We start from the raw sequence: 144,179 nt of genomic DNA, 5'->3' as shown, positions 1-144,179 counted from the left end.
AACATGGGAGACAGGTGCAGAGATCAAGGGGTGTGACTGATCCAGTCAAGTTCCAGGTCAGACATTTGAGAGCCAAGGGTAGGCGGGAAGTTGGGGAGTGGACTAGTAGCAGGACTTGAAAATGTAAGGAGGAGACAATCGGTGCATCAGATTCAGAACCAGATCATTTTAGGAATTTTGTGTAAAAATGGGACTAGGGAAAATGGGAGAAGGGTCTAGCCCCTGAAAAATAAGAGAGACAGATGCAGAGAGTGAAGGAACCTCAGTCAACTGGCCGGGTTTCAGAGCTGGGACCTCTGGACACCAGTGCCCTAGGGTTTGTTGAGTGGGTCCATTCCCATGCAAAAGAGGGCTGAATGGGTACTCTGGCCATGTCATTAGAGTATTCACACATATCATGTATGCCACATAGCAAAAAATAATAATAATAATAACCCCTTATGCTTCCTGTCTTTCTCTTACCTTCCAGAAACCACCTTAGTTGTTCTATTCCTTCATCCCAGTCTCATGAGCCAGTGGAGTGAAGAGATTCCATGGAGCATAGATACAGGTCTCCATCAGGTACACCTAGTTCCAAACATCACAGCCTCACTAGAATGGTAATTGTCAGTAGTCTCTGCCATTTTCCTCTAACTGGCATCCAGTTTATTTCCAGTTTCTCTTTTATATAGCTGGTATACTTTTTGCACTATAACTCCAACAGCCATGATGAAGATGCTCACTTGACCCAGATCTAGAGTGATGATCAAAATCAAAGTAGAACTGACTGCTATACGTTAGGTCCATGATCCCAGACAGTACTCCCCAGATGTAAGTCTTACGGCATTGAGTTGCCTTATGGCATCTCAGCATGATGTCACATTCAAGAGAAATATATCCAATAGCCAAAAAGAATTAAAAAGCAATTTATATTAGTCTCTGGGACTTTATTATAGTCTTTTATTCTTTATTTATTATTTATTATAGTTTATTATAGTCTCTGGGAAAACTCTAAAGGAATTTGCATTCCCAGCACAGAGCAAAAGATCTTCAACTTTTCTTCCCTCCTTCTCTATTCATCTTGTATATCGTGACATAGCTGTAGCTGCCATCCCCTCTCCTTTCTCTGCAGACACCCCCAAACTTTCTCTCAAGCCTGGCCTTTGTTTTCTCATTCCCCTGCTTACTTCACTTCTTGGATGTATTCTTTTTCTCTTCTGCAGGAAGGAACTCCTGGTCCTTGTTTCAGCTCCTTTGATTTTTGTTCTCCATTCTGCACCATTCTCAGTGACAGGGGTCTCCTTCCTGGGGGCAAGAAAGACTGAGAACACCCATTGTTGTGACTTTGGTCTCTCACCAAACTCTGCCTGGTGTTACAGACAGCCTGTTTTGCTCATTTCCTTTACTCTTGTACAGAGAAATGGGCATGGTAGTTTGCAAGGACCCTGAGCTAGTATGAGCCTCCAGCTTGGAGAGGGTGTCCAACCGTCCACACTCTCAAGAACTCTATTGTCACAGACATGACCATGAGGTTAGACACACACACACATGCACCTACGCACCCACACCCTCACTTAAGTCAGAGCAAGACTTCCAGTGGCTTGCTCTATGTCCTTGAACTATTTTTAGGAGTCTTAAAAAGACCATTCCCCCTGCATTTCTTTCTCTTCTATATCAGCTTTACTCAAAGCAAGAATTCCACGGGACCTTCCAACTTCTTATGCAGTCCGAATTTCCACTACAAATAACCCGTCATTCCAATTAAACTTGTTGTGCTGGTGTTCACCCTGTCTCCCCTTTCTGCATTACCCACTGCAACAGCTTCTTTTTTTTTTTTTTTTCAACGTTTATTTATTTTTGGGACAGAGAGAGACAGAGCATGAACGGGGGAGGGGCAGAGAGAGAGGGAGACACAGAATCAGAAACAGGCTCCAGGCTCTGAGCCATCAGCCCAGAGCCTGACGCGGGGCTCGAACTCACAGACCGTGAGATCGTGACCTGGTTGAAGTCGGACGCTTAACCGACTGCTCCACCCAGGCGCCCCCCCACTGCAACAGCTTCTTTGTGGCAACACCAGCAGAGGCTTATTTCTTCTCTCAGTGTATTATGTCCAATCATTTATCATGTGCCACTCTGGCAGGACTAGTTCCAGTCCAAGTGTTGCTGGGTAGTTGGCCACAGACTGGCATTTGGAGCTCTGGGGCCACCCATGATGCCTGGTACAGGGCCTCATACACCCTCCATCATTTCCATGTGTTTTCTGCACCCAGAAAGTTGCCAACAGCTCAGGGACTGGTTTGGCCCCAAGTCAGAATACTCAACAGGCACTGATGATGCTTTACCACCTGAGAACACTCATAATTTTTGGTGCCATAGGACAATTTTGCTTGACAAATTGCCTCTCCCAGAGTATCGGTCCAATTTGGGGGAAACTCTGTCTAAGCATCTGGGCAGGGTATGGACTCTGGTATGTCTGCCCTTCCATTTAAAGGAATGTATAGAAATATAGTGTTCCTCTATACTGACTTATGCAGACTTCCCAGCCTCTTCCCGCCTGTTGTATCCTGAGCAAGTCTGTAGTATTCTATTGTAGACAACTCATACAAAATGTTGTGGTCTCACTCTTACTGTTACATCTAGTTATGCTCTCTCTCCATACCTCTCAGAGACCCTAAAATAGTATCAGAGGTAGCTTCTACCACTTCCTTTTTGCTACGAGGTAGTATCCCAAGGATAAGCAAGGCATTGCCAACTGCATTCTAGCAGCGACTGTGAGGGTGCACTATGCTTCCATTCCATTACACACATGTGGGGACCACACTACTATTCGTGATGGTGTCACACACTGGGTACCCAAAAGGTGACCCACATCCTCAAAGTACTGCAACAGTGCGGGATCTTAGACAGAAGTGAGGAGAAGGGTCCTCTCCCCACCTTTTCCAGCCAGTCCCTCAAACCACTGTTTTAAAAAGTCTTACGTGAAAACAGCTCCATCTTCTATGGTCAACCATAGGTTTCACAGTTTACAGGCCCAATGCATGCTTTGTTTTCTTTAAGGTGCAAGGATCCCCTTCACTCCAGAACTCTCTAGTCCTTTCATTTTGCTTTACTTTGCTCCATAGCAGTTAACATCCATCATACTGTATTTTACCTGTTTGTTTGTTTATTGCCTTTCCATGAGGGAGTGAGCTCCATTGGGGCAGAGGTTTGACTTTGTTCGCTGTGATATCTCCGACACCTAGAATAGTGCCTGGCACGTGTGCTGAGCTCAAGAAATACTTGTCAAATAGATTAGTGAATGAAGGCTGAATCCACATCTAGGAAAAAAACATCTCCCTTAAGGACATGTAGCCCGCAGAGCTCCAACTCTGGCTTATCTTCGAGAGCAGCATCGTTTTTTGTTTGTTTGTTTGTTTGTTTTGGTTTCAACCATTTACTTTCATGATTTGTAGCTTATGTTCACCCAATTAAATGGCCCTGTTAGTGACTTATTTCTTTGAACAAAGATACTTATTATCAGATACATAGAAGTAGCCACTTCCTGCAAAACAAGCGTTTGTGGCTTTGAAATGAGAATTATCACCTGCCTACCCACGTGAACCCCCAGTGGTATATTCTACCACTCTCTCCATCTCTCAAAAATAATGGGGCCAAGTTTTGGTCAGAACTCAAGGTCGGAGGACTGCATGCTCTCTCCTCCCCTCAATGTTGTTTGAGAATGGGATGATGCCAAGCAGTGTATCCCCATCCTGTATGTCAAGGAGAGCTCCTGATTTATACTCTTAATCTACTGGAGACAGGCTCCAAAAAAGTACCAAGCTACTGGTTATAAGATTGATAGCTAACTGAGAGGGGTGTTATAAACAGAAGGGTTGCTGTGCTTTAAAAACTAGTGTTTCTCTTCTGTTCGAGTTCCTGAATTGGTAGACTAGTAACGTAGGGTAATGTTAGCCCAGGATACTTTTTACTGTAATAAAACGTAAGCCTTTTTCCCCCCCTTGTTTGTGCCTGCTCTACTTCTAAAACCAAAGCAAACCAACACAAAAACTCTCCACATTGATCAAATACATAACAAAGGAGATCTAAGGATCAGTCTTTCTAGAACAGTAAAACCAAAGTAAAATGAAACATCACACATGGATCAGAAAAACAATATTCCAGAAATTGAGATTAGTCTCTAAAACAACCCAAGGAGAACAATTTCAATAAGATCTTGCTTTTCTCAACAATGTTGTCTAAGTCTCTAAGAAGCAGAGGGAAATTTTATGTGAGTTCACTGGTGATTGCCAGAACGAATGCACTAAGCTGGGGCTTAGTTTCCCTTAAAGTACGATCCTGAGTTACATATCTGTTCTCCTATCTATCTCAGTTCATCCATCACTGTATCACACAACTGCTCCCAGTTGCTTCTTATATTACTAAAAATCAGTTCCCTCCTACCAATGGCACTAGTGGTTTTTGCTGCTCTGCAAAATAATGAGTACCATTCAAGACACCTGCAGGTGTGATAACTCATACACTGCCCACAATTTCACACGATTAGAACATTGAAATTGCTGGTGTTTAATTGTAATGAGGTCTGTGAGACCCCTAAGTCTCCTCTACTTCATACTTGTGGACTTTTATTAGTGTTTAGGAGGACATTCTCGTCATTGGAAAGAGTGCTTATCGAGAAAGGTTCTTTGGAGTGGAGCACGAGATGATGCCAGGGTGTAATTTGAATTTAAAGTCTAATGGAGGAAAGGAAATAATCAACAGAGATGTGAGAGAGAGGGAAAGGCTAGAAAGAACTTCTCAGTAAATTTTTAACTCTGAAACAAACTAGCACAGAGAATAGATAGCAGCATCACTCCCTGATCCACTGTGCGGGCAAGACACAGGATGAGGCATTTAAGTCAGATTTTTTAAAGGGCCGCTTTCTTTTTTTCACGTTTCAAGTTTTTATATAAATTCTAGTTAGTTAACATATAATGTAATATTAGTTTCAGGAGTAGAATTTAGTGATTCACCACTTGCATGAATACCCAGTGTTCATCACAACAAGTGCTTTCCTTGAAACCGACCACCCATTTAGCATCCCCTGCCCACCCCCCCTTCAGCAACCTTCAGTTTGTTCTCTGTAGTTAAGAGCCTCTTATGGTTTGTCTCCCTCTGTTTTTTCCTTCTCCTATGCTCATCTGTTTCATTTTTTTAAATTCCACATGTGAGTGAAATCATATGGTATTTGTCTTTCTCTGACTGACTTCTTTCACTTGACATAATACACTCTGGGCCCATCCACGTTGTTGCAAATGGAAAGATTTCATTCTTTGTGATGGCTGAATAATATTCCATTATATTCCACACACACACACACACAACCACATCTTCTTTATCCATTCATCAATCCATATACATTTGGGTTCTTTCCATAATTTTGCTATTGTTGATAATGCTGTTATAAACATTGGGGTGCATGCGCCCCTTTGAATCAGTATTTTTGTATCCTTTGGGTAATACCTAGTAGTGCAATTGCTGGGTCATAGGGTAGTTCTAGTTTAGTGTTTTGAGGAAGCTCCATACTGTTTTCCAGAGTGGCTGCACTAGTTTGCATTCCCACCAACAGTATAAGAGGGTTCCTCTTTCTCTGCATCCTTGCCAACATCTGTTGTTTCCTGTGCTAATTTCAGCAATTCTGACAGATGTGAGGTGGTATCTCATTGTGGTTTCAATTTGTATTTCTCTTATGGTCAGCGATGTTGAGTATCTTTTCATGTGTCTTTTAGCCATCTGTATATCTTTGGGAAAATGTCAATTCATGTTTTCTGCCCATTTCTTAACTGGATTATTTGGGGGGGGGTTGGTGTGGAGTTTGATAAGTTCTTTATAGATTTTGGATACTAATCCTTTATCATATATGTCATTTGCAAATGTCTTCTCCCATTCCATAGGTTGCCTTTTCGTTTTTTTAATTGTTTCCTTCACTGTGAAGATGCTTTTTATCTTGAGGAAGCCCCAATAGTTCATTGTGTTTTTGTTTCCTTTGCCTCCAGAGACTTGTCTAGTAGGAAGTTGCTACAGCCAGTGTCAGAAAAGTTGCTGCCTTTTTCTCCTCTAGAATTTTTATGGTTTCCTGTCTCATGTTTAGTTCTTTCATCCATTTTGAATTTATTTTTCTGTATGGTATAAGAAAGTGCCCCAGTTTCATTCTTTTGCATGTTGCTGTCCAGTTTTCCCAACAGCATTTGTTGAAGAGACTGTCTTTTTTCCATTGGATATTCTTTCTTGCTTGATCAAAGATTATTTGGCCATATAGTTGTGGGTCCATTTCTGGATTTTCTATTATGTTCTATTGATCTACATGTCTATTTTTGTGCCAGTACTGTCTTGGTGACTATAGCTTTGTAATATAACTTGAAGTCCAGAATTGTGATGCCTCCAGCTTTGTTTTTTTCTTTTTCAAGAGTGCTTTGGCTATTCAGGGTCTTTTGTGGTTCCATATAAATTTTAGGATTGTTTGTTCTATCTCTGTGAAAAGTGCTGGTGGTATTTTGATAGAAATTGCATTAAACATGTAGATTCTATGAGGCCAAGCATTACCTTGATTCCAATATCAGACAAAGACCCTTGTGAAAAGGAGAATTACAAGCCAATATCCCTGATGAACATGGATGCAAAAATTCTGAACAAATTCTAGCAAATCGAATCCAACAGTACATTAAAAGAATTCACCACGATCTAGTGGGATTTATTCCTGGGCTGCAAGAGTGGTTCAATATTTGCAAATCAGTCAACATGATATACCACGTTAATAAAATAGAGGACAAGAATGATATGGTCCACTCAATAGATGCAGAAAAAGCATTTGACAAAGCACATCACCCATTCTTGATTTAAAAAGAAAAAAAACCCCAACCCTCAACAAAGTAGGGATAGAGGGAACATACCTCAACATCATAAAAAGCCACATCCAAAAGACCCACAGCTAATATCATTCTCAATGGGGAAAAACTGAGAGCTTTTCTCCTCTATGGTCAGGAACAAGACAGGGATGTCCAATCTCACCATTGTTATTTAACATAGTGCTGGAAGTCCTAGCCTCAAAAATCAGACAACAAAAAGAAATAAAAGGCATCCAGATTGGCAAGGAATAAGTCAAATTTCACTCTTTGAAGATGACACAATACATTATATGGAAAACCTGAAAGACTCCACCAAAAAACTGTTGAACTGATACATGAATTTAGTAAAGTCTCAGGGTACACAAATCAATGTACAGAAGTCTGTTGCATTTCTATACACCAATAGTGAAACAGCAGAAAGAGAAATCAAGGAATTGATCCCATTTGCAATTGTACTAAAAACTGCAAGATACCTAAGAATAAACCTAACCAAAGAAGTAAAAGATCTGTACTCTGAAAACTATAGGACACTTGTGAAAGAAATTGAAGATGACACAGAGAAATGGAAAAACATTTCATGCTCATGGAATGGAACAACAAATATCGTTAAAATGTCTATACTACCTAAAGGGCTTCTTGAGAGTGATGGATTATCTGAGACGAAGGAGCCTGAATCTCTTGGAGGACCTGAAAACTGGGCGAGTCTTACTTGTCTGAGTTTATCTTGGAAAGAAATAGATTTATATATGTTTGAGTCCAGCTCTGTGATATTTTGGCACCCTACTGCCTGCATTTTAACCACAAATCCAAAGTGAAAGAGCCATGAAGTGATTGTGTGTTTTTCAAAATAGGAAGACCACCGGAAGCTACACAGGTACTTTTCTAACCCACTTCCTCCTCCCCATTTCTATAAGCAACACCACCCTTCAGGCTCTTGCTATCTGATGTCCAGAGGGTTGTATAGCTCCTCAATCTCAGCCTTCCCTCTGCCACTTCCCTTCTCTCTCTACCCCACAGCAGTTAGAAGAATCTGCCTAAAATTCAGATTTGAGCCTGTTCGCAGACCAGCTTAAATGTTCCAAAGGCTTCCCATAGCTTCCGACCTCATTTTTTTTCACCACTTTATGCCCCATTGTTTACCTTCTAGATGCACAAATCTGCTTGTAGTTCCCATATCCCAGCACACTTTCATGCTGCCATACCTTTATTCATACTGTTCTCCATGTTTAATGCCTTCCTTGACTTTTTTCCCCTTTAGTTTTGGACCTTAATCAGTTGTGAAATATAACACAAATATATACAAGTAAATAAACATATCTGTACAATTTAATGAACAAAGATAATAGATGTATAATCACTATCTAAGAAACAGATATTGGAATCATCTCCCCTCCCTCCCCAAAGCCCCCACTGCCATGCTGGAGTCAAGACTCTCTCCTTCCTACGGATGCCCACTATCTTTATTGTCATGATAATAATTTTTCACTTTTCTACATAGTTTGTCACATATTTATACAACCCTAAACAAGATAGTGTGATTTTGCCTGTTTTTGAATTTTATATGATGAATCACAATGAATTTGTTCTCTTGAACTTTATATGAATGGAATCACACAATTTATTGTTTTATGTCCTGCTTATTTTCCTCTTTTTCACAATATTAAATTTGTGAAAGTCATCAGTTTTTGGGGGGTACCTGTGCTTCATTCGTTTTCATTGTTTTACTGTATTCCATTATATGAACATACTGCATAAATATTTGTATTCTGTTGTGTTCTACCATTGATAGTTCAGTTGTTTTCAAGTTTCAGACTATTACTACAATACTGCTATAAATATTCTAGTACATGTCTCATGGTACATATAACAAGTTTTTCTAAAATAGAAGTTTTTCTAAAGTTTATACATATGGATGGACTTGCTGATCATAGAATATGCTTATCTTCAGCTCTACTGGAAAATATCAAATTGCTTTCAAACATGGTTGTCATAATTTACACTCCACCAACACAGTAAGAGTTCTCATTACCCCATATTTTCTCCAACCCTTGGTGTGTCAGACTTTTAATTATTACCTTCTCTCTGATATAATCCCAGGTGCCTAGAACAGTACCTGGCTCATAGTAAGCATGCATTACATATTTGTTGAATGAATCAATATTTCTTAATTTCCAAACATGAGACTTTTCTAATTGTCTTTTTTGTTATTAATAGCTTAAATTAATTGTAGTTGAAGAATACTTCCTATACAATATCAACCTTCCAAAAATTGTTGAAATTTGCCTAATAGAGAAATTTTTATTTATAATCACTACGTACATACATCATGAAAGAATATGTGTTTTGCATTTGCTGGATGCAAGTTTTAGATATATACATTAGTACAAATTTTTAAAGAGATTTATAAAGTGTTTATAAAAATTTTCTATATCCTAAGTTATTTTGCTACTTATATTACAAGTTACTAAAAAGGGGTTATTATAATCTTCCACTATATTTCTGAATTTACCTTCTGATAACTGATAATTTTTTCTTTATATATTCTGATGCTATGTTATAAGTGTAATCTAAATTTTTTAATTGCCATAATTTCCTAGTGAATTGAATCATTTTCATTATTAGTTGATTTTCTTGTTCACTAATAATGTTTTTTTGCCTTAAAGTCAATTTTGACTGACATTAATAAGAGTTGCACCCGCTTTCTTTTGAATGGGGTGCATGATGTATCCTTTTCCATTCATCTACCTTCAACCTGTTTCCTTAAGTTTTTTGTTTGTTTGTTTGTTTGTTTGTTTTGAGAGAGGGAGCACAAGCAGGTAAGGGGCAGAGAGAGGGAGAAAGAGATTCCCAAGTAGGCTCCATGCTGTCAGCAGAGCCCCACATGGGGCTTGATCTCATGAACCATGAGATCATAATCTGAGCTGAAATCAAGAATCAGATGCTCAACTGACCGAGCCACCCTGATACCCCAATGTTTCCATAAGTTTTAGGTATTTTTCTGGTAGGTAGAATATAATCAGATTTTGTTTTGTTTTGCTTTTTATCCATTTTGACAGCCTTTGTCTTTTATCTAAAGCATTTGGTCTAATTATATTTAATATCAATACAATTAATATTTGGTTTAAACTATATTTGTAGACTTATTTCTAATGTCTATTAGATCTTACTTCCTATATTTTGAAACTCTTTATTAAGTGATGATTGTTATGTTCTTTTGCTAAACTGACCACTTTACCATTATGAAATGGCTTTTCTTTATTCCTGGTAATATCCATTGCTCTAATATTTACTTAATCTCTATTAATAAAGCCATTTCAGCTTTTTAAATTAGCATTTGCCTGGCATATCTTTTCCATTTTTTTTCTTTTGTCATATGTATGCCTTTATGTTTAGAATATACTTAGGTCTTACTTTTTATCTAAACTGACCATCTCTACCCTTTAATTAGGATATTTAGACTACTTACATTTACTACAATTATGATAAGATTGGTTTTCAATCTCTCATCTTGCTGTTTGTTTTCTGTTTGCCCCATCTGTTCTTTGTTTCTTTCTTTTTATTTCCATTCCAGTGTTTACATTACTTGAATTTTAAAATGATTCCTTTTTACCTTCAATACTGACTTAATAACTCTCCTCTTTTCTTTCTCTTTTTCTCTTTTACTTTGCTGTTAGTATTGCTTTAGAACAGTTCTTTCCAATAGAATTTTCTGTGATGATGGAATTGTTCCATATTTTCACTGTTCAGTATGGTAACTACTAGCCACATGTAGATATTGAACACTTCAAGTGTGGCTAGTGTGTCTAAGGAACTAAATTTTTAATTCTATCAAATTTTAATTTTAATAGCCACATGTGGCAAGTAGCTACTGTATTGGACAGTGGAGCTATAGAGTTTATACTATAAGCCTGCACTTTATTACAGTCAACCTTGAAATAGTGTTAAGCACCTCACAACATATTTTCATTTCCTCCTTTATATCCTGTGTTTTTGTTGTTATATCTATTACTTGTACATATGCTAAAATATCAGGTACATTTTTATTATTTTTACATTAGTCACATCTTTCCAAGAGACTAATATGTGGGAAATATTTTTTATATTTTATTTTATATTTCATCTTCTGTCTGTTTAAAATGCTTTTTATTTTACGTTTGTTTTTGAAAGATATTTTTGCTGAATAAAAACTTCTGGGTTGGCCTTGTCCTCTGCCTTGCACAGCTTTTATAAGAAATATGCTGGCATTATTTTCTTTGTTCTTCTGTAGCAGAATGGCAAACTTTTCTGTAAAGGGCCAGATAGTAAATCTTTTAAGCTTTGCAAACCATAAAAGCCTTTCAGACCACTGCAACTACTCAACTCTGCCACTGTAGCACAAAGCAGCCATAGCAAATACATAAATGAGTGTGTGGGGCTGTGTTCCAAATAAACTTTACTTACAGAAACAAGAGATGGGCCAGATTTGTCCCACTGGCCATAATTTGCCAACCCTTGCTCTATATGTAATACGTCTTTTTTATCTGCCTGCTTTTAGAATTTTTTTCCTTACCCTTGGTTGTTAGCAGTTTGATTAATATGTGCCTTGGCATGTTTTGTTTAACTTCATTCTACCTGGATTTCATGCGCTTTCAAATTTGGAAATTTTTTAGCCTTTAAGTTTTATTTAAATACAATTTTAGCCCCAACTCCTGAAACTTCAGTTGCATATATATTAAACTGCTTGATACATCTCAGAGATCACTTTTGCTCTGACCCTTTCTTTTTCAGCCTTTTTTCTCTCTGTATTTCATTTTAAATAGTTTCTATTTCTGTGTCTTCAAGTTCTCTAATCTTTTCCTTTGTAGTCTATAATTTACCATATTCCTCCTGTAAAATTAAACAACTTTTATTTATTTTTAAAAAATGTCTTTAGGGGCGCCTGGGTGGCTCAGTCGGCTTAGCATCCGACTTCAGCTCAGGTCACGATCTCACAGTTCGTGGCTTTGAGCCCCGCGTCCGGCTCTGTGCTGACAGCTCAGAGCCTGGAACCTGTTTCAGATTCTGTGTCTCTCTTTCTCTCTGACCCTCTCCCGTTCATGCTCTATCTCTCTCTGTCTCAAAAATAAATAAACGTTAAAAAATGTCTTTAATATTTATTTAGTTTTGAGAGACAGAGAGCAAGACAGAGACAAAGTGGGGGGGGGGAGGGGCAGAGAGAGATTGAGAGAGCCACAGAATCCAAAGCAGGCTCCAGGCTCTGAGCTGTCAGCACAGAACCTGATGCGGGGCTCAAACCCACAAACCGTGAGATTGTGACCTGAGCCGAAGTCGGACTCTTAACCGACCGAGCCATCCAGATGCCCAAAATTTTAAAAATTTTAAATTTGATAATTATGATTTTGTTCAATATTACATTTGAAAATTTGCGTCACATTATCACGGTATTACTTGACTCACAGTAACATTTTACATATTTAAATTCAATACAACAACGAAATAAAACTACTTAAACAGTATAATTCTCCTTTCATAGAAGTGGCGTTGTGTAACAAGTTTGATTTCAAACTGTCATTACCATTCCGCTCTTTGGCCCCCAATGCCCAGAGACAGGCACATTTCAACTCATTTCTGTAACGAATATTTTGTAACCAGCTCCCGAAGTTTGCCATTTCCTTTACCCTTGTAGAAATTCTTTAAAATGCATTAAACAGGGATACTATTTTTTGTCTGGTTAGATGGAATCCATAAGTGGACCTACTTTCTGGCATGTCCGCTATCAATTTCTCTGAAAACAAGGCCTTCAAAGCAGTGCCCAAACCCTGAGTCGGACTATCTCCCTACAGTTGACCTTTAAGCCAACAAACACAATCCATAATGTTTGAAACATTTCTAGAAGGCAGCCTAAAGTCGCCTTTAGTTAGCTTGCTCCTTTTTCTATTCTAAGAAAAAAAAAAAAAAAAAAGAAGAAGAATTTGTATAAGAATGCAAAAGAATGTATTTAACTTTATGGAGTATTTCTAAGAATATCTACTGAATCTTAAACCTCGTTTCCACTGAACAGGTGAAAATTTGGGTGCTCAGAGAATGGTAGGCACTTGAGATAAAGGCCTTAATTCGTTTATGTAGAGAACGTACTAGTTCTTGAAATTTCCATCAAAACCACTGGTGAAATTCTATAATGTGCATCCCTATTTCTTTTCCAGACAGGTATATTGTGAGGTCTGCCTTACACTCAGATGCACATCAATGCTTGCAGGCAATCCAGATATAAGTTTATTAAATGCCCCTGCCCCTTTCTTTTACATGGAGTCCATCTGTGAAAAATGTTCTCTTCACATTTCCCTTGGCCAGAAGCTAAAATATTTGAAAGTATTAAACAATTTTCTTCATAAATGATGATACTCCTTAACTTCCAAGTGTCTGATCCCTTATAACTGTAATTCTGTAATGCTCAGAATTAAGAACAATCTGGAGTTGTCTGAGGAATCGTGAGGTTCGGCCCACGGAAGATGTCTGCGATCCGTCACTCAAAGATTCATCCATAGCTCTAAGTCATTCAGCTTGTTATTCTTCAGTAAGATTATTGCCTTCTTCAGAATACCTATGGCTTACAGATTTAATTTGAACACTCAATTTTTAACTTATTTGATTTTACATTTTTATTACTTCTTACACTGAACTTATTTTTATTTGCGTTCTCCTATACTGTACATAAAATGTTTCATGATACCAATATTAGTATAAACAATAAAATTACAGAATGATGTTTAGGATTCTTCACAGTTTGTTTTGTTATTAGGATATATTCCACCAAGGAAGGACAAAGTCTTGTATTCAAAGGTCATTTGAAAGAAATCTTGTGTGTGTGTGTGTGTGTGTGTGTGTGTGTGTGTGTGTTACCAATCACACACTTAGGTTTACTTAATTTGTTTTCAGTTTCAGGGATTGCCCTTTTTTCCCCCTCTTTTTGACTTAATTTACTTTTTGAATATGTAAAATAATTACATGATTCTAAAGTCAAAACTATATCAAAAGGTTTACTCAGAGGAGTCTCTCTTCTAATCCTACCCCTGATCCTGGTTCCCCATCTCCACCCACCTATAAGTAACCATTGTTATTCATTTCTGGATTATTCTTTAATGTCTAATTTTATATAAGAAGTAGCTATGAGAAACATGGGTGGAACTGGAGAGTGTTATGCTAAGTGAAATAAGCCATACAGAGGAAGACAGATACCATATGTGTTCACTCTTATGTGGATCCTGAGAAACTTAACAGGAACCCATGGGGGAGGGGGAGGGGAAAAAAAAAAGAGAGGTTAGAGTGGGAGAGAGCCAAAGCATAAGAGACTCTTAAAAACTGAGAACAAACTGAGGGCTGATGGGGGGGGGGGGAGGATGGGTGATGGGTATTGAGGAGGGCACCTTTTGGGATGAGCACTGGGTGTTGTACGGAAACCAATCTGACAATAAATTTCATATATTAAAAAAAAAAAGTAGCTATGACATATACTGCTCTTCACCTTGCCTCACATAATGTATTGTGATGATCATTTCATAGCAATGCAAAGAAATATTCCATAGTCTGTATGACTATGTCTACTATGTACTATAATTTATTTACCTATTCAGTTCCTCTCTCTTAATGGCATTTGGGATATTTATAGTCTTTTGCCATTAAAAATAATGCCACAGTGAATAACCTTGTGCATGTATCATTCCAAATTTGTACAGATGTACTTTTAGAATAGATTCCTAGAAAATGTGCTTGCTGGGTTAAAGGGTGAATACATCTATTTGTAATTTTGCTAGATAGTACCAAATTCCCTTCCTTGAGGGCTAAATCATTCTACACTTTCAACGGTGGCATATCAGTATGTCTCTTTCCCCTGTCCTTCGGCAACAGTGTGTTCTCAAACTTTTGGATTAGTGCCAACACGGTAAGAAATGCTACCTCAGTGTAATGTAATTTGCTTTTCTTTTTTTGAATGAGCGGAGTATGTTTTACTACTTTAAGGGACACTTGCATGAATTTGTTAGCTATGTTTATGTCTTAGTACCTATGTATATGTGGAAAATACATGATTTATGTCTTTATTTCTAGGAGTTCTTTATATGTCAGATTAACTTTTTCCCATGGCTTAAGTTGCAATTATTTGTCCAGTGAAAACTTTGTCTTTGGCCTTACATGTGGTATTTGAGTCATGCAATTTTTAAAAAATATTTATGTAACAGAATTTATGTCTTTTATTGATTCCAGATTTTGAGACACAGAAACGCTTTCCTACTCATGTTTTCTTCTATTATTTTTAAGGTTCCCATTTTTGTTTTGTTTGGTTAACTAATCCATGTGGAGTTTATCTTACTGTGCAGTATAAGCTATGAATCCAATCTTACCTATGTCCAAATGGTACCTGGATGTCTCAGCAGCATTTATTACAAAGTCCATTTCCTCATTGTTTTGCAATATCTTTATTATATATTAAATTCCTTTATTACTGGATTTCTATTATGTTTCAGTAGTGTATCTTTCTATTCACGTACCAGTTCTACACTTTTAATTATGAACGCTTCATTGTATTTCAAATGTCTGGTAGGACTGGCCCCTCCTCATTGCTCTTCTTTTCAGGGCTTTTTCCTGGAGAGTTTTGTTTATACAACGATAAACTTGTTTATTAAAAAAGTTTCATGGGGCGCCTGGGTGGCGCAGTCGGTTAAGCGTCCGACTTCAGCCAGGTCACGATCTCGCGGTCCGTGAGTTCGAGCCCCGCGTCAGGCTCTGGGCTGATGGCTCAGAGCCTGGAGCCTGTTTCCGATTCTGTGTCTCCCTCTCTCTCTGCCCCTCCCCCATTCATTCTCTGTCTCTCTCTGTCCCAAAAATAAATAAACGTTGAAAAAAAATTAAAAAAAAAAAAGTTTCATATGAACTTAAGAATTGATTTATCTAACTAAAAAAAACTTGTTAGAATTTTTATTGGAATTATATTAAATTTGCAAATTAAGGTATGTCTTTCATTTGTTAAAGTCTACTTTTGTGTTTGGGGGGAGTATTATAAAGTTTCCCTCACTGATTTTTACATATTTCTTATTAACTTTATTCCTAGGAATCTTATAATTATGGCTGCTATTGCAAATGGGATGGCGAAGTTCTCTTCTACATTATTCTCTCTCTCTTTTTGAGTTTATTTATTTACTTTGAGAAAGAGAGAAAGCTGGGAGGGGCAGAGAGAAGGAGACAAAGAATCTCCCAAGCAGGCTCCATACTGCCAGCGTAAGGCCTGATGTGGGGCTCGAACACCGCACAAACCGCGAGATCAGGACCTGAGCTGAAATCTAGTCCGGCGCTTAACCCCCTGAGCCACCCAGGTGCCCCACTTCTACGTTATTTTCTGCTGGTTCTTCCCTGTATGTGTGATGCCTACCAACTTCTGTAAATTGCTCTTTTATCCTGCTACCTTACTGGATCATCTTTTTATTTACAGTAGTTCTCCCATTGCTTCGCTTTCATTTTCTAGGCACACCGTCATATTATCTGCAATTCTCATACATCTAATTGTTTTCTCTGTATCAGTGCTGTGGCAAACACCTCCAACCCCATGTTAGATGTTATAGTAACCGTGGACATCCTTGTTTTGTTTCAAACATGAGCAGAAATGCCTCCTGTGTTTTCCCATAAAAATAATAAGATGCTGGTAAGCAAGATGCTTTATATTAGGAAAAAACTCTTTTATTCCTCTTTTCAAAATTAGTTTTATTAGAAATATACCTTGAATTTTCTCATATATTTTTCCAGAGTCTATGGAGATAATCACAAGACCTTTCTTCTTATATATAATAATGTTAATAAATATATTAATGTATTTTTTAACATTGAAACATTTTTGCATTCCTAAAACAATTTCCACTTGGTCATGACATACTGTGCTATTTGATTCCATTTGCCAATATTTTATTTAGGATTTTTGCATTGATTGGTCTGTAGCTTTTTTTTTTTTTTTTTTTTTTTTTTTTTTTTGGTCTGTAGCTTTATATTTTGTATAACCTTTATCAGATTTTGGTTTCAATGTTATATTTATTTCATTAAAGAATTTTTGAAGTGGTCCTTTTACTGTGCTTTGGAATGGAGTTGGGATTATAATTCTTTAAAGAATCCTATTTGAAACATCTTGGATACTTTTTAAGGAGATTTTAAAAAAATATTCTATCCAGTATTTCAATTGTTTTCAGCAGATGGCTGAATCAATTCCTTCTTTTTCCGGAAGGAAAAAAAAAAGTCCACCTTTCTTTACCTTACTTACCCCTAATCCTTTAAGGCTCTGTTCAGTTATAACCTTCTCTAAAAAGTCTTCTCTGAGCCCTCCAGGTTGTGCTAAATTGTCCCTTTTCTGGGCTTCTATGGGTGGCATTTATTCTTGCATAGCTGCATAATACTGAAATAATTCATTAATATTATCATTATCTTCCATTAGTCAAAAGTTTCTTGTGGCAGGAATCCTGTATTGCCTCCATTTAAAAAAAATTTTTTTTTAATGTTTATTTAATTTTGAGAGAGAGACCGAGCGGGGGAGGGGCAGAGAGAGGGAGACATAGAATCCTAAGCAGGCTTCAGGCTCTGAGCTGTCAGCACAAAGCCTGACGTGGGGCTCAAAGTTGCAAACCGCGAGATCATGACCTGAGTTGAAGTCCAATGCTTAACTGAGTGAGCCACCCAGGCTCCCCTTGCCTCCACTTTTTAATTTCCAGTGTCTAGTGCCAAACACACTGCCTGAAAGTTACTAGGAACCTTAACAAATATTTCATGAACTGATCTTTGATCAGATCCCCCCCCAACACACACACACACACACACACACACACACACACACACACACACACACCTGTTTCCTCTCAAGTTCCTACCTTTGTTAATGGCTTCTCAATTCACCTAGGAGCATACAGAAAAAATCTAAGAATCACTGTTGGCAAACTGTACCCTCTCATCTTCAGTTTGTAGTCAATCACTCAGCCCTATTAATTCTAACCCAAAGTATTTCAAATTCACTCTTCTCCCTTTATATGGCCACCACTCTAGTCCAAGTCCCCATCACTTCTTGCCTAGATCACTTAATTGCTATTTTTCCTATTTTAGTCTTTACTCTGACCCTTCTATAATCCATTCTTCATCAGAAACTCAAAGTGATCCTTTAAATACATAGACATGATTATGTCACTTGCATAAAACCTATCAATAGCTTCCTATTCTTTTGGGATAAAGTTTAGAACCCTTAACATGTCCACCAAGACCCTGCCTGATTTGGAGCATCTGTTCCTTTTTGGCCTCAACTTGTGCCCTTGGTCTCCTTATCATTCTGGCTTCTTATTCTTCTTCCAATTTCGTAAGCTTTTTTGCTCTCACAGTCTTTGAATACTCTTGTCTATTTGCTGCAGTGCCCACTCCCTTCACCTCTGATCCATAGCTTTTATCTGGTTATATCCATTCATTTTCCAAGTCTGTGCTCAGCGAAGTTTTCCTTTACCTCCAAGTGTTATAGGGGCTCTCTATTGAATGACCATATTACCCTCCATACTTTCCCTTTATAGAACGTTGTCTAGGCATTTGGGTGATTCTTTATCTAATGTTTATTTCTGACACTAACTATAGTTTCCCTGGAGGCAGGGACCATGTTGATCTTATATTCAATTGTATCTTAAGAATCTATAATAAGGAACAGCACATTAATAGAATTTAATAAGTATTTATTGAATGAATGGTTGAATGATGCATGAATGAACACAGAACTACTTGCTGAACGCTGAGCAAGAAGCCTGAAGGAACAAATTCTCTATTTCTCCTCTAGGGGGAGACCTACTCCTACTAGAAATAGCATAGACCTCAAGAGAGCACAAAATCATGAAGTTAACAGTTAGTAAGCTTCTTAAATCCCTGAAATTGATTCAGAGAATTCAATAATTCCTTGCTAGTAGAACTCTCCAGATCAGTCTGGACCACCCAGTGGTACCATAAGAGTGAGCATTTCCTGTGTTAATTTCCCTTCCTTGAACGATCTTAAAATCTCTCCTGCTAGTTGTCTATTCCAGTCTTGGTTTGCTAGGTGATTCAGCTATAATTGATCGCATTCTTGGAAAAATAGTATCTTTATATATTATCATTAACATTGTTATTTGTATTTTTACTGCATTCCCCCCTTCCAAATCCCTCAAGCGTTCTTTCTCTGTGAAGTCTCAAAATGTCTTAAAATTATTCTGATAGTGTAAAATATTGGTAACCTATAAGGCCAAAGTAATTTTCAAAAAGTAGTTATTTGTAAATTTCCCTAAGCCTTTGGGGAAAGTTAAAGGGAAAAAATAAAAGAACAGTGTGAATATTGGGAGCCTGTCTGCCTCTGAGCAGATTCTGAAAGAAGTCCTTGTTTAATCCTGATGACATGTCTTGGGAGACTACCCCTGCTGCACATTAATTCAGTTCTTTTCTCTGCTGAACTACTTTCTCTTGGACAAGGTTTAAGTGTATAAAAAGCTTCAGGAGGCTTATATTTCTCTGAACTTTTTTTTTCCTTTGCTCTACTTCCAAAGTTCCTTTTCAAATTTCCCTTTAAATGTAACTTCTGACATCTTTCTCGGGATCAAGGACCATTACGTAGAGGCATTCTACTATTCCTGTCTTTGGGAGGTCAGTTCACTTTAGTTCAGTCCTGTTTACATTTATCCAATACCTACTGTGTGCTGTGGGGAAGGGAGCAGTGAGTGCAGGAAATCCAGATCTGTGCCTTAGAGGCGTTTATGGTGCAACTGGGAGAACTAGACAAATACAAAATATTACAAAGATGACATAGATAAGAACCAACATTTATATAGCTTACAAAACCACCTTTCACAAATGTGATCTAAGTTTTGTGAAATTAACTCTTGGGGTAAGTGTTGTTACTCTTGTCCTGTACAGATGAGTAAACTGAGATTTAGGTAATGTAACTTGCTTAGACAAGCAAAGTAACTAGAACTACTGTCAGAACTGGAAACTTAGTCCCTATGGCATTTACATATTATGATGTCTCTAAAATAAGAGATATGCAATAAACAATAGCTCTCAAAACTGAAGAAATTCAAAGTAAAGAGAAAAACACTATTATATTAATGAAACAACACTATTTTTCCTAACTAGTCTGACACTTACATCTTATTTTTTCTTACCCTACTTTGTTAATTTTGACTGATCCCTTCTCTCTCCTTGGCTCTTAGGATATCACAAACTTCCTTTTGCTTCTCCTCCTCTTCCCCACCCCCTCCCCCACTTTGGTGACAAAAGCTCATTTGAAGAAATTACTTCTTACTCAAGTCACCTTTCTCTAGGAAGCGTGTCAGGGAAACTTTGCATCAACATTAGCTGAGTGGCCCCTGAAGAAAGATGAGTCCTTTTCAGACAGAAGAGGAAGAGATAAGTTCTGGCCAGAAGCCAGAAAACTGTTGTGAAAGGCTTTGGGTTACCACTTACAGAGGCTGCAAGACAGAATTCCTCTCCCCCAGCACACTGTCACTCTAGAGGATAGCACTCAAAATCAGGAAAACGTTTGGAGCCAGCAGGTGAAGAGAGGAGTTTTTCACTCCAAGAAAAGGAGTTGCACAAAAGCCCGTGCCTGTTAGTAGCCGCCAAACTCAAAAAGTAAGACACCCGGATCTGTAACCTGGGACACTTCAATGGCACCTACCCAGATACCGGACACTACTAATACATGTTGAACAGCAATGGCACCAATCGTTACAAGCAAAACAGCATTATCAAATTTCTAGTTACGTTTATGCCAAGGTCTGAAAATAGGAACACTAGTTGCACGGTCAATCAACACCATCTAATGAACACTTCTTGACAGCAGGACTGGAATTAGCAGGGAAGAGAAGAAAACATAATGACCTAAAAGTCAGATGAGAGACACACAACACATTTAAAACAAGCAAAAAACAACTCATTTGTAATCAAAGCACGAAGATCACAAATAACAGACTAAAATGTATAGGGATGGAGCTGGAATGTTGAATGCAAAATTCACGGATGTGATCAAAATGCCATCTTGGTTTTTGGCTTTTACCATCTTTTAAAGATACGGGGAAGGGATAATCTTCCCCTGCAATTTTCCCTGAATGGAAAATTGGGCAGATTCCCTGACTTTTTGGTTCATTCTTTGATAACTGACAATCCTTTAAGTAAGTCACTTTAAGTCAAGAAAGAGTCTTGATTTGGTATTTAGAATGTTTCCAGTCCAAGATGGCAATCAAATACTTCAGTCTTCATTCTAAGCACTAGTTTAAGACTTCTCCTCCCCCTTCCCCCACGTAAGGCTTCTTGTGGCTGGTGGCTGCCTGCCTTCAGCTTTCTCCTTAACTTACCTCCCCCACCCCCCCCAGCTAGCTGCTGTTTGATTTGCTGTGTACAAGTGGGAAGCAAGACAGCTCAGGGATATGACAGATCTGTACTACCTGGGCCAGGCAGATGATTTAAGTTGAAATTTTCCTGTAGGGTACTTTAAAGGTTCTTTGCAGATTGCTCTCATCAGAGACCTCTCACTCCAGTCTTTTTGGCCTAAATAGATGCAGATGGTTGCCTCTGACATCCTCTGTGTATTCTAGGATTCCTATGTTTGTTCACCTCTAACTTCTGATCACTGGGTCTCTCCACACCTCTAGACAACCCTTTTTGAGTAAACCAAAGGCAACACCATGCTGACTGTCTTCTATATGGCCCATATCTGGTCTTGGAAACATTCACACATTCGTCACTGCTATCGAATCTGGGAGTGCTGCAGATCCCCCTGCAGCCACCTCCACTTTGCGGCTACTGCCTTTATTTATTTTTTTTTTAAATTTTTTTCAACGTTTTTTTAATTTATTTTTGGGACAGAGAGAGACAGAGCATGAACGGGGGAGAGGCAGAGAGAGAGGGAGACACAGAATCGGAAACAGGCTCCAGGCTCCGAGCCATCAGCCCAGAGCCTGACGCGGGGCTCGAACTCCCGGACCTGCGAGATCGTGACCTGGCTGAAGTCGGACGCTCAACCGACTGCGCCACCCAGGCGCCCCCTACTGCCTTTAAATTGTAGGCAAAAGCTGGTGCAGGCCACTGTGTTTCACAACTGTGGGAAAAGTTGCCAAGCTCTCTGGTCCCACAGAAATCCCTCTCTGGGCTGGAGGACAAGGATGCAGCACCAGCACTATGTCTCCCTCTGGGTGGGAAGGGAGTGGGAACAAACTGAAGAAGCAAATTGTTCCTCAAGAAACATCTTCACAGACCCTTCCCCTCTACTATTCTTTTGATCTCACTCTGAAGTAGAACTGTTCTTCACCATTGACTTTGCACGTGAAAAGTTTATTGAAATTATTATCCTGAATTGCAACTGACTGTTTGCAAATCTATATCCAACCCCTGAAAATAAGGGAATGTGTTTCTCCATCACTGTCTTCCCTGCACTATGAGCCCTGAGCCTGGAACAACATAGGTGCCGGCAAATGTTTGATAAATGTATGAATGAATGGACCTGAAACTTCCTTTGGTTGTGCAGTGGATTCTCAGAAACATTATGAAATAATCTGCATAGATGGCCTATGCGAGTCTCCCTGGGAGACAAATAATTCTATATTTATAAGATGTTGGGAGTTTTGCAGAGTTTATACACCTCAAAATTTACCAGTGAAGAAATTTTGAGAAATGAGACAACACAGGGAAAAGTTCATATTTTTCAAGGAAGAAATGGATAAATAAACATGAGATAATTCAATTTTTAGAAAACTTATGGGATGTCAAATCAAAACTTCCCCCCCAAACTGTGAGAAGTGTGGATATTATCTGAATAGTTTAACTAAAAACCCTAAAGCTGAACAAAACAACAAAGAAAAAAATGCTTTAAAATAATTGGCAAAATGTTACTGTGTTAAATATAGATGATGGATAGGAGTTCATCATACTATTCTCTCTAGTTTTTTCAGTATGCTTGAACATTATATAATAGCAATGACATTTAAAAATTGGAAGCTTGGGGCGCCTGGGTGGCGCAGTCGGTTAAACGTCCGACTTCAGCCAGGTCACGATCTTGCGGTCCGTGAGTTCGAGCCCCGCGTCAGGCTCTGGGCTGATGGCTCAGAGCCTGGAGCCTGTTTCCGATTCTGTGTCTCCCTCTCTCTCTGCCCCTCCCCCGTTCATGCTCTGTCTCTCTCTGTCCCAAAAATAAATAAACGTTGAAAAAAAAATTTTTAAAAAAAAATAAAAATAAAAATTGGAAGCTTGGAAACAGCACTGTCTTTACCTTGCTTTAGGAAGGAGGCAACAGAAGAAGCAAAAATGGAATGGAAACTATGTAGACTTTGGCATCCTATAATTAAGACTTCAAAGGTCCCATTAACATAGTAGTATTATGATAGTCATAAAACTGTACTCGTTTGATGAAAGTAAAAAAATTTGGAAGCAGGAACTTTTGCTTAGGAATTAAATAGATTCAGAATTATAGAAATGGAAGGATATTCAGAAATGATTTCAGCCAATGCTCTCACAATGAGAAAACAGATGCCCAATGAAATGGAATGAAATAACTATCAGTCTCAGAGCCACGACAAAAGCTAGACCTTCTGTACTCTGGTTTCTCTTTCCACCACCCTGGGTAGTATATGAAATTGAACAAAAGCAGCCTGCAGTCACCATTCCCTCAATAGGTCAGTTGTCTGAAGCTCATTCTCCACTTAGAGAAAGCTATGGATGGTGCCAAGCAGAGCATCACTTTACTGGATCTAGACACAGGGAGACTTAGCACACCTGGGCCCACTGCATGATGCAGTGGAATTTATTACACATCTGACTCTTACCTCATTAATTCCCCAGCTAAGTAGGATTCAAGGGGATTTGGGGGAGAATATACCATTGGGGTATCAATGTGAGTCACACAGTTCTAGACATAGGGATGGGAGTTTGAGAGGTACTAATTGAACCGAAGTTAGGTTTGACAACACATGTAGTGGCTTGATTTTTCTATGATCTTCCCTGCTAGTGGCCAGGAAGGGTTTAGGTTCACAGGATGAACTTCCCCATTTGTGATTAGCATCAACACAGGTGTCTCTTGCCCTTGTGTTTGGAGATTTAACAGTCTCTAGAGCCCTAATACAAATTTCTGGTTTAGAAGCAATGGGCACAGAATCAAACTGTTTCCATTCACTGAATTTGATCAAATGCTTTAGAGCAGCTTGCAGGGTAGGGGGGAGGGGTCTAGCCTCCTTCAAGCTTTCCTAAGTAAATCTATGAATTAAAAGCAATGTAGTTAATATGTAGCTACAGCTTCAAGTCAACTCCCCAGAACCCCTCCCAATCAGAGAGCTACCCCTAAACCCTTCTTCCATAGAGCTGTCAATGACCAAAGCAGCCTTTAATCCCGACCAAAGCAGCCCTTTCTTTAATCTAGAGTATAGAATTGGTGTTTTACAAGGCTGAATGTTGCCTGCTTTCAAAATGATTTTTTTTTTAATGTTGCCAATATTTGCAACTTGGAGGATTCACTTGTTTAAAAAAACTGGGTATCAGCTTCTTTGGAAAAATTGAACAACCTCACCATAGCAGAGTGGCAGAAGGTGGGGGACACATTCCTGCATGGCAAAAATCTTTTGAGTTTGGAACGCAGGGGAGGCTCACTCCTCAGACAAGGCGTGAGATTCTCCAGTTCACCATCCCCTCATTGATGTTCATGAACTGTCTGGGCCCTGCTTTATTCTCAAACTGGTTGATGCTGCTGCTTAGAACAAGCTTTGGGGAGTAGGTGTTGGGCTGTTCTTGGTTAAACAGGCAGCCAGGTAGATCACAGCACTTAGAGTCAGCCTGTGCAGCCTGCTTCACTCTACCTGCACCACTACGTGCTGCTGGCTTCCAATGTTTATGCTTTTGCTTGGGAAGGACATCACTGAGACGCTGCAGCATCTCCCTGGCTGGGAAGGGTTACTGTCAGCGGGTACATCGTTTTCAGTCTTCGACATTTGGACTGCTACGCCTCTTAGGCGGTTGTTTATCTTCGGTATAGTTCCCTTTGAGGAAGGGTGGACACTATCCAGGAGGTTTCAGAAAGCACACGTTTCCAATATTATGAATAATGATGGAAGTCTCTTATTTTCCAAAGACACTTCTTACTAACAGTTTAGTCTCCTAAGCAACCGAACCAATGTAGCAAGGTTAGAAATGAGGTGCCCAGGCCCGATCTCAGCTGGAGACCGTGGGAGGCAGCGAAAAGCACGGAAGGACCCACTATAGGCCTGGTCCACATAGGGGCGGCCCCACAGACTCGGCCCAATAGCCGGGGGCGGTGAGCTTTTTGCCTAGAGCTGCGGACCCAAGACCCCGGGCAATGGCCGACAGCGCTACTTTGCGCCGGCGCACAAACCCTCCGGCAGGGAAGGAAAATAATCCGTTAACTATGCCTGGGTAGGACGGAGGCTGCCTCACGACTCTGCGCAGGCGCCCCCCGCCTGCAGCCATTGGCCGGTGCGCAGGTGCCCCAATCGCTCTCCACATCCTGTAAACAGAGGCCAGCTGGAGACGCCAACTTCTGTTTCCGGGTCACACCTTGACAGCGGCTTTCACCGCCCAGCTCTGCCCCGAGGTTCGGTGAGTGCGTCCCTCGCTGCGGGCCTGCCTGCAGCCAGGTTCCCTAACCTGTGGCACTACGCCCAGTAACTCCTCCGTTCCCCGCTCGGGTTTCGTTAGCCCTCGCGGCAGAGACAGGTTCCCGGCCTTGGGGAAATCAGGGAAGGGGTTGGTTAACCTCCGGGACTCCACCGGTGTAGGTTGCGCGACCCTCTTTCACCCCTCGTTCCGGGAGACCTGCCGGGGTTGCTGCGATCTTTTCGGATCCCAAGAGCAAAGTGACACCGCACGTACTCGCATTTTGTGTCCTTGCCCTTCGGCCCTTTGCCTCGGCAACACGTAGCGGCCGCGAGCTCTCCCCTTCAGCAGATGTGTTGGGGTTGGGGGCGCCTCTGACTAGCCTGAGGGTCTCTCAGCTCGGGCGGAAGCTGAGGCGTCACTAGCACCAGAGCTGTTGAATGTCGCCTCTCTTCCACTGTGCTTCTAGCATCGCAGTAGAATACCTCTTGGTGTTTTCTTTGGATCCGAAGTGAAAGAAAATGTGGGAGAGAGGACTCTTAGTTCCAGCAGAGGAAAGGGGCCACTTGGGGTCAAACCGCGCACGGGCTGCTGTCGGAAGATAGGTGAAGTTTACATTGCCTTGACCCTTCCCGACAGTGCATATCGTCAATGTGCCCCGGAGTTTCACTCTTTACCGGGAACTTCGATGCAGCAGCAGAAGACCACTGGTCATACCCTGACTTAGGAGTTCTTAGCCTAGAGTCCCAAGAACGCCTCGAAAATGATTGCAGGGTTTAGTTTCTTCAGATCATCCATTGCCCAGAAACGGTTAACAGAGCAAGTCCAGTCTAAGCCTTCCACTTTAGATGCTCTGTCTTCTGCCCCCTTTCTTGGGATCTCTAGTTCAAATGCACCGGCTGCTTTTTTTCTCCTTTCGCCTTGCAACAAAGAAGTGTAAGATACACACCCTTGTTTCTGAGTTTAGTGGCTGTTAGATTAAAATTATGTCAAGTCTAAATTATCTAGAAAGTTTCAGAGAGACATATAAACAGGTGTGCATGTAAGCTTATTCATTCATAATAACGTAGGGGAGAAGAATGCCTGATATGAATTATTGATACCTATGAATTGAATATTTTAACTTGCATTCTATTAATTAATACTGTATACAGTTTAAACAGATAAATAGTAAAATAGAAACTATTCAAGTATAAGGAGATACTTCATTACAAAAAGCAAAATTTACATAATTTGAAATGACCAAAGTCATTTTAGGTTTTTTCCCCTTAGTCTAAGTCATATACATAACATTTTTGATTATGCAAGTCTTGAATTTTTAAGGATCTAAAGTAATAATTTTTACATTAACTCAACAAATATTTATTGAGAAACTGCCATGTGCCAGGAGCTATTATATTTGGGGCACCTGGGTGGCTCAATCGGTTGAGTGTCCGACCTTAGCTCAGGTCATGATCTTGCAGTGCACCAGTTCGAGCCCCACGTTGGGCTGTGTGCTGACAGCTCAGAGCCTGGAGCTTGCTTCAGATTCTGTATCTCCCTCTCTCTGCCCCTCCCCTGCTTGCTCTCTCTCTCTCTCTCTCTCTCTCTCTCAAAAATAAACAAACATTAAAAAAATTAAAAAAAAAAAAAGAAAATAACACTATATTTACCCCCAAGGAGCTTATAGTTTAATAGAAACACTTATTCCTAAGCAGTTACACCTAGAGAGCTGATGCTGCATAGTATATTTTCTCTACAGTTTTTGATATATGCCTTTTCATGGAAATGTTCCACCTTGTTTGTTGTAATTTTAAATGTTTCCCAACTAGTATATGGCTCTTATATAGCCAAAACTTCTGTCAGTTAAATTTAAGTACATTGCATTATGTTCTTTTCCATGCTAGAACCCTCTGTCATATTGTGGTTTGAACATATATTTGCCCAAATCTATTTCTCAGTTGTCATGAATGGCCAATTATTAAAATTTTTAATTCATTTTGCACTCTTAAATCTGCTTGTTTTCCTGTAGCTACAAACATACGTCGTTGGTGTGAACTTTGATTTTTTTTCTTATATACATGACTAATTATACTTTTGAGTTTTTTGTTTTAGAATACCACTTCAAATATTTCCCACTTTTTTCTTTGCTGAAGACATTTTAAACTGTTTCACAGATGTCTTGCCATTGTTAACATAGATGTATTTGTTCCATAACCTTTTCCCTCTCTTCTCACAGGTATCGATCACTTCTTAGCCTTTAGTCAATCAACCGTTATTTATTAAATACCTACTTTTTTGAGCCTCTGTGGCTGGCCTTACATGGACAGTAATATAGAAGACAGGGACCTCGCCTTCTAATTGATTACAATTTAGACGAGAAACAATATAAACATAACTATACTGCAGGGCCAACTGTAACAAGTAAGCTAAAGGTGATGCTGATGGTAAAGACCACAAAGTCCAGAGGAGGAAAAGAACGTTTTGTGGCATTTTCTGCCTTTAAAAAATATCTTCTTCCTTGCCTGGTCTTATTTGTAAGCTACACAGAGCTCCATAAGGGTCTTGGGGCCTCTTGAGGAAATCTTGTTCCAGACTATTCAGAGAGTAGAATTGAGGTGCTGAGGGTCAAAACATTTTCGTCCAGGTTTACCCAGCTCCCTGAACGACTATTATAATCTATTTCTCTGTGATTAAGAAAAAATATTAATTCATCATTGACCTCTTTGAAATCTACTTTTACTATTGGGAGGGCCTCAGAGAACTAATCCCAGGGACAGGTGTGCTCAGTGATATTGTATATGCCTAAAACTTCTTTGTTTCAGGCAGTTTGGAGCATGTGAACATACTCTGAGCCTTGATGAGTTCCAGTATGTGGTATATTATGCAGAGCATTCAGAGCAAATACTCTCTCTCAGAGCGCTTAATCCGAACAATCGCTGCCATTCGTTCCTTCCCACATGATAATGTAGAGGACCTCATCAGAGGGGTGAGTGTGCTGTATTGATGGAGAGTACTTTGGGAGGTGAAGCGGGAAGGTTCCTGGGGAATCGTGATAGATTACAGATTTGCAGCATTGACTCAGCGCAAGATGACAAGGAGTTTTTACAGTCCTCATACATGTATTAACTTGACGATGCAAATACATTTTCCTTGTGTTTTGCTTCTCTTTCCTTCTCCCTTTCACTTTGTGCATCTGATATTTTTCTTCAGGAAATATGTTCTGGATGACCCTAGTCTCACGTTCTTTGTAAAATCTCTGTCTGGATATGATGCATATGGGATCCAGCAAGCTCAAAGTCTCCTACACGTGTTCTACTAAGGGAGGAAGGAGACGAGCAAAGCAGAAACAGTTTTCAAATCCTTGTGGTTTATAATAATCACATAGAGAGATATCACTTGCCGTCTATCTTAACAACAGCTACCACTTTTAATTCTGTAAGGAATGTCAACCTTTAAATGCAGGGTAATTTTTGACTTAAGAAAGCATCTTAACATCTTTAACCACTGCCATTCAGCGATTGTTATACAACTAGTATCCTAGACAGTCTTTGAGATCTTTTCCTGAGTATTATTCCTGCTGAAGAGAAGTTACAGGGTAATTTTTTGATCACTAGAAAATGCATCCAGATGGTTGCTTTTGTACATTTCTTTTCAACAACAGTGGAATCCTTATTTACTGCCTGGAGCTCTGTAGCCGCTTCGGGGTTGTGTGGTGCAGCTTTGAGAAGGAATAGTCATACAGCGTTAACTTGTTCTCAGCAAAAGTGGTACCAGAGGATTCAGCAGTAGGAAGTTTGTCACGTTCTAATTCTAGCTCTGCTGCTGAGTCATTCGGCGACTTTGGTCTGACTGTGAGGTCCCCATCTCCTTTCATCACATTTGAAAGAGCCATACCTCCGGAGGCTAGGTGGCAGAGAATGCCCATACTCAGAGGCTACTTTGAAGATGTTTATAAACAAGAAGATAACGTTAAGATGACCTTACTATTAGTGATGGTCATCCGTTGAATGACAAAGAGGGTGCCAGGTCTCCTGGTTTCAGTCTGACCGACTCACTTTCTGGACTTTTGTAGAGCATGGCGGCCGTAGAAAGTGGATGGGTTTTCCAGCTTTCCTGAGTGGTGAGAAGTTTCCCATTGCTTTTGCACATAAGGCTATGTCCTCAGTGATGCCTAGATGGCCATCTGGCAAGTTACCTTGTGGAAAAACTTAGTCACTTGATCTAGGGAATTGATAGCTTCTTTCTTTCATCTTCAGTGTGTTCCCTCGGTTTGGATATTAGCATTATATTATTTTAATATGTAGTAGAAACCGGGACTAGTAGTATGTTTCCACTACAGTCAGAGCTAGAGCCGTCTTCCAACCTGGACTCAGTTCTGAGTCTCATCCTACTCAGTGAGCCAGAGCTGAGCACACTGACTGAAGTTTCCTTGTGCCCGTAGGGAGCAGATGTGAACTGTACCCATGGCACACTGAAGCCACTGCACTGCGCCTGCATGGTGTCAGATGCTGACTGTGTGGAGTTACTCCTGGAAAAAGGAGCTGAGGTAATGTTTTTAACACTGTCGCGTTAATGAGCCACTACAACTTGAGCTTCACGTTTTCTTAAAATTTCTGTCTCTTCTCCCGTCCCTTCCCACCTTCTAGCCCGTGGTAACATTGGCATAGCCAATATCAAAGCAGAATGTAATGGTAAATATATATATAGTGATCCAAAGGATTTCATCCTTTGCCTTTCTTTCTTAAGTTGTCCCGGGCTCCAGGAAGAGGAAGTTTTATCTCCCCTTTTCCTCTCAGCCTTCTTTCTGGAGTTGCTTGCATTTCCATTCAGTGCTCTCATGGCCTGTTGACTGTCCAGGAGCTCTAAGTACCGAGGCCCCTGGAGTGATTAAATCTAAACCATTTGACACCTGCTACCAGACATGCACTTCTAATACCACTGTTTCTGGGGGATAGATGTCATTAGGTAACCCATTCCTCAGGATTGGGCTACTTGTGCTAGTTCTGCCCACTAATTATTTTCCGTTTATTGTATCCTGTTCCTGTCTTCTTTCTGACGTATCTTAAGATAAGAAACCTAGATTAATTTATATCGGCATCAGCAAGAAGCAGCATGGTATAATGAAAGGTTAAAAGAATAGACTCTGGAGCCAGACTTCATGGATTTGAATCCCAGCTCTATCACTTCCAGCTGTGGGACTTTGAACAAGTTACTTAAGTTTTCTTTGCCTCGGTTTCTCCATCCGTAAAACGGGGGTGACAATGGTATCTTCTTCATAAGGTTGTGAAGTGTTTAGTACACTGGCATGTAGTAATTGCTAAGTAAGTGTTTGTTAAGTAAATAAGTAAGCAGTTTTGACTGTTTGTAAGCAATCTGGAAGTTGCACGTGCTGAGGCGCCAATTGGAATCAGACATGCCGCGAAGCTGGTGTGCAGGCCCCAAACATATTGGTCAGTAAGCCTAAAGGGCCAGCCCGCAGCACCATCCACCCAGCCATGTTGTTCTCTACTTGTCATTATCTGTTACATAACTCTTGTGAGTGACCCTGAAATGAAAGCCAGTGATTTAATGTCAGTGGTGAAAACTATCCCCGGAGGCGTGGAAAGTTTTTAGCTAAATAGAAAGTTGAACTGAGTTAAATATATCAGCTTATTTTTATTGCATTTTATGGGGGAAGATAATATGTTAGTCTTAAGTTTGGGTTTTGAAGTCTTTATTATAGGGAATGTTGATTTGTAGCAAGTCAGCTGCTTTTGCAGTATTGCAAGGTTGTGCTCTTCACTTCACATGCCTTTATTGAGGTTCTCTTATGACTGCACAGCATAGTTTTGCAAGGGGCTGATCGGATTAACAATTTGAGCTTCTCGGTATGGTTAAAGAACGCGGCAAAGCTATATGGGTGGAGTTTGGCCTCATTATTTTTCAATCTGGTTGCCATCAGCCACAGGTTAGAGTGAGTTGGGATAAGTAAAATAATTCAAAACCTTTACTCTGGCTCATGTGTTGAAACTACTTTCCAATAAAGATCTCCCAGAGTAGTTACAAGGATTTAGACTTCATCTTCTCTTTCTTTACCCTTTACCCCATTGTAGAGATCCTAGTGAATAGTCAAGAATGTAGCAGAAAAACCCTAAATAATGCAGGCCAGCTGATCAGTGCACATAATAGAGCGCTGGTTGTTTTGAGACCGCTCTCTTCCTATTTGCTCCGAAGCTCCTAACATCTCTCCATCTCGATCACCAAGACTCCCTGGGAATTGCTTGTTGATTCTCATATTCAGAACATGACAGAGCACAGGTCGTGGATAAACACATGCAAGCTTCTTTGCCCACCCATCTTCCTCTCGGTAGTCTAGCTACTGTCATATAGTTCCTCCGTCTTTGCAGGTGAATGCCCTGGATGGTTACAACCGAACAGCCCTCCACTATGCAGCTGAGAAAGATGAGGCTTGTGTGGAGGTCCTCTTGGAGTATGGCGCAAACCCCAACGCGCTGGATGGCAACCGAGATACCCCACTTCACTGGGCAGCCTTTAAGAACAATGCTGAGTGTGTGCGGGCCCTCCTGGAGAGTGGGGCTTCTGTCAATGCCCTGGATTATAACAACGATACCCCGCTCAGCTGGGCTGCCATGAAGGGAAATCTGGAGAGCGTCAGCATCCTTCTTGATTATGGAGCGGAAGTCAGAGTCATCAACCTAAAAGGCCAGACGCCCATCTCCCGCCTGGTGGCTCTATTAGTCAGGGGACTTGGAACAGAGAAAGAAGACTCTTGCTTTGAGCTTCTCCACAGAGCTGTTGGACACTTTGAATTAAGGAAGAATGGCACCATGCCACGGGAAGTGGCCAGAGACCAGCAGCTGTGTGAAAAACTGACTGTTCTGTGCTCAGCCCCGGGAACTCTAAAAACACTGTCTCGCTATGCTGTGCGCCGGAGTTTGGGCCTCCAGTATCTGCCAGATGCAGTGAAGGGCCTTCCACTGCCAGCCTCTCTGAAGGAATACCTCTTACTTGTGGAATAGGCTGGAGAAGTTGTTTGCACTATCAGGCAGGCAACTCTGGGTGAGATTTTTCCCTGTGGTACTGTCTCTTTGTCTTGGAAAACAGGAAAAGCAGTTGTTCCTGTTGTGTGGTTTATATTTAGAGGCAACATGTCACAACAGTCACCTCCACACCACCTCCCCTCCCCAAACCAAGCAACCAAACAAACAAACAAAAAAATCCCTCACTTTTGTTTTCTCTTTATTGCTTACTTGGCTTTTTATATTGCACCCTGCAAGCGAAGAGGTCTCCCCCTACCCCCCTCCCCCCTTTAGGGAAAAAGTCAACAATGCAACTGAATTCTCCAGGAAGATGAAGAGTATTTAAAGAGTGTGTGTTTAGTTTTCCTTTGGGAACATGATTAACATTTCAGAAGAATCCCTCTAGAAACATTTTAACTGGTCAGTGAAGAAGTCTAAGAAAAGTCCAGCTAACAAATGTGGCCCAAAGGTGAGGATACCAAAAGCTCAAATGGTGTGCAGATTCACAGTTGGGCTGGATGATATTCCTAGAGTGCCACGTCATGGAGCATTCAGAAGGGACTGGCCCCCTCTCTCACCATCAAAGGAAACAGCGGTCTTGGCCTCTTTTCCATGGGTGTGCCTGAGGGTTCCAGTAGTTCAGCAGTGTTATTTCAGAACTAACATTTTCTTACTGCTTTCCACATAGTAGAAGAGGTAGCAGGTTCTGAGCAGTCCTAAGAACTTTTCTAACGCAGTTCTTTCTCTTGGTGAACACCAGTTTGCTCCAATGGGCTTATTAGCAGGTGCTCTTGCACCTTAGATGAAGGTGTTTACTCTAGCAGGGAAGGAGATGGGCTGGGCTGCCTTTTCCCATGGGTCGTCTTCATTTCCCTTCAGGGAATTCACGCTACTAAGGGTTCAGAATTATTTTCCTTTCAGTTGTTTTGGCAACTTTGATTTTTACGGATCTATACAAGACATTGGGGGAGGCCAGCGAGTGGGGGAAGAGCATTATAAGAGCTGCTTTCAAGCTGGCCCACCTACTCAAAAAGGAACTGTTTTAGTGAACCATACTTAGTCAATGATACTCTTCCTTTTCATGTCCCTAAACTAGATCAAGTTGTTATTATCTTGGATGACCCTGATGCAAATTTGAAAAACTTTTTTTAAGTTGATCGGGAACTACAAATAAAAATGACTGCAATCTGCTGACACAGCTAATTTGAAAAAACATGTCTGCTTTTGCCCTTTTGCCATTGGTGGTTTTTTTTGTTTTTTTGTTTTTTTGGGTTTTTTTGCTCACTTAAAAAAGAAATAAACACTTCTAAAAGCAAAGTTTGGCAGTTTCTACTGTTCCTGCTTTTGTCCACATTGTTTAATCACCTGGAGCCCCGTTGTCCGTAACTTTGAAATGGGCTGTCACCACCTCCCTCATAAGCTGTTTTGAGGATGCAGTGATACCAGGGCTTAATATTTACTGTAAATTTTTCTTCCCCTTAATAAACTGCACAAAGAGCATTTGGCTGCCTTAAGTCTGGACTCCTGACAAGCCTTCTCAGTTGCTGTTCAGAACTGTTTTCAGGGTGTAAAGGTAATACTTTGGATAGCCAGCAAAAGTGACATATTAGAGATCATCATTCCTCCACGGCTGGTAAAACCTTGAACCTCTTCCTGCTTCATCAGGCAAGTGAGGAAACTGGGTTGGGAGGAGTATGTACGCTTGTGCTGAGAGTCAGGATCTGGTTATTGGAGGCTAAGCATAAACTTGGCATCAGCAGGTGCCATCCTGTCAATTTGGGTAAAATCTGCGGTCTCGCTCCTGAAGACCAACTACATTACATGGTTACTTGGCTGATGAGGAAGAAGCTATTGTTATGGAATAGAAAACAAATGGAGCTGAATGAGAACTGACCGCTTTCTCAAGCAGTATTTCAGCCAGCCCACCAAACCAGGTCCAGGAGTGGGGGTCTCTTTCCCAGGCTTTCAAAATGTGCATGTCTCCCCACAAATGGGGTCTGCGTTTCATCTAGGAAGGAATAACAGGGGAAGAGTTGAGAAGGAAGAACCCTGAGTTGTCAGAAGAGAAGTAGAGATCATGGAATGGCTGGAAAAACCCCTAGGTAATGGGTATATGATCACGAGGTGAAACACAACTTCATGCTTAAGGGAGACGGGCAGGGCACCTTATGGCTACAGAGGATGCAGGAGGGACTAGTGTGCGATAGGGGGTAAGGACCAGTATATGATGTTCTAGGACCGTATGTGCAGAGCCAAGAGATGGAGAGGAGTACATGGGGTGATCATATGGGCTGCATTTTCCCACATGTCTGAGCAGGGTCTGGTGCTTTTTGGGTTGACAGTATGACATTCTACTTACAAAAGTGACAACAGGAGAACCAAAAGCACAGTGACCAGTTGGCCTTTATTAGTGTTACTGCAGTCAGAGTAGTAGAGGAACCAAGACTTTGTTATCACAAGAAATAAATAGAGCTTATTTTTAGGAAGATTCTAACCAAGTAGTTGAAATCTAGCAGTAGCACTAGAGGAGCCCAGTCTTGTGTGACAGATGAAGCTGGGGTAGAAGTGATGATAAATTCTACCTCAAAGGACCTTCTACGCACTGCCCACTGCCTCAGCTCCCTGGCCAGAGCTGGTCATGGCTACAGGTGCAGATTAAAAGGAAACCTAATGAAAAATGGGCTAAAACACTTGCGAATGCATGGACTTGGATCTATCAGGGGGTGAGCTGACCATGATCAGACAATCCATTACCCTCATTCCAAAGAGGGTTAGATAGACGCTTCTCCAGATCGCTTCCGGCTGATGTGCTCCAGGTGGGCGTGCTCTGAGGTGTCCAAGTCAATCTCATACTTGGCTAGGATTTTGAGGATGGGCCTCAGCTTCAGCCACCACTGCTCCTTGGGGATGCGGTGGCTACAGAGGAATGAGACAGATGATTTAATCTTTCAGCACCCCAAATGATTTCTATCAAAAGCTTATAGGAACAAGTTGAGCAGAAGAGGCTGGATTTTAGGACATGGCCTAAGATCCGAAACGGGTACGAGTCCAGGTGTTACTCCTAAGATAAAAGGATCAAAGACAGCGAACAGGTTGGGAAGAGCAGATCCTGAAACTACCGGGGAAGTAGATGTACTCACTCAAAATCCGTCTGCTCCTTCAGCTCAGTCACCGGTTGAAAGACCAGAGCTCTCTTACGCATCCCCAGAACACAGCCTGAGTCTGGTGTATTGGCGAAGATCCTCCCTGCAATACAGGATGGTCAGTAGGCTTCTATAATGGGGAACCAGCCACTATGGGGAGGGGGGGGTCTTACCCTCTTACCCCACCTACCATTACGGTAACTCTCTTTGATTTTCCCAGACATCCAGTTCATAGCCTTGGCACCCATCTTAGTGGCAAAATTTCTGTCAAACGGAGTTGGGCTTCCACCCTGGAAAAAGAATCATAAAAATTACAGAGGGAAGGACTCTAATGAAGTGGCAGAGATACCTGAATACACACAGAAAAAAGGAAAGAACAGGCCCCAGGTTTGCAGCTGGAAACAGGAATCCAGAAGTCTAACCATGAAGGAAATCCTGAGACAGCGCTGAGAACAGAGTGAGCTGGCACAGCTTATTTGGCCATTTACCAGGGGTAAGAGTAACTAATTAGATATGGGGGACCTGGTCTCACAACTGCCGCCTCTAGCTCCACAGCTGCCAGATCCTGTTCATTCACTTCCAGTCTGATGGGCCAGTCGCCTCTTTGCCCCTCTTCAGCCTAGCAGCTTTTGTCAGTCACCATCATCGACAGAAGTGTTCCTTGTGAACCAACATAGATGTCCTTGGTAGCACCTCAGAATAATATAAAACATCATGCAGATTTTCTCTGAACTAAGTGAAAGGAGGTGGGAAAGTGGGGAATAGATCGCCATGCTTTATCCAGTCAGACCCCATTCCTGCAGGGGCTAATAAGCTCATTCAAGCTGAGGATACTGGGAATTCATAGGTAGGTAGACAACGGTCAAAGGTCCATACTTAAGCAGAATCAGCTGGGGACATTTGGGATGGGGAGGCCTAAGACCACCAGTACCGTCTGTGAGCGAGGCCTGCCGTAGGTGGGGATTGCATGTGGATAGCAGAAGGGAATTCGTTTCCCCCGGAGTGCATTCTGGCTCTCACCCAAGCTTGATGAGCGGCCCTAAAAAAGTTGTTTCTCCCGCCTGGGCCTCATTTTCTTCATCTGAATTAGTGGTTCTCAACTGGAGATGATTTTGCCCCCCAGGGGACATTTGGCAAAAGTCTGGAGACATTTTGTATTTGTTACAACTTAGGAGGGAGGTGCTACGGGCATCTAGTGGGTAGAGTCCAGGGATGTTGCTAAAGCATCCCGCAATGGCACAGAACAGCCACCCGCAACAAAGATTTATCCAGCCCCAAATGACAATGGTGCCAGTGCTGAGAAGCCCTGCCCCAGGAGGGATCACATAACCTCGAAGGCCATTTCCAGGGTAATGCTGTTTCGATTCTATGACAGTAAAACCTGCAGGCTCGTGCTCTGTGGTGGCACCGACAGCCTCCAGCAGATTGGGGACCAATGGGAGACCCAATGGCTATCGGCGATTGTGGCCGTCTGGTGAAGGGTATGACTGGGGTGTCTTCCCGACCTGCTGCATGTGCCCAAGCACATTCTTCCTGCTGTCAAATATGCCCTTCCCCTCCTCAGAGTACAGGTTGAAGATGAAGTCCGTGGTGTAGTTCTCATTGCACTTCTCATTCCTGCCAAGTAGAGACCAAAAGCCTGTGACTTCGGTTGTCTCCCCATCCCTCCCAACCCTCTTCTGCTTCAGTAGGCTTTGTTCTTCCCTTTTCTGTCTCCTCCCATGGCTCCGGTTCTCTCACTGTGTCCCCAAATTCCTCAGGGCATCCCAACCATGGATTCATTCTGTGGGCTAGAGCCAAAGCCTAACTGTTCTCTTCACTTAGGAACACACCATGGATGAGGTACCTTAACACCAAGCCCCTTTTCACAGTCGTTTTCATCTTATGCACCAGATGTTCAACATTTGCCTGAAAATAAGAGAGTAAATCTTAAGCCTTGCCAGGAGTGGATAAGGCCGGGCAAGTGCACGGATCTCTTGTTCCCCACCAGGCCTCTCCAGATGGGGAAAGAGACTAGAAGAGAGCTGTTTACAATCTGTGCCTAGTCCCTGTGAGAAGTTCAGTGCACGCTGCAATGTGAACAAAGACTCCAAACGAGCCAGGCAAAACTGGGAGAGGGTGAGTTAAGGACAGCCGTGGTAACTGCCGGTCTTCACCTTTCCACCTGCTCCCAGTGTCCCCTTCCAGGGGATTCTGCTTCCCTTCCCTCAGAGGGCCGACTCTGCTCTCAGTGTTGGCCTTTGAATGGGTTGCTTGTCGGTGCAGCAGTGATTCGCTTGGGAGGAACCAGTTCCTTCATCTGGGCTTTGAGCTGGGGGTGAAGGAGGAAGACTCCCACCCTCCATTCCCAGCAGGGACTTGAGTTCTTGCATGAGGGAGTTCCCTCAGCCTGCTGCCCCTGCACTTTGTGGCTCTTCTTCCCTCCAGTGAACTGAGATCTTGGAAAACTAGGATCATACGGCCCCTCTGAGAAAAAGGAATCGGAGCGCCCTACCCCAACCCCGGAAGGGACAGGAAAGAGAAGAGTCTGCTTTGGTAGCAAGGGAGCCCAGGGCGGGTGGCATGATCAGTAGAGACACCACCGACTTTCTCTGTTAGTTAAACCACCTACTCACAAGTTTAGAAAAGTCTTTTAACCTCTCTAAATCTTTCTCGTCCATAACACGGAGATAATAATAGCTCCCTTGCACGTGTGTTTTGAAGACAAAATGCAAAAACACGTTGAGAAGGGCTTAGCAACATGGGGCCTTCGAAACGAATGCTCCAGAAACAGCAGCTGTGGTCATGCGTGCGAGGTTACACCAGAGATGCCCTCTTGCTGCTCTTTCTAGTTTCCTCGCAGGGCCCCAGAGACCAAGCAGCTATCCTCATCTTGAGCTCTCACAGCTCAAGATGCTGTGGGGACAGACTAGGGCAGGGGAGAGCTGCATAACAGGCTCTGAGTGACCATCTACCTGCAGGTCCCGAATGGTGAAGGGCTCCTCAAAAATGTAGGCAGCATCGGCCCCAGCTGCCAGTCCTGCCATGGTGGCCAGGTAGCCACAGTAGCCACCCATCGTTTCGATGATAAACACCCGACGCTTGGTGCCTGCCGCTGACTGCTTGATGCGGTCACAGGTCTGCAAAGACAGCAGGGTCTCAGTTAGAAAGACAGAGTCCGGGGTCTGATCCTTGTCACTTCTCTGGCCCTTGCCATAAACCGGCCCCAGAATGCCACCCTCCCCGGCTCAGGCAGGCCCCTACGCCTCATCAAGTTCTTGCCTTAGGGGGCGGCCGGCACACCTGCCAACTGCCCTGTGGAACTCGCCTCCTGGGAAGGAAGCCGTACTTACCCTCTGTGTTGTTCAGGGCAGGGAAATTAGGCTATCTGACCTCAGGACGGAAAAAAACATTTGGGACGCAGAGTACTGATGCGTTGGAGGCTGACAGGTGAGAATGAACACCGTAGCGTGGAGAAATAAAGTGCGTAAGGGCCCGGCCTTGAAGAGGCACCGTTCGAACACTGTCACTTGGTTAGTACAAAAACAGTAGCTCACTCTCCAGCACACGTGGTCCAGGGATTACAGAGCTGGCCAGAGGCCTGGAAAGCAGGGGCGGGCTCTCACCGTGCAGATAGTATTGAGTGCTGTGTCAGCCCCCACGCTGAAGTCCGAGCCGGGGACGTTGTTGGAGACCGTCGCGGGGATGACCACAAACGGGATGCACAGCTCGTCAAACAGCTTCCTGCCCTCCATCAGTTCCAGGCCCCCTGTGTAAGCCTGAGAAGGAGGGTGGCAGCCATGAGGGGAGAGGGAAAAGTGGGGAGGAGGGGAACAAACGGGAGGGCACTCACCTCAAAGCCCCCAATGATGACAAGGCCCTGAATGTTAAACTTAGTGATGTTGGCACTGATCTGCTCAAAGCTCTTCTTGGGTAGAGTCCTAGTTGATTGGGATGAGGCGGGGTGGGCGATGAGGTGATGGAATTTGGAGAATTAAGCAAAGTTGAGGGAGAAAAAAGCTAGAATTAGAATGTGCTTTATGTATAACTTCTTGACCTGTGCCCCCTTCCCTGCCACCCCTCTCATGGCTGTGTAAGTGCACATCCTGGGGCTTAAAACTGCCTGAGCTGCTAAGAGATGTCTAGATATGCAGGCCTGCCCTCACTGAGGCAACTGTGAGCTTGGGGACAGAAGATGCAGACTACAGCAGTGTAGACGCTGACCTAATGAACTGACACCCACATTCCAAGGGACATCTTCAGGGGTGACTAGGAGGAGGTGCTTCCAAAATGCCACTTACCTTTTAGTCCCAAGTTTGGAACCACCTTGGCCAGTCCAGCCCCCAACATAGCTCCAGCCAGCTTCCTCGATCTGCAGGAAAAGATCACACAGGTCTGCCTTATGGACTGAATGCTACTTCCTGAGTTCTTTTTTTTTTTTTTTTTTTAATTTTTTTTTTTTTTTTTTCAACGTTTATTTATTTTTGGGACAGAGAGACAGAGCATGAACGGGGGAGGGGCAGAGAGAGAGGGAGACACAGAATCGGAAACAGGCTCCAGGCTCTGAGCCATCAGCCCAGAGCCCGACGCGGGGCTCGAACTCACGGACCGCGAGATCGTGACCTGGCTGAAGTCGGACGCTTAACCGACTGCGCCACCCAGGCGCCCCATCTACTTCCTGAGTTCTGATCCCACCCCGACACCCCCCTGGCTGGAAGAGGAACACCACGCATCGGCTTTTCCCCACCTCAGTGAACTTCCTCTGATCTTATTGCCCATTCACAAATAGTAAGCACCTACTTATGCCAGGCACTGCACTGAGCTTTAGGACAGAGAATTAAACAAGGTGTGTTGCCTGTAAAGGGTTCATTTCAGTGGCTCCTGCCTATTCATACTGCCCTAAGATTAAGCATCTACTTCTGCTCAAACCCCGAGAGGAAAGAAAGGTAGAGAGAGAGAGGGGAGGGGCCAGGAGAAAGAAAAAGACCGACAGGTCACCCCTGCTACGTGCCTCAGAGTACGTGCCCTCCTCCTTTTAGTCCCCGTACCTGACCCTTGGCCAGGCCCTCGAAGCCATCATGTACAACCAGCACCCGGTTGCCCTGGATGAGGCCAATCCTCACGGTGGAACGGACGGCAGCGTTCATGCCTGCGGCTGGGGCCCCCACGTTCATCACGGCCACTGTGTGTATGCTACTCTGGGGAGAAGAAGTGGAGAGGGAGCAGGGCGAAGAGGGGGACAGGTCAGTAAGGGAAGCTGAACCCTGTGTCCCTCATGGTCCTAGGGTCAGGACATGTGCCTCTGGACAATGTACCCCCTCTCCAGGAATGCCAGCACAGCCTGTTTCCTCATCCTGTGGAAGCAAATTCTTTATCACAAATCAGTAAGGAAAACCGCTGTCCCTGCCCACAGATAGCATTACGTAACAAATGAGGCCTTCCAGAGCAGCATTTCCCAAAGTGTGATATTTGGACCGCCTGATCTAGGGAGCCTGTTAAACCAACCTATTCCTGGCCGCGACCCCAGAGCTAAATCCTCTCTCAGGGAAGGATCCAGCAATCTGCACGTTAAATAAGCAGCCCAGATGATTCTGATAGACGCTCAGTACCGAGAACCACTACTTCAGGGGAAGAAGTGGCTGAAGTACACTCATATGCTCATTCCCAGGTCTGCCCAAAGGATTAATCCGTAAATCTCTTTCCCAGTCCTTGCACGCTACCTCGTCGATCCTAAATTGGATGTGGGCCTTGGGGCAGAGACGTCCGGAGCACATTAAGAACATGGGGCTGGTATCTGGGGGGGCTAAGAGAAAATTTCTTAGTAGGGTCAGGGACTCGGCACTGGAGATTTTAGTGGGGCGAAGAAGCTGGCCAGGCACTAGGTTATACGAGTGGAGGTGGCACTTCACGGAGGGAGACTGAGAGACAGAGTCAAAGGGAGAGAACTCACCGGTCCCTTAGAGACTGGGGGTCTGACATGAGCCAGAAGCTTGTACACTTCCCAGTTGTTCATGAAGCTCCTGGAAAAAGTAGAGGTGGGGTGGGGGGTCTTCAGGCCACTCCTCACGGCCAGCAGCCAAGGGGATCTAAAGTTCTGTTCCCAGTGTGAAGTCCAGCTGGGCAAACCTCAAAGGACATAACTGGGACCTGGCAGGTACTGGGCAGGGGCTGAAAAAGGGCCAGTAACCGATCAAACCCTCCCTGAGGACTCTTCTCCCAGGCACTGCACTCAGCACGACACGCTCGCTGTCCCTTGGCTAGAGAAACTGAAAACCTGGCTGGAACCCACACAAAAACCACCGGATTACAGCAGGCCAATCCCAGGAAGAGCATCCCTGGGACAAACTGTGCCTCCTGGTCACCTCACAACCAGCTCTCTCAGGAAGGAACTGTCACAGAGACAATAAGAACAGGGAGGGGCAGAAGCTCTTATATTGGGTTTTAAACCATGTCCGTTTTTTGCTCCATTCCAGTATCTGATTTCTGTAGCTAGTGAGCTTCCGGTCATTCCTCACCGGCCTCTCAGCTTCATGGCTTCATCAAATTTCCTGTCGTTCATGGCCTTGGTCACATCTTTGGTCTGAAGGAGGAGCACAGCAAGAGTCATGACTACAGGGCAGGGTTCTACACAGCTGGATTCCTAGCCCGTGGTAACGCTCTGTCTCCACTCTTATGCCTGGATCCTACCCACCACGCCTCCCACCTTTGCTATGCTCCCCAAACATTCACAGAAAGCAGCATCTTTGTTTTTCCTTAATTTTCGGAGAAATGAGCAGCCAAAGGAAGGAGCATTCAATGCTCTACTTACTCGAATATTTTTCAGAGTGGAGGAGTGCTCACAGATAAAATAGCATCTTCCTCCATTCCGCAACCTGAAAGTAGCCTCTAAACTGAGTGTATGAAGAAGACCCTACAGATCCCAGTTAGGAAGAAAAGCTGATCCCTGCCGTGTGTCTCCCAGCTACTGATTTCTGCTCTGTGAGCCCGTGCTTCAGCTTTTGGGATACATAGTTCCAAGCAAGGCTGGAGCCTGTCTAGGCTGTAGGTTTCTGGGACTCCCGGTTTGAGGGAGAAGCAGGCCAGGAAATGGGGAGCCAGCCCTGAGCATGCAGGCCAGTCCTAAGAATCAGCCAGACACCTGAGCCCCAGACACACTGCTCTGTGGTATCACAGGAGTGATTACTTTGTAATAAGAGCCGTTTCCTGAGCACCCGGTATTTTCCAGAGACTGCATCAGACCTTCTATAAAGCTTCCCTCTGCTCCTTACAGTAGCCCTCAGGGTGAGTGTTAGGAACCTCACGTTGTTTCAGAGAAACATGTTCAAGGTAGAAATCATAGAAACATACGAGCTAGCCAGCCAGACCATAATACTATTCCCTGCTTTTAATAACGTTTGGAGACATACTCCGTTTCTTTTCCAACAAAGACATGGCAAAAGCATCCGAGGCTGGATATTGTGCGATGTTGGGTCTCACTACTTGGTAAGATGTAGCGTCTCCCACATTTCTTAGGAACATTTAACAGATGGGGACACTGAGGCTTAGAGAGGGAACAGCTCCTATGCAAAGCCTACTGTGCTCTTTCCTCATTTGACTCTTAACTACACCATGCTGCCTTCCCATCTCCAACAGGAGTTCCAGTGGCCTTCGAAGTTGGTCTCTTTCCCTCTAAGCTCTAGCTCAAAGACAGGGGCTTGGGCTGTTAGGAAGGGGAGCTGAGGTCGGTACTTACCATTTGGACACACTCCATGAGGGGCAGGCGCACAGCCTGGTTCCCAGAGAGGCTCACCACACAGGCTGGGGTGTCTGGAGTCCCTTCCAAAAGTGCCATCACTGCCTCCACACCCATCCTGCTGCCCTGCAGGAACCCAGGGAGCAAAGACAGTCTGGTTCAGGCCTCCCCATCTGGACTGGGCCTGGAGAGCCAGGGCACCTGAGGCCCTTCCAGATCACAGGGTTGAATTGCACATTTAAGGACTACAGCTAAGAGCTTATGGGGCTTTATCTCCCTACCCAGATTTCATCTAAAGCTTGATTCTTCATCCTCTTACCATTAGAATTCTATTTGGTTCCAGAGAAGCACGTCCATTGTAGTAATCAAGGAGATTACTGAGGCTTAATATTCCCTTCTTATTGATAAAACAAGGGAGAGTATTGCCTCTCTCTTCTAACGAAAGTAGGATGAGAGGGTTCAACCTGAGTGTCTTAAGGTTAGATCTTAATTTTACTAATGATCAAAGCTGAGATATCAGACCTCACTATTTGGAGAGCATATAATTTCCCATCATTTTTTGCAACAGAAGAGAACTCGGGTGGATGGGAATGAGTCAAGGGCCACTGCAGTCCAGAAGCTGGAGGGAGGCGGCATGGCCAATGGTGTAAGCCCCTGTCCTGGGAAGTGGGATTCTGCAAGGGAAGGACAGCAAGTCCTGGGTTCTAAGACGCAAGGGCCACAGAACCCCATGACTTACCAGGATCCGGTCAAAGGCTGATGGTGTCCCACCCCGTTGCACATGCCCCAAGACAGTGACCCGGGTGTCATATCCCAGACGCTTCACCACCAGCTGAGGAGAGCAAAAGAGGGACAGAGAGATACAGAGTCAAAGAGAAAAAACAAGCAGAGGCTTAGATAAACCACGATGGCTTAGCCTCTTATCTTATATCTTATCTTCCTGGGAAACCAGGGAGCAGGAAACCTGGGGAGAGATGTACAGAAGGACCAAGGGGAGACTCAGAAGTCACTGGGGAAGGGGGTGGGGGGTGGTGTCCAAGGCCTCTCTGGTTTCATTCATACTAACATTCTTGATGTCTTCTGAGGTTATGGCTTTCCCAGTCTTGTCGATGGCACCCTCAGCCACAATGATGATGTTGAGACGAGAACCACGGGTCCTTGTCTGGTCAAGAACAAAGAGGAAAGAGGTCAGTGGGATGAAACCGATGGAGGGGGAGTGCATCATCAGTGAAACAGGCGAGTGGTTTTTCAAGGGCAAAATAAAGTGCCAGTACCTCGCTGAGCCGGCGACAAAGATGTTCCTCCCAGTCGTCATCCGGTGGACACTCAGGAATAAAAACCCAGTCAGCCCCACAGGAGAGAGAGGTGACAAGGGCCAGGTATCTGAGATGAGAGGCAGAAGCGTCACACTAGGAGCCACGCTCCACAGACTGCCTAACCCGTACCTGGCAGGTCTGCCTGTTCCCCTAGGTGGTGAAATGTGTGAGGATCTGTGCTTTCATGCTTGGGGTGAGGGTAAGAGCGCCGCTGAGACAGCCTCTCAGTGAAGTTTTGTCCCTGAAGGGCACCTTCTCTTCGTGCTCACCTGCCATGGTGGCTTCTAATCTCAGAGCGGTGTCTGTCCTGTGCACGGGCACACAGGCACACCCTTGCACGCATGGGTACGGGGGTGGGGAAAGGGGGCCATAACCGAGACAAGCATGGACACCTCTGAATCTGCTATCCCTGGGAGACCTCTTTGCACTCTCTGGGGAAGAGAAGGCTACTGCTGGCTCCACAGAACAGATGAGTTGAGACGGGGATCTTACCCACAGTGCCGGCCCATCACTTCTAGCACAAACGTCCTCTGGTGGCTGCAAGAGACAGACACAGAACATTACAGTCCAAGTGTCCTGATGGTCCCAAGCTGCCATCCACATGTAGGCCACAAGACCTCCCTGGGAGACGCATTTATATTGTTAGACCTCCCAGCAGGTTTCTGGAGAGACCAGGAAGACCCAGACCTAGGTCTAGGATGGCTACAGGCTGACTAAAACATAGCAGTAAAAGGTGTCAGTACTGTGGCTCTGTTCCAGGGAGCAATGGGGTCCAGGAAAGGAAAGAGAAAATAGGAAAAGAAGTGAAGAAGTGAGGACTCGACCAGCATCAGCCTGGAATCCCCTAGGATGACCCTGGCAAACTGTTACCTTCTGCCTCCCATTCTCCCACACTGCCTCCCCAGGCCGCCTACTGAGCAGCGGCAGTGACGGCCTCTACAGTCTACACTATAGCTGAAAGGGTAGCTAAGGTTTAGAGCTCCCTGGATTTGTCTCATGTTGGACACTGATCATTTGGGAGACCCTACAGGTATCAAAGCCCTCAGAGCTACACTGTGGACAGTGGGCAAGACAGTGACAAGGGGCAAACATACGGTCTGTAGACAACAGTGCAATTTCAGGGCTTTAGGGATGCTTCTTCATTAAAGACAGTGTTCCCACCCCAGAAAACGGGTCGTTGGGGGTCTAGAGCCCAAGGGCATTAATCTTCTCTAGACGCCCTAGCCCTGTAGCCTGCCCCAGCTGCGATCCTCCTCCACTGCCCCACCTGCCCCCCGCAAGTCCCCTAACCTCTGAGCAGTGGTGGTGATGGCGTCCACAATCTCTATGATCCGGTGCAGGGCGGAATCAGTGCCAATGGTCATATCAGTGCCACAAAAGTCATTGTCAATTGAGCCCACCAAACCCACGATATTCAGATAGCTGGACTTCGTAGCCTCCTCCGCTGTGATCTTACCTGGCAATGAGAAGCAAACCAGGAGCCACCTTGACATGCCTAAAGAGCAGATGACTGGAGAGAGAAGGAACCGCAGCCAATGGGAAGCATAAGCAATGGCAGAGAAAGGAGGGCAAAGACCTCCCTTTTGTGTCTGGGTGATGATTTCCTCCAATGGGAGGAGAGGGGTGTGTGTGCATGCACACAAACAATACTTATGACAATGTCTCACCCGCTTTCTGGAGGTCACTCAGTAAGTCACTCCACTCAGAACGGAAGGTGTCAGCCCCAGTGAGGCTGCCATCACCCCCGATGACACACAGATTAGTAATCCCACGCTTCACCAGGTTGTGGGCAGCGCGGAGTCGTCCCTCTCGTTCACGGAAGTCCTTGCACCGGGCACTTCCAATGACTGTGCCTCCCTGTGGGGAAGAAGTAGAAGTCAGCTCCCCAGATGACGCAGCCAAATTTGGGCTCAACATGCTAAGATTTCCCCTATTCCAACATTGTGATGAGCTGTCATAACTACCTGGCTTTCTAGGAAGTGCCCTGACATCCTTAAGAGTCATTTGTCCTTTCTAAGGGCATCTGGGTGGCTCAGTTGGTTAAGTGTCCGACTCTTGATTTCAGCTCAGGTCACAATCTTGCAGTTCGTGGGATTGAGCCTTGCCTCGGGCTCTGCGCTGACAGTGCAGAGCCTGCTAGGGATTCTGTCTCTCCCTCGCTCTTTGCCCCTTCCCCACTCACAACTCTCTCTCAAAATAAATAAATAAACTTTAAAAAAAAAAAGTCACTTGTTCTTTCTAAAGGAAAGGGAAATAATTCTGGCTGAGCTATCATGGGGTCATTCCTATATTCTGCTACACCTCTTAGAAGACTGCTAAGATTAACCCATTTCATTGAAGGCTTTGTCATCAAAGTGATTATCCTCAAGGAGAGCAAAGGAATACATACATGCTGTTGGCTTTTGGACAATCTCCGTCTTTCACATGTTCTTAGAAATGTAAGATGTAGCACTGACTTTAGTCTTTGGAAATTCTCCCCAGTGGCCTGACTTTATTGGATTGTGTCCACACTATAATTAGCAGTTCATCCCAACGTGCTTGGTCATCCCAATGTGCTTTCCTTCTTGAACTCACTGATTTCTAATTGTAACCAGGCCCTGCCAATCCTTTCCCCTTCACTCCTCGGGATCTATGGTGCTCATGGAAGGAGACACAATATCCACATATTCACAGGAAAAGTAGTTCTGAGTCTAGAAAGCCTTAAATCCCCAGGGACTTATAGATGCCCCAGGAGAGGTAAGTATACTTAGGGTTTTCACAAATCGTACAAGCTTCTGGCATTCATGCCTTTGGGAGTACTGATAGAGAATTCTGACTCATTTTCAGACCACTTAACAGCAGGCACCATTGCCTATAAAGAATCTTCGCTAAGTACTGCATATTATATTTCTTCCCATGGATTTTTAGAGGACTGCGGTAAAGAATGGGGGTACAAATGTAATTTGTGGATTTTTCAGTAAATCAGAAAATAGGTATATAATGACTTACGGAAAGTAGCACAAAGGGTTATGGATACAATCCGCATAATCTTAAGGTATTTTTGGAAACTCTAAAAGGCTGTGCTGGTTCCTTCCTCCCTTAAACAGTGTGGTTTCAAGTGACCTTCTCACCATCACATGAGGACCGGCAGATTTCAGCTCTACTTCTGGCTCTGGCTCCAGGCCTCTGGGAAGGTTATTTTCCTGGCCAGACCCTCCCTGTGACTCCAGAGCAAGTCCTGCTTACGTGCCAGTTCCTTAAGTCTTGCCTGTGACCTTTCCATAAAGAGCAAACTGTCCTGTGACCGCACCCCCACCCCCATGCCACCCTAGGAAACCAGGGTGATGTTTTCAAACGCAAAGAGTAAAGGGCAGTCGTGGCACCTCTCTTGTCACAGAACCCTTCACGTCGAGCCACATGGGGGGAACTTGAGCAACCATGAGGCCAAACCAGAGTGGGGTGGGACAAGGACAGGACAAATAAGGAACAGGAGTCCTCTGGAACATACCAGCTGAAGCATCATCGAAACACTCTCCCAGGTGGCTTCCCTGATGTTATCTCCACCATCCACCAGGCCTTGATAACCCTGTGGAGCACATTACACCCATTCAGCTTCTGCTAAGCCAGTTTTCCCTAAACCCCTACGATTAGGACAGGATCTCTGGGAAGCAGTTCTCTGAGAATCAAGTCATCTCCTCCCATTACTGATCCCTGGATGCCCATGACACTGTCATATTTAACACAGTCCAAGGAAGAAGACATCAACCTTTCAATACCCTCTTCGATTTCCCTGCAATCTCAAAAGGTCAGGATGTCCTTCCCAATATTTCATCCTAATTCTTCTTGCTTCTGGTTTATCCCATGTCCTCCAATCTGCTTTCCCGGGGAACTAAATAGCAGATAGTTTTGATAACAGTAGAGGGAAAAGAGAAGGGTGGTGGAAGAAGGGCAGGAGAGAAATGGGACTTGAAAAGATACAATTTAGGAGAAGGCAGATAAACCTTACAGGGAGAAGAGTGGGCAAAGAATGAGAGGGAAGGGAGAGAAGGAAGAGGAGTTAGAACTTCAGAAGGTACAGCAAACTGCAGAAATCTGATGAGACTTTGTTCTTTCCAAAGGCTCTGTCTCAGGACATACTAAATTTTCTCTGAAATACTCATTTCAGCTTCTCTCTTTGTTTTGGTGGAGGTAAGGGGAAGAGAGTTACTTCTTCCTTTAAATTGAACGGGCAACATGAGGACCCCATCTGCAGATCCCTATATCCTACCATCATTACTGGAGACTGGAGTCAGGGAGAGACACTCTTGGAGACAGGGAGCTGAGATAGGTCAGGCATAGCATGTAACTGGGAGGTGAGGAAACAGGATGTAGGGAGTGGGGAGCATAAAACAGAGAAAGAATGATGGAGAACAAAGTAGAAAACCAACCTCATGGACAAAGAACACACGGGCACCAGTAAAGATACCAACTCGAACCACAGCCCTGACAGCAGCATTCATACCTGAAAGGAGGGAAGGAAGACGACAGGAAGAGGTTACTCCTGAGAAAAGCAGCTTGGACTACAAGATATCTCAGTCCTTCTCTTAGGCTTTTCTCTGAATCTAGAATACTCTTCTCCTCCAAGTCTTCTGGCCTCCCCCCCCCCACCCCCCGCACACACGCACACACTAAATTATCGTGTTCAGTGTTAATGTAGCTCCATATACCTCCAATTCATCTCCCTCCCCCCCCCCCCAATCCCATCTTTCTTAAGACCTTTCCCTGCCAGGGCAATCTGGGGAATAATAATCTTGAATGCTTACAGTAGGGTTAGACACTGCTAAACGCCTGTCAAACCTCATCTCATTTAATCCTCTCCACAACCCTGAAGTTACCTCCATTTTACAGATTTGGAAACTGAAGTTCAAAGAGGTCAAGGTCACAGAGCCCAGTCTCTCCACTGGGAGACAATCAGGACTAAAATTAATTAGGACTAAAACAGAGAGGAGAGCCTTTCCCCTCTCTCCCACGTTAAGTAGTCTCCCTTTCCGGTAGCTACTCAGTGACGAGAACTGTCTCTCCCAAGAGTACTGTGGAGGAACCACCCTGCACAGCACACAACACAAGGGGGAAGCTATAACGGCCTCTGTATTAGAAACAATGCTACTGATAATTGTGCTGAGCAGAACTTCCCCAGTGAGACATGGAACGCATACCTGGGTCTTGATCCCGGCAACCCCATCCTGCCCTGTCATGTGAGAAGGGGCTCACGGTGATGCTCAGGGAATCTCAGAGCCCTGATAGATCAATTTCTTGTGAACCATTTTAGCCACCTGCCCTCAGATACCCCAGCACATTTTTTTGTTTCAATCTACAATCTATTCCTAGGGTCCTTAACGAAATATCATGTGCCAGTGAGCACTAGAGAAACCAGTAATTAGAAAAATCTGCTAAAATCCATCATGAACTACTGTAAATTCCAAAGCTACCTGGAGCAGAATAGAACCAACAAAACCAAAATGTCTATTTTGGAGGGTTTTTTTCTGCAGGCTGACAAAAGTTGGTGTTAGATGACTATAAGCACCAAATCAAATTGAAGGCCCATTCACTCACTGAGCAAATATTGACTAAATACCTACCATACTCCAGGCACTATCTAGGCACTAGGGAAACAGCAATTGAATGATACAGTCCAGGGATGCAAAGATACAGGAGACGGTAATGGTCCTCAAGACTTGTGAAGAATATAATATGGTTACAATATGGATCCCTATGAAGGAGATTTGTACAAAGCGCAGTGGGGACAAGGAGAAGGAGCATCCAAGCTGCCAGAAAGGAAGTCAGAACAGGTTATACAGAAAAGACAACATTTGACCTGAGACCTAAAGGACAATTTCCTTATAAATCTTTTATGTCAGGTGGACACTTTGGGGGACAGCGCTCTAGGCAGGAAAATAGCACAAATAAAGGTGAGGGTCAAGAAACAACCTTAGGTAACTGGGTATTACAAAGGATAAAACGTAAGACAGGAAGTGGTGAGCAGTGAAGCTTCAAAGGTAAGCAGGCACCTGTATGCCACGCGAGGAAGCCTGGCTCTTATTCTGTAGGCCAGGATTTGATTGGGGATCCATGGGTGATGGTTTCAGGAAATCCATGAACCCATGAAACAGTATGAAAAGTTTTCTGGGCACGGGAATTTCCTTTGGGAGAAGGTCCACAGCTGTCATTTGATTCTTAAGGAGGTCTTTGGCCTAGAAAACAAAAGTTGCAAATGATGGAGAATCTCTGAAGAATTTTGAGAGTGGAGAGACATGACGCTATCTGTATATCAGAAAAGATCACTGGTGGCAATGTGGAGGACGCTGGGATAAGATGGCTCTCTGGCAGCCTAGACGAAATGAGGGCCTAGACTGAGAGAGTGGCATTTGGGACAAAACAGAGACACTGGACAGGAGGCAATGGGGAAAGAGAAGCACAGCACTGTGGTTAGATTTCAAAGTGTTGGAGAAGAAGATGGAAAAGCCCCATGACTGACAGGCAAAGAGTAAGACTGAGGTGCAATTAACTAAGCAGAGGCAAGTTTTGATTCAGGCAGGTAGGGGTGTGGATGATACATTCGTATTTGGATATGTTGAGCTTGAAGCTCTTGTGGGACACCCATGTGGACTTGGAAGAGATTCTCACAAGAATATGTAGCATTAGAATGGGAAAGGCAAGGAATGGAACGTTGAGGAAAACCAACGCTGAGGGAATGGGCAGGGGATGATGGGTTCCATGAAGGAAACTAAGGAGCAGCAAGAAAGGCAAAAGGAAACCCAGGTCTTAGCCATGTCTTGGAAGCCAAAGGGAACAGTTTCGAAAAGTTGTAACACTGCCAAATGCTTCCAATAATCGATCTAAGATAAGAACGGGAAGGTTGGGCTTGCCAACAAGAGGTCACTGGTGAGCACTGCTGTCAAAGCCCACTTCCGCCATCACTAAGGCAAAGTCACATAAGTCTAGAAGTCTAAGTTCACATCCTCAAACTGAAGGAATCAAAATGGAAAACTCTGTGATGGGAGCAGGCTTCTCAGAAGCTTTAGGAAAAGCCTGCGTGTATGAAAAGAACAAAGTCAGGGTCAATGCAAAGCCATCAGTGCCTTAGTAAGGACAAATCAGTAGGTCAGAACAGAAATGAAACTATTGTTGATTTATTTTCTAGACTTTCACAATTCCTGTGGGCTTGTCTATTGGATACCTACAGTTCTGGAGTATGAATCTGTAATCTTAAGAAATAAGGAAAAAACACTCTACTGAAATCTATAGGTTGGAATGCTGTTTCCTACTCCTAAGCTGAGTAAGGGTAGGGAGAAAAGATTTAAGAAAAACAAATGACTTAAAAGGTTTTAAGTACAAAGTAAACAATAGATGGCAGGTAGGAAATATCCAAATCTATTGGGCAGAAGAAAAATCCCACAAGAAAAGAAGATTCTTTCTCTTCTCTCATCCCTTTTTACCTTCTTACCTCAGTCTTATCAACCTCCAGAGGTCATCCTGCCTCTAAGCTGGACAACCGTTTTCCTAGAAATCAAGTTTTAGGACCCTAATTGTCCCCTATACCTGCATTTCAAACCCCCCAGTTCCCTAGAATTCACCGGCCAGGATGTATACACATAACTTATGCTAGGGAGTCCCAGTAATTCTTTGGGCTCTCCTACTTAACATCACTGGCCTATTCTGGCCTCAGACCAGTCCTGGCCAGGATCTCCTTAGCTGTACCATGTTGCCCTAAATAACTCTCTATTCGCAGCTGTCTGACTTATTAGAAGCAAGACGAAGGATAAGATTACAGGCACCACCCAGGGGGTATTCTGGGTACAGCCAGGAGGGGCTCTGGAGAACATCAGAAGCACATACTTTGGAGTTTCTAATTACAGCCTGTAGGCAAGAGGCTTTGGGGAGAACTATGGGTAATGAGTCTCTATGACATGAGATAGAAAAAACTAATAAATGACTTGGTCACTATCTTTTTGAAAGCAGATGTTAGAAAGTTTCTACCGTAATTGAACTTTGAACAGGAAAAAAAATCCTTTAATTCCAACATGAAAAATAAATGTTAGATCTGAATTACACTTCTGACAAATATGTAATTAATATTATGAATCCTAGAATAGCAATCCAGAGAGGTAATAGAATACCTGTTCCTGTAATCCTTTAAAAACAGGATAAACATGTATTTGGAATGGACTGCCCATCTGAAGGCAGAGGGCTAGAGCGATGACTGAGATCCTTTCCAGCAGAATAAGCCAATGTTGTGTGGGCAAATGTGGTATGGTTTAGCAGAGCTGGGGCCATTCCTGGACTGGAATTTGTATCTACTCAGCCCAGTTTCTGAGCTCAGGGTGTCTGAAATCTGGCCTCTCTTCTGCTTTAAGAGGTTATTGGCTTTGCTAAGCTCAGGGAATGACAGAGCTGTGGCCTCTGTGGATTTTATAGAACCCAACCTTCACTTTCCCATGTGGCCCACAGCCTCTGGGTTAAAAGTCATTTCTGTGCCCTCTCCCTCGGAGAACTGAAGATCATTAAACCTATCTCTGGGCAGGCCGCTACTTTATTTGAGCTGCTCCTTCAGCTGAGACCTCTCAACTCTACTTTGAGTTTTCTGCTTTGCTTCCCTGTCTCCCTTAGTTTCTTCCTGTACCACCTGCTCACATGCACCTGTGATGTTATGTGGCCTCGCAGTGGGATATTTCCCTGGGTACACTGTGCCTGTCACAGGATCCCCTAGGCCTTGGTCCAGCTGGCCCTCCAGAAATCAGCTTATGCTAGCGCCTGCCTCCAAGAATGATCTTCCCTTAAAGCAGGTGATGGTCCCTCTAGAATAAGAGGGTTTCTGTGCTCAGGATCAGAAGCTGAAAGGGCTCTGCTGCTCTTAGACCCAAGTTAAATCCTAGCTCTCTCTCTCTCTCTCTCCCTCTGTCTCTTTTTTTTTCCTCTTTCCCTCTCCAGAGAGCCCTTCTTTTTCATAAATTCTTAACTTTGTATGCCTCACTTGGATTTTTAGCAGGCTCTTCTTGCTTCACTTAATCCATCACAGGCCACCCTACCAAGGTTTTAGGATCAACACTCAAGAGTTTATGGAGCATGGGATTCTTTCCAGGAGAGAGCAGAGAAGCAATAGAAAAGCGAGGTCAGCCTCAAGTAGGGCTCTGCATTCCTAATCTGGCCACTCTTCCTGAACTCAGACCTCTGTGCCCCTCTTCCTAAGTGTCCTCATTCTGGCATTCTCCTGTTCATAATACATATCACAATTACAATTAAATATACATTAGATAAAAAATATACTTAAAGCCTAGATTTACTAACATATAATGAGGATCATAAGAACAATGTGTAACTTTTTCATTGATGTATCCTTAGTGCCTGCCATCCTGCTTGAAATGCAGGTGCTCAATAACGTCCTTTGCATTTAACTAAGAATACGTTTATATAGCACCTACTTTGTACACCAGACACTGTGGAATGAAGAATTCATTCAATGAAGAGTTCAGTCTCTTGAAATCTACCTTCTCTGTTCACTTCTCTGTGAACTCTTCCCTGGTTAATCCAACCAAAGCCTATCTGTTCATTATAGAAGTGGGTTCTACTTGGTTAGGCACACTTGATTCTTGTTATTTATAAGCCTTACATAAGAATTCCAGTAATGTATGCTATCTTTTCTCCTAAAACTATAAGTTTCCAAAGGAAATTAACTTCTTCACAACATACAAGGCAGGGCTCTAAGCAAAGTGGGTGCTTAACACAAAGTTTAGGAAGCCTACAGAGAGTGGTGCAGAGTGAAGGGGAGACTGGCTGAAATCTCTTCCCTTCTCTATTTTTCTCAGCACAGTCTCCATGTCCTGGTATCCCTCTCAAAGAGATTCTGAAGGTAGATTTCAACGTATTATACATTACAATATACAAGATCATCAGGAGGAAAAAAAATCACACATTCCCTATCTCCCACTTCATTTTTCCATATACCTGATTTCCCTGACTTCCAGGCTTCTGGGACTCAACCCAGAAAGGGGTTCTCTCTGGCTTTGCTTTCTGCCCCCCCCCCCCACCTCACCCCATGGGTCTGTACCGATTAACTGCTGCTATTCCTGCTTATTCGAGGGACGAAGGAATGGAAGAAGAGGAAAGGCCAGAGAAAACTAAGCATGAAGCAGAACTGTGCCCAGTAGAAGGAAATGTGCTGTAGGAGTGTGGTGCCGGACCCTGGCTGGTGCAGGAACTCTACGTACCTCAGAGGTAATACCTGAAGATCTAGCTAGGGCCCACCAAATACCAATTTCTGCATCTCCCCCTTTCCCCACCATTTTCAATGTATTTGAAGTGAATCCACCTACTGCTTTCTCAACAAGTTTATCTCTTTAGTCTCTTTCTTCCTAGTGATGCTTGAGAAAACACCAGTCTTTTAGGTACCAAAGGAACAAAATGGTCCCAAATCTTCAGAGAAACTTGGAAAGAAGTTTTATGAAGATTTGAGTAAATTAAAGTTAGAGGAAATAATATCCAGAAGCACTTGGGGACTTAGACCTGACAGAGATTCTTGGGAAAGCCCAGGATTCCAGTGTGAATCTACAGCAGGAGGACATTAAGGACAGTTCTATTCTATAGGCTAAGGGAGTTAAGAAACTCAAAAGGGCCTACCAGCCATGGTTTTTTTGTCCCTCCCCAAGCAGGGCCTTCCTCCTTACCTTGGGCATCTCCACCAGAGGTTAACACGGCGATGGCTTTGCCAATCCCCAGGGTTTTGGCTGCGTGGTGCTCTTCATGGGTCATGATCCACTCTAGAATTCAAGAGCACGATAAGTTAAGACACAGGTGGATTGAGGTGCTCAGGAAATGGCTCTGTTAGACTGGCTAGAGCCACCTCAGTCAGGCTCTCCTACTATACTAAGTCTGAGCTTTGCAGCCTGGGTGTTTTGGACTTCTTCCAGAAGAGGGCCACGCCCCCACAAACTGACAAGCTGAAATGTCACAGTAATCAAACCCAAGACTGCAAAGGTCCTGGCTAATCCCTCCCACCTGAATTGGAGTCTATTTGGAGAACAAGCTAAGGTCAAGGGGAAGGGCAGTTGACTGAACAGAAATGAGAAAAGAAGGAGGAAAGTTAAGGTGGCCTCAAGGATTCCTCCTTTTAATGAAGGGAAGGGCTGCGGCAGACGGTAGGAATCGGGTGAGGTTTGGGGCACTGATGAGAACCAGCCAAGTGGAAGCAGAAAAGTGAGGGAAGGCAGGGTTATGGTGAAGATTAGGGTTTCGTTTTATGGAATTGGGCTAAGCTGGAACTGGGGTTTGAGGTTTTACATGCACATTTGAGCCTGCACAAAATGATGGTTCAGGCTCAGGAATGGTTAAAGACATTCCATGCCTTCTCCCATCGCTCTCAGGCTTCCTGCCTCCTGAGCCTCTCTTGACTCATCTTCAGGCCTTGCCCTTCACACTACATGCTATCAAATGGGAAGAACAACACAGAATCATAGCCAGATATACATAGATTATGTACACACGCCATGGGAACACCTTCCTATTATTGTCTTTAGGGCTTATCTCTCTCAAAGGAACACACAAGACACACTTTTGTGTCCACAAAATGTCAAAGGAGTCATCACTCTACCAGTTATCCAGGTTAAAATCTAAATTTTTAAATTGATCTCCTCCTTACTCTGAGAGTCAAAAGTTACCAAGTCCTATTCTCCCTTACTATCTTCCCTTATCCTTCTCTTATTTGAGATCCTCGGTGCCTCTCTCCACCTGAATTGCCTACTACAATAGCTGGTCTCCGTTTGTGTTTCCCTTCTCCACTCTACAAGAGACATAGAATAAACCTCCATGGGTAGGTCATAGGACCTGAGGATGCATTCACTTGAACTGGGCCAAATCACTTGAACCGGGGCTGATGACCTCTATGCACAGCTCATGTTTCTGCTGTGAATCTGGGGAAATCAGGGTAGCCGCTGATAAAGACACAGGTCACATAAACACACAAATCTGCATACATACCAATAAAGTACATGCAATGAGACACTCGTGAAGACATACAAACACAAACATATATAGCGTTATTATGAGACACAGATTCACAGACATACTACATATAATCCATTCTGATGGATAAAGTCCAAATTCTTGAGTTGGCATTCAAAGCTTCCATGATCTAGCCCTTGCCAAAGCTTGAACCTTTGTTCCCATGAATTTTCTGTCCCATTATCACCTGAACATTACTTTGCTCCTTCCCATTTGTGTACCTGGGCACACTGCATCCCTCATCCAGAAGGCCACCTTGGCCCTTTCACAGATATCCCACTCCATCATTTAAGGCCAGGCCTAGCTGCAATCCTATGAATATTAAGACTATTAACTCTTCACTGATTACCATAGGAGGGATTCTTTGTGGACCTCCTCTAATCACATATTGTCTGGTATTAGATCATTCATTTAGCACTTAATTACTACTTTATATGGTATTTAAATTGCTTCTTATATATTGACAATAAGGTTGGACTGGATCAGGGGTCAACAAACTACAGAGCACAGGCCAAATCCGGCCCTTTTTTTGGTTTTGTATGGCAGCAAACAAAGAAAGGTTTTTACATTTTTATTTTTCTTTAAGAAAATTTTTTTTTAGAGAGACAGAGAGAGAGAATATCTCATACAGGCTCCACATTCAGCAAGGAGTCTGATGCAGGGCTTGATCCTACAACCCTGGGATCATGACCTGAGCCAAAATCAAGAGTCAGATGCTCAACTGACTAAGCCACCCAGGTGCCCCAGATTTTTACATTTTTAAATGGTTTAAAAAACCATTTCAGGACATGTGAAAATTACATGAAATTCAAATTTCAGTGTCCATACCATTCTCATTCTTTCACACATTATCCTATGGCTGCTTCTGTGCTACAACGGAGTAGATTATAGTGACAGAGACCAGATAGCCTGCAAAGACTAAAATATTTACTATCTGGCTTTTTACAGAAAGTTTGCAGACCCCTGGATAGATGACTGCTACGAGCCACTTTCCCTAACTAGACTGAACAATCCTCCAGGGAGGGATCACGTTCATTTTTTTAAAACTTTCCCACAGCTTAACCAAAGCCTGGTGAAGTCCATGCACATAACAGTTCAATAAATCCTTGTTGAAGGCATTAGTGAACTGATGAACAATACAAAACGCACACAGACCTATGAAAGCTTTTATTTAGTATGCTTGGATACAGACAGCTCCATATTCTATTTCTAACGCATAGAGATACAAACAGGACTTAAGAAAGCATATAGTGACAGTGTAAGGAATGTAATAAACACATATGGATACAGACACTCTCCTATTAACTGGAGTGTTCATGTCCAAATTTCTGCTGTTCTCAAGAAAAAAAAAAAGACTAAGTAGCTGGTGCAAATAAGAAGGCAAACATTTGGAAACGAAAGAACAAAACATGAGTATGCTGATCCCATTTTCCTTGAGTTTTTTCTTCTCATTCACTCTGGGAGCTTATCACTGACAAACTCACACAGGGATCTGCCACCCATGGAGTTTTCAGTGAGGGAGAGAATTCACCATTAACAAGGGGGAAGGTTAGGAGTGCTGACCTGCAAAAAAGAACCTTCTCCTGTATCTCTAAACCAGTTATAAGAGGCACAGGACACAGAAATGCACGCAGATTCATATATAAGCAACCTTTATAGATCCACAGTGACACACACATAGAAACACACAGACATAAAACCTAAATATAAAATCACATGTGTGTAGATAAGCAGGCGGGAGGGATAAATACAGGGAGGCAACATCATAGGTGCACTGATTTGAACTGGCTGAGTGCCAGGATAGGAGTGAGGCAGCCAGGGGTAACGAGGTCCGAGCACCACCCACCCATCCCTGATTCCCAGGGGCGGGGGCTGTGCGTGCTAGCGGAGGGAAATGAACCGAAGGGCTAGGATTCTTCACGGCTCCCCTACCCATCCCCCCTCTTCGCTCCAGCTTCTGATGCCATACCACCTCTTCTTTTCCCGTCCGCTCCTTCCAGTTCTCCCCAGCGCCTCCTCCCAGCACGGTCATCCCCACCTCGCTCTCGGCTTTCCCCCGCGGTCTTTACTCAAGGGCCCCTCTTGCCTTTTAGTCTTAGCTCTCCTCCGCCACGGCTTCCTTGCAGACTGTCCTTGGGGAAGGGGGAGGGGAGCTTGGAGAACGCGGGGAGGAGCCAGGTGGAGGCAACAAGGGAGGGGAAAGAGGAGAGGCTTCCCAACCTCCACTAGCTGATGCTGGCCCGGAGGCTCCGCCTCCTCCTGCTCCTCTTTCTCTACCCCTCCCTCCTCCTCCCAAGGACAGCTCAGATATGGCATCAGCTTCTCCTCACTCCCCAGAAGGTTCTCGGGTCCCCATCTCTGTCTCGGGAGCCATCAGCTCCTGTACATAGTGGGAATCAGAAATTATTTAGTTGCCTCTCATGTTGTCTGCAGAGACAACTGTTTCCTAGCCAGAGTGAGACTCCTTGCATTCAAACATCCTCAACAACTAATAATAAACCTCCCCCTCTGGCCTTATGCATTATCTCACACCTCTGTCACTCTTTGAACAAGCATTCGTGGAAAGTCTTTGCGCCAGGTTTTGTATTAGGTGCTGAGGATGAAAAGATAAATGAAATAGAGTCCCTGCCCTGGAGGAACATTGAACACCGGTATTTTCTGTAGAGGGACGCCAAAAACTCCTTTTATATTTATGTACCTGTCTCTCAGAAAATACAGGGCTACAAAGCAAACAGTGTCCGTGGAGGCAACATGGGCCAAGAACTCCCAGAGCTAAGGGTGCATCCTTTCCTCAGATCCTCTTTACTCTTTCCACTTCACCCAGGTCTTTGTTGCAATGCCTCTCCACAGGCATCTCTCCTCTCCTGACTTCCTATGACCTCCCTCTTGCTTACTTTTTTTCTGCCCCTGCATATTCTGGCTGCAAACAATAAGAATAAAGATAAAACCACTGAAATACACAAAAGTAACTTTTGTGATGCAAATGTTACCATCCAAAGACAGCCTAAAGAATGGAAGAAAATATCTGCAAATCATATATGTGATAACAGATGGATAGGTATCCAGAATATATATATAAGTCTTGCCACTCAATAATAAAAAAGATAATAACCTTGGGGCACCTGGATGGCTTAGTCGGGTTGAGCATCTGACTCTTGATTTTGGCTCAGGTCATGATCTCACAGTTCATGAGTCTGAGCCCCCCCTCACTGATGGTGAGGAGCTTGCTTGGAATTCCCTCTCTCTCTCTCTCTTTCTCTCTCTCTCTGCCCCTCCTGCATGCACACTCTCTTTCTCTCTCTCAAAATAAATAAAGAATTTTTTAAAAGATAATAACCCAATTCAGAAATGGGCAAAAAGTCTGAACAGATACCTCACCGGTAAAGATACACAGATGGCAAATAATCATATAAAATGATGCCCAGCATCGTATGTCATCCGGGAACTGCAAATTAAAACAGAGAGGTACTACTACATATTGTTAGACTGGCTAACATCAAAAAAATTAATAATAAACCTGATAGTACCAAAAGCTGACAAGAATGTGGAGCACCAGGAACTCTTATTTTTTGTTGGTGGGAATGCAAAATGGTACAGTCACTTTAAAAGACAATTTGGCAGTTCCTTACAAAGCTAAATAGAGCCTTACTGTATGATCCAGCAATCACATTTCTCTAAGTATTTACCCAAATGAGTTGAAAACTACATCCACACAAAAACCTGCACACAAATGTTCGTAACAGCTTATTCATAGTTGCCCAAAACTGGAAGTAACCAAAATGTCCCTCAAAAGGTGAATGGATAAACTGTGATATATCAATTCAATGGAATAGTATTCAGCAAGAAAAAGAAATGACCTATGAAGCCAAGAAAAGATATAGAGGAAACTTAAATACATATTGCTTAGTCAAAGAAACCTGTCTGAAAAGGTTACATACTATGTTTCCAACTAAGTAACATTCTGGCAAAGGTAAAACTATAGAGATAGTAAAAAGATCAATGGTTTTCAAGGGCTTAGAGTAGTGAGGGAATGATAAATATGTAGAGCACAGGGGGTTTTTAGGCCAGTAAACCTATTCTGTATGATGCTATAATGCTGGATACATGACATGGCATATTTGTCAAAACTCATGGAACTTCACAACACCAAGAGTGAACTTTAACATAAACTATGGACTCTAATCAATAATAATTTATCAATATTGGCTCATCAACTGTAACAAATGTACCTTACTAAGTAGTAATTATAAATGGAAACTGACCACAGGAGAGGAAACTGTGTGCAAACTGCTCAACTTTCTGTAAGACTAAAACTTCTGTAACAAACAAAGTCTACCAATTTAAAAAACATATTCTGTTCAGTGAAATATCTAATAAAATTATAATATTAAAAAACAAAAAATGGGCAAGGGTTTAGACATTTCTCTAAATAAAATATACAAATAACCAATAAATATATGAAAAGATGTTCAACATTGCTAATCACTAGGGAAATGCAAATCAAAACCACAATGAAATTCCACTTCACATCTATTAGGCTGACTATTTTAAAAAAAGGAAAATAACAAGTATTGGAGAGGATGTGGAGCAAGTGGAACTCTTGTATCTTGCAGGTACAAGTGTAAAGTGATGTCGTCACTATGGAAAATAGCTTGCCAGTTCCTCATATTAAACAGAGTTACCATATGACCCAGCAATTACACTCCTAGGTATATACCCAAGGAAAATGAGCACATATGCATACACACACACACACATGCACACACACACAAATGTGTACACCAGTGGTCATGGCAGCATTATTCATAATAGGCAAAAAGTGGAAACAGGCCAAATGTCTCCAGTGATGAATGAATAAATAAAATGTGGCATATCCATATAATAGAATATTACTTGCCTATAAAAACAATGAAGTACGGATACCCTACAACCATAAAAACATTACGCTGAGTAAAAGAAGCTAACACAAAAGACCTCATAGTATATGATACCATTCATATGAAATAGGCAAATTTATAGAAACAGAAAGCAGACTAGCAGTTGCCTAGCACTATGGGGAAATGAGGAGTGACTGCTGATGAACACAAGATGTCTTTTGCATGTGATGGAAATGTCCTAAACTTAAAGTGACTGCAAAACTCTATGAACATAGTATATACCATTGAATTGTACGCTTTGATTTTAATGAAGTTGAGCTTATCTATCAATTGTAGTTGGCCCTTGAGTCATGTGGCCCCTATGCAATCAAAAATCTGTGTATAAATTTTGAATCCCAAAAAACTTAATTGCAGTTCACCCTTGAACAACATGGGTTTGAACTGCATGGGTCTACTTGTGCATAGTTAATAGTTACTACTGTTAGTAATTAACTTTTGGGGGAGTCAAAAGTTATACGCAGTTTTTCAACTGCATAAGGGGTTAGTGCCCTTAAGCCCTGTGTTGTTCAAGAGTCAACTGTACTAATAGCCTACTGTTGACTGGAAGCCTTACCAATAATGTAAATAGTTGATTAATACATATGTTGTATATTGTACTATTATACTGTATTCTTATAATAAAGTGGGCTAGAGAAAAGATTATTAAGGAAGTCATAAGGAAAATACATTTATAGTACTGTACTGTAAAAAAAACAAAACAAACCTGTGTATAAGTAAGTAGATTCACACATTTCAAACCTGTGTTGGTCAAGGGTCAACTGAATTTCCTTCATGAATAATGTCTTCGGTATTGTATCTAAAAAGTCATCACCATACCCAAGGTCACCTAGGTTTTGTCCTATGTTATCTTCCAGTAGTTGTATATTTTTTCATTTTATATTTAAGTCTATGATCCATTTGTAATTAGTTTTTGTAAAGGGCATAAAGTCTGTGTCTAGATTCACTTTTTTGCACATGGATGTCCAGTTGTTCCATCATCTTTTGTTGAAGAGACTATCTTTGCTCAATTGTACTGCCTTGACTCCTATGTGAAAGATCAATTGATTATATTCATGAGGGTCTATTTTTGGGCCCTCTATTCTGTTCCCCTGATCTAGTTGTTAATACTTTGACCAACATCACAATGTCTTGATTAGCTTCACAGTAAATCTTGAAGGTGGGTAGGGTCTGTCCTCCAACTTTGTTCTTCTCATTCAATATCATGTGGCTATTCTGGGTCTTTTGTCTCTTCATATAAAGTTCAGAACCAGTATGTTGATACCCATAAAATTACTTGCTGGAATTTTGATTGGGATTGCATTTAATCTATATATTAAGTTGGGAAGAACTGACATCTAGACAATATTGAGTTTTCCTATCTGTGAACATGGAATATTTCTCTATTCAGTTCTTCTTTTATTTCATTCACCAGAGTTTCTAAAATTTTCCTCATAAAGATAATGTATATATTTTGTTAGCTTTATCCCTAAGTATTTCATTTTGGGAGTGCTAATGTAAATGGTAGTGTGTTTTTAACTTCAAATTCCATTTTTTCATTGTTAGTATACAGGAAAACAATTGACTTTTGCATATTAACCTCCATCCTATAACCTTCCTATAATCACTGATTCGTTCCAGGAGTTTTTGTTAATTCTTTGAGATTTCCTGTACAAACAATCATATCACCCGTGAACAAAGACAGTTTTATGTCTTCCTTCTCAATCAGTACACTTTTTATTAGCTTTTCTTGACTTGTTGCATTAGCTAAGACTTCTAGTACAACGTTGAAAAGGAGTAATGAGAGGAAACATCTTTGCCTTGTACCTTATCTCAGTGGGAAAGCTTCAAGTTTCTCAATATTAAGTATGATGTTAACTGTAAGTTTCCACTGATATTTGTTATCAAGTTGAGACAGTTCTCCTATAATCCTAGTTTACTGAAAATTTTTATTATGAATGGGTGTTGGATTTTGTCATATGCTATTTCTGTATTTATTGATATGATCATGTGATTTTTTCTATTTTTATCTGTTTATGTGATGAATTATATTAATTTTGAAGTGTTGAACCAGCCTTGAATACCTGTGATAAATTACTCTTGATCATGGTATATAATTCTTTTTATACTTTTTTGGATTCAATTTGCTAATTAATTGATTTCCAAATGTTGAACCAGATCAAATGGCTCTTGATCATGGTATATAATTCCTTTTATACTTTATTGAATTCAATATGATAATATTTTATTGAGGATTTTTACATCTATGTTCATAAGAGATGTTGATCTGTAGTCTTCTTTTCTTTTAATATCTTTGTCTGGTTTGGGTATTATGGTAATGCTGACCTCGTCGAATAAGTTAAATGTATTCCCTCTGCTTCTATCTTCTGAAAGAGATTATAGAAAACTGGCAAAATTTCTTCCTTAAATGTTTTATAGAATGCACCAGGAATCTATCTGGTGCTTTTTTGAAAAGTTATTTATTAGTTCAATTTCTTTAACAGATTTATGCCTATTTGGGTCATCTGTTTCTTCTTGTGTGAGATTTGGCACATTGTATCTTTCAAGGAATTGGTCCATTTCATTTAGGTTATCAAATTTGTGGGCACAGAGTTGTTCATAATATTCTTTTGTTGTCCTTTTAATTTCCCTGGAATCTGTAGTGATGTCCCTCTTTTATTTCTGATAGTAGTAATTTGTGTCCTCTCTTTTTTCCCCTTACTTAGCCTGTTTAAGTCTTACTGATTTTATTGATATTTTCAAAGAACCAGCTTATGGTTTCATTGATTTTTTATTTTCAATTTTATTGATTTCTGCTCTAATTCTTATTATCTCTTTTTTTCTGCTTACTTTGGATTTAATTTGGTCTTCTCTTATAGTTTCCCAAGTTGGAAACTTCAATAATTGCTTTTAGACCTTTTTTTCTTATATATGCATCAATACTATAAATTTCCCTTTAAGCACTGCTCCCACTACATCCAACAAATTTTGGTAAGTTGTGTTTTAATTTTCATTTTGTTCAAAATGTTTTTAAAATTTTCTTGAGATTTCTTCTTTAATCTATGTGTTATTTATGTGTTGTTTAGTCCCCACGTATTCAGGATTTCCAGTTTTCTATTATTGGTTTCTAGTTTGATTCCATTATGGTCTGAAAACAAACATTGTAGAATTTCTGTTCTTTCAGTTAAGGTATGTTTTATGGCCCAGAATGTGGTCTATCTTGCTGAATGTTCCATGTGAGCTCGAGAAAAATGTGTATTCTGCTGCTGTTGGATGAACTGTTGATGTCATTTATATCCATTTGATAGATGGTGTTGTTAAGTTCAACTATGTCTTTACCTATTCCCTGTCTGCTGAATCTGTCCCTTTCAGAAAGAAGAGTGTTAAAGTCTCCAATTCTGATAGTGGATCTATTTCTCCTTTCACTTCTATCAGCTTTTGCCTCAGGTAGTTTAATGCTGTGTTGTTAGGTGCATATACATTAAGAAGTTATATCTTATTGGAGAATTGACCCCTTTATCATTATGCAATGCCCTTCTTTATATTTGATAACTTTGAAGTCTGCTCTGTCTGAAATTAATAGAGCTATTGCTCCTTTTTAAAACTAGTGTTAGCATGATATATTTTTCTCCCTCTACCTTTAATCTATATGTATCTTTATATTTATGGTGGTTTTCTTATAGTTAACACATAGTTGGGGCATGTTTTCGATTAACTCTGACAATACATTAATTGATGCATTTAGACCATTGACACTCAAAGTGATTTTGACATAGTTGGGTCAATATCTACCACATTCATTGCTGTTTTCTATTTATTGCCCTTGTTCTTTGTTCCTATTTTTGTCTTCTACTCTTTTTCTGCCTTTTGTGGTTTTAACTGAGCAGTCTATATCATTCCATTCTCCTTTCTTAGCTTATCAGTAATGCTTTTTTACTTTTTCGGTGGCTGCCCTAGAGTTTGCAATATTTATGTACAACTAATCTAAGTCCACTTTCAAATAGCACTATGCCACTTCACGAGTGGTGTGAATACCTAAAATAACAAAATAATCCGAATTCCTTTCTCCTATCCCTTGTACCATTGCTGTCATTCATTTCAGTTATATATAAACATACATAAGCATATACAGTTGGCCTTTGAGCAACACTGGTTTAAATTGTGCAGGTCCACTTATATGCAGATTTTTTACAGTACCGTAAATGGATTTTTTATTCCTTATGATTCACTTTTTTTCTTGTGATTTTCTTAATAACACTATCTTTTCCCTAGCTCACTTTATTGTGAGAATATAATATATATAACATACAAAATATGTTAATTGACCATTTATGTTATTAGTAAGACTTCCAGTCAACAGTAGGCTATTAGTAGTTAAGTTTTGGGGCAATAAAAAGTTATACATAGATTTTCAACTGTGCCCTTAACCCCCAAATTAGCAACAAATTCCCTCAATTAGTCTGAGAAAGTCTATTTCTTCACTTTTATTTATTTTATTTTATTTTTTTCAACGTTTATTTATTTTTGGGACAGAGAGAGACAGAGCATGAACGGGGGAGGGGCAGAAAGAGAGGGAGACAGAATCGCAAACAGGCTCCAGGCTCTGAGCCATCAGCCCAGAGCCTGACGCGGGGCTCGAACTCCCGGACCGCGAGATCGTGACCTGGCTGAAGTCGGACGCTTAACCGACTGCGCCACCCAGGCGCCCCAATTTCTTCACTTTTAAACAATAGTTTTGCAGGGTACAGAATTCTGGTTCTGATTTATTCTCTCTACATTTCAAATGTTTCACTTCACTCTCTTCCTGGTTGCATAGTTTCTGAGAAGAGGTCAGATGTAATTCTTATCTTTGCTCTTCTATAGGTAAGGTGTTTTTTTCCTTTGGCTTCTGGTACTTTTTCTTTATCTTTGATTTTCTGTAATTTGAAAATAATATACCTAGGTGTAGGAGCTTGATTTTATTTATTTATTTATTTATTTATTTATTTAGCATATTACTGAGCTTCCTGGATCTGTGGCTTGATGTCTGACATTAATTTGGAGAAATTATCAATCATTGTTGATTCAAATATTTCTTCTGTTCCTTTCTCTCTTTCTTTTCTCCCTCTGGTATTCTGATTATGTGTATGTTACATCTGTTGTAGTTGTACCACAGTCATTGGGTATTCTGTTATATGTTCTTCAGTCTTCATGCTCTCTCTCTCTCTCTCTCTCTTTTTGGTTTTTGAGAGTTGTATTGATATATCCTCTAGTTCAGAGACTCTCCTCAGCCATGTTCAGTTTACTAATACAAAAGGCATTCTTCATTTCTGTTATAGTGTTTTGTTGTTTTTTTTTTTTTAATTTCTGGCATTTGGGAGGGGGTGCTTTTTCTTAGGATTTCCATCTGTCTGCTTACATTGCTTCTCTGTTTTGCATGCTATTTTATTCATTACAGTCCTTAGTACATTAGTCATAGGTGTTTAAAATTCCTAGTCTGCTAATGCCAACATCCCTGCCATGTTTGGTTTTGATGTTTGCTCTGTCTTTTCAAATTGTGTTTTTTGCCTTTTTATATGCCTGTAATTTTTTCTTGATAGCCAGACATGATGTAATGGGTAAAAACAAGTGCTGTAAATAGGCCTTTAGTCATGTGGTGGTAAGATGTGGTGAGGAAAGGAAGCATTCTATAGTCTTATGATTACATTTCAGCTTATGCCTCTAGACTGTGAACTTCACAAGCATTTCTCAGGTTTTTCTCCCTTTAGGTGGGACAGGATGGCTAGAATGGGCTAGAGTTGGGTATTTCTCCTCCTCAGGTCAGTTAGGCCCTGGTTAACTAGTTTCCTCTGAAGGCGGGGCTTGTTAACAGGAAAAGAATGCTCTCATGTATTTCAAATGTTTCCTTTTCTCCTCACCCTGTTGGAAGTTCCAGGGGATTTTTCTGATATTGCTGTGAGAATCTAATTGAGCTCCTGAAAGTAAATCTCACAGTATTATGGGGACTCCCTTTGACTCGGTCCCCCTGTAGTTTTTAACTCTTGGAATTCTACACTGAGCCTCCAACAACTTGTTACCTCATCACTGGTTCCGAGAAGACTTCCGCTCATGGGTCTCTGCTCTAGGAACCTGTGATTAACTCTACTTGCCTATCTGTCTCTCCAACTTTGGGGCTAGCAGTTTCTTATGAATCCAAGAAGAACTGTTAATATTTCAGTCTTTTTACTTTTACTTATTACTTATTGATGTGGTGATGACTTCCAAGCTACTTACATGAGGAATGAGAAGTTGGAATTCCAAAGCCCAAATTATATACTTTAAGTAGGTGAATTTTACGATATGTGGACTATATCTCAATAAAGATGTCAAAGTTTTGGGAAAGGAAAAGCTGGAAAAGTTCCCCCTACATTCTGGAGTTTCTAACTTTAACATAAAGATTGAAATTTGAGAAGAAATCCATTCCTGCCTCCTTCTACCAAATACAAACTCTTTATTTGTTTGCTTGTTTTTTAACTGTTTATTTGTTTTGGGGGGAGAGACAGAGAGACAGAGAATAAGCAGGAGAGAGGCAGAGAGAGAAGGAGACACATAATCCGAAGCAGGCTCCAGGCTCTGAGCTGTCAGGACAGAATCTAATGCAGGGCTCAAGCTCATGAACCATGAGATGATGACCTGAGCCAAAGTCAGACACTCAACTGACTGAGCCACCTAGGCACCTCTCAACTCTTTTTTTAAAAAAATATTTTATTATTAGGGGTGCCTGGGTGGCTCAGTCGGTTCAGCGTCTGACTTCGGCTCAGGTCATGATCTCGTGGTCTGTGAGTTTGAGCCCCGCTTTGGGCTCTGTGATGACAGCTCAGAGCCTGGAGCCTGCTTCAGATTCTGTGTCTCCCTCTCTCTCTGCCCCTCCCCCTCTCATGCTCTGTCTTTCTCTCTGTCAAAAATAAACATTAAAAAAATAATAATAAAAACTTTATTTTTAAGTAATTTCTATATCCAATGTGGGGCTCAAACTTACAACCCCAAGATCAAGAGTCACATGCTCTACCAACTGAGCCAGCCAAGTGCCCCTACCCAAAACCAACTCTTAAGTCTTCATTGAAAGTGTTCTTAATGAATTACTGTATTAATTAGTCTACCTTAACTAGGTGAAAGCAAGGAAATGTCACTGTTACTTATAGTCTTATCCCAAGACACTTGATCCTTTAGACTCCTTTTTCTGTCCAGGGATCAATCATGCCCAACTATGTAAGCACAAATCAAGGAAATACTATCTCAAAAGGCACATAGGGAACTTTCAGGTCAGTTGGGGGTGGGAGTGCCAGAACAGAAGCATTTTCTCAGAAGTACTTAGGCCTTGCTTATGGTCATCTTAGTGCAATCTCCAAACTTGAAGATGTTATTTTCTGAGAATTATGCTAGTATAAACCAACACAAAATAGAGACAGCTGATGGGAAAAATACATCATATTGAGAAATAGCTATAAATGTCTTCCACTTTTTAAAATGACTTTAATTAATTAATTAATTAATTCAGAGTGTGTGCCAGCAGAGGAGGGGCATAGAGAGAGGGCAAGAGAGAATCCCAAGCAGGCTCCACACTGTCAGCTCAGAGTCAGAATCAAGAGCCATCCAGGTGCCCCTATATAAATGTCTTCCTAATAAGAATCTTGAGAGATCCCTATTCATTATTAATTCATACATTCAACAAACATTTATTGAGGACTCATTATATGCTAGCCACTGTGCCAGGTAATGAGTTATAATAAACTCTTACGAGTTTAAATCTGGAGGGACTATCAAAGGTTCACAGGAAGTTTACATTTCACTGGACCTGGGATATAATTAAAGAAATAAATAACCCAACTAATAATTATAATGTATCAAATTCTTATGACATGAATATATTATTTGAGGGTAAATGAATTAAGAGAAAATAGAACCTGGATAGTAAGAATTTGGCACTGTTTATTTGTACTGCTCTTGAGTAAAACACTAAGGGATACAAATATTCCAGCATTAGAGAGATGGATGAGATAATGAAACAGTGATTAGCTCTTTAAAAATTGATTTTCTTATCAGGAGACTATAGATGCTGGAGAGGATGTGGAGAAACGGGAACCCTCTTGCACTGTTGGTGGGAATGCAAACTGGTGCAGCCACTCTGGAAAACAGTGTGGAGGTTCCTCAAAAAATTAAAAATAGACCTACCCTATGACCCAGCAATAGCACTGCTAGGAATTTACCCAAGGGATACAGGAGTACTGATGCATAGGGGCACTTGTACCCCAATGTTTATAGCAGCACTCTCAACAATAGCCAAATTATGGAAAGCCTAAATGTCCATCAACTGATGAATGGATAAAGAAATTGTGGTTTACATACACAATGGAGTACTATGTGGCAATGAGAAAGAATGAAATATGGCCCTTTGTAGCAACATGGATGGAACTGGAGAGTGTGATGCTAAGTGAAATAAGCCATACAGAGAAAGACAGATACCATATGTTTTCACTCTTATGTGGATCCTGAGAAACTTAACAGAAACCCATGGGGGAGGGGAAGGAAAAAAAAAAGAGGTTAGAGTGGGAGAAAGCCAAAGCATAAGAGACTCTTAAAAACTGAGAACAAACTGAGGGTTGATGGGGGGTGTGGGGGGGGTGGGGGTGGGTGATGGGTATTGAGGAGGGCACCTTTTGGGATGAGCACTGGGTGTTGTATGGAAACCAATTGGACAATAAATTTCATATATTGAAAAAAATAAAAAATAAAATAAAGTAAATAAAAATAGATTTTCTTTAATTTTAATCCTAAATTCCAAGACCATATGTTTCACTTTTACCTACTTTTCTGTTTATCAACCAACTTTTAAATTTCAAATATAGTTTCTAAGGAATGTGAACAACTTGTAAAGGGTATTTTAGCTGGCTATGGTTGATTTATCTTACATATCAAAATTTGGATACATAATTTTATGGTAGATTGATGATGGGAGAGAATTTTGAGATCTGGGCAGTTGTAGGAAATATGACATATGTCCAACCCTCATCCCTCTAATGGGGGAGGCTGAGAAGCATCCCTCAGAACAGGTACATGAGCCTACAGGTAAACACAGTATGGTGGCTAAGGAAGAGAGGGTTGAGGAAGAGGTCTAAACATTGCCATACAAACTAGGGTGCCTAAGAAAAGTGTCAGGAGTAAATTGCACAGCTTATTAGAGTTTAGGACCAGGAAATACAAGAGCAAAGCAGCAAGTTAGATAGACAAAAAAGAGATGAGACCAACAAATTCTCCAGGCAAACAAACTAAGCCAGCAGCTGAATTTGAACTCAGTCCAAGATTACTTTCATTGCTGGTGTGGTTTAATGGGGCTGAAAAAGGATACCCTGGACACTTCCTCTAAAGGAGAAAGCTGAAATGTCCTCGGTTTGCACTGGGGCCCTCAGATAGGCTTCTCAAGGGGGCCTATGCCTGTTCTAATGATTTAGGTAACTAGGGGACTGGTGGAAATCTAGAACTTTGTCCAACTATAATCAGCTTTATTCAGTTGTTGCGGTTGGTAGCTAAAATTCAGAATTTAGAGGACTTGGCAGACAATGAGGGGGAAAAAAAAGGACTGAACCCAAAAGAAGGTCAGCTGGACTGAGAAGCCCATGTGGTTAAAATCCACTATTTCTTCTTTCTTGTACTATCTGGTGGTGGTCTTCCTGTTTTCAGCATGTCAGGAAAAGCTAATATGCACATAGAAATGCCAAATGATATCTCACCTCATATGTCATGCCTTGGTAACAATGAAAGGCATATTGTTTATATTAATTTTCACAGAACAGGAAGGTATTTAGAAGGTCCTCTTGGACTTCACAGAACTCTCCAGATACCAGTTAGCTACTGAGATGTTGGCATGAAGTCTAGGCAGAGAGTAGGTGCAAAAATTATAGTTATTATAAAAGAAGGCATTCTGGAGGAGAGAAGTGTCCAAAGATGTTTAAAGACAATTCTGCAACACCTAGATAGGTGCTTTGCTCTGCTTTATCTTTCTTCAAAGCACTTATCACTACTTGATTTGTTTATTATCTGTTTTCCTCACTAGAATGTAAGCTCCATGAGGACAGATCTTTTTTTTTTTTCTCCATCCTGGATCCCCTTGAGTCTAGAACAGTGCCTACCATGTAATAGGTGCTCAGTATTTGCTGACTGAATGTGTGAAACCTAGAGTAATGCTATTTCCTATTCTTCTGGGTTAGAGTCATACCTGGACAACTGCCATACCTACTTCTCTTTCCCAAATGTCCTGGCACACCATTACTAGCATCCTGAGCTAGTAGGGCACTTCAGTAAACCAGCTGAAGTATTCTAAAGTATGTGGTTCATATGCCCTGACCATTAGCTCTGCTAAGTAGTGGGTAGGTAAATGAAGATATAGAAAGCTTTGGACAGTACCCTCCAAACCAGTATAAAGCTAGACATTATTACCAGAAAGTTGAGTAGATCATGAAGACAGAACATCTCTTTGACAATGATTACCTAACGCTGGCACAGATTGTTGGGGCGGCAATAAAGAGAATGATGTATGCCATACTCATGAGCCCATTCATTACCACAAGGATGGTGTCATGACTATGGAATGAGTACAGATCTACATTTAGACCACTGTGATGAGATGATGAAGATGATGTTAAGGGTGCTAGTAATGGTGTGCCAGGACATTTGGGAAAGAGAAGTAGGTATGGCAGTTGTCCAGGTATGACTCTAACCCAGAAGAATAGGAAATAGCATTACTCTAGGGTTCACACATTCAGTCAGCAAATACTGAGCACCTATTACATGGTAGGCGCTGTTCTAGACTCAAGGGGATCCAGGATGGAGAAAAAAAAAAAAAGATCTGTCCTCATGGAGCTTACATTCTAGTGAGAAAAACAGATAATAAACAAATTAATCAAGTAGTGATAAGTGCTTTGAAGAAAAATAAAGCAGAGCAAAGAAGCAGAGTGACAGGGGCACCTGGGTGGCTCTGTCAGTTAAGCATCTGACTCTTGGTTTTGGCTCAGGTCATGATCTCGTGGTTTGTGAGTTTGAGCCCTGTGTTGGGCTCTGTGCCTGCAATGTGGAGCCTGCTTGGGATTCTCTCTCTCTCTGTCTCCCTCTCTGCCAATTCCCTGCTGTACACCTGCTCCCTCTTAAATAAGTAAACTTAAAAAAAAAAAAAAAGCAGAGTGACAGAGGTGCTATCTTAAATAGGGTGGACTGGAAAAACCTTGCTGAGATGACATTCTAGGAAGAGGTTTGAACATACAAGAAAGAAAACCATGCTACCTTTAGGGAACAGCTTTCAGATAGGGAGAATAGCAAATGCAAAGGTTCTAAAGCAGGAATAAGGTAGGAGTGTCATACCAGAGGATCACTAAGATTTGGACTTGACTCAGAATTGTAAATGGGCTACAATGATGTGGTGGGTTGATGTTGTGAAATACATGCAGCAATTGGGTATGAGCCTCTCTCTGAGTTGGAACATCTATCTGGTCCTCTCACTCCTACAAAACTCCTAGATCTCATCTAGTAATTATCTGTTTCCTTCCACCAGAATGGAAAACTCCTTAAGGAGAGACCCTGGGCATAGACAGTAAACCACTGTCTGCACTGGAGAGTCATCTTTGGCTCTGGCTGGGAGAGGATGACTCCTGGAGACAGAGCAGCCGCCACCAGCCACTGATACTAATGTTTCTGATGTAGGGCACTGGTTTAAGACAATGCCAGTCTAGCAGATTCAGCATCATCTGGATATTTGTCAGAAATGCAAATTCTTGGGTCTGACCTGGAACCTACTGAATCAAAAACTCTAGGGGTGGGGTCTCAGCATGTGGTTTAACAAACCCTCCAGGTATTCTGATGCACGATAAAGTTTGAGAACAATTGTTCCAAGTTGTGGAGGTCTGAGAACACCATCACTTGAAAAATGAACTTGCATGCCAAAAAGGCTTGAATAGGTCCTATGAAGTCATTTTCACCAATTACTATCAAATTCTTGGGAAAGCTAGCTCAGGAAAGAAGTCACAGGTGTCCAGATGACCTCTACTATAGGCTGAAGGCACTAACTTCAAGCCTTGATTAAGGCAGAGGAAAATAAACTCTTCAGCTAAGATATGTAGCCTCAAGCTTAGACCAGAAACTTTTTCTTTCCTTAAAGAGGTAAGCTTTGGGGGGGGGGTATCAGAACAGAGAAGACAAATAATAATTACATAAGACAATCCTGGGAGTCTTCCACTTCAGATCTACTAATACCTCATCAAGCATGTGAAAGGGTTAGATGTTTTAGTAAGCACTATATTCCAAGGAATATATATTTAGTTCTTAAATCTATTTATCTGGGTTGACTTGAGAGGCAGTTTGATAGGGGACCACCCAGAGTAGGGTGGCCTAAGAGGATGCATGAGATTTTCTCTATTAATCAATAAAAGATGGGGGGAAAAAGTGTTCCACAGGTCTAATGGTATCCTTGCATATTTGACTGAAAGAAGAGAATTTGTAAGGCTATTTTCTTACTCAATGATCTTCCCAATTCAGTTTACATTTGAAGAGCCCTGAGAGTTTCAGCTTCATGAAAACTTAAGTTCTCTGCAGCTAGTCCTAGAAGGTTGGGACCAGGAGATCAATGTTGAATGGCAACTAGTTGAGACTAAGATGATCTTTACAGAGGCAGAACCCCCATTGATTTTCCTTCAACAAGGGTACAGATTCTTGGGTCACTTATAACATGGCATCTGTATATGGAGAATCTTGTGTCTGATGCAGAAAACAGTATAACCTGCTTGGAAGAAACTTTGGCTATGGTGACATCTTTATGTATCAGTTGCATTCACAGTGTTGGAGAAACTTTGCATCCTGGTCTGCATAAACCAGTGCATGAGCGGGTTTGATGATCTCACTGTTAAAAGAACAGAATGATGGGGGGAACTTTGGCAATGTTGGTGAGAGATAGCCTAACTGAAGTGAGGAATCTGGTAGTAAGGTCTTACCCTTCCAAGGAGAAGTGGTAACACAGGGGCAGATGGGTGTAACACAACTATCTTGGCATGCTCCCTCATTTGCAGCCTGATACGTAGTCATCTCAGGAGTCACACGTTACTAAGGCCAGCTGTCCATCAGTGAACAGGAGTGGTATATGCAGAGGAGAGGCTCTAGGTCTAGTGGGCAGCTGGATCCACTGGACCAGAGTCTGGCCCACAAAGCTACCTGCTGCCCATGAGCCATTCTGCTGGAGATGATGGTCTTACACTCTCGGCTCCCCGGGAATTCTAACCACCATTCTTTGCAAAGGTTAGAGCCTAGGTGACTCACTCCTTTGCTGTGCCCCAGTGTGGGAACCAATGGCTTCCCTATGTTGGGAACTGACCCTCTAAAGGCCAGAAACACACACACACACACACACACACACACGCAGCCTGCCTCATCATAGTACAGGCAGAGCTGTCTATTCTAATGTGCAGGGATTTGGAGAAAATAGTAACTGCAGCTGCTTCCCTGTCAAGTGTGAGATTAGAAACAAAATGTGTTCCATTTTTCTTCAGGATTAGAGCTCAGCATGTCCACATATAGCTTCACTTGGGGCAAGAAGCTGACCATCCTAGAAGGAGTCCCTATGCATTCTTCAGGCTGGCAGCAGCAGCAGCAGCTGAGGGACGCCAGGCCAGGTTTTGGGGGTGTTTTGGCATCAGTAGCTCTGGGCTCACCTCTGCCAACCATGCTATTTGATGGCACGATTTCCTCACTCATGCCCTACGTGAGGAATGGAGCAAGGCAGTGACATTTCCCATCCCACCAGATCAAGTGACCACTCTTGCCCCCTCCAATTCATCTTCAACCCAGGGGCCAGACCTGTCACTCTTCAGTGATTTGACCTAGAAGGCATTGCATGATTTGGCTCTTATACTATCCTTATAGTTCACTCTCCAGCTACTCTTCCCTCACTCAAGTTCTACTGGTCTTCTCTATTCCTCTAATGAGCCAAACTCCTTCTCAACTCAGATTCTACTGTCCTCTTTCCCAAAAAGCTTTTCTACCCCCTCTTCCTGGCTAAGTCACACTCATATTTCAGGACTTCCTTAGAAAAGGTGTTTCTAACCTCTCAGGCCAGGTTAGGTACCCTGTTTTTACATTCTAATTATGTGATATTATTGTTTTCCATGGTACTAGGACCATTCGAATAATCCCACTGTGTGTGATTATGTGATTACTTCTTACTCCCACAAGACTAAAACTTCATGCAAGTAGGCAATGTACTTGTTTTGTTTGCTGCTTTATTCCCAGTGCCAACTATAGTGCCGGACATAGTATGCGCTCGACCAATTTTCTTGGAAGGAATAAAAAGAAGGAGGGAAGTAGAGAAGGAGGAAGAAAAGGAGGAGGGAAGAAGGAAGGAAGGAAACAAAGGGAAGCAGGAAGGGAGAGAGACAGATAAGGAGGAACAGAGGTCCCATTATTGATTCTTCATCTCTAGTGGGAAAGCTGGAAGGATTCACTGTAGCTCTTACCTGGAGTCTCAGTGCTTAAAGGCAGAAGTTAACATCAGAATTTTTTTCCATGGGATAATGCTGAGTTCAAACCACAGAAGCAGGTCCAAATGAGTCATCAGAGCTAAGGGGGTCTGAAGTGAGTATTAGGTATAGAGCAAAATGAGAATGAGAAAGGCAGGGAAGATAAAGGAATAAGAAATAATCTATACAAATTCAAGGAACTGTAGGACAAGGCCACCAGCTGGGCTTATTTCTTATACCTAACAGCTGTTTATGGATGGGCAAAGCAAGTCTGATTAAAGGGACACAGACCCCACATCGTTGTCATATATAGATACATATTACTCCAAAGTCTTCATAAGTTGATATTCTTGTGTATAAACCATTTTCTTGTGAGTATGGTTAACTCTAGGTTCACTTATGAGACTGAATTAAGCTATAGTTTATGCATTTCAAAGCTTAGGACTGGCTCTTGGACCATAGTGCCCTGCCTACATGGTGCCCTGCTAGAGTTCAGTGAAGCTCTGCCTAAGCAGTCAGTTGGTCCCTCCCTTCCCTACATCTCTGTGGCATCCTCTTTTGAAATTCAACATTTTGAACCAAAGGTATCCAGCCCTTCACTTACTTACTTCACTTACTCACTCACTCATTTCGAACCAAAGGTATCAAGCACTTCACTTACTCGCTTACTCAAAACTATCAAGCTCTTCACTTAACTCCCTTCTTGATCAGAGGCTCCTGGGGGAAAGGGAAAATGCTAGTTTGTGTTCACAGCTATTGAGCCTAGAATAATGACTTTGAATAGTAACTGCTCAAAAGATTATTGGATAAATGCTGCAATATATTTCACAGGTGCTGAGACTAATTATTCCAATGAATTTAGTTCTTGAGGAAGATCACTTTAGACTTGAATTTCTTCCTGAAATATAAGGAGTTGGAGTAAATAATCTGTCAAACTGTAAACTATTAGAAAAATGACAAGGTTATGTCTTATATGTATAATTTGTACAATGTCTCTATCATTTCTAGTCTATTTTGGGGCACATGTGGGAATGCAATGTTTGCAGTGAACTGACTCCAATATAGATGTATTTCATTTGAGAGGAAACCTAGGGATGTGTTTCCAATGTTTCATATAAATTGTGAGTTAAACACTATTTAAAATATACAACAGAAATTTGTTACTAAATGGATTCCTAAGGTGAGTATTTTTTACAATATTTGGAATCACTTTGCAATATAATAACTCCTTTATATAATCCATTGAGGTTCACATTTTTACATATCCAGGTTGCTAATAATAGTATAAACTAGATTAGTGCCTTACAGTTATGAGCCAGTCGAATTACTATTGACTAAATTAAGGTGTTCTTCATAGAGAGAACTGTCCCTCTTTCTAGTTTCCCAGATGATCTCCTACTTTCTCTATGTCCCCTCCACCACACACACACACACACACACACACTTTCTCCCTTGTGTCTTAATTCGTATTTCAAATTTGGTAGTTGTATCCTAATTTATAATGTATGCATAAACTTCATTTTCCAACACTCCTTTCCACCTCTCCCCACCCCCTTGTTTAACTACATGCCTCACCAGTTTTCAAAATAGGTATGCCTTCCACAGTGTCTGGACCATCCGTAGCACGTAGATACTTCATGTTGTCTATCTCAGGTGGTGGCTTTTGTATGAGCATGCTGGAAGTTGAAGCTTCTCCCCCTGAAAAGCAGTATCTCTAGGTTACTTGAGGTTATCCTCAAGGTGGGATTCAGGGAAGGAAGTGCTACTTATTCTCCTTCATTTTTTCTGTAACTCTCAGCTGTCCAGGGCCTTTTTTCCATAATTCAGTGAAAAATTAGAGAAGTGATGACTTTTCTCAATATTATCTTACCTTAAAAAGGTTCTACTCCTTTGACATAAATGAGAGAAAAGCAGAACATATCTCTAGATACTTTGAGACTGAGATGTAATAGAAAGCCATTTTTCTTTGGGACTCTATCTTATAGGTTTTAGAGTATCAATGACAATTGTAACCAGGACTCCCACAGATGAGCCCAGAAAGGTTAAAATAATTCACAAAGGACAGAGAAATCAACTACCAGGTGATGTGCTGTAAATTTTGTTCTTCCTTAACTCCCAAGTCCTCCTTACCTGCCTGGGCCTATTTCCACATATCAGACCAAAATCTCAGCTGATACTTGTGCAAGGAAGAGACATGACTCAGTGACAAATATTTTAGATAGTGGGGATGGAATAAAGTCAGTTGACCCCTAAAGCCTACATTTAGACTAGTAAGTTTTACATCCTGTATCGAAATTCCTGCAAGAGAACCCATTTGTCACTGGTGTATGATCAGGAGACAATGGTACCTGTGCTCTGAGGAGTCCTGACTAACCCGCGAGATTGAATCACACACATGAAAAATTTCAGATGAAATTCCTCCTTATGCATCGCTGTCTCCTAGAAATAGAGATGGAGTTTAATCCATATGAACAGATCTATGGAATGATTTAAGATGGACAAAACTGATATGGATCAGGTATGCCCAATACTACATGACAATATGTAGTATCAGCATGTGAAGTGATGCAAATAATCTACTTTTATGTATTTGACAGGGCAAGATCTCCTGAATTCAGCAAGCATCTCCTTTTTTCCAGAGTAGGTAAGAGGCTGGGGCCTACAGAGACTCCCGTTCTTTTAATAAAGTCTGAGCTTAGGCTTCTGAGGTCTAGAGGGTCTACTCAGAAGCATTTCTCCAAGCCTTCTAGACAGGGCCTGAGTCCAGAGGCCAAGTTGAAGGACTTTGTAAAAAGTCTGAATGAATAAACATATTTCTTCCAATTATTATTTTTTTTTTAAGTAGAGCACAGATTATATGTTAATCCATTCAGTCACAGGAGCAACACCAGGGCCATTTAGTTCTTCAGTGGGCAGACTCCTGGATCCTTTTCTATTTTTACTCAGAAAAGTAGGTCTTTGGTGGACCGCCAATAGCTTTCCTCACACCTCTATGTTTCAAACTCTTCCAGAGGTCTGTAAAGTGCCACAAGTTTCCAGAATCTAACTTAAACTAATCCCAAACTGCTTTTTTTTCTCTTCTCCCGAATGGCCAATCAAGCATGATGTAGTGCAAAGACTACAGGCCTGCAAATTAAGAAAAGTGTTTCCTAGTCCCAGATCTCCCATGCACTTTATAACTTTGGGAAATGACTTCACTTCCCTGAAACCGTTAGATTAAAATATTTCCTACAAGCACTAACGTTCCGTGATTCTCAATGAAACACGGTATAGAGCTCGAGTTAGCTCTCAAGTCCACATCCGTCAAAGTGGCCACAAGTTTCCTCTGATTGACGGCCACAGCAAAAAGCTGCCATGGAAACCTGAGCGAGAGCAAAAAATCGCCAAGCGGAACCAGAAGACGGCGTGCAAGGGGATCGAGGGAACAGGAAAAAGCGAAGGACGACGGGCACACTAACAGTAATCCGAGAACGAGAACGGGAACGAGAGAAAATCCCTAACTGAAAGGGGAACAGGGAAATTATGACTTCAGCCTTAGATGGTCCCCGGGCTTCTCAGGCCTGGCCACACTGCGCAGGCGTCCCCCGAGTCCTCAACTCTGCTCTTTGACCTCCCGCCCCACCCCGCCCCTCCACAGCCACCGGACGGCTCTTCCGGTGTTGTGGAGGCTGTTCCGGTTCGCGGCGGTTCCCGGGTTTTGCGTTCCGCGCCCGGCCGGAAACCCCTTCGCATAGCAGCCGGTTCCGGTTCGGTGAGTGGCGGCGGGAAGCTGGGGGAGGGGTGAGGATGGAGGGAGCCTGGGCCGGGAGGCAGTGCCGGTCCGGGCCCAGCGGCCTGGGTTGGGCTGGGCGGAAGCTGGGAGGGCTGTGGGGACGGCGCTTTTTCCTCTGCCCCGCCCCCTGGGACCACCTCCCCTCCCCCCGGCTATCCACCGGCCGGGATGTGGCCGGCGGCCGTTAGGCTTCCCGAGGCCGTTCCTTCAGGCCTCTTTCTCCCGGGCCGGCGAGAGGCCGTCTCCCTTGTCGTTACCACAGGCCCCATCTCGGCGCCCAGCCCTCCTGGGGGCAAAAAGGCCGGTTGGGATTTCGGGGCTTTCCCGCCCGAGCAGGGTCTTCTCTCACGGGAAAGCTGTTTTCACCGGGAAGCTCAGCTTTCTGTTACACCTGCTTCACCTCCCGCCTTCCTTGAGACCTGAGTGATATTTCTCGACTACTTCTGCGTCTCACGTAAACATTTCTCCAACTCTTTTACTCTGTGGTATCTCCCTGAGACGTGATATCGCTAGTGTGCCACCACCAGAAAGAAACGTCTGGACCCTCCTGCCCAGGTTATGAAAACCCCCTTAACTGCCACGGTTCGCTTACCTGGCTCATCGCCTCCTGGTAATTCCCTTGAACCGTCTCTTTCTTGGTGTGCCCTAACGTGGGCTCTCTGGGTATATGCCCGGCTTCTCTTCAGTTTGGTGATTTCTGTTTATCGGTGCCTTTGCAGTATTTTCACTTATCTCGTTGGCAATAACTTACTCCTTTATCACTTTCAAGTCAGCCTTGTTGAGGTCATTTCACTTCACGTTTGGTACACTTATTTGGGGGGGGGGTGCTTCTTATAAAATTTATATAAAGCCTTAATAGAGGCTACCACTTACTTTACTTCGCGTCTTTGTTCTAATTGGATATTCTGAATGGAGTAGATCACACCGTCTCCTCAGTCTTTGTGGAGCTAGTTGGTGTCACGGGCTCCTGTTGAAAGGTAGATTACACAGAATTTGGAATTACAGTTACAGTGAAACCTTATGCATCTCTTAAGCATGATCCCTGAATCTTCTTCCAGTTTAGAGATCCCTTTTTCCCCTTTAGTCCCAGTCTGGAAGCCTCCTTTCATTTTTCTCTTGAATAAGTCTCTTTCATCCCCCCCCCCCCCCATTCCAATTCATCCTGACTGCAGACATGGTCCTCATGTCACCCATCTGATGAGTTAAGTCTAGAGGGAGCAAATGGATTAAAAAACAGGTTCTGCCACTTCAGGGCAAGGTGATGTAACTCGACTACTGCTTTGAAAGTCTTTTCTTTACCTGACTCCCACGCCTCCTACCAATTGCACTGGCTTTATTTTCTTGCTATGAGGATCTTTTTATGGATCTGTTTTCCCCCCAGTTGACAGTGTTTCAGCAGCAGGGACCATTTCTTACTCATCTTTGTATTCCTAATACCTTGTATGTAATTGGTGCAGAGTAAATGTTTGTGTATGAAAGGAATTGAATACTCAGTGTTTTAAGGCATTACAGTGTTGAGGTGTTAGAGTCTAACTGGGAGAGATGGCATGTGAAAATACGAGAAACACAAGCAAATACGTGGTGTATACTACGAACTGTATCATATACATATCCAGAGTTCAGACTAGAATGATTCACTTGGTCATTTCCATATTTCCATTCCTTTCTCATATCATAAATTATTCTAACCGCATTTGGTCCTGGATAAAGCTAATCGCCTCTCCTCAAGTAAATACTTTCTAGTAACTTCATTGTGGCTCTAGACATTCTCTTTTACAGTCACCTGTTTGCATGTAAGCTTATACATGTTTTGCCATACTTGTTACATTTTGTTACTGTCAGGACTTCGCCATCTTTTTTTTCTTTCAAATTTCCTATTTTGTGTTCAGCTATTGACTTCACCTGAGTAGCTGTAATAGCTTATATTCTTTTAGTAAATTAAATGAACAATGTGAACTAGGAAATATTGTTTGAATACTTTTTTAAAAAGTTTATTTTTGAGAGAGAGAGAGAGAGAGAGAGAGCACGTGAGCTGAAAAGGGGCAGAGAGAGAGAATCCCAAGCAGGCTTCGCACTTTCAGCGTAGAGCCTCACAAACCGTGAGACCATGACCTGAGCCAAGATCAGGAGTCTGACACTTAACTGACTGAGCCACCCAGGCACCCCGGAATACTTTTCTTAAAAGGCAAAAAAATCTTAGGGTTACAAGAGTTTGGTGGCATTAACGTTTCCAGATCCAGCATTTCATGTTGAATCTTGGGAGTAAGATATCCCTACTTCTAACGTAAAGGCAAATGCCAAAGAGAAAGTAACATAAGCACACTGAAGAAGCTGGATGCATTTGTGTTACAATGTAAATGTGGGGCTTTAATTATTAATGTGGAACCCAGGGGATTCTGCTTTATTTAAAAAGGAAGAAGAGGAAAGAATACCTGGAAAATTTCCAGATAGAAGCCTTTTGTTACGTTGAGCATTTGGAAATATATTTGAAGCCTGAATATAAGGCTTAAATTCTTTGGGAACCCTCCCCAGCAAGACTGGGTAATCAGATGATTGCTCTGCTTAGTCTGTAGCTATGCCAAGAAAAACTCAAGCAGGCTTCCTTTGTGCCTGCATTTCATTATTGTGACTGTAAGGAATACCTATTATCATCATCTAGCCCTTAGTAGATTGAAGCCCTGATATTGCTAAAGTTGATGAAGTTGATTGATAAGGTTGATGACAAACTAAAGTTGATGATATGCTCAATCTTTTTAAAATATGGTGGGGCATCTGGGTGGCTCAGTTGGTTAAGCGACTGACTCTTGATTTCAGCTCAGGTCATCTCAGAGTCCTGAGATCGAGCCCTGCCTTGGGTTCTGTGCTGGGCATGGAGGCTGCTCTGGATTCTTTCTGTCTCCCTGCCCCTCTCCTGCTTTTGCATGCATGCATGTGGACTCTTTCTCAAAAAAATAAATAAACTTTAAAAATTTGGTAATGAGATTATGACGGTGATAAGTGTGACTGCTACCATCCCTAGTCTCCTCTTCAATCTGCCAAGAAGCATGGGTGCCAAGGACATGTTTATTAACCTAGTTCCACGCAGTTAGGCTTCTAACTTCCTTTTTCTGGGAAAATTGGATACATCAGAGGGGAAAATTTCATGTAGGTAAAGGGGCTTTGGTTTGTAGCAGTTTAATTAATGATGGGAGAGAAAGTACTTTAGTACTTTTGTACTTTAGTACAATTGGGAAATATTCCTTGATTGTTCTTAGAGTGTCAGTAGCTTTATGTTTGGCCACTGAGTAAAACTTCTAGAAAAGAAGTCTAATAGGACCACCACAAGATCTATCACTTTTTAATTAAATGGTTTAGCATGAGGTAATAAAGGAACGGTTTGTGAAGAATTTCCAGGTTGTAATTTCAGTTCAGTCACTAACTTTATGACCATATATATACAAATCAATCTTTAAGGTTTGGCACTCCCAACTTGCTTCTTGCTGTAATGTTCTGTCATTCTGTGGGTAGTCTGTAATTGCTGTCTAATACAGCTCAGGTTCTGGAAATGTTTCACATTGCCTCCGGTTAGTTTTAGTGTCTGTTTTCTCTATCAAGTCATCTCTTCTTACCATTTTATATTTTTCTTTCCTAAGAACACAAATGTCACTTTGAATGGCTTCCTATTCTATAATTGTATGAAAGAGGTGTTCCAGTATGTCACATTTCCGTTTTCTGTCTTCTTTTATAGAACTTTGTATCTTTGCTAAAGTCAGTGATGTGAAAAGACCTGACATGGGTAAGTCTAACTCTGAAGTAGTAATTGAGTCTTTTAGTTACTCTGACTAGTTAGGTTGGAATGAAAAAATGTTGTTGTTTTGTTTTGTTTTTAACATTTTCAGTATTTGCATCTTTGTGCTTAATAATAATCTTAAGAGAGATCTCAACTTAGTTATGTAATACTGTAATACTAGACAATACTCTTGGTTGAGACATTGTTTATAGCATCATTTGGAACCATTTTCTCATTCATTGTATTGAAAAAGCCAAATACATACTAGCAAACATTTACTATGTGCCAGGCCCTGTTCTGAGTACTTAAAATATATTAATTCATTTAATTTTTTACAACTGTCTTACAAGGGTGTTTAATATCAACAAGGAAAGTGAGACACAGAAGTTAAGAAACAACTATAACTGGCAGAGCCAGAATATAAACTCAGGCAGCCTGGTTTCAGAGTCCCTGTTCTTTTGTACTATGTTATACCACCATCTATGTGATAAATAATTTGATTAGGGTAAATTTTAAAATTTCACTTAGCTGGTAACATTGAGAATTCACTATGAATGCAACATTTTGCATTATTCATAGTTCTTCATGTCTAGAAAGGGGATCGATACAAGGTCAGGACTAGTAGCCAATTAGGAATAGGTTGAACAGTCTATACAGTTAGATCTTACACATCTTATAACATCTCATGTGCTCCTTTAGATTCACATTAGTCTTCTCTCTTGTTTCTGTTTTTTCCTTTTGCTTAGTCTACCGTCTCTCTTACCTGGTCATTTGTTTCCCTTTTCTCTAATTGCTGATGTCAGTGTAAGTCACTGAATTCTGTCACTCTCATTTGCTTCTATTCTCTTACATTAACAAAGGTCTCAAAGATGGTTATAAAGTAAGGTTCTGCCACAGTATTATAGTACTTGAGCTGATATCTGTCAAGAGCCATATGTATACATTATACTTTTTGCAGAAAAGACAGTTCAGGTGGATTCATTTTTAAGCACTTTTTGAGTTAGACAAAGGAAATAAACAGTTATTAACTGTTTTTGAGTGTTTGTTTTTGAATGATGAGTTTTTTTCCGTGTGTGTGTGTGTGTGTGTGTGTGTGTTTTAAGTAGTTAACTTCTTTTCTAGTTAAAACATTCAACATTTCTTTAGGGAAAATTTAATTTTTTAAAGAAACTTTGAATTAAATGTGGTTTGTTTTTTTTTTTAAATACTTGTACAGGTTTTGAACTGTTTGGCAGATGATCTCAGTCAATTCCAAATGAGCCAATTTCTGCACATGGGCCTCTTTTTGACAGTGACATTTTGAGATTGCTGGCCAATGGTTAGTTATGAAAGAGGTTTTATTTGACTATAGAGCTATTCTTTGGGAATCATTTTTATTAGGTGAAAAGATTTGTTCATAGGAAAGTAGTTATTGAAGAATTATATGACTTGAACTAATTTTGGATTCTTTTCGCAGATGATATTGCTGATAGGATGAGGATGGATGCTGGAGAAGTAACGTTAGTGAACCACAACTCCATATTCAAAACCCATCTCCTGGGACAAACAGGTTTTCCAGAGGACCAGCTTTCACTTTCTGACCATCAGGTTAGGAATAATTTTCTTCCCTTATTTAATGAATTATTTTGGTTTCAGTTTTCATCTAATGTAATTTAAATGCCATACTCAAAAGGACGAATGTATATATAAACTTTTTAGAATTGGTATTTCTGGTGTTCTGAATTTTGTTTGATATATTAAAGTTAAAACAAGAACCAGGCTATGTATGAGTTCTTTGAGAACTGTTTATTTTAGAAAACATTTTATTCCTATGCATATTATAATCATGAAAACACAGGTCAGTGTTCTTTTAAACTAGTGTATTAAAATTGTTGGGATTAAATGGGTAATTTGTAAATATTCAGAGGCTCTGAGATTTCCCAGTGCTATAAAAAGTGTAGTTTCTCAAAGGACCAGCAACAACAGCATCCCTAGGGAGCTTGTTAGAAATACGGAATCTCAGGCTTCACCCCAGACCTCCTCAGTCAGAATCTAGTTTTAAAACTTTTTATCTGATAAAGAGAAATACCATGTGATCCAGTAATTCCTCTACTGGGTATTTACCCAAAGAAAATGAAAACACTAAATTAAAAAGATGTATGCACCCCTGTGTTTATTGCAGCGTTATTTGTAATAGCCAAAATATGGAAACAACCTAAATGTCCATTGATAGATGAATGGTATACATATACAAATGGAATATTATATAGCATTTAAAAAGGATGAGATCTTGCCATTTGTAATAGCATGGATAGACCTAGAGAATATTATGCTAAGTGAAATAAGACTGAGAAAGACAAATATGATTTAGCTCATATGCGGAATCTAAAAAACAAAACAAATAAATGAATAAACAAATAACAGAATAAGATTTATAAATACAGAGAACAAACTGATGGTTGTAGAGAGGGGAGTGGAGCAAAATGGGTGATGGTGAGTGGGAGATAGAGGCTTCCAGTTATGGAATGAATAAGTCACAGAAATAAAAGGCACAGCATAGGGAATATAGCGTGACAGATGGTAGCTAGATTTGTGGTGAGTATAGCATAACACATAGAAAAGTTGGATAATTGTGTACACCTGGAACTAAAATGAATACTTTTTTTAAAAAGGAAAAAAATCTTCAGCTGGTTTATTTGCACATTAAGGTTTGAGTAATAAAGCAGTTTTTCTCAGTAGGAAAGCCATTACTAATATGGATGAGACAACTCTTTGCTGTGTGAATCTCTTCCAAGCATAGCAGAATGTTTAGCATTCTTGACACTTGGGCACTAAATGCCTGTAGTATCTGCCCCCAATAATCATTTTTAATAATTTAACTGAATATATATCCACACATTTCCAGATTGGTACTGGGGTGCAGTACCCACCCCTGATTAAGAACTTCTGTATGAAGTTATCAAAAGATTCCAAACAGGTACATTTTGTCACCCCCTTTGATAAATGATACAGCTGGCTTGCAGAACAGGATATACCACATGCATGTTTACCTTCTAGTGAACATCCTTTGCATTAAGTTGTGTAACAGATACTTTGCCCATTTTTCCCCTTGAAGCCTCAGTAGTTCCATCAGATTGTTTATGTATTTTTTTTCTTATTAGTACGTAGTTTATTTATAGTATATAAAAATACAATTATATTGAATTTTGAAATATGTCATAATCTTGTTTAATGGTACATTTTTCCTAGTATAAATTTTTATCCCATTTTATTGTAAAAATATGATTTACGAAAAATCTTTTGCTTTGTTTAGATATTACCTTCCAGGGAAGGAAATTTGGACCGATCTTATACATGTTCTACAAGAAGTGCAGCTTATAATCCAAATTATTATTCAGGTATGACGCATTGCTTGGAGTCAAGGCATTTATACCATTCAGATTTCTTCCTAGCAAGTTGTTTGTGTTTACTATCTCTAAAGTGAAAACATTGTCAAGAGCAAAATTGTATTTTCTCCCATAAAACATCACTGTGTGTGTGAATGGGGAAGGAGCATTGCTATAATACTTTACTGACCTAGTCTCAAACCACATATTTTTAATGGAAAAGTTTTTTTTTTAATCCATTTCCTTACTTGTTCATTATGTCATTGTGAAAAGCAATACAGCTTTGGTTTTGGCTTTTTTTTTTTTTTTTAATATGCATATATGATGTAAAGGATATTTGTTTTGGATGGATTTAAAGCACAGAGCTAGCCTATTTATTTTGCTTGAAATCATGAATCCTAAAAAATTATTTCTACACAAGCTTGTCCCTCCATCAGGGCAGGAAATGTTAACTACATGTTTCTGTCTAGCACCTGCCACAGCCATGCTTGCATATTCAAGGGCTTGCCTATTCAACTTGTGATCCATGACAGAAGTCAGCATTCTCTAGGCTATTCCTAGTCCTTGGCCTGCCTGACTTTCCATCTGCCCCCTTCCTAAGGTTAGGACTTACAGTTATCTTCTGGCTCTGTCTTGGGGAAACTAAGAGGTTTTTGTTGGTTAGCTTCCTGGCACTACAACCCAGGAAGATGATGGTGGTCTTCCCATGTCTTTTCACTACTAATTCTTCAATCTCCTCACCTTACCGCAAATATGGGAATACTAGTAATACCATTGAACCTGCCCTAATGGGATTTTTATAAGGATAAATTGAGATTATAAATATGAAATGCAAATAATAATTATTGTTATTTGGCTTCCTCAGGATTCTTTGTCAGCAAGATGAGATCTCCTCCCCTAAAAAGACGTTAGTATGATGATCTTTTAGATTTATATTATATTTAAATGTCATTTAGGTGGGTGGTACTTTACCCTGGGCTCTGGATTTCCTCTCCTGGTATGGGAAATGGTCTCCACATAGTGTGTGCATAATTTGTATGGAAAAATCAGTTAACTGGCTCAGAAAGTAACTCTGCCATCATTATTATTGGAAAGGCCTTTCTGATGAGCAGAGAGCCTGAAATCTGGTTGGACAGCTCATTCTAGGGGAAGGACAGTTGAGTGGATAATGAAATGAGATCATTAATGAAATGAGATCATTAGTATTTCAATTTGAACTCAGGCTGTGTTTGCTTGTAATTTCATATGTTGGTTTTCCATTGGGTAGAATATTTGCTTGTAGTTTAAAATAATTGCTTAATAATAAACAGTTACATAAAATTATACTCAAAATCTGCTGACCATAACAACTCAATTCTGGCCTTTTCTAATTTTTATCTGTGTACATGCTTGGTGTACATCGTATGATTCAATACATGTAATCTTTTTTAGCCCATATATTTTTATTTTTACTTTTCCATCTGTTTACATGTTATTCTTTGTATCTACCTTTTTATGCTCATTTCTAATAATCCATGGAACTGATATGCACATTCACAATACTTTACGTTTCTAAAATCCAAAAAGCTCTGAAAACCAAAAATTATTTTCTTAATTCATTTGGTATCAAAAGTGACCTGACCTGAATTAATTCCTTGGCAAAACCTACATGAATTGACCTGAAGCTGTTTGTGTCTTTTATTTATCTATAAATATGAGTATTTATTTCACTGCAGATATATCACCACACATTTCACTGCAGATCCATCAATATGTTTGATTACAGGGTGCAGCTTCAGATTATACCTTGAAGTGCTACCATAGAATATACCAGGATATCTCTCTAAAATTCCAAAAATTTTAAATTCAGAAATGCAGTGGGACCCGAGGGGCTATGAGTTAGGATAATGGGCCCATGCAATCATTTGCTTCATTATTTTCCCTATAGTTTAGGTCCCCTTCACACTTACTGTTTTTAGCTATTGTAAATAATATGACTTAAAAACATCTGTATGTATAGCTTTTTTTCTTTTTCTTTTTTAAAAAAAAAATTTAATATTAATTTATTTTTGAGAGACAGAGCATGAGCAGGGGAGGGGCAGAGAGAGAGAGACAGAATCTGAAACAGGCTCCAGGCTCAGAGCTGTCAGTGCAGGGCCCAATGTGGGGCTCAAACCCGTGAACCATGAGATCATAACCTGAGCCAAAGTTGGAAGCTTAACCAACTGAGCCACCCAGGCACCCCTGTATAGCCTTTTTTCTTCTAAATTTCATTAGACCCTTAATATTCACAAAGGATATATCTGAGATTATCTCAAATCCTCATGTTCTTGACTGTGGTGATATTTGGCCAGATTCTTGGCTTTGTACTCAGTGACATGATTCTTGAGAATTAGATTTTTCCTGTTTCTCCTCATACCATAAATTGATCCTCGTATCAAAATCTTACACTGAAGTCTTTCTCTGTCGCTTGAAGGCCATTTTTTTTAGGAAAAGCAAAAAAATAACTTCATAACAGTTACTGTATATGTGATGAATAACAAATAACAACAGCCATGTTGAAATGGGGATGCTGAACTATTAGATTCATTCTCTAAATTAAAACGTGAAGCAGAGGATTCAGATTTGTGCCTACCAAATTTCATCTAATCCCTGACCAAGCAAAGGTACGGCATGTCACAGACCTCTAGGGTTGCTCTCTGACCATCAGAATTTTTAATCTGTGAAGGCTAAGAGTTATATACTTTTTTCTTGTAATAAAACGTTCAAATCAAACCTACTTTTTATTGTGTACTTTTCCTAATTTCGTTCTCCTGCCACACCCATTCCAATTGATTTTAAATCCTGCAGAATTTTGTCTCTACTATCTCTTTTGTATGTATTCTTTTCCGATAATCCCTACATTAATTTCTGTGGTCAGTCTCCATGAGCTTCACTGCTTGATTGGGCTAGATGTGGGTATCCCATTTACTGCTTTAGTCTTTTCATTCTGACTCTCTCAGCCTTTCATTCTGACTCTATTTTCTTTTCCATCAAGGTGAAAAAGAACATGGGAAAGCCCCAAAGCTTTAGAATCTAGGGTCTGGAGCTTACCATTTACTGCTTTACTGGCTCTGCCTCTCTATATCAAGCTTTTAAAAAATCTGCTTCTTAATCCACTCAAGATTAACCTATTTAAAAACATTGATTTAAAAAAATCATTTTTAGAAAGCAGAGAAAATGTAAATCTTTCCGTTAATAACTTAATGTTGCTCAGACTTCAAGAGCTCTTGATTTTATTAAGAACACAATTTATTGTGTTTATTATTAAGAACACAAAAGAAAATTAAAACATTTTAAACCCTAAACAAAGAAAAGTAGATAAAGATAAAAAGAAATGATTTTGCTCAAGCTTAGAGTCATTATCAATGTCTTATCTTTGGAAAATATGTTAAACTAGGTTGCCACACTGGCATTTAGTAGATAATTTAAAGCATCCTGCTATTTATAACTAAATGAACCTGAAAGTTAACAAGAGCAACTGATGATGGTTACTTTCATAGTAGTGATTGCTTGATCTACATTTTTTTTTTTTCAACGTTTATTTATTTTTGGGACAGAGAGAGACAGAGCATGAATGGGGGAGGGGCAGAGAGAGAGGGAGACACAGAATCAGAAGCAGGCTCCAGGCTCTGAGCCATCAAGCCCAGAGCCCGACGCGGGGCTCGAACTCACGGACCACGAGATCGTGACCTGGCTGAAGTCGGACGCTTAACCGACTGCGCCACCCAGGCTCCCCGATCTACATTTTTTAAAATATAAGAGTTTATTTCATTATGTTCATAAAATATTGCCTTGTCCTTGTAGAAAATTTGTAGAGAAAGTAGAAAAATACCTATCATTCTGTTATTAGAACACAACTAAAATTAAATTTTTGGTGTACTTCCTTACAGTTTTGTGTGTGTATGTGCACATAATAAGTAATCTTAATTGTGGCATTTGCAGTCTTATCTCTTAATGATGACAGAATACCAGGCTAAACCAACACCAAAAAGAGAGTGTCTGCAGCCCTATGTTGGTCCCTCTCTATCGCTGCTTCATTACATCAGCAATACTGGACTATTCATTGTTTTCATTGAGTGGGATAGAACCACCTTGTTCTGGTTAAACAGACTGCCTGATCCTGCGCTTTCCCCTTGCATTTGAAAGCCGAAGCCTTTGTCAAATGCCATTGAGGAGGCTACTCTGGCTTCTCCTTGGTCTCAAATTTCACACTTTTTTGCATTTTTTGGTAGTCTTATTCCTTAAGTAGACATCTCTAGGCAAATCATTCCCTAATCATATTGTAGCAAAATGTGTGAGAGACAGATTTCTACTGTTATTACTTTGCATTTAAAGATAAAAATGTTCTGGCCTTTAATAATACTCATTTTTATTAGTCTTATGTTTCTCTCCTTAAAGTAACAGTGATAGATGTTATGCATAGATACTGATTACAAAGGTAAAAGGTTATAATTCATTTTGAAAGTAAATATAATTTTAGATTAGGTTCATCCACTGGTGAATCAACTGGTACTAACACCACCCTTGACCACTGCTGTTTTTCCTGTCTTATTCATCCTAAATCCCGATATTCCTGATCCTAAAAAAACAAAACAAAACAAAAACAAACCTGCAATACAAACTTATTTTTGTCACCTGGTCTATTTTTTGGATACAGTATCAAGAGCTACATTAAATATTTGAAATAACATAATATTGTGCAGAGTTCTGTGGTAATTCGCTTTGAAAGGTCTTCAAAATGATGTCCACGTTAGGCAAAAATTCAAGAAGTAGACAATTATCATTCTCAACTTTCCACTGGTGTTCCTCAGAGTTCCATAACCTAATATCTGAAGTTATTTTGAAGGTGCTGTTGTAAGTTGTCTGATCCTGCTGATAGGGAGAGGTGGGTTTAGAAATTATTCTAGTCCTAGGTGAAATTTCAAGAAACTTTTCTTACCCCAGCCTGTAAGCCACAAGTCAGAAGATTCAAATATAATTCTTACTTAGTCTGATTGCAATATCAAGCATTGGAGGGAGTATTGATATGTCTGATGATTATGACATTAAGCGACTGAAGATAATCATACCAGAACCAGATGCATATGATGGGTCATTCCTGCCATAAGCCAGCCAGAATAAGCAGCAATGAGGTTATCTCTGCTCTTAGAGAGAGCCCCTGAGTCGTGAACATGGTAATTAAAAACAAAGTGACACCAGCTGCTTATTAAGCAATAACTGTTGTTCATTTGAATTACAATTCTCCTTGGCCCTCCACCTGCTTTCTTACTGGTCTGGCCTACCTTCTTTCAGGCCCAGGCCTGGGAGTGCTTGCAAGATATAGTTGGGGTAAAATGTTGACTTTTGGTGGACACCACGGAGTCACATTGATGCAGATAAGGCACATGGCTGTGGCAGGATTCAGCTCCTTCATCAATTTTCAGGTTAGTATGGCTGAATCAATTATAGTTTGTAGAAGTTCCCTTACTGCAGACTTTACTGGCAGTTGAGACTGGGATCTTTCTTCCATGAGAGACATGGTGCTATGCCACATTACTTTGGAATACAATGTTGGACATGGTTGCAGTCATATGGAAAACTACTACTGTCGGTATTTGTCTAATTATTCAAACTTTTATTCTTTTAGACAACCCTTCCTCAGACAGTTTTCTTGGCTCAGGAGATTTAAGAACCTTTGGCCAGAGTGCAAATGGCCAGTGGAGAAATTCCACTCCAGCATCAGGTTCAACTTTACAAAAATCAAGAAACAGCCGAAGTCTTTACCTCGAAACCCGAAAGACCTCAAGGTAGGTATTCTGGCTGCTTAGTTCACAAGTCTTTCCTCTGGTATAAGAGAAAATGGCCATACGATAGTTGTTAACATTGGCATTTTAAAGGTGTAACACCATTTCTGAACTTTAAACCATGAAAATATGGACAAATGCATTTTAAACTTTCAACTTTTAATTGGTGCTGAATTTTGGTGACATCCAAAGCTTCTCATTAGAGGAGAGTTTTGAGGGAAATCTTGGTGCATATGAATGAGTATTTATTTTGGGATTAATATGGCTATTATGAATCTTAACGTGGAAGTCGTTCAATTTCTACGACTTCAGTAGCAAAGAAATCAGCGCATTTTTATAGGCTTTCACATGAGCAGAGACCTGGCTCAAACCAAAGAAACTCTGCACCCCATGGCCTCAGGGCTTTATCCTTTCAGCCCAATTTCATAAGCACTACCTATTCCCTCACTAAGCTTATAAAGGTTTCCCTCAAGAACTTTATTAGTAAAATATTTCTTTTTTAAAATGGTATTTATGGTTTCTTAAATTTTACTCTAGTGATGGATTTTAGGAATATGGTATCGTTTAATTTCCTGCTTAGTTAAAGCTAAGCTTGCTGGCATTGATAGAAACCAACGAGATGGCTTTTATTTTATGATTATCAGCACATGGACTCTGGAAACATGTGTCAATACTCCCAGGGATAGTCTTCTCCACTCCTTATTTTTTTTAATTACACAAGAATTCATTAATGCATTCACATTGTAAAAATTAAAACATTGCCAAAAAAGCTGAAGATCCCTTGGCCACTGCTCACAATTTTATTCCCCTCCCCTTGGTGTATTTCCATCCACACCTTTCCCTATGTTTATTTCTCTTTTGCTCTTATATAGCGTGAGATATATGCATGTGTACTATGAAATGTATAATGTTATTTTGTCTTCATTAAAGATTTTCTATATGCATCATTTGGCAAGTTGCTTTTTTTACTCAGTAAGGCTATACTGTTATTTTTAAAAATAACATTATTATAGAAACAAGTACGTGTGCTTTGTGAAAAATCAGAAAATACAGATAGGTAAAAATAAAAAATAAAAACATCATGTTTCCACCAGTTAAAGATCACCTCTGTAATATCTTAGTATATTTCCTTCCAGATGTTTTGCTCTGCATTTATACACATTTTTTCAAACATGAATTCATACTGTGCATACTTTTATAATAATCTGCTTTTTAAGTCAATCACATCTTCTTTTCCATTCAGTAAATTTGTCTTGTACACTAAACTGTATTTAAATTTTCCTAGTTGACCCAAAATATCCTTTATGGCTTCTTTGTCCAAACCAGTATATAATCTAGGATTGCATCTGGTGGTTATTGCCTTTAAGTCTCTTACAATCTGGAAAACCCCTTTTTTTCTTATGACATGACTTTTATACATAGTGTTCCACCCTTTGGATTTGACAGGTTTCTTCTTCATAGTATTATTTTGTCATTTATCCTCTGTATTTTTTTGTAAACTAGATTTTTGTCTTCAATAAAAACTAGTGATGTGTTACATCACATTAGAAAACCTCTAAATCTGGTTCTCCTATCATTAGTGATTCTGGAGTAGAGAGGTAACAGTCTGGTCCTTTCGTACAGTTAGGTATTTCCCCTTGTGACTAGAATATAACTGATGTAAATGATGTTACTTTGGTGTTCTATCAATGACCAGTTTCTTATCAGCCTAATAGTTATTCACATCAATTGATAATTGTTATCTGATAATTTTTTTAAATTGAGGTATATTTGACATATCACATTATATTAGTTTCAGGTATATAAACATAATGATTCAGTATTCGTATGTATTGCAAAATGATCACCATAGTAAGTCTACTTAACATCTATCATCATACATAGTTACAAAATTATTTTTTCCTGTGATAAGAACTTTTAAGACCTCTCAACAACTTTTTTTTTTTTTTAATTTTTTTTTTTTTTCAACGTTTATTTATTTTTGGGACAGAGAGAGACAGAGCATGAACAGGGGAGGGGCAGAGAGAGAGGGAGACACAGAATCGGAAACAGGCTCCAGGCTCTGAGCCATCAGCCCAGAGCCTGACGCGGGGCTCGAACTCACGGACCGCGAGATCGTGACCTGGCTGAAGTCGGACGCTTAACCGACTGCGCCACCCAGGCGCCCCTCAACAACTTTTAAATATGTAATATGGTATTAATTATAGTCATCATGCTGAACATTACATCCCCAGAACTTACTTAGAACTTGGAAATTTGTATCTTTTGACCTTCTTTGGCCTGATAATAATTTTATTAGAGTTAATGAAATAATACTTTTCCAGTGTTATCATTTCTTCTACACTTATTGTCACTCTGCTGTGAAGGAGAGCTTTTTTTTCTCAGTAGATAGGGTTGTTTGGTTACCTTAAGATACACCTACTGGAAAGGCAGGATATATGATTAGATCTTCTTTTCCATTACCAATTTTTTTTTTTATTTTTTATTTTTCAACGTTTATTTATTTTTTGGGGGACAGAGAGAGACAGAGCATGAACGGGGGAGGGGCAGAGAGAGAGGGAGACACAGAATCAGAAGCAGGCTCCAGGCTCTGAGCCATCAGCCCAGAGCCCGACACGGGGCTCGAACTCACGGACCGCGAGATCGTGACCTGGCTGAAGTCGACGCTTAACCGACTGCGCCACCCAGGCGCCCCTCCATTACCAATTTTCAAAGTGAGGTTTTTTTTTTTTTTTTTTTAATAGCCACTTCATGTGGTTCAGAGGAATTTTTCTTTTCTTTTTTAATGTCATTACAGATTCAGTGTGTTTCAATCTACCACCATCGTTATTCTTGTAATGTTCACATTCTCACAGCTTTATCCAGTGGGAGTTCTTTCAAGCTTACTGCTGTGTCTGGCCCAACCTCATTAATTGTTGGAAGCATCCTTGCTCTCTGGCATTGCAAGATGTTCTCCCACTGTTTTTTTGTTTAGAAAATAAATCTTTTGCATTAAACACACACACACTCTAGGAAGCATCAATAAAAAAGACATTGTGAAGAATTCATTATATCTTCACCAAGCCAATTATACTTGCCTTTCTTTTTGTAGCTGCATCCACCCATCCTAAGGCCTATTCCCAAAATTCTGAGTCCTTGTTCCTTTCCCCACTCTAACACACATAGAAACCATTATAATTTGAAGAGTTAGAGGCAGAGCATGTAAGTGCTTTTTTTTTTTTTTTAGGTTTTTAATTCCAGTTAACATACAGTATTATGTTAGTTTCAGGTGTACAATGTAGTGATTCAGCATTTCCATACAACATCCAGTGCTCATCAGAAGTGTATTCCTTGATCTCCATTACCTATTTCACCCATCCTTCCACCACCTCCCCTATGATAACCATCTGTTTGTTCTGTATAATTAAGAGGCCATTTCTTGATTTGTCTCTTTTTTTTTTTCCCTTTGAGAGAGCATGTAAGTGCTTTTTGATTTTCTTTAGACTAGTCTGATTTCATTTGGATCCAGACTAATTGTACTGATTTAAAGAGTTGTTTTCATTGAATTCAGCTTAGTCAGCTGTATTCTGCATCCTCAGCAAAAAAAAAAAAGAAAAAGAAAGAAAATTCAGTATGCTAAGAGCAAGTACCTTATACTTACTGGGTAATAATAGATGAAAAAGACCACATAGAAAGAACTTTAAATTATTAATCAAGTCTTAGAGATAAGACTGAGCTTTAAGTTCACAAAAGCACTTTTCCTGCCAGTGTTTTCTTTTATTTGGGGGCACAAACAGTTTAAAGAAACAAAAAAATTCTCCTTCAGAGGAGGTAAATAGGCCAGAAGGAGAATTGGCAGAGAGTGATGCAGCCTAAAAGAAAGCCTTCTGGTTGTTTTTAATGAAGGATGGGAGCCCTCTGTTGGCTTTTTAGGAAATTTTAAAATTCAGTTTAGATTTTTTTTTTTTTTTTAACATTTATTCATTTTTGAGACAGAGCACAAGCAGGAGAGGGGCAGAGAGAGAGGGAGACACAGAATCCGAAGCACGTTCCAGGCTCTGAGCTGTCAGCACAGAGCCCAACGCAGGGCTCAAACTCACGAACCGTGAGATCATGACCTGAGCTGAAGTCAGGGGCTCAACTGACTGAGCCACTCAGGAGCCCCTAAAATTCAGTTTAAAAGCTTCTTTGAGAGGCTTTAGCTTTATCCATCTTTGCATAAATAATTCCCCACAAAGGGCTTGAGGGAGGGGGTTGCAGCAAGTAAATAGAAAGTGTAAGATATATAGACCCCAAGTTTACTGAAGAAGTCTGACCTGATACACTTTTTGTCATACTGCACAGGTCTTTGGTTCCTGACCAAAGGAACTATAAAGTTAAGAAATGCAATTTTAGATGTTTGGTAATTATGTAGTATGGTAATCTAGGACTTCTTAAGTTGCAGAACCTGGTGCAGCAACCCATGCATCATTTCTTGTATATGTCCCTCAAATGGTACATCCATTATTCTACCTGTTGGTGTTTTGTTTTTGGTATTTCTTGAAAGTGAAAATCACTAGGTTGGATTTTCTTGCTGTTTTTTTCTTATGAACTTTTTTTTTTTTTTTTAGTGGATTATCAAACGCTTTTACAGGAAAGGCAAATCATCACTGCCATGTGTCTGCATACGAAAAATCTTTTCCTATTAAGCCTGTCCCAAGTCCATCTTGGAGTGGTTCATGTCGCCGAAACCTCTTGAGCCCCAAGAAAACTCAGAGGCGACATGTTAGTACAGCAGAAGAGGTAAGGAAAACCTGCGACAAACGCTGCTAAAGGTTAGAATCTTTCCCTGTATTCTGCCGTTTGTTCCTCTGATTCAGACATTTACTAACCATCTGTTCACTTAGTCCTTTTTCTGTTTTTTGTTTCTTAATTTAGATTTTAGGAGGACTTCATTATTTTTCTTATCATTTTCTCTATTCCTGTTGGGCAGCAGACTTACTTTTCAGTATTTCCTAAATGAGTTCTCATATATCAAACTTATCTCTGTTTTATTTTTTTTTTTTTGGGCCCTTCCTCAACTCTTGTTTCATATGGCAAAACTGTTAATCTTGCTGGGTTTGATGAAATACCTGCCTTTATTTCTTATTAGGACAATTTTCCCTTAGTGTAAGAAGAAAATCAAGAAGCCAGCTAAATAATTTACAACCCTCCGTTGAGTAAGAAGATCTTTGAGATCATTGATGTTCCCCCCAAAAAAGATGTTTTGTTGACACTTTGGTTGTTATATGCATTCAGTAAGCCTAAAGGAGAAATTCAATTCTGTAAATATAATATAGCATATAACTTATGTGGTAGGAAATGTGCTTGTACCTGTTAAGTTAAATACTATGCATCTAGTCAGCTTTGGACTGCTTGCTATGAAGATACAAATAAATAACAATACCTTACATTTATGTTGTATATAGAGTTTCCAGTATGCTTTCCACATGTATTAAAATGTTGAGTCATTTTAATGTTGTGAAATAGGTAGAGATGATATGCACATTTTACGTATTAGGAGAGTAAAGGTGAGAGGTCACACAGTAAATGGCCAGCCTACAACCCAGGTCTTTTGGAGTCTAGTCTGGTATGCATTGTATTATACAACCCAGCGGTATGGCTCCAGCCCATTGGAGCTTACAGACTGGAGAGTCAAGAATATAGCACTATGTGCCAAATAACTAGATAATTTGTTAATGATGATTGTTTAAGTGGCAGAACTTGATTATTTGTGACATGGTTAGTAAAAATGCATTTTTTTGGTTTTAAGTTTGTATTGAATCTAAAATATTCAAGCAGAGGGTGGCAGAACTAGTAAGTCATATTTAGTAGGTAAAGGATAGATAAGAAACTGGCAGCAGTTGCCTTTGGTGATAAGAGCTGAGCAATAGTAGAGATTTATTTTTCACTTTTGTACTATTGAATTTAGCACCATGTATGTGTTAGTTATTGCATACATAAATCACATTTTTTTAATTACTGGGGCTGTGCTTCTGCTGGATCCTAGGCAGCCTATGGGGTACAGAGAGACTTGTGGGGGAGGAGACAGCAGCATGGCAGCTGGATACTGGCCTCCCAACCCTCCCCTGCCCCAGGTGGCTGCTGCTGAGATCACTAGGATCCTTAAGACTATGTGCGTTCATTGTAATCCCACTAGCTAACCAGTCCTTTGGACCACTCAGCCCCTCCTCCTTTCACCTCTGCCTTCAGCCTGAGGACTTGGGCTAGGTGAATAATTTTATCCTTCCAACCAACCCTCTAGGCCAGTGTCCAGGGTGGGCCATTGGAGGACATGAAGGTGGAGTTTTTCTTCCTTCTACAGTGTCAAGAAGATGCCAAAGATTGAATTTATTCTGTGAAACGAGATGCAGAAAATTTTGCCTTGTTTTTTAGGTCTATATTCTGATATGAAAATCAAGTCACTTGTAGTACAGGAATATGGGATTGCCCATATAATACGAGTAAGATAAAATATTGGACCAAATTTTATTAAACTATCAACGGATTATTCAGATATTTAGTCTTGGATAGTACTAGATAATCTGGATTAAAATATAATTCTTTTTCTTCCCTTGGGAATAAAGAATTTACTGATGGGAGCTTACAAACTGAAGGAAAAATTATTTTCCATGGAAATGTTGGGATCTCCAAGGGAGATACAGTTTCTTATGTTAAGGAAGGAAAATTAGATATTAATCTTACTGCTGGATTTATTTATCACCTTCAGGAATATAAAGTCATTTATAAAATTAACATGATGTTAACCACTGCATTGTTCAGCCTTACAATAGAAGTTTAAAAAGAATACATAAAGAAGAATTTGGAAATATGTAAGTGATGGCTAGACCACCACTTGGCTGAAGGCTGATTCAGGGATATCATTAAAGAACGGTACTAATAGGGTAACCACTAGCCATATGCACTACTTAAATTAATTCAGATTAAATTATAATTTATATATGTAATATAAATAAATAAATGTATAAATATAAATTAAAATTTACTTTCTCAGTCATACTAGCCACATTTCAAGTACTCATTAGCCACATATTGCTAGTGGCTACATACTGGACAGTGTAGAGTATTTCCATTTTAACTGAGAGTTCTGTTAACATTGTTTAGAGGAAATGAATTTCTGTTTGGGAAAGAGAAAATACTAGGGACAATAAAAATGTAAAATGTTAAAAACACATGTAGTTTCTTTTCACTGATATGTTGCTTCCAGACATCCTTCTCTGCAACATACTGAGCAACATTTTAAGATGTCGGGCTTTCTTAATAGCACTGATGGTTTTATTCATAAGAAAACCCAAAACCTTTTACAATACTGGGGTTTTTTTAAGCTTTTTAAAAAATGTTTATTTATTTTTTGAGAGAGAGAAGGGAAGGGGTAGAGAGAGAGGGAGATTGAATCCCAAGCAGGCTCTGTGCTTTCAGATGTGGGGCTCAAACCCACAAATCCTGAGATCATGACCTGAGCTGAAATCAAGAGTCGGATGCTTAACCGACTGAGCCACCCAGACGCCCCTACAATTTTGTTATAACCAAGAATTTTGGACTTAAAAACAGAAGGTTGTTGAATTACGTACCTTTGATAGTTGAGGTTTATATAGTATAAAGCTTTTACTTTAAACAGAATCAAAATTGGAGTATTTATGAAGTTTTTTGAGTAATTTGTAACAAAAAGTTATACCAGTTTCCTACAATTTATTTTGTGTTCTCTGTTAAATTTTTATAATCTTACAGACAGTTCAGGTTTATGATGGAGCCTCTTATAGACGCATTTAAGTACAAGAATCTGGCACATATTTTAAAAATAGAATCCAACACCTTAATTACCTTTATACTGTTTGAAACTTTCCTTGGTCCTTTATTAGGTTTAACACATAACATTATCCAGCTTCTTTTATTTTAACATGTTACCAATTAGTACTTCCTTTCATCTTAATTTAATAATTTGCTTACTCAGTAGAAATAGTTTAATAAGTAATATACAAAGAAGGATGTTTTCTTTTACTTTATTTGTAATACCAGATGCTCCAAAAAAGAATTGTGTTTGAAGTTTCAAATGACTTACCTTTTTGGATTTTCTTTTGGAAAAGTCAAATATTACATATATGTTCTTTTGAGAGTTGCATGGACTATCTTTTCTTTGCCTGAAATGGTTCTAAATAGAAGATAAATTCTTGTGACCTCTAAATTAACATTTAGAGGCTTAAAGAGACCTTAGATAATTGTTTGGAATATAGAACATCTATTCCTGTTCATTTTATGTTGTCTAATAACTGTGAGGTTGTTCAGGCTTAGACAGAAGCTTTTCTTTGAAGATACATGTACTGGGGAAAATGATTTGTGGGTGAGTTATGTGTGTTTAATAGACTTTTAAAAATCAGTTCTTACATTAAACTGAGGGTTACTGGAGGGGTTATAGGAGGAGGGATGGGCTAAATGGGTAAGGGGCATTAAGGAATCTACTCCTGAAATCATTGTTTCACTATATGGTAACTAATTTGGATGTAAATTTTAAAAAATAAAAAATAAAAAAAAAAGAATGAAGACTAATTAAAAAAAAATCAGTTCTTACATTGAATTAATCTAGGTGAGTCACTTAATGACACTTTGTTTCTTCCTGTTTTATTTATAAGGATAAAAACTTATTCCAAGAAACCATTTTGCTATGTGTTGGGAGGGAAGAGAGAAGCATTTTTAATTTTATAGGGTTGAAGTCAGTTTATGAAGGTTGAAGGGTACCACAAACAAAGATCTTTTCTATTTCACTGTTCTCAGTGTGCTCTTGAAGTCTTCATGGGATGGGGATGTTTCTCTACACCTTGGTGTGCAAAGTAACCTCTTACACCAGTTTATCTGCTTTATTCTCCTTCCTATGATGTGATAATGCAGTCAAAGCTTTTTAAAATCTAGTTTAGTAAGGAGGTGGAAATGAACTAAAATGACTGGTTAATTAAGAGTTATGGGTGCCTGGGTGGCTCAGTTGGTAGAGTGTCCAAGTTTGGCACATTGGGCTCTGCACTGACAGTATGTAGCCTGCTTGAGATTCTCTCTCTCCCTCTCCCTCTGTCTCTCTCTCTGCCCCTCCTCACATGCATGTGCTCTCTCTCTCTCTCTCAAAATAAATAAACTTTAAAAATAATTTAGGGGCACCTGGGTGGCTCAGTCGGTTAAGCGTCCGACTTCAGCTCAGGTCATGATCTCGCTGTTTGTGAGTTCAAACCCCGCGTCAGGCTCTGGGCTGACAGCTTGGAGCCTGGAGCCTGCTTCGGATTCTGTGTCTCCTTCTCTCTCTGCCCCTCCCCCACTTGTGCTCTGTCTCTCTCTATCAAAAATAAATAAATGTAAAAATAATTTTTTAAAAAAGTGTTAATTTCCATGACCCAGGTGGTATTATTCTTCTGATTTCCCTTCATGCCCTCCATTTTACCACTCCTGAAAACGTGTTAACCCCATTGTATTGTGGATTATGAATTCGGTTATTTGGTATAGTGGGAAAGTGGAGTCAGAATTTACATTGGGAGGTATTGAAAAATTTCAGTCATGAAAGTGCCACATAACACAGCTTTCCTGTGTATAGATCACTATGTAGTTGGTTGTCAATCTCTTACAACCTAAATAATTGTAATGATGCTTCATTCTTCAGACTGTCTATTTAAAGAACCTTTATGATAGCAAATTTAGGTTTTAATAAAAAAAGACATTTATTTTAATTACAGTTTTTAAATTTATCTCTCAGATACTCATGGCCTTCCCAGTAGAATAGCTAAAAACTACAGATTTGGTAATTGATATTAATGTATACCTGTTAATGGTCTTTCTCTACATTATAATTTTTGTGCTGTCACTGAAGTGCCTGTCCAATACTGCAGACAGTCTCTTCACAAACACTAGAAAAGAGTATGTCATCATCTTAAATACAGTATTAATGTATAAAGGATAAAATAATGGAGTTTATTTTCTTCATATAGAAAATTGCAATTTGTTTTTCCTCCAGGTCTATTTTTCCACCAAATGCTCAACTAATTCTACTTATTTTCTTATTACCCATCTATTCAAATTTTCTCATTACTCATCTATTCAAATTTAAGGATAGCTCTTTTTCATAAGGAGTATTTATTTACTCATGCCTCATAGTTCAAGGTGAATCTTGTTAGAACAGTAACATTATAGTGACAATGTAATTGAAATTTACTATGTAGGAAACAGTGATCAAGAAGAGAAAACTTAGTGTCTGTTTGCCTTTGCATAGATAATTGCTTAATTCATTCTATTTTTAGCAAAATGCTTCTGCGCATATTGAAATGTCACAATGCAGGATGCTGCTAGCCTTGCCACAAAGTATTAAAGTTATTTTTTGAAGATTGGTGGTTATATTAAACTGTGTATAAGATTTTTTTTTAAGTACCAGAGTATATTATTTAGTGAATGCTTCCCATTGTTTCTCTGGATCAGTATAGAATAGATGCTTTACTATAGTTACAAGTCCTTATGTAATCTGGTTCTCTGCTGAGTGACCTCATTTCTTACTGCTCTTCTGATTCACGCTGACCTTACTTTTCCTTGAACACATCAGGCACATACCTGTTTCAGGGCATTTGTATTTGCTATTCCTCTACCTGGAATTTTATAAATTTATATATTAAATTTTATATATTATATATTATAATATTATATATTATATATATAATATAAAATTATATATAATTTAACTTTTTTTTTTTCTTTTTCAACGTTTATTTTATTTTTTGGGGGACAGAGAGAGACAGAGCATGAACGGGGGAGGGGCAGAGAGAGAGGGAGACACAGAATCGGAAGCAGGCTCCAGGCTCTGAGCCATCATCCCAGAGCCCGACGCGGGGCTCGAACTCACGGACCGCGAGATCGTGACCTGGCTGAAGTCGGACGCTTAACCGACTGCGCCACCCAGGCGCCCCGAATTATATATAATTTTATAAATAAAATTATAATATTATATATTAAATTTTATATATTATAAAAATATAAATTTTATAAATTTCTATGACTTACCTCTTCCCTTGATTTAGGTTTCTATTGAAATATCACCTTTTTAGAAGGGTCTTACCTGTTGCTGCTATTTCCCCTCCATCACTTTCTATTTCCTTGTTTTTATTTTTTCATTTTCATTTTCCATAATTTTTGATTAGTCTCGCTTGCCAGTCCCTTTAACTGTAATATAAGCTCCACAAGGACAGGAATATTACTTTATTCAGTGCAGTATCTCTAGTGAGTGGTGCTTAGTAGGTATTCAAGTCAATACACGAGTGAATGAATATTATGGAGTATGTGCTTTTCCCTAAACTTATTATTGGGGTTTAGGAAAAAAGAGTAAATATTTGAGATAAAAACCATCTTTGGAAAATACTTACAATGTTAAAATTGGACAGGATAGAAAACAGCAGGGTATCCCACTCTGATCTTGACTATTCTAGTTGCTTCCTTGTGACTTTTTTAGTAGATGTCAGGAATCATGGGGTTTCTTGGAATCCTAATTGAGAAGTCCTCAAATGTTTTGTTTCTGGGACTGTCTCAGTTGACTCAAAAGTGATTGCCTATTGGCCTTCTGGTTTCATATCTTATAGTTTCTCTGCACTATTATTTACATATATGTCCCATAATTTTCCAAAATATAATATCTGGTATTTATTTCATTTAATTCCTGTTATAATTTTCTAGATATCCCTAATGATAATTCTTAATTATCTTGAAGGACTCTGCCTTAACTTTGGCAGAGCTTCTGGGAGTCTAGATGCTGCTTTGAGAAAAAAGTTGCCTTATTGGATGTGTTTAAAATTTCTTCTTTTTTTTTTCTCTAGACAGTCCAAGAAGAAGAAAGAGAGATTTACAGACAGCTACTACAGATGGTTACAGGGAAACAGTTTTCTGTAGCCAAACCCACCACACATTTTCCTTTACACCTGTGAGTCACAGAAACATATATCAAATAAATTTAATTCTGTACTTTGTTATTTGATATTAAAACTATATTCTCCTCTTGCTAGGTCCCGATGTCTTAGTTCTAATAAGAATACTTTGAAAGACCCACTGTTTAAAAATGGAAGTTCTTGTGCAGCTCAGATTATTGGCTCTGATACTTCATCATCTGGATCTGCCAGCATTTTAACTACCCAGGAACAAGTGTCCCACAGTGTGTATTCCTTATCGTCTTATGCCCCAGATGTTGTTGCATTTGGATCCAAAGATTCTGATCCTCTCCATCAACCCCAGCATCACCACTCTCTTCTACATCAGCCAGACAACTTACCAGCTTCAAATACACAATCGGAAGGTAACAATGGTTTCCTATATTTTCAGTAATAATAACCAGTTAACTGTTTATGGGATCTATGGGAATTGCAAGGTTGTAATGTGCATGTAATTTAATTAACATGTAAGATACTTTAAATATATATAATTCAGTTAGCCGTACCACAAATAAACTAAACCTATAAATAATTTACTTTTTTCTTACATGGAGATGCAAATGATTTCATATAATATTTTACTTAAAAAGATTAACTTCCTGAGCAGCGTCTAGAGTCAGAGTATAATCATCCCAATTACTTCAATACTTTCTCTGTTTCTAGTACTTTGCGATGAACATTAAGTACTCTGAAGTTCTAAGTTTTGGAACATCAATTAAGTATTGAAGTAAAAGTTCTTAACCAGGTAATACTTAGTAGAAAACCTGCATAGTAGGTTTATGCATTTTAGAATGGTCATCAGCAAATTTTGGAAACAAAAAGTTTTCTATTTAACTTTTAGCTAACCAAAATATCCAGACACTTAGCATTCCAGTTAATTGAGGTTTTCTATGATAATTTTCTTTGTTTGCTTAGTTTCCCCTTTCTTTAGGTGTGTGTTATGTGTGTTTATGATAGTATGTATTTAGGTATATAACTTAAAACGAGTTTAAGGTTAAGTGATTAGACATTAGGGATCTTTTTTTTTTTTTTTTTTTAATTTTTTTTTTTTTCAACGTTTTTATTTATTTTTGGGACAGAGAGAGACAGAGCATGAACGGGGGAGGGGCAGAGAGAGAGGGAGACACAGAATCGGAAACAGGCTCCAGGCTCTGAGCCATCAGCCCAGAGCCCGACGCGGGGCTCGAACTCACGGACCGCGAGATCGTGACCTGGCTGAAGTCGGACGCTTAACCGACTGCGCCACCCAGGCGCCCCATGGGATCTTTTGATAGATCAGTCTCTAAGGCTCTTTCCTCCTTCCTTAGCTTTTTTTTTTTTTTTTTTTTTTTTTAAGATATTTCTCACTTTCTTAAAATTTTCACTTGGGGATTAAAATTGTTAGTGGCATCACTATATAGCTATACATATTCATGAAAACCTTTATATAATTTTGTGAGATGATTTACTGGGAACTACCATTAAAAAAAGCCTTTAACCTCAAAAACATAACATTGTATGACAAATGCTTAGCTACAACTAAACTGAAACGAATATGCTATAGTACATTGAATGTTTCATTACTTTCCTTGTACCATTTAATAAATATCCTAAATGAGGTGTCAGTCATTTAGAAGGACATGATTCCTGCCTTTATCAATAACACAAAATAAATGATAGAATTTGTACTTTTTTAGACCCTGCTACTTCTATAGCTTTTTCTCTTTCTGCCTCTGCCTCCCCCTCCCCCCTCCCCTCTTTCACCTTATTCAGTCTCATGGTAGTTCATGAACTAAAGACTTTTGAGAAGTTGTGGCTTATTCTTGTTCCCCAGGAACAGAAAGAAGCAGCATAGGAATCAAGTACAGCCCAGGAGTAGATGGTGAAGGGCATATATACTTGTATTTTTGGAGCGACTTCTTTCTTTGTGAGGCAGGCTCTTCCCTAAGCCCTATTTCTGGCTCAGTGAAAGTGGACCTGCCTCCTTTTGTCTTCCATCTTACCTTTGTCCTTGTGCTGCATTATTTTTATGAAAACAGAATACACTGAAGTATGGGAGCTTAAACTATAGACACCTGGAGTGTATAACTGGGTAGAATTTTTAAAATAATAATATGCTGTTGTGTTTCTTTTTTTAGGATCAGACTCTGTGATTTTACTCAAAGTGAAAGATTCCCAGACTGCAACTCCCAGGTAAACTATGGAAAAAAAGACATTCTTGATATATTGTTTTCTTTTCCCTCTCTTTAATCACAATTTCTTCACTGAGAGTTGCATAACGTAAAAGTAAAACTGCCTCAATTCAGATTTCTCACCTGTGTTAATTTGAATTATTTCAATGACTTTTTAATTAGTCGTCTTCTTCCGTCCTCCTTGTTGTGCTTCATTCCATCTTCCGCCATATTCTCTAATCCATTCTTTGCCTGTTCTTTTCCATCTTCCATTCTACATCCAGAGTGGTCTTTCCACAATGCATATCTGATCATTCATTAAACTCCCTCAGAAGTGGCTATCAGACATAAAATCATGCCCAAACTCCTTAGTATGGTATAGAAAGCATTTCCTCCACATGCCTTACTTCCTATCATACATTCTTTCCTTTAACAAGTACGAATTGATAACCTACTGTGTGCCGTGTCCTAATATAGACATTGGGGATAACAGCAGTGACCAAAATGAAATCCCTGCACTCAAGGGGCTTACATTCTAGTTGTAAGGGGTGTAAGGAAAGAGGTGGGGGACAAATTATGAACAAATAAATAAATGTGTGTGTCTGATAGTGATAAATGCTGTGAAGAAAAATAAAGCAGGGCAATATATAGACTGGGGTTAGGGGGGCACTGTTTATTTGGGTGGTCATGGCAAGGCTGAGAAATGACATTTGAAGAGAGACATGATAGAGGTGAGAGAAGGAGCCATATGGGAAGATGGGAGTCTTTCATGTGTTAATTACACATACATTAGTAGTATGTGATATGTGCTTTCTTACCTGCATAGTCATTGTTCCATCTGCCTTGTATGTAACCCTACCTCAACTTGTCTATCTAAAGAAGCAGGAGTCTCTTTCTTAGCTTTTAAGTCTCAATTCAAATGTAATTTTCTATATGATACTTCTATATGGAACTTCTTGCTCTGTAATTCAGTAGGTTACTACTTAGATTGCAGTTTCTTTGCCATTAGCAGTTCAGTTGCTGGAATGAAAATAGTATCCATTTTCCATTGAGAAAATTAGGAATAGTGATGTTTCTTTCTCATCTCAGTTTCTGTACTTTGCAACTCTCCTGTGTGTCCTAAATTTTAGATATTTTTAAAAAATTCTGTTATAATTTCTCAAGGAGACTTTACAGTTTGGATTCCTTATTCTTTATATGTGGGTTTTATTTTATTTTGTTTTGTTTTTATTTTGAGTCAGACCTGGGTTCTGATCTCGTCCAGACATCACATAACTTTAGACAAGTTACTGTTCTGAACCTAGTTTCCTTATCAATAAAAATGCCAGTGTTAATACGTTACTGTTTATTGAATTGCTGTGAAGGTTAACATACAGAAAAATACTTACAATGAAAGTGTTTCAGGGTGCCTCAGTTAGTTGAGTGTCCAGCTCTTGATTTCAGCCCAGGTCATGATCCCAGGGCTGTGATATTGTGCCCTGTATCCAGCTCCTCACTGATACGGAGCCTGCTTGAGATTCATATTCTCTCCCTCTCTCCCTCTCTCCCTCTCCCTCTCTCCCTCTCTCTCTCCCTCTCTCCCTCTCTCCCTCTCTCCCTCCCCCCCCTCCTTCTCCCTCTCCCTCTCCCCCTCTCCCCCTCTCTCACCCCCACTCCCCCTCTCTCACCCCCACCCCCTTCCCTGCTTGCTCACTTGCTCTCTCAAATAAAATAAAAGTCGTTTAATGCGTAGTGCACAAAAGTAGGTATTCTTTATTGGGAAAAAGTCGATCTCATGTAGAGAATGCTTTTAATTCTTCAGTAGTTCTTTACTCTGTGTGCCTTTCCTTTATGGAGGATTTCTATTAGTGATGCCTGAAGAATGAGAGGGAGGGAGAAATGATCTGTTGGATAAGGCCGATTGAATAGTGCTGTTTATTGCAGTTGGAGCCCGCTTTCCCAAGTCTTGGCCAATTGGCTCTTTATTCTTAATCTCCCACCACTGCCTGTCCATTAAATTCTAGCAGTGAAGATCTGCCCTTATTTCCTAGAATATAGCATGCTGTTTCCTGTTTTTGTGCCATTGTACATGCTGATCCTAACCCCTGGAATTTCCTCTCTTTCCTTGTCCACTTGTTAATCTCGTTTTGCTTTTCAAAATCTGACTCAGGTGTTATTTTTTTCTCAAGACATTATTCTGACTTCTCCAGATAGTATTAGTCTTTTCCTCTGGTACTTTTATCCCTATATCTTATTTATTACTAATACTTTTGCATTTATCATCTAGTGTGGATCATAATGCCTGGCACATGATGGATACTTAGTAAATAAATCTTTGTTAAACAAATGAATTTCCTAGAAATCCTAAAAGGCTCTCTTGCATAGCCCAAGAACTCATCATTTTCATGTTGGTTTAAGGCTTTGGTTTATTGAAAGGTATGTTACAATAGTAGAAATCACAGTCTTTGGAATTGGACAGACACAGTTTCTAATCCTGACTCTTCCAAGACAGTTGATCCTTCTGAACTTCCCATTTCCTCTTCTATACACATGAGTAATAATTCCTTATTCTATATTATATTGAGGTTTAACTAAAAGAGAATTATCATGAGGCTTAACTAATATAAAGCAGCTAGAGCAGAATTTCACACAGAGTACTAAGTAGGTGCTCATAAGTAGTTGTAGTTATTTTTACTGTATGCTTCAATCATAATGAGAAATAATACATAATCTCTTTGAAAAGCAAGAAGATTTTGTTTTTTCCCCCTGCATTTTACTTTCCTAATCCATCAAATACCTACGTCTACTGAAGAGAAATACTTTTCCCTTACATTATTCACGTATTCAATAAACAGTACTTGCTGTGTGCCAGGCACAATTCTTGGTGCAGAGGACACAGGAGTAAATAGAAAAGACAAAAATTCCTATCCTCATTAAGCTTATGTTCTAATAAAGGAAGCAGACAAATTTCAATAGCAAGATCTACTACTATGAAATTCTGGGCAATTCCTGTCACTTTATGTTGTGCAGTCAATGTGTTTTCATGTTGATTTGTTTTTAGTATCACATACTAAGCCCCTCACAGTGCTACCACTGATCTTTGTGGCTTTCTATCTTGGTTGTTACATCAGTATCCACTGTGCCAAAGGCATAGGCGCTTCTCCTATGTTTTCCCCTTATTAACCTCAGTGACAGTGGGGAGGCAGTAGAACAGCATATTCATTGCCAAACCCTAGCCTAAGGATGATTGGGAATACTAATTCTCAAAAGGTAGTCTGGGGAGCAAGGGATACCTTCTGAGTCCTTGTTCTTGCCTTCACTAAGACAGACTGTAGCAATTCAAGAACTGAAAGGGATTCTAACCTCCATGTTTTACAAATTTGAAGCTAAGGACCATGGAAATGAAGTGACTTGTTCAAAGTCACACAGTGAATCCGGGTCCACTCCAGGAGATCCAGGTCTCTTAACTCCCAATTTCATGCTCTGTGCACTTCTTCTACTTGTGTCTGAAAGGTTTTTTTGGAAAAGTGTTCACTCTTCTGTTTGTTTCTGTGAGAGATCACAGTTAGGGATTGGCAAGGAGATGAGGATGTGTGAGAAGAGCAAGAGGCTCCGGAAGAGGGAACATGCCTGTGACTATGCTAAGCATTATTCATTTGGGTTGTCAGCAAGAGCCGCGTGGAATAGAATTGGTTTCTCATCTTTGGAGTGGAGCTGTATATTGCTAATTCTCCACTTTGGTTCATTAGCTAACTAACCATCTGATACAGACTATTCTGTCGATGGGGATTTTCAGTATCCATTATGACTTGGTTGAATATATTTTGATTCAAGTAGACTGACAGGAAGAAGTCCAAGAACCCATAAGGTTTGACTAAATCATTAATAAATCTGTCAATCTAAACCATTTTGGAAGAGTAACGTTCTGGCTTAATATATTATCTTGACAAGTGATGTACTCTTTTGCGTTGGGTTGGAGCAAGGTGCAAGTAAGGACCTGTGTTACAGTTAATTTCTCTGCTGAACTTTGGGCCATCTTTTTAACTACTATGTATGTGAGTGACTCATAGCCGTATTTCTTTAGTTCTCAGTTACAATTATTTTATGTAATTTATGACCTTCGCTTTATTGTATACATATAAAGCATTCTTTTAAATTATTTCAATGATTGATTTTCTTGGTGAAAATATTTGAATTTTCTTATGAGCCTCCTGTTCATTTGCCATTTTTTTTCCCCCACCATAGTCCTGCATTTTTCCAGGCAGAGCTGTGGATCAAAGAATTGTAAGTTATTGTTTTTGGTATCATTTTTCTTTCTCAATCTCTTCCTTCTCAGAAGAAGTCAATTAGCCGATCACCCTACCTATTTTTAGTCAGTAAAAATTCCCTATTTATATCTATTTATAAAACAGCTTTTAAGTTGTTGGGTTTTTAAAATTCTCTTGGGGTTGGGGCATTTCTATGCTCAGGTTTATTAAATATATAACAATTGCTGAAGCTAAATTGAATTGGAAAACTATTTTGATGTTAAGTATTACATAGAAAGGAAAATAAGTGCCCTTATTTTTACATTGGTAGAACTAATTTATTGAATAATTTACATTTCTGGAGTTTGCAAAATCACTAAAAGTTTTTAGTTTCCAGTTTTAATAACTCTAAGGTATTCAGATCCCTGGACTTGTTCACTGTTTTTAGAGAAAAAAATAAATCCATATTTTTTCTTTTGGATCATAAGTACAGTATTTGAATTAAAACCTCACTAGTATCTTGTATTATTTGCTCCTTTGGGATTCAATCACATTTTTGGATTTCTAGAATGAAGCTTCAGTCTCTCCATAATCTTAGAGATTATGTTAATCTCTAAATTTTAATGTTAAAAAAAAGTACTACACATTTACACATAGCCACAAATATCACCTGTTCACATTTAGCAACAAACTAATAATTTCATCATTTGATTAAAAATAGTATGATAATTTCAATAACACCATGTGGTTTCACTCTGTCTTAAATAGCGATAAGGTTAGTGTAGGCACTTTAGACTTTCTATATGGAGGTTTTATGTTTAGTGCTCATTGTTCATCAATAACATGCATGATGCTAAGACAGTGGTCTGCATTTGTGTCACATTCCTTTTCATTTCCTAGAACTAGTGTTTATGATTCTCGAGCACGGGAGAGATTGCGCCAGATTGAAGAGCAGAAAGCACTAGCATTGCAGCTTCAAAACCAGGTAAAAAACAAAATTGGGGATAAGATTGTAAATCTTATCCAAGTTGCAACTAATTTGGAAGATTACCTGGATTTGGGATCAAAGTTGTAATTGTGAGCTGCTATGATAGCATAGCACTTACATTGTGTGATTAGTCTATGTGCTTGGTCTCTCCAGATGGTTCTACTCAGTGTATGTAGACAAATAGTAGTTTTCTTTATCCCACTTATTCTAAAGTTCTGTTTTGCAGAGACTGCAGGAACAGGAACATTCAGTACATGATTCAGTAGAACTGCATCTTCGTGTACCTCTTGAAAAGGAGATCCCTGTAACGATCACCCAAGAAACAGAAAAGAAAGGTCATAAATTAACTGATAGTGAAGATGAATTTCCTGAAATCACAGAGGTAAATTACATACTATAGATTCTTGTGCTAACAAGTGTGTTTAGAAAAGATACATAGAATGAATTTCAAACACAGAAATAATAGAATACCTGGCATTTAAAGTATCCATTGTATTGCATACTCCCGCTTTCATTTGTATTACTAATCTTGGCTTTATTTTTAAAGGATTATTGAAAATTGAAGAAAGAATTGTGAGTGGTTTTTCATGACTTCAGTGAAAAAACATTTAATAAATTTGTGTTTTATGTACATTTTTACTTTTAATGTATATGTACGGGTAGTTTGACATCAGATAGTAAGTTGAGGCTTACTATTTTTTTAAGTAATAAAAAATCAGTTAAATATATTAAAGTCTGTACATTTTTTTAATATTTATTTTTGAGAGTGCGTGTGTGCATGCACAAGCTTGGGAGGGTCAGAGATAGATGGGGACAGAGGATCTGAAGTGGGCTTTGTGCTGACAGCAGAGAACCCAATGCAAGACTCAGACTCACAAACCGTGAGATCATGACTAAGGCTGGGTTGAATGCTTAACTGACTGAGCCACCCAGGCACCCCAAAGTCTTTGTGCATATTAAGATAATCTGTTCCTTGACTCATTCTTCTGTTTGAAAAACTATCATATAGTTAGTAAGTATAACACATGTATTATAGTGTGCTGGATTCCATAATTTACATTTTAAAAACCCAAGTTTTTCTAGAAAAATGTCTGAAACACACTACCTGTATCCCCTGCTACCTTTTGGGAAAGAGTCTATTTGTTAAGAAATTGTGTGGGCCAAAGATATGAAGTATAATTAGGTCTTCTTGTAGACTTAGAAAATTTGATAGCAGAAGGTTATTTCAGACTTTAGGAATAAAAGGAAGAAAGGTCTGAAATGTTGTGCTGCAATGAGAAGGGGGGACAGGATGGAATGAAAGGAGATAACCCAGGAGATTACTGGAAAGAATAGAAACCAAAATGTTAGAAGTGAAGAGTTGATTACTGATACAGTCTGGGGGTTATATGGGGTTTGGTGAGAAATCTAGTGTGTCTATAGCCATGTACACTTCATCTCTGGTACCTCTTGGTTCCCTAGGAAATGGAGAAGGAAATAAAAAATGTATTTCGTAATGGGAACCAAGATGAAGTTCTGAGTGAAGCATTCCGCTTGACCATTACACGCAAAGATATTCAAACTCTGAACCATCTGAACTGGCTCAATGATGAGGTAATCTCGCACCTGTTTTTATATTCAAATAGTAAGCATTAAGTGGAAAGTAAGTCAAGGTGTTACCTCACTGTTTCTTGAAATGTGGTCCTCAGATGACCTGTGTAGAATCAGCTCTCTTAGGGTTTCTCCATTCTCCTGAATAAGTATGAGACAGTGTGGTGGAGATACTCATTTTAAGCAAATACCCCAGTTTATTTTTTATGTACCTTCAAGTCTGAGAACTGCTGATTTACCATTTTATGTATAGACAGTTTAGACACTGAGGGAGAGGACATTCATTCTCACTCTCTTTAAGGCACCTACCCAGCAGTTCATCTATTGAACAAATATTTAATAGTGGACTGTGTTGTAGCATGAAGGAGTTCTTTGGGATTTTCATTAGGGATTCCATTTCTACTTCCTTTTTTATCTCTACTTGTTCTAGATCACTTAGGATATGAGAGATAAGCTTTCTCAAGTAGCCTACATTTATAAGTAGCCTACATTTATTACATATATATATATTTTGGAAGTGCTTATTTTTGAGAGCGAGAGTGCGCATGTGTGTGCAAGTGGGAGAGGGGCAGAAGGAGAGGTACACAGAGGAACTGAAGCAGGCTCTGTGCTGACAAAAGAGAGCCCAATGCCAGGCTCAAACTCACAAACTGTGAGATCATGACCTGAGCCAAAGTTGGATGCTTAACCAACTGAGCCACCCAGACACCCCCGTGATATTTTTTAAACTAACATTGAAAAATCTGTATTATTAAATTGATGTACTGGGTTGAAAGAAAGGAAAGAAAGCTATGGCTCTCAGCTTCTGCTAATAATTTTAAGTAGATTAATTATACTACAGTCTTTAAACAATCTTAAACTTGTAGGAGCCTATTTTATTTCAGAGCGATATTTTCGTGGCAAAAGAAGAGAACTGGGTTGGGTTTTTTCCCTGAGTAGCTTCTTCCTTTCTTAGGCCCAGAAGAAACATCCTTGCCTGATATATTGAGTATACTCAAAACTTCACAGCTGTGGGAGATTTTTAGAAACTCAGTATAGTATGCACTAGCTATTCTACATACCTAAAGTTTTGTCTTGTATGCTTACAGTCTTCCAAATAATAATATTGGCTAACATCTTTTGAGCATTTACCTCATGCTAGGCACTATTATTGTAAGTGTTTTATGTGTTCTATTCATATAACAGTCGCCACAAACCTTGGAGAGGTATATACTGTAGTTTAACTGTCTCTGTTTTATAGATGAAGAAACAAAGCCTGGAAAGATTAAGAAACTTCTAAAGTTATATGGCTAGTAAGTAGCAGAGCCAGGATTTAGACCCAAGCGTTGGGTCTTATCTGTTATACTATACTGCCTCAGAATCTTAAATTGGATCCTGTCTTAGGATTAGATGTATTGAATGTGAGAGCCATATGCCATGCCCAGCATGTTGATTTTCTTTAGGGCCAGCTGGACTAGCCCCATTCTTTTTGCCAAAGGTCAGTTTCTAAAATACAAATTTCAGAAGTTCATCACTCCCTGAATAAATCTTTGAACAAAAATGTTAAGGAATACATGGTTTGACATTGTCTTGCTTTAGGGGAAACCACCCTTGCTCAGAATAGTGATACTAGAACATTGGATCAAATAACAGAAAGAAAAAAAAAGAGTTCACCAAATCAAAGGGCAAAATAGAAATCAAAGACAGTCAAAAGTATCCACCAATTAAATGTTTTTGATTTTAAGACATTAATCTGTGGTTTCTTGCCATTTTTTGCCTACTACTGCTAAATGGGAAGGGGTCAGTTATTCTATTTGGCTTGTAGCTCATTTGTTGTAAATTACGCAAAACCTCCTAGAGGGCAGCAATGAGTAGGATATGAGCTGAGTCCTTGCTATTTACTGTGGCAGTTACCTCAGTGAGATACCTTACAGAGGCGGCATTCATCAGGACATATTTTCCATTCCCTCGGCCCATCAAAGGTTTGGTTTCTAGCAAGCAAAGTTAATGGAAATTACATTATGTAGGAGAGTCGAGGAGAAGGAGAGATTCCTTGTCTACTTTATCTCTACTACACCTACCCATAACTTGTGTAGGGAGTGCTTGCTAGAATTATGTTAACCTTGAAAGCAGGTACCAGTTCACATGTCTGTGATGATGATAACTATTTTGAAGTGCACCATTGTCAAAGTACTGTATTTTTCAGGCTTTTAAGGTTACTGTTCTTGGGAAGTTAACATTCTGATGAGGAAATAGTAGATATCCTTAAGTATTCATGTTCATTTAAAAATAAGTTATTCTGTTTCTCAGTTGTGAATTCTCAGTTTTCTTTTGCAAGTAATTTGTCCTCTCTTCAATCCTATTCTTCCCTCAAATATATATTTTCATTATAACCATTTCTCTTCTTTCTGTATTTCCTATCACTTTTATAGGCTGCTTTAAATATTTCTCCAAAATAAGGTAACTGATATAATATTCTTACCATTTTATAGACAAGGAATATAAGATCCTAGAAGTAAAAGGGATCAGATTTAGTTTAATAAGGAAAATAAAACCTAGAAGTCCTGTATTTAGAATATGTACAGAAAGCCATTAGGCTACCCTTTCTCTGATCTCTTTACTAAAAGAAGAGTTGGCTACATTACCTGTTCATAAAATAACAGCTTTCAAACATATTTTCATGAGTGGATTTATGTATAGATGAATAGTTAAATTCTGTATAGCTTCATAGGACTAATGATTGACAGGATTGACATTTTAACTGACTATAAGAAAATGAAACTTCTCAAAAATGGAATGTGGGAACTGGCTGCCTTTGTAAAGAATACAAAAGGAGGCTGGAAGGCTGATAACACCAGGGACATTATAGATGGGGATTTCTATACTGGGTCTGGCAATTAGTTTTGAATAGAAATATCTAAAGAAAGGAGGTCAGGGTTAAGAAGAGGTGGAATTAGTTGCAAAACTAGATTAAAAATCACAATCAAGAAACAAAGGAAATGTTTTAAAAATATTTGTTTACTTTTAATATAATTTATTGTCAAGTTGACTAAATAGTATATACAGTATGCTCTTGGTTTTGGGGGTAGATTCCCGTGATTCATCGCTTACATACAACACCCAGTACTCATACCAACAAGTGGCCTCCTCAATGCCCATCACCCATTTTCCCCTCTCCCCTGTCCCCACCCCCAATCAAGCTTCAGTTTGTTCTCTGTATTTGTCTCTTATGGTTTGCCTCCCTCCCTCTCTGTTTGTAACTATTTTTTTCTCCTTCCCCCATGGTCTTCTGTTAAGTTTCTCAAGTTCCACATATGAGTGAAAACATATGATATCTTTATTTTAGAGAGATTGAGAAAGAGAGAGACAGCGTGAAGAGGGGAGGGGCAGATAGAGAGGGAGACATCAAATCCGAAGCAGGCTCCGGGCTCCACACTGTCAGCACAGACCCCAGTGTGGGGCTCAGACTCAAGAACCATGAGATCATGACCTGAGCCAAAGTCAAATGCTTAGCTGACTGAGCTACCCAGGTGCCCCAGAAAGGAAATATTTTTAAATGGATGCCAGCACTAGAAATTACTTGTTGATTCCTGATGATTGATTTAGGTAACTTCTGTGATTCAGTGGCTTGATGTTTGTGCTTTATAGCCTGATGATTCTACTTCTTAGAGGGCTTAAGCATTGTTTTATAAGTCTTCAGATAAATTTAGAAATACATGGAAATTATGCAGGCATACAAATAAATGGATCTGACTTCTGCTTCTGGTCATGATAAAATAAAATGGATGAGGTTTACCCTTTCAGTTTAGCTAGAAAACTGAACAAAACATGAGACAACAATTTTCAGATGGTGGATAACAAGATCCCTGAGAGAAGGAAAATGAAAGGGATGAGCTGATTATTTCCCCACCTCACTAGGGTGGTATGTTGAGGGTAGAGAGCTGGAAGAACCTGGAAGTATCTGACAGTCTTGCCAAGTGGAGGAGACAATTCAGACATCAGGGAGGTGAAAGTCGCTAAGGTTTGTGAGGTACAATACTGAAGGGAGGGTGGCTGCACAAAGAGAAAGTCCCAGAGACATGCAGAGGCCCCACTTAAATCTTTGAGCATTGATCTGTACGTATATAGAAAGAAAATACCAGAGGCTAGGGAAAGAACACCAGAAAAAAGGAATCAGAACAAACCTCAAAGCTAACACAGGTGCTTAGAGTAGTTCATATTCCAACCAGTTAGAGTGGAGAGGTCAGGAGGCATTGAATAGAGCCTCAAAAGGATATTACCTCAGGAGTTGGGCCAAATTGGCCCTAGAATAGAGGCTACTCTGGACCTATGGTAGCAAAGTTTAATTTAAGTCTTGAAAACTTGAAAATGAGTTGAATGACTTACCTGTATCACAGAACAAAAGCCCAACAATATTTAAAGAAATACAAACATATTCTGGTAACAACAAAACCTAGTGACATGAAATCACAATATCCAGCATCCAATCAGATTTTACCAGGCATATAAGGTAGAAGGAAAATGCAACTTAGAACAAAGGAAAAAACAGTTACTAGAAATACCCAGAAATGACAAAAATGATAGAACTAGCTTACGTTGACAGGATATTAAAGGGGATATTATAAATACATTCCATATGGTTAGGAATTTAGAGGAAAATTAACATTATGGTGAGAAAAATGGAAGATGTAAAAGAAGACTTCAGTTGAACTTAACAGGGATGGAAAATACAGTATCTGAAATAGAGAATGTAAGAGGTAGGATTAATAGTAGATCGGACCCTACAGAAGAAAAAAGTAGTGAATTACAATATATGGCAACAGGAACAATCCAAATGAAACAAAAGGCTGAAAAAAGATGAGTATCAATGAGCTGTGGAGCAATATTAAGCAGTCTAAGCATGTAATTAGAATCTCAGAAGGAAAGATGGGTGTAAGTGTTATCAGAAAAAATGTTTGAAGATACAATGGTAGATTTTCCAACTTTGGAAACTTAAACACTGGCAGATTCAAGAAATTCAGCATACCCCAAGTAGGAGAGACACCACACCAAAAAGTATAATAATCAAGTTGCTGAAAACCAGTGGTAAAGAAAAACATAATAAAAGCAGCCAGAGGAAAATAGATACATTATATACTAAAGGAATATATAATGTGTTTCCAACAGAAGTAAGTGTAGGCCAGAAGACAGTGTAGCTACCTTTTTCAGATACTGAAGGAAAGGGGTGCCTGGGTGGCCCAGTCAGTTAAGCGTCTGACTCTTGATTTCTGCTCAGGTCATGCCCCCATCTCAAAAAATAAACTTAAAAAATTTTTAAGAAAAAGGTACTGAAGGGAAAAGAAAACTTGTCAACTTACATTCCATACCCAGCAAATACATCTTTCAAAAAACAAGGGTGTACTTTTTTCAGACAAACAAATGCCGAGAGAATGCATCACTAACAGACCTGTCTTATAAGAAATATTAAAGGGTATTCTTCAGGCAAAAGGAAACTATGAGGTAGAAATTTGAATCTATACAAAGGAATGAAGAGCAGTGAAAATGTCCTCATTTTTTAATACCTCTGTAAGACAATTGACTAGTGAAAGCAGAAATAAGACAATGTATTGTGGGATTTGGAATATAAGATATGACAGTCATAACACAAAAGAGGGGGGAAGTGAAAGTACATACTAGCATAAGATTTGTACACAGTATGTGAAGTGGTATAGTGTTATGTGAAGATAGATTGTCATAAGTTAAAGACCTATATTAAAAATCCTAGAGCAACCACTGAAAAACAAAAATAAAAAACAAAGAGGTATAGTTAATAAGCAAATAATGAAGATAAAATGGAATAAAAATACGCAATCCAATGGAAGCCAGGAAAAGAAGAAAAAAGATATGAAGAACAGACCCAGCAATATCAATAATCACATTAAATGTAAATGATCTAAGCCAGCACACCCAATAGAAATATAATGTGAGCCACATATGTAATTAAACATTTTTTTTAATGTTTATTTTTGAGAGAGAGAGAACGAGCAGGGGAGGGGCAGAGAGAGGGAAACACAGTTTGAAGCAGGCTTCAGGCTCTGAGCTGTCAGCACAGAGCCCGACACGGGGCTCAAACTCGTGAACCATGAGATCATGACCTGAGCTGAAGTCGGATGCTTAACCGACCACGCTATCTAGGTGCCCCTTAAATTTTCCAGTAGTCACATTGAAAAAAGTAAAAAGAAACAGGTAAAATTAATTTTAATAGTATATTTTACTTAACGTGATGTATGCAAAATGTGTCATTTTAGTGTATAGTAAATATTAAAATATTATTCAAGAGATATTTTTACCTCCCCTTTAAAATTTGTACATGGGGGGCCTGGGTGGCTCTGTCATTTGAACGTCAGACTCTCGATTTCAGCTCAGGTCATGATTCCAGGATTGTGGGATCGAGCCCCACACCCAGCTCCGCTCTGAGTGTGGAGCATCCTTAAGATTGTCTCTCTCTCCATCTGTCCTTCTCCCCTGCTTGCATGCAAGTGTGCTGTCTCTGTTAAAAAAAAAAAAAAAAAAAAGCAGAACTGTCACAAGAAAGAAACCCATTTTGTTTTATTATTTATTTCAAATCCCTGTTTTTGCTTTTTTTAAATTTTTTTTTAGTAATCTCTACACGTAACATGGGGCTCAACTCACAACCCTGAGATCAAGAGTTGTGTGCTCTTCCCACTGAGCCAACCAGGTGCCCCAAGAAACCCATTTTAAATGTGAAGACACAGACAGTTAAAAGTAAAAGGATGCAAATACTAGTCAAGAGAAAGATGAAATATAACTGTATTAATATCATATCAAGTAGAATTCAGAGCAAGGAATATTACCAGTGACAGACATTTCAAAAGGAGTAGGTTCTTCAAGAGTACTTAACCTAGATATGTATACACCTAGTAACAGAACTTCAAAATATGTGAAACAAAACTGATAGAACTGAAAGGAGAAATAGATAAATCTTTAATTACTGTTGGAGACTTTCGCATCTCTCTCAACAATCAATAGAAGAAGTAGAAAATCATTAAGGATATAAAAAGCCAGAGTAGGGGCACCTGGGTAGCTGCTCAGTCAGTTGAGCATCCGACTCTTGGCTTCAGCTCAGGTCATGATCTCGCAGCTTCATGGATGCAAGCCCCACATTGGACTCTGTGCTAACAGCACAGAGCCTGCTTGGAATTCTCTCTCCCTTTCTCTCTGCCCCTCCTCCACTCAGGCTGTGTCTGTCTCTCTCAAAATAAATAAATAAACTTAAAAAACAAAAAAAAGCCAGAGTAGGTACCCCAATGCTTGTGGGCAGGAAACACTTCCTTCTCTACACAGCACTAAATATGCCCTATTCCATGTGGAGAGACAGGATGATGCTCTCCGGTCTCTTTATTTTCCCTCCAGGACCCTGTTCTTCCTATCATCCCTTACTATTAATTTACATGGATGAATTAGGAAAAGAGCAAGCAGACATGTCTTTCCTTATTAATTATTGTCAATTATTTCCAAAGTGCAAAATCATTAGACTGTTGGAATTTTGTATTTCTGACTTCTTTCCAGCTAGGGAAACACCATAAGGAAAGGACTCATAGCATTTATGGGGAGTGAGGGAGTACAGGTGAATTAAGGTAGAATCTATGTAGCAGACTGACTACACTGATGACAAACCTAACTAGCCAGGCAGACTAATTACCTATTTTGTAAGTCTCATCTCTGAAAGGAAAGAAATGTCTTTCAGCTATCCTGTATCACAATAGCCTTGTGTATAGAGAAGTTAGTCTTACTTGATTGATAGTAGGGAAGTAAGAAGTAAGACTTAATAAGTGATATACTGAGATCGTCTGACTTTTATTGCAGAATCAGCATCTGAAATCAGAGCACATAACTCTGCCTAGCATTCTGACTTTTGTAACAAAAGTGGAAATGGAGAATTAGTAGTGATCGCAGCTTCCTGGTTGTTTCCAAGAAGCCGTTAAATTTAAGTGATGCTCAGTAAAGAGAGCAAAACATTTAATGTAAAACATTAAGCCCAACTAGATAAGCCTAGCACAGGGAATAGGTTTTCCTTAGGGAATAAAAAGTGATTCCATAAGAAGGGGAAAGAAACTAGGCAAAATGAGATAAATTAGTTAGGTGAATATGATGTGTCTACCATATGCTCTGTACTCTTACATGTAGAATAGTGATCAGATTGGAAATTTCAGTGTTTCTAACATGACTTACTGGTAGGTTCCACATCATTATAGTTATCTCTTAAAGGTGTTTCTTAATAGAACTAGTCCTTTTGGGGCGCCTGGGTGGCGCAGTCGGTTAAGCGTCCGACTTCAGCCAGGTCACGATCTCGCGGTCCGTGAGTTTGAGCCCCGCATCAGGCTCTGGGCTGATGGCTCAGAGCCTGGAGCCTGCTTCCGATTCTGTGTCTCCCTCTCTCTCTGCCCCTCCCCCGTTCATGCTCTGTCTCTCTCTGTCCCAAAAATAAATAAACGTTGAAAAAAAAAATTAAAAAAAAAAAATAGAACTAGTCCTTTTGATAAACCAGGGATTTATGCAGGGTCATAGGGAGAATAGTAATTGCAATTATCACAACTCCATAAAAATAGATGTTGTCTGTCTTTGTCTAAAACTTTGGCAGTAATTCTAATAAATAATTTGTTACTTGAATTTGCATGTGAGAAAAATCCTGGGTATGTGTTCACAGTGAGGGATGCAATACACAGAGCTTACCTGAAGTCTGCCTTCTGTATTAATTAGGTTAGATCTTAGGGGCAAATGACCTGACTCATAAGTGCAGCTGCTTGTCTTATCTTTGTGGTTTGTGGTTGACAAGGATTGCTTTAATTTAACCATCAGAATAGGGAGGTCAAGTTGAAAATGTAGAGAAGTAAAACAGGGAAAATGGCTCCCCCCAAACTTGCCTTGGTCTCTGCTTAGGAGCACTGCTAAGCCCAGGACTTTCAGAACATTTTCTAAGCCAGTTAGAAAGGTTTAATGTGTAGAATTGGGAAGCGTTAAAAGTTAAGATAGTATTGTTATTGAGATGTTTTACTTCTAAATGGATGAGAAAACAATAGTTTAGCTGGTTTACTGGGTGAGAAGGAAGATACAAATAGCAGTGGTCATTTATGTCATTGTGGTAACATACAGGAAAAATATTGAGTCCTTAGTTTGAAAACATTGTAGGCTTCTTTTTTTAAAAGAGAAGCTTTTCCAGCTTCAGCCTGGCAGCTCTTCAAATAAAATCACAAAGGAACAAGACACTATAAACAACAGTCCCACCCCTCAAAAAGCACTGCATAGACAAGCAGGCGCTCATGGCCAAGGCTGTGAAGGCAGGAGGAGGGGCAGCCCCTTAGTCACTGGAGCCGCAGCGGGCATACAGACAAGTGTGGGCCCCAAAAAGAGTGACAAGTGGACCAACACTGGCAGTTGTCCCCACATACTGGTATATTGGCAAGACAAACACAGCACAGGGCTGATTTACTACTTTTAGCCCTCTTATTTCAAGGGGAATTCAAGATCTTCTGGCACTAAGAGAGTCTTGTGTGCAAAAAAGCTCTCACTATAGGAGGGGAGAGACCCTTGTCTTCACAAAACACAAGCAAATGCTCTATCACTGCTTCTCTTTCATCTTAAACACTGTGATCCCTTCTCTCATTTCTTTTTCCTTCATCTTCAGCCCTCCTCTGTGAGATGACACGTAGGATTCTTTTTGTTCTCTAACTCCTAGCTTGTTTTTTTTGGTATGATTGTGTCTTGGCTGACCTATGGCAATTTTCCTCATTTGGACAGAGTAATAGCTGAAAAACTGAGGAAACTTGGATCTTCGTTCTGCCTCAGATGTCGGATTATACATCCTCAGTTAATGGGAAGGAGCATTGAGGCCACCAAGCTCCCTCCTACTGGGATACAGGGGAAGTGAAAAAGAGCCCAGATCACTCCTTAGAGCTAATTAACAAGCTGACTTTGGAGGAGGTCCTTTCCCTCACAGTGGACAGACCTTGGTTGGAGGCAGAACTGAAGCGATGGAAGAGGGATTCTCAAAGGAATTAGACAATGTGGTATCCTGATCATTAGGTCTCTTTTCTTCTTAAGTTGGGTTGGTCTTCAGCTTTATAGTCCATGCTTTTACAATTAAAACATAAAAATAAAAAACCTAACAATCCAGGCTGTGTAAGTCTAATTTCATTGGTTTCTAGAACTCCTTCCTCCTAGGAAAATCATGGGTAGCATGATACTCATTTATGTCATCCTTTTTTACTTCAGGGTAATGATCCCAAAGGTGATGCTCCTCTGATAGACACCTAAGGGAGATACCTCTTCATGGCTTTCATGTGCTTGGGCCTCCTTGTCTCTGCCTGATTCTTTCCATCTCCTGCTCGAGTCCTTATTGCCTTTTAGAGTACATGACTTGTCTGCGCCATGGAAAATTTGGCTTACAGTGAATGGCAGTCATCTGCCTATTCATTTCACCCCTTGGATTGAAGGGTTTAGCCTCGTAACATGGCTAATGCTGTGGGATGAGTAGAATACCAGAGGAATCAATCCTTTCTTGCTGATTTTTTTCTCACTAGAGAATGTAGTTTATAGCCTAGAAATCTGTGCCTGTTGGACAAGTCTTCCTGCATTCCTGGCTGCCTTTCACAGGCCTAGAATCATCGTTAGCACCATTATCCTTGGGGGCAGAATTAGATTGAAAGCCTCCATTTGAGAAATCTGTGATCCTAATTATGTTTTGATTCATTATCATTATTTAAAATAACTGAGCTCCTGTTATCTATTGGGCATCACACTAGGCAGAGGATTAGCCACAACCCAAGTCCTCTGGACCTGTTGGGCCTGTTGCTCAGACTTCAGAGATGCAGGCAGAACAGTGTCTGTCTTCAGTCCTAGTCTTCCCTCCCACCCCCACCCTCAGAGCTCTGCTTCAAGGCGAATGTGGTTTCCCTGCAACTGCCTAGGCGTCCTCTTCTATAGGCCCTTTCTCTAGTCTAGACCATGTTTTGGTGTGTTCCTGGCAGTGTTCCCTGCTGCCTACCCAGTATGTAGTTGCCTACTGTTGGGCAGTAGCTCACTGCTCTGGCATCCTAGTGTGTAAATATTTGTCAAAGGACAGGGGCGTTTTCCCATTCCCCAAAAAGCATTCTGAAAAATGTGCCTGTTTTCTTAGTCATATTTCCAAGCTGTGGATCAGTTAGCCCATTCATTCCTTGCAGTTGACAGACACTGGCCTGGCCTTAGCTGGCCACATAAAGTCATTATGCAGTAACTTCCGGCACGGTAACTTTCAGGCTTGAGTACCATGGTGTCTTGGACCTACAGGAACCATAGTGGACACGGTCAATATTAGAGAATACGTTGTTTCATTAACAGAAAGTATCATGTATCTTCCATAACGTGAATTAAATTTCTTTCGCTCATACTTGATACTGGAGGCATAAATAGAGTCAACAAAAATGAGAAAGCTAACTATATAAATTCTGGAGGAGAACTTTACTCTTCATGTTTGTGACTGGGCTTTCAGGTATCATGTAATGTAGGTTTTTATACAACATCCGTGTCTGCCTCTGTAAAGGTACAGTGCTGAGCTGGCAGTTTAGAGGTGTTTTTCCCAGTGCAGTTGATGGTTTATCCTGTCACTCAATTCTACTTGAGACCAAAGCAGTTTGCCTCTGCAAGATGGCTTATTAGGCTGAAAAGGCAGTCTTTAGCCATGGAACAGTTTTCTGTCTGTGCAAAATCACGTGACCCACATGTAAGGATTGAACTGTTGGTCTTAGCTATTATACTAGACTGTGAGCTCAGGATTTCTTTAAATTGTTCACCCAGCCTCAGTAGATTAAAGTAACTACTAATGTGTCTTATCAAAATGTTTGGCTCCTTCCTTTCCTTTTCTCTTAAGTCTCGCCTTCTAGCACCCCTTCCTCCTCACTCTTGTTTTTTGACCTAATCCTCAGTCTTCTACGGATCTGACCAGCATGCTCTCATATGGATCCTACAACCCATAATATATGTGTGTGTGTGTGTGTGTGTTCACTTTTTCTGTTTTCACTGTTTACCAGTACCTCAACCCTCCAGAATTTGATCTAGGGGCATGAGGCTGTTGGGTGTTGAAGTCTTAATTGATTAGGAAACAATAATATATGCTGTGCAATACAGCAACTGCTTTTCCTTCATAAAATACAACTGTTTTGAAAGGACTGAATATCTATTTTAATACATAAATTTCTTCCCATAGATCATCAATTTCTACATGAATATGTTGATGGAGCGAAGTAAAGAGAAGGGATTACCAAGTGTGCATGCATTTAATACCTTTTTTTTCACTAAGTTAAAAACGGCTGGTTATCAGGCAGTGAAACGTTGGACAAAGAAAGTGGATGTGTTTTCTGTTGACATTCTTTTGGTGCCCATTCACCTGGGAGTGCACTGGTGTCTTGCTGTGAGTACCTCTCCTTTAATCAAATTTAAAAGAAATCTACATAATTATAGAATATACAGAGTAGTGAGGAGTAATTCTACATTTTCACTGGATGATTGTGAGAAAGAATAGTATTTAGTTGGCTGAAAATTGGATAGATCAATGAACTTCCTGTCAAGAGTGGGAGATACTTAGACTTTGAAGAAAGTTGTGGAATTTCCTTTTCTGGAAATATTTAGAAGGGAGTTGTAAGTCTATAAACAGCCTCAAGGCAAGGCATGGGGAGAAAAAGTGACTTTTTATGATGCTGCCAACTCAGATTCTGTGACTATTGTTTTCTGCCTAATCATGATTTGCATACTTGGTAATTTAATACTTTTTATGACCCTGAGAACATGAATACATTAGCTTAATATATTAACAAAAATATAAAAGTTATTTCACAATCTGATTTGAATTACATTTTAAAAGCATAAAGCCAAAGAGAAATTCTGTACATAAAGAACAAAACCCCAAATCTTTTACCATCTTTCTGACACTGTGTGGAAATAATTTTATTCATGTTACAGTCTCTGAAGAGCATGTGTGTCTTCACTGTTGTCTACATTGCAGATGAAGAACCTACATACGAGAAAAAGATTTCAGGGCCACTAATGAGGTCACCATAGTTCCATGTAAATAATCCCCTTCTTCTTTCCTCACAGCTTAAGCATGGTATAATGCAGAGTATCAGTTAAACTTGTTGTGATTTCACAAGAAATCTGGCAAAAGGCTCTAAATTCCAGGGAAGGGAAAAGCTGAGAAACTACTTTTCTTCATTTTATAAACATGCAGATTTTTTATTCCCAGGTTGTGGACTTTCGAAAGAAGAATATTACCTATTACGACTCTATGGGTGGGATAAACAATGAAGCCTGCAAGATCCTCCTGTAAGTAGGGAGTTGAGGACAAAAGAGTTTGGTGTCAGGGCATATGTTGTGTTTTTCCAGCTGTTGAACTCAGTTCTTTTGTTACCGTCAATAGAGTGATTAATAAAGAAAATTTTCATATTAAGAATGGATATTTTATGTCTGAGTAAGTCAAGTTTAATAGTAATATATTGATACCCAAAATATATGGGACAACTATGGTCCCAGTGCACTAAAAATAATGAGTGAGTCAATATGTATATACAGATAATAGAAACTACTTAGAAATCATCTAATCCACCCTCCTAATTTTTCAGATGAAGAAATCAAGACCCACAGAGGTGACTTTGATATGCTCAGGTCCTACTAGTTAGTGGCTCAACTGGGAACCAGAATGCAAATCTCTTTATACCCTTTATCTGTTTCTCTTTCCAAAATGCCTCTTCCTCACTGTACCACTGTACCACTCTGGTGGCCAGGAGGAGGTAGGTTCCAGAATGGTGAACAGTTTGCACTTAAGAAGAGTGCTGTATATGAGGTATGCACTCATCAAGTTGTGATTTGGATTGAATTTTCACACAGGAGAGTCAAAACTAAAAATAGTGAATAAATGTCTTGATATTGCTAGAGAAACCTTCTTCCACGAGACTGAGTTCTAAAGGACCATATAAGCCAGGGAAAAGAATCAAAACTCATTCCTCAGGATGAGTAGCAGGTAGCAGGAACCTGGGTGTCAGAGGCAGAGGTCATGTTTCTCTTGGGTTGCCAGGGTGGGCATGAATTATGGGGAGTTGCAGGGGAAGTTTAGGAGTCCAGAGATTCCCTGCCCAGCATTGCATTATATACTGTTTTCCCCAGAAGTGCAAACAAAATCCTTCTTAAGGATTGTTAGCCCCATTCTTAAGGTGGCAGCTGTCCTCAGTGTTCCCACAGCTCATCTCATTCTCTCCCAATGCCTTTAGCCAATACCTAAAGCAAGAAAGCATTGACAAGAAAAGGAAAGAGTTTGACACCAATGGCTGGCAGCTCTTCAGCAAGAAAAGCCAGGTACATTTCATCTTGATAAAGTAGAAATCCTGGGAAGGAAAGGGTTTTACTGCTTGATTCCCAGGGACCTTCTATCTTAGTGTCTATCCTGACTTCAGCTTGGGTGTTTGGTTCCTCAGGGAAGATAGAGTAAGTTCTGTGGGAAAACTGGTAATGTGTTTCTCATGCAGAACTAGGTTTTCTAAATGCCCAGCTATTTTGCTGAGCTTTTCACTCCTGTGGGAAATGTTTGCTGATTGGCCGTTGTGGGAGGGACTAGTCTTTACATCCTTGGGTGTCATGGAAGTCTAAGAGAGTCTCCTGTGTTATTAATATGAAGATTAATATTAATATGAAGACCTGACTGAGATGCTATATTTTTTTCCTCTGAGCTTCTGTTGTTCTGGGTGGTGGACTTAAGGGTCATCTCTTCAAAATTCAGGGAAACCTATAACATGTATATTCTTTGGTTCTTATTTATAATCTAATTAGAAGGAAAGAAGCTTGGAACAATGTTACCTTTTTGTTTTTGATCTTTCAGGAAATTCCACAGCAGATGAATGGAAGTGATTGTGGCATGTTTGCCTGCAAATATGCTGACTGCATTACCAAAGACAGACCAATCAACTTCACACAGGTGAGCTGAGCCTTCAGGAAGGAGCCCTGTGACCACCCTGTCTCCAGGCTGCCCGATAGATGTATTTTCATCCACTTGCTCTGCTTATGGCCATGACTCTGTCTGTGGCTCATAACACTGGTGGTTACTGCCTGTACCACATCACAAGAAAAAGGATAGTGATAGGCTACATCCTGGGTTATCTTACATCACGTATTGTAGTCAAGGAATCCTGGTCATTAGCAGATTCTTCTTCTCTGTCTCTCTCCCCCACCTACCTCAATTCCTATAGGAAACAGTGAACTGGGACCAGAGCACGTTTTCTTCATTTTCTCTTTATTTAGTTAGCAGTCAGGTTTTGGAATAGGCCACACCTTGAACTCCTAGTGTATTTGTCATGTTGCTTTCCTCCTCTCTGCCCCTCACCTGATACAGCTGATCATTCTTCTCTTAGTTTGTGATTATTTCTGTCCACGTGGTCCTTCAGAGACCAGAGTGGATTGAGACTAGAGATTATGGTTTATTCTATGTCCTTCACTTCACATTAATGGGTTTACCAGACTTTTCCACCATAGCCCTTGAGTGGAGCTGATCCTTGCAGTTCCTATAACTCTGCCCCTAAAAAGTGAATTTTTGATTTTTGGGCCTTAGACTCCTGCCTTCTTCAGGGTTCAACATAGAGGACTTGATAGACACCATTCTCAAAATTCTTAGAGAAGTTCAGGTATAGCCTGGGGACTTCTAGCAATGCCCAATACAATTTGTAAGGCCACAACAATGGAAAAGAGCAATAGAGATAGCAGTAGAAAACAATAGAAGAAAATTACATGTAATCAAGAATTGAGCAATTTGAAAGACCAGAAATGCAACTGAGGCTCTTTTAGTTGTAAATCTTGAGAAGGAAAGAAAGGAGTATTGGGTCTGGGTAAAAACAATGAAAAAAATTAAGTGTATCTCTGTGTCCCTACAGCAACACATGCCATACTTCCGGAAGCGGATGGTCTGGGAGATTCTCCACCGAAAGCTCTTGTGAAGACTGTCTCAGTTAGCCGACATTGACCTTGCGGGGGACCAGCTCTTTGTTGTCTATAGCCAGAGACCTTGGAGACAGCTGCTCCCAACCCTCTGTTCTTGTAAAGCCCTTGATCCTGGACCAGGCCCTGGCGAGATGCATTCACAAGCACATCTGCCTTTCCTTTTGTATCTCAGATACTATTTTTGCAAAGAAACTTTGGTGCTGTGAAAGGGGTGAGGGACATCCCTAAGCTGAAGAGAGAGACTGCTTTTCACTTCTTCAGTTCTGCCATCTTGTTTTCAAAGGGCTCCAGCCTCACTCAGTCCCTAATTTGGGGGCCGAGAGAAGCTTGGACAGATTCTTGGTTTCATATAAACTCTTGTTAGGCCTTACTAAGAGGTAGGAAAGGGCATGGGCAAAAAGGTAGGGATGAAAACCACCAGCATATACACGCACACATACATACACACAGGATTTTCAAGATGTGTTGTCAGGAAAGTGACTGTAAACTGGACTTTGGGTCACATGCATAAGTCCCTCCTCCAGGATTTTCCCTATTTATATGCCTCTTTGTGAAATCCGTCTGCTTCTGTACAAGGCTATTTTATCATCTGTAGCTTCCTCCCATCCTGAGGCACAGCACATGAGCCCTGGGTGGACCCCAAAGTCCCAGGCAGTCCTTTCCTTAAAGCAGGGGTTTGCATGTGCTCACAACACATGATATGGGGAAGACCCACCCAGGGAGCGGTTTAGTGGAGCAACAAAGGCACCACTTTTACTGCCGCCTACTTCTGACCAAGAAGAAGGACCTCAGTCTTTAGCATAAAATTCCAGCATTGGATGAATGCAGGTCTAGTTTGGTCTGTGGCTAGTTAGTTTAAATATGTTTCTAACCACAGAGAATTTTATATATATATATATATATATATATATATATATATATATATATATATATATTTCACAGGGATACGTGTTTTTTTAAAAGGCTGAATGTGTTCACCACTTTAGCCTGTAGATTTATTTCCATTTTCCAAATTTAGCTCTAGCACGCACAGATCCCAGCCCCTATGTGTAGGGTGTTTGTGGACTTCCTAACAATATTTTGAGGCCTGAATGAACTTTGGCTTAGGGGTAGAGGTTACAGAGGGAGGCAAGATTTTCAACTGGAAAACGGGTGGAATTTGGACTGATCGACTTGAGACTAAAAAAACCGCTATTCCTTTTGTTCTTTCTAGCATCTCCCCCACCCACCGAGCGCTCCTCAGGCTAGATAGTGAAACGATCCAATGCCAGTGTCATTTTGTACTTCAGTTCCAAAATAGGAACGTTTTATACTTTTTTCTGTATTGTAATAGGTAGTTTTGTATGAAATATTTTCTCTTCTTCCCTTGTACCCCATCCTTTCCAACATTGTGCTTTCTCTCTGGGCTTATTTGAAAATTTTACTCTGTTTTATACCAAGCTTGTTTAGTACATTTTTCTATGTTTTACCACAGGTTACAATTTGAAAAGAAAACTATTTTTTTTAAATATTCCATTGTTAACTGAATGTTACTGTTTCCACTCCAGCAACTAGATGTCCTACCTTTTTCATAACTGCCTGCCTTTTTGGGGAAGACCACCTTTCCTTTCTTTCCTTCTTTCCTTTCTTTCTTTCTTTCTTTCTTTCTTTCTTTCTTTCTTTCTTTCTTTCTTGTGTTTTTCTATAGGAAATAAATAGCTTTCTATTTATGAGTTGCTGAGACCTTTCACATTCTCTGTTAGAAAGCTATGGCATGCAGGCTCATTGTAGGACTCCTGTACATGGATTCTTGGTACTTAATGTGTTTCAGTGGCAACTTGAAAGGTGGCAATATGGTATAGATTCTAATTATGAATCAGAAGACCTGAGTTTTTTCAGGTGCTCTTGCTACTGTCTGGGGGACTCAGAACAAGATAGTTCTCTGTATTTATTGTTTGTCCATTTAGATAACATCTGTCTTACCTTCCTCACAGACTTTTTGTACAGACCAAAGCAACAAATATTTATTGCCATGTATAACAGAAAATGAAACATGCAACAAAAGCACTTTGAAAAATATATAAGGAATTGTTGAGCCTGTGTGAACGTGGACCCCCTTTCTGGTCAATACATTTTTGTACAAGGGGAAGTTAGTGATCCTGAGACCACCCTACATGGGTGGACCAAGCTGAGACATAGGTTGTGGCCCAGGGTGGCTCAATGGGAACCACCCATTTGACTATATTTGGGTCTATATTTGACTTCTGTAGTGGGCTATTTTTCCAGAGAGCTAGCCGCAAGATCAGGACTAGCATCTGGAAACTTAATTTCTCCTTTATTTAAGGGTGGGCTTTGATGACCAGGGAGGGGAAAAAAAGAGGTTCTTGCATTACATGGCTAAGGGCATGCTACCAATATCTTATTTAAATTGCTTTAAACTAAAGCCTATTGCTTTCCTTTTCTCCTATCTTCCATTCTTCTCTGTGCTCAGTGCTCGTAATGACCTACCTCCCCTTAAAAAGGAACACTCGAGAGATGATGAACTCTATCTAGATATAGAGCCTTCAACAGAAACCACAGTCCCAACAATCACTCCTGGACCCTGTACAGAGAAAATCAGAACATTTGAGAATACATGGCCCAAGGCATGGAGGTTAGTTCTGTCCCATTTTTTTGCCTGGGACCCATCGTTGCTCCTGGGAGTCCTGTTTGGGGTTGAATGTAAGAGTTCTTTTCCCTCTTCCTCTCCATCATGGAGACTGTGTATAAATGTGTAAATTGACTTCTCTATATATGAGATGCTTCATACATGTGTGTGGTATCAAATTTTATTTAGCCCCTCTAATTGTGTAATTGTGCCAGCATCTTCTACCCACTGTCCCTAGCAATGTTAGCCCCAAGTTTTAGTGTCCTGGGGCAGACACAGGTAGCCTGAAAAAGTACTGCCAGCAACCCCATCCCATAGTCTGTCCATCACCACCTGGTTTCACATGGCTTATAAAAGGCCTAGAGGAGAAGGAGAGGGCTCACTTAAGAGCACCAGTGTTTTTAATGTTTCGGCTTCTGGTCATTCTCCCTTGCCATCCCTCCAGCTCTCAAATATGTCTTCAGAGTAAGAGAGACAGATAACTGACACTTAGACTTTGTCTTCTCCCTTGCTCCACCTGGACGGGCCAGGGCAAGGTAGAATATAGAGTCTCAGGCCCTGTTGGTGATTCAAACAGGCTACATGCTGAGCCCCTGGAGAAGTTGCCATGTTTCCCTGCCCAGGAGGAACCTGCCCATAGCTTCAAATTCATCCTGAAATTTTGGAGGGGACAAATAAGGCTGAGCCAGCATCTTTCCTTATAGCCCAGGGCCTATTTCACCTGTGCTGAGTCCTAACACTAGCTATCTATTAAAGAACCCATCTAGTAAGACTACCATTCCCAGCTTTGGAGATGAGGAGAGACCTAAGGGTATGTGGGGTCATGCTGGTCATCCACTCATGAATCCCCTGTAGAATATAAAAGAGAAACTAGACGACTTTGAACCAGAAAATAAGCCTTAAGATAATGTTAGTGCAGGCTGCCTCTTTGGTCTGTTGGGGATAGGGTAGGGATAATTCCAATTATGAGTGGTTGGACCAAATATCTAGAGTCTTGTCAAAGTCTAAGATTCTGAAACATTGAGGGCCATAATCCTGCTTGGAATAGAATTCAGTCAAAGTAAAGATTCAAAGTTTAAGGCCAGTATGAATATGGCTTCGTCATAATAATAAGGCCCAGGTCAGAGTCTCATCCTAATGCAACAGATCATAGCTGTTGCCTTTTCTCCATTCTCAGCTGACAAGTAGCCATCAACTGCTTGACTCCTGGAGAATGTCCTTCCCCCTCTGCAGAACCGGAGTGTCCAGAAGGGAAAGTTTGAGAAAGAGAGGTACATGGAGCCCAGGGTCTTCAATCCGCTGGACACCCTTCATTCAGTTTACTCCTGTGTTCCTTTCACAAGTACCTGTAGAGCACACACAGACCCAAATCCCCATCTGCCTGAAGCCTTCCCTGATTGCATTATCTTAAAATCTCTTACTAGACTGCTGCAGCCCTTATAATCAGAAAATGATATAATTCCACATGGTATTTGTATTGTATTCTTTAAAAAAAAAATTTCTTTTAATGTTTATTTTTGGTTGAGAGGAAGAGCATGCATGAGCGGGGGAGGGACAGAGAGAGAGGGAGACACAGGATCCGAAGCAGGCTCTAGGCTCTGAGCTGTCAGCACAGAGCCCGATGTGGGGTTCAAACTCACGGACTGCGAGATCATGACCTGAGCTGAAGTCGGACACTGAGCCGTCTGAGCCACCCAGGCTCAGGCACCCCTGTAGTATGTCTTTTACATCAGGAATGGTCTGAGACCCATTGCCACAGAGGGCAGGTGAGTGATTTGGTGCCTTTTCTTCAAGCCAGGAGTGTGAGCTGCTTCTCTGGCTGGCCAGGGAGGAATGGGGGTAATTGCATTAAACACTGACTCAGAAAGACAGCATTTTGAGGATCAGAGAACGAGGGCTGCCTATGGCAGCCTGCAGTGGGGCTGCACCTCCTTTGTGGTTCCAAACAGGTCATCTTTGGTCCAACACCTAAAGCCCCACTCGGCCCTTGCACATCTTCCTTGGCAGGTTAGCCTACCCTTGTGGGGTCATAGTCTCTGTCCCAAGGGGCTAATCAAAGTGTTTTTTTTCTAACCACACATCTTTCTGGTTTTCTCCATCTTTTTTATTTCCAGTGATGTACATCCCTTGTAGATTGAGACTGTGAGTCCCTGTCTTTCTGCCTTGCCCTTTAAATGGACCATTTTACGTGCTGCCTGTCTGTGTCTTGTCTGTTAGCCAGAGCTAAGTTCCTGGAGGGCGTTTGCCTCATCTGATACTCTGGGGAACCCCTTACACTGGGTCTTTAATAAGCATGTGTTTAAAGCACTGGACTTGGGAGCCCTGGAGGGTGGTGTGAAGATTTGGTTTGACCAAGGAAATAAAAGCCACCTGTCCTCAAAGGCCATAGAGTCTGAGGCTAGGCAGACACCAAACAGTGGACCTCATCAAGAAGGCCAACTCGTAGGCACACAGTCCACTTTGAAGCTGGCTGTGGATGATGGAAGGACAGAGGTGGAGATAAGTCAGGGATGGTGTTGCATTTATCTACTTACATGTGACTCTCCCTACTTCTTAAAGGTTGATTTATTTAAAATAAATTCTGTGGATTTTGCTTTCTTGCTTTGACTGGAAACTCCCTGGTAAAAAAGGACTTGGTGGTGTTTGTCTCTCTAAGACTGTCTCTCTGTCTCTTTGACTGTTTATTCTGTCTCTGTGTCTGTGTCTCCTGATCCAAGTGGGACCAGTGATTGGATCCTCAATGTGGTCTGGATTCCTGAGTCCACCCCTTAACCAGGAGTCTCAATACTGTTCATTCATTCATTTCATTCCACATACCTGGAATTGAAGCCTGGAACGCAAATAACATGCAAATCCGTGGCTCTCCGGCACTTTTTAAAACCAGACCTGTCTGTGGAGCTGGCCAGAGAGCCCTCCTGAGCCAAACACACCAGTCAGGACTTCCAACCCACTCTGCTAACAGCATCCCTTGTCTCCTTTCCCCTCTCCTGCACCCCTTCTTCCTCACAATCTAAAAGAAGTGCTCTACCTGTAAAGTTCACACTCCAGAGAATAAAACATAAGGAAGCACCAGCTTCTGAAAAATCTTCCACTATGTTGATAAAATGGTTTTATCTGTGTGAGTTAGAATGAGTCTCTTATAGCCTCCAGGATATTCTTGAATTCTGATATTTTTCTAGGCATGGTTAAGATTTTTTGGCCATTTGAAAATGGTTGGAGCGAGGAGGGAAGCCTTCAAGCCATTCTTACTTTCTGATTCCTGAATGTGGTTAAAGGTAGCTGATAATTGCCTGGATCTGCATGTCCATCACCAAACAGGGAGAAGACTCCTTCAAAGTAGAACCTGGATCAGATCATGAGTCAAAGTCAACCTCTGTCCCCAGCTGCTCCTGGGATGCCTGGCGTGGCCTTGCACTGCAGAAAGTTACAAAGGGCCTGGGGAGAAGGTGGGGAGGCTTGTTCTGTTCCTTAAGGAATTCATGTTCCAGACACTCTTCTGAACTCCAGGGAAACTGTTTTGCTTCCTTGTGTACCTGTGTCCCATTTCCCATCAGCCTATCACCGGTCAGTGATCTCTGCCTACCATGGCCTACGAGGACCTACACTGTGGGCCCACCACCCCTCCAACAGCCTCCCCCACCCCTCAGCTCAGGCTCACTGGTCTCGGCCACACAGGCCTCCTTGGTGTTTAACAAACCAAACTTGCTTCCACCTCACAGAGGTTCTACTTCCTGCTTCCTGTGTCTGGAGGGCTTTTCCCCAGATAGACTCCCTTGCTTCCTACAGGCTCTGGTGCACTGTCAACCCCACACCTCAATTCTCACACTCCCTGGCTCCATTGCTTTCATTCCTTCTCCATAGCATTTCCGATATGACTCTATTATTTACTCATTTGTTCTGTCTGTCCCTCACTAAAATCCTATTCATTCTGTGTCCCAGGTGCCTCGAACAGTGGAAGGAGAGGATTGTTGAAGGAGTGAAGGAATTACTCAGCGTCCCTTCCATTTTGACAGCCTCTTCTCCAAACCTTGGGTCTGGTTTACTGTAAAAGCCGGGGTCTCTGGCTTCAAATGCATTATCCACCTAGCAGAACTGTCTCCTTCCAATGACATTAACAGTAAGAATAAGCATTTATTGAGGCCTTTTGTGCCAAACACTTTATATACATTATCTCATTTAATCCTGACAAGTGCATGACATAGGTGCTGTTACTATCCCTATTTCTCAGATGAGAAACCACAGAGCGTAGGGGTTGGCTAAGTTAGCCCAAAGTCTCAGAGTGACAGTGATAGGAAGAGGGACTCCAAGCCAAGAACATATGTCCCCAAATCCCTTAGAAAGCCCCATGAGGTGCTGCTTCCACACAGCCAGCACTGTTGCATCTTAACAGGGCAAGCACCTGACGTGGACATCATGGGAGTTCTATCAACGTGAAACCAAAGAGGAAAACTTTGGTGAGGTCTGCAAAGGCTAACCCTCCCTCTTTTGTCTCCTGAGAGGGATTGAGGTCCTTGTCTCTTCACCTTAGATTGGAGGGTCAGGCGGCATGGTGGGGTCCCTCTGCCTTTGGGTTCATTTCCTCTCAGCTTCTCCAGAAAGAGGTACCGAAGAATTCCCTTCACGCCTCCTACCACAACCCATTCTCCCACTGCCTTTCTTTTGCCTCCCACTCTCATCCCCAATTCTGGGTTGCCCACATTAGCACGTTTTCCTTTGGGGCCTCTGGTCCTAACCTAGAAGGGGGAAGGGCTGAAGATAGGAGGGTGATGAGGAGGGAGACACCAAGCAGGTGGAGCTCATCCCCACAGGGGCCCAGGAATCAAGGGTGTGTGCGTGGGGACATCTGGAGACATTTCTGGTGTTCCACAGTGTTCCATTTTGTCTTTTCGCTTGTTTCTGTGTCTCATGCTCTGTCCCCTCAGTATGGAGTTTCCTCAGCCATTCCAACTGGTTTGAGAATCTCAGGAATGTGTAGCCCTGTGCCCTCCTGCTCCCCACCCCCACCTCCGTACACAGAGCCCCTGTAGAGGTGGAACTTAGTTCAAGCTAGAGGCCGGCCGAGAGGGGGAGGGTCCTCCTCTTTTACTGGAGAAGAAAGACAACACACCCTTCCTCCCACCCTCTCTCTGATTTCTTCCCCAAAATCAGTCTGCACTTGCAGCTCCCTCTCACACAGACTGGCCTTTCCCACCCTCACCCCTCACTGGGGGCCTCTGTTGATGGTAATTACTCCTAATTGTTTTCTCTTGGCTCACGAGGCCTTCCTTGCCTACCCTGAGCCAACAGTTCTGTGTCTGCTCAGAAAATGGGCTCAACTCAGACCAGAGGCAAGCCTCTTTGGGTCTCAAAACTCAGACTTTAGATCTAATACAGAGTGCAGTTTTGACCATGGGTGAGCTGTAAGGAAGGCTGCTGCTTGGACTCAAGGCAGATTGCAGCAAGAAATACTGATCAGACTTCAGGAGCACATTCCAGCAGCAAGGCTCCTGGAGAAGCTCTAAGCATTTCCTTCCATGAGGATCTTAGTAGCAGAGAGCTTGGGCCTGGCCTGGGGGACTGGACTCCTGAATGGGGTCTCTGAGCCCTGCAGCTGAGGCCTTGGTGGTATGGAGCTGCCTATCTTACCGTCCAAGGCCTTTCTCCACCGGAAGACCAGCCTCCGGCCCCATACATCATCCTATGCCAGTGGGGTGAGCAGGCCTTTTGCCAGAGCTTGAGACGAGACCATCACAGTCACACACATGTAAGCATGGAGGCTTTGTATTGCTCCCTCCTGGTGCCCCCAGCTTCTGGATCAATACTATGGTAACTGGTGTAGGGAGGAAGATGAGGGTGAGAGAGGGGGACTGGGGATGGTGGGGGTAGACACGCACACACTGTCCCTTTTTCCCTCTGCAGGGCTGCTGACCCTGATTCATTCTACCTCCAGAGGAAGATCCTTAGTGATCCAGGGCTCTTTAGAATCCTATATAGCCCTTGGAAAATTATTTTGGGGTGTTAGCCAGAGCGAAGAGAGGACATAGAAGTGTTTAATTAATTAATTAATTCAAAAATAACTAAGTGCCTACTCTATGCCAGATCCCTGTGTTAGGTGCTGGAAATGTCCTCAGTCTCCCAGTCCAAGCACATAACACTTTGCTCTGGTCCCAGCCTAAAACATTTTGTCCCCAGGCCCTGTTCCTGGCACCACCACCATCAGCCTGAGCCTCCTCTCTCTCTGCATTCCATGCCTCCCTGACTCACTGCTACTTTGCTCAGCTGCAGAGCACATTTTCTAGTGAGCAGAGAAGCCTCTGCAAGAAGGGGCCTGAGGAATAGACATGAGGATGGAGAAAAGGCCAGTTTCACTCAACCCCAGACCTCCAGGGGCGTCTCAAAGACCTGCTATAAAGGATCTGAGCTCAGAGATTTCCTTTAGATTCTGGAGTGAGATGGCTACACCATCTAGACCTGGGTCTCTCCTTTCTTCTTTCCCATGATTGGACCAAGGAATCAAATTAGGTTTGTTACTTTTTTAAAGTAAACTCTGTGCCCAATGTGGAGCTTGAATTCACAACCCCAAGATCAAGAGTCACATGCTCTACTGACTGAGCCAGCCAGGCACCCCAAATTAGGTTTTTATCAGAATGTCTACTTGGATCTGAGAGTGTCTTTTTATTCATCCGTCCATCCATCTACCCATCTGGTTATCTATCTTCTGTTCATTCAACCATTCACTCATCTATTTTTTTAGGACCTACCCTGTGACAGGAACTGGGAAGAGAGGGATGAATATGGTATGGTTGTTAGTCTATTCTTTGGTCCCCAGGGTATCCCTCTCAGTCTCAGCTACTGCCTCAGAAGCTAGATTTCTCTTCCCTCACATGGGGGGCCAGACTCCAGCTGAGGAGGTCTCACAATAGGTAACTAGGAGTTCTGAACCAGTGGCCACTGGTAATCGGGGCCAGTCAGGGGAGTGGGGGCCAGGCTAGTGGTTGGAGGAATGAGGAGGCACTTGGCCAGGCCACTGAGCCCATCACTGTGGTTTGGCTCCTTTGGTGAAAAAATAGCCAGTTTGGACAAGTGTCTGCCTGTGTCCTGAGCTCTGGGTTGCTCCCAGACAGGAGTCGCTCCATTAAACAAACCACAGCCAAGGGCAACAGGGGCCCAGAGAGGACTAGAAGGGGGAGTGGGAACATGGGGCTCAGGACAGGACTTGAGCCAAGCCTGTCCATCCCAGGCATAATGGTGCAAGTGAGGCCTGCTTGGTGGGTTGGAGGTATGCGTGTGCATCATGAGAGCTGCAGGTGAGTCTGGAGAGAGAAGCCAAAACCAGACTCACAAAGAGAAGACAGCTACAAAGGTAAATAGGGTCAGCAATCTAGAATCTGTTTTAGGGCAAGAGTTGAAGATTCTTCACCCCAAAGCACCCAGATAGGTACAGAAGGTTATGACGGCACCAGAGGGTGTGTGTGTGGTGTGTATACTCTAGTCACATATGAGTTTGGGTCTTTAGTATTTATTTTTTCTATGTCTTCCACTTCATTCTAAAATCAGTAGGACTCTGAGTGGTTTCGGCTTCTCTGGGCCTCTCCTCCCCTTCCCACGTGTGGCTGAGGGCGAGTTAATGGGACCTGTACACACAGAGGCTCACACAGCCTTGAAGACAGAGGCCCATTCATACCAGGACACTGCGGCACCTCTCTCCCAGGCTGGCCTGCGGTCCTGCTCCTGTGGTACCAACACGCACAAGTGAGAGACGTGCGCCTTTGCACATGCAACCTTGCTCTCAAGCACGCACATACAAAGCCACACTCAGGCTCTGTTAACCCTTCACTTCCATGTGCAGGGCCTCTGGGCTCTTAGTATGGGATCTGGCTTTGCCTTTCTCAATCCCTTTACGCAGCCCAAGTCCCATCTGAGTTCATCCTTGAACAACCTCGTCAGGATCCCAGGGAATCCACCATGGGCTTGCAAAGCCTCCCAGTGCCCAAGACGGGGAGTGAACACAATCTCAATCAGAGACAAGATGGAGGCATTTCCCTCAAAATCAAGGACTATTACAGTCTGGGTTCAAATCACTGCAAGCTGTGGGGCCTCAGACAAATTATTTAACCCCTCTGGGCATCAGTTTCTGAACTGATATGAGTACAGGAAAACTTGAGGTCCACAGATAAGCCTACTAAAATTATATGCAAAACACGTAGAATTCTACATTTTGCTAGAAAGAGGCTTCAGAAGTTTAGCCAGCTTCTCATAAATCCCTTGAACACCTCAAAGCTTAAGAACCAGTAAACTTATTTTATCTTATTTTACTTCATTTTATTATTTTTTTCATCATGGCACGTATACTCTTAATCCCCATCCCCTATTTCACCCATCCCCTCACCAACGTCTCCTCTGGTAACCATCAGTTTGTTCTCTATAATTAAGAGTCCATTTCTTGGTTTGTCTCTCTCTCTTTTGTTTCTTTGCTCATTTGTTTTGTTTCTTAAATTCCACATATGAGTGAAATCATATGGAATTTGTCTCTCTCTGACTTATTTCACTCTCTAGCTCTATCCATATTGTTGCAAACAGCAAGATTTGAAAAAAAGATTTCATTCTTTTTGATGGCTGAGTGATATTCCATTAGGTATGTATGTATACACACACACACACACACACACATACACATGTACACATATACACATACATTTCTTTATCCATTCATCAGTCAGTGGACACTTGGCCTGCTTCCATAGTTTGGCTATTGTAAATAATGCTGCAATAAACATAGGGGTGCTTTGAATTAGCGTTTTTGTATTTTGGGGATAAATACCTGGTAATGTGATTAATGGATCAGTTATAGGGCAGTTCTATTTTTAATTTTTTGAGAAACTTCCATACTATTTTCCACAGTGGCTGCACTAGTTTGCCTTCCCACCAACAGTGCAAGAGGAACCAGTGAACTTTTGGAACTTTCCAGAACTCTATAGGAGTTGAGTGCTTGTAAGTGATACAAACATGGCCATTGAAAATCCACTCAATCATCTAAAGTCAGTGTCAAACCCACCCTGTACTACCTAGTGCCTAAAGTTTTCTCACATGACTCCCACTCCTATACCCCCAGCTTGGGGAACTGCACACCTTATATCTATGAAGAGCCCAGGTCAGGCTCAACTGAGGGTCTCCCATCTGATGGACTTGGGATGGGGTCACACTGGGGTCACACTAGAGGGTCAAGCCCAGCAGGGTTTAGGAGGAAAGAAAGAATGGTGATAGATATTAGAAATAATAATCATGATTCTGATGTGTATTGAGTGCTTAACATGTGCTAAGCATTGTGTAACCAACCAATGAAGTGAATAATATCATTATTCCCATTTTATAGATGAGGAAATGAGTTCAGTCAAAATTGTCAATTGCTCAGGATCCCTCCACCAGTAAGTGGTAGAAGCTAACACTGACAGCAAGTCCGTTTGACTCCAAAGTCTTTTAAAAAGAGAAGGAGCGAGAGGGCATTGAGGGGACAGCCCCATCCCTGGTGACATTTCAGGTGAATTGAGTACCTCAGTGCAGCATTTGGGGCACAAAGCTGCATCAGAAATCTCCTCTGGGGAGAAAGGGCCAGAGCCAGCAGTCTGCCTGAGCCAGTCCTTGGGGGTATGAGGACAGCAAGCAGGCTGGGCTGAAGGCACTGGCTCTTGAGGGCTTTCACCAGGTCTCAAAGACCTCTTTGTTCAGTGCTCCGACTTCTACAAAGAACTCTCCAACCCAGAGTCCTCTGGAACCTTGGCCTGATCCATCAGCATACAAGGGTCTCCAGTCCCACTCACCCTCTGCCAGAGAACAGCTAGCCCCCATGAAGCCATGGGGTCTCTAAAAGGGTGGGTGGCTGAGGAACCAGGGCCAGACAGCTAGGGACAGGGAGTGGGCAGGAGGGACTAGGTCAGGGAGAATGAGAGTGGGGGGGCTGCCTGCTGGCTGCTCCCCAAACAAACACATTTTCTCCTTTTGAGGCAGAGAATCAAAGAGTTACCAGCTGTTTATTTTTACATTGCTTAAAAGAGTTTTGCAAATTCTTACCAATTGCTGTTGAAGAGCTCAGAATTTCCCCCAACCACTTGATAGAGTTCGCCAACCTCTTTCCACAATCCTTCCCATTGCCCCCTCAGCCTCTGCAATATCAAAATGAGCAGGGGAAGGGGCATCTGGCTGGCTTAGAAGGTAGAGTATGTACGCTTTGATCTCGGGGTCATGAGCTGAAGCTTCACTTTGGGCATAGAGCTTATTATAAAAAAGAAAAAAAAAGAACAGGAAAAGTAGGAAAATATGACAGTTGAACTCTTAATGGATGTCCTTGCACTTAATTCCAGCCCCTCATCCCCAGACTGGAGTCTAGAAGGAACTAGAGAACACAGGAAGGAGCCCTAGTCCCAAGGAGCTCTGGAGGATGCCATGGATCCCCTAGGGAGGGGGAGCAAGGAATCTCCAACTCCTTTCCTAGCCCCGCTGCTGGACCCTCCTAACACCCTCCTCTGCCATTCTTGTCACTCTTTTTGCCTTGGCCCTTCTGGATTTGGGCTCCACCTCCTTTCTGAGGGTGAGGATGGTGGTCTTTGTTGCATTTCCCCAACCCCAGAAGAATATGACTTATAGCTCTACCAGAGCCTCCATTTCTGTGACTTTGTTTCCTTGTCCTCCTTTGCAAGGGACAGTATGAGGCTGTTCTCAGAGAGCTTTCGTTTCTCCCCACTCATGGAACACTTCCTGCAGGTGCCCTGGTCTCTGCTTGCAGTCACTTCCTGTTCCAGCACAGGCATCTTCCCAGCCTGATAGCCTGGCCCAATTTCACAGCCAATTCCAGAGACTTCCTGTCTTTGCAGAGCAGTGTGACCTAGGGGCCTCAGGGACTGAGATGGTTCAAATGCGGGCTAGAAACTACTTAGGACACCAGTAGGGAGTGGGGACACCAAATAAAAAATTAATCACTTAATTTCCAATATTTGACTTATTTTAAAGTCTAGAAGTAATCATCATGATAAAAGTCACAAGTTTGTTGGACTTCTTTACATTTACTTTACCGTTAGAATTGCTTCTATTTTGAATACCAATCCTTTCAAAGCCGGCACTTGTAATGGTTTTAATCTAGCTCCAAGGGCTCTGTGTTGTCTCTAAGCAAGAGAAAAAAAACATCCTGGAAAAGTCAGCCCTCTGTGTCCCCAAAAAGGGGGGTGGAGGGATGGTGGGGTACCACAGAAAAAGGGCAGAGGATTGGGGCTGAGGGCCTTAGGTTCAACCCCAGAACCGTCATTTGCTACTTGAGGCTTACCCTCTCTGACTTCCATTTTCTCCTGTCTAGATGGGCATAAAGTTATCCCACTGTCTACTTCAGGGTATTATAATGAAGGTCAGATGGGATTGCAGATGTCAGAGCACATTGAAAATAGTCACAACATCAACATTAATCATCATTAGAGCAAAGAGTGGAGGTAAGATCCTGGAGAGACACCCCAAAGCTTTATAGTGGCATTTTGCCCACCTCTTGGCCTCTAAGCCAGCCCAAAGATATCCAGGGAAGGAGACCCCAGGCCTTCTCTCTAATTCTGGCCTCACAACTTTGTGAGAATGGTCTCTGTATTGCTGATAAGCACCTTTTGGTTACCTGAACATGTACATTGAACAACAGTGGTTTACGTTTAACCAAGGCCCATTTCCAAAAGGCCTGCTTTGCTAGTGACAAACAGGTCTCTCCAGTCTCCAGGGGAAGTGAACCCATTTGAGGGATCCCTGACCAGGTAGGGCTTCGTGGTCCCTGTGCTGTTGATGGGGACTGTCACATCCAGGTTCGCTGTCTTCCTTCTGGCCGGGGCAGAATGTGGCCTTGTGTGCAGTTTCTATCCCGGCAGGCGCACAGG

At 41.0% G+C, this 144,179-nt stretch overlaps 3 protein-coding genes across 18 annotated transcripts; 2 read left to right on the top strand and 1 right to left on the bottom strand.

Moving 5' to 3' along the window:
* Window positions 1-25,329: 25,329 nt before the first annotated feature.
* ASB8 (ankyrin repeat and SOCS box containing 8) lies at window positions 25,330-33,775 on the top strand. Of its 5 annotated transcripts, none has more exons than XM_045463433.1 (4): window positions 25,331-25,460; window positions 28,262-28,425; window positions 29,881-29,985; window positions 31,826-33,775. In XM_045463433.1, the coding sequence occupies exons 2-4, from the start codon at window positions 28,297-28,299 to the stop codon at window positions 32,456-32,458; spliced, it is 867 nt and encodes a 288-aa protein (XP_045319389.1). In that variant the 5' UTR covers window positions 25,331-25,460; window positions 28,262-28,296; the 3' UTR covers window positions 32,459-33,775. The 5 variants fall into 5 exon arrangements, with proteins under 5 accessions (XP_045319391.1, XP_045319389.1, XP_045319390.1 ...); XM_045463434.1 differs by having other exon boundaries at window positions 25,344-25,460; window positions 28,266-28,425; XM_045463435.1 differs by lacking the exon at window positions 29,881-29,985 and having other exon boundaries at window positions 25,330-25,460.
* Window positions 33,776-34,843: 1,068 nt separating this feature from the next.
* On the bottom strand, window positions 34,844-78,502 carry PFKM (phosphofructokinase, muscle). Of its 3 annotated transcripts, XM_045463415.1 has the most exons (24): window positions 78,412-78,502; window positions 77,639-77,761; window positions 55,308-55,400; window positions 49,035-49,108; window positions 48,116-48,193; window positions 46,296-46,485; window positions 45,919-46,084; window positions 45,121-45,165; window positions 44,587-44,695; window positions 44,379-44,474; window positions 44,052-44,144; window positions 43,313-43,438; window positions 42,096-42,160; window positions 41,531-41,600; window positions 40,629-40,778; window positions 39,882-39,952; window positions 39,434-39,521; window positions 39,207-39,359; window positions 38,556-38,720; window positions 37,448-37,509; window positions 37,107-37,218; window positions 35,792-35,891; window positions 35,599-35,704; window positions 34,844-35,374 (listed from the first exon to the last, which is right to left on the bottom strand). In XM_045463415.1, the coding sequence occupies exons 1-24, from the start codon at window positions 78,491-78,493 to the stop codon at window positions 35,230-35,232; spliced, it is 2,562 nt and encodes an 853-aa protein (XP_045319371.1). In that variant the 5' UTR covers window positions 78,494-78,502; the 3' UTR covers window positions 34,844-35,229. The 3 variants fall into 3 exon arrangements, with proteins under 3 accessions (XP_045319371.1, XP_045319372.1, XP_045319373.1); XM_045463416.1 differs by lacking the exons at window positions 77,639-77,761; window positions 78,412-78,502 and adding an exon at window positions 58,727-58,851; XM_045463417.1 differs by lacking the exons at window positions 34,844-35,374; window positions 35,599-35,704; window positions 35,792-35,891 and adding an exon at window positions 36,612-36,742.
* Window positions 78,503-79,530: 1,028 nt separating this feature from the next.
* On the top strand, window positions 79,531-133,764 carry SENP1 (SUMO specific peptidase 1). 10 transcript variants are annotated; one of them, XM_045463424.1, is made up of 20 exons: window positions 79,531-79,814; window positions 83,563-83,610; window positions 84,821-84,922; window positions 85,061-85,191; window positions 86,897-86,981; window positions 87,835-87,876; window positions 92,617-92,776; window positions 97,363-97,534; window positions 104,620-104,723; window positions 104,806-105,092; window positions 106,845-106,899; window positions 111,102-111,140; window positions 112,004-112,088; window positions 112,318-112,473; window positions 113,553-113,684; window positions 125,905-126,108; window positions 126,937-127,016; window positions 127,958-128,042; window positions 128,563-128,658; window positions 129,608-133,764. In XM_045463424.1, exons 4-20 carry the CDS (start codon window positions 85,078-85,080, stop codon window positions 129,668-129,670), a joined length of 1,959 nt encoding a protein of 652 aa, XP_045319380.1. In that variant the 5' UTR covers window positions 79,531-79,814; window positions 83,563-83,610; window positions 84,821-84,922; window positions 85,061-85,077; the 3' UTR covers window positions 129,671-133,764. The 10 variants fall into 10 exon arrangements, with proteins under 10 accessions (XP_045319380.1, XP_045319378.1, XP_045319381.1 ...); XM_045463422.1 differs by lacking the exon at window positions 84,821-84,922; XM_045463421.1 differs by lacking the exons at window positions 79,531-79,814; window positions 84,821-84,922 and adding an exon at window positions 79,840-80,445 and having other exon boundaries at window positions 132,145-133,764.
* The last annotated feature ends 10,415 nt before the right edge of the window (window positions 133,765-144,179 follow it).

Source organism: Leopardus geoffroyi, chromosome B4 (genome assembly GCF_018350155.1).
Source record: "Leopardus geoffroyi isolate Oge1 chromosome B4, O.geoffroyi_Oge1_pat1.0, whole genome shotgun sequence".
Classification (NCBI taxonomy): Eukaryota; Metazoa; Chordata; class Mammalia; order Carnivora; family Felidae; genus Leopardus; species Leopardus geoffroyi.
The sequence above is the reverse complement of the archived record's forward strand: the minus strand, read 5'-3'. Positions and strand labels throughout refer to the sequence as shown.

What these genes read in the sequence shown, in the direction of transcription:
- ASB8 (XM_045463433.1), top strand. Translation starts at nt 28,297, where the DNA reads ATGAGTTCCAGTATGTGGTATATTATGCAGAGCATTCAGAGCAAATAC. An exon ending in TAGAGGACCTCATCAGAGGG is followed by an intron (nt 28,426 to 29,880) that starts GTGAGTGTGCTG and finishes TTGTGCCCGTAG; the next exon opens with GGAGCAGATGTGAACTGTAC. An exon ending in TCCTGGAAAAAGGAGCTGAG is followed by an intron (nt 29,986 to 31,825) that starts GTAATGTTTTTA and finishes CCGTCTTTGCAG; the next exon opens with GTGAATGCCCTGGATGGTTA.
- PFKM (XM_045463415.1), bottom strand. Translation starts at nt 78,493, where the DNA reads ATGCATAAGGAGGAATTTCATCTGAAATTTTTCATGTGTGTGATTCAA. An exon ending in TTTCGATGATGCTTCAGCTG is followed by an intron (nt 46,486 to 48,115) that starts GTATGTTCCAGA and finishes TCTTCCCCACAG; the next exon opens with GGAGGCACAGTCATTGGAAG. An exon ending in CAGCCTTTGACCGGATCCTG is followed by an intron (nt 43,439 to 44,051) that starts GTAAGTCATGGG and finishes GGGTTCCTGCAG; the next exon opens with GGCAGCAGGATGGGTGTGGA.
- SENP1 (XM_045463419.1), top strand. Translation starts at nt 80,394, where the DNA reads ATGAAAACCCCCTTAACTGCCACGGTTCGCTTACCTGGCTCATCGCCT. An exon ending in GAGCTGTGGATCAAAGAATT is followed by an intron (nt 111,141 to 112,003) that starts GTAAGTTATTGT and finishes TTCATTTCCTAG; the next exon opens with AACTAGTGTTTATGATTCTC. An exon ending in TGAACTGGCTCAATGATGAG is followed by an intron (nt 113,685 to 125,904) that starts GTAATCTCGCAC and finishes TTCTTCCCATAG; the next exon opens with ATCATCAATTTCTACATGAA.